Source organism: Scyliorhinus torazame, chromosome 17 (genome assembly GCF_047496885.1).
Source record: "Scyliorhinus torazame isolate Kashiwa2021f chromosome 17, sScyTor2.1, whole genome shotgun sequence".
Lineage (NCBI taxonomy): Eukaryota > Metazoa > Chordata > Chondrichthyes > Carcharhiniformes > Scyliorhinidae > Scyliorhinus > Scyliorhinus torazame.
Window position 1 is genome coordinate 22,221,743 of NC_092723.1, and position 144,179 is coordinate 22,365,921.

General features: G+C 44.5%; 1 protein-coding gene across 2 annotated transcripts; it reads left to right on the top strand.

The window, feature by feature from the left end:
* Window positions 1-23,398: 23,398 nt before the first annotated feature.
* Window positions 23,399-111,885, top strand: lrig2 (leucine-rich repeats and immunoglobulin-like domains 2). Of its 2 annotated transcripts, XM_072480174.1 has the most exons (18): window positions 23,400-23,752; window positions 62,671-62,745; window positions 63,135-63,269; window positions 73,444-73,587; window positions 75,151-75,294; window positions 76,217-76,360; window positions 78,033-78,176; window positions 81,059-81,139; window positions 83,320-83,391; window positions 84,485-84,553; window positions 86,185-86,348; window positions 90,309-90,629; window positions 93,612-93,893; window positions 96,714-97,163; window positions 98,668-98,820; window positions 101,162-101,320; window positions 102,953-103,231; window positions 106,270-111,885. In XM_072480174.1, the coding sequence occupies exons 1-18, from the start codon at window positions 23,586-23,588 to the stop codon at window positions 106,509-106,511; spliced, it is 3,225 nt and encodes a 1,074-aa protein (XP_072336275.1). In that variant the 5' UTR covers window positions 23,400-23,585; the 3' UTR covers window positions 106,512-111,885. The 2 variants fall into 2 exon arrangements, with proteins under 2 accessions (XP_072336277.1, XP_072336275.1); XM_072480176.1 differs by lacking the exon at window positions 81,059-81,139 and having other exon boundaries at window positions 23,399-23,752.
* The last annotated feature ends 32,294 nt before the right edge of the window (window positions 111,886-144,179 follow it).

Sequence of the window (144,179 nt, forward strand, 5' to 3'; positions counted from 1 at the left end):
GATGACACAGCGTGAGAGGACACAACTGTCATAATATACACCAGTATATTATGGTGCAGACACACACACACACTGATGGACATGCAGTGGGACCAATCAGCATACACAACACCACAGCCAATCACCAGTGAGAGCAGACGCACTATAAAGACAGGGGACAGGAGAGTTCCCGCTCATTCTAGTAGCTGCCAGCTCAGAGCACAGAGCTCACAGCCTGCAACACAGACATTCACCATGTGCTGAATGCATCACCTGGTTAGGACTAGGCAAGGGTCAACAGTTAAAGCAGGTATTGCATTTACCCACAGTTCAAGTATGTTAATATAGTTAACCTTATAATAAAATAGAGTTGCACCACTTCCAGTGTTGGTGACCTGTTTGTGATCCAGAACACCCAACACATCAACAACAAGAGAGAGGACACAGTGAGAGAGAGGACACAGTGAGAGACAGGACACAGTGAGAGAGAGGACCCAGTGAGTGAGAGAACTCACAGAGAGAGGACATTGTGAGAGACAGGACACAACGAGAGAGGACATAGCAGGAGAGGACATAGTGAGAGAGAACACAGCGAGAGAGAACACAGCGAGCGAGATGACACAGCGAGAGAGAGGACACAGTGAGAGAGGACACAGCAAGAGGGGACACAGTGATAGAGAACACAGCAAGAGAGAACACAGCAAGAGAGGTGACACAGTGAGAGAGAGAATACAGCAAGAGAGAGGACACAGTGAGAGAGGGCAGCGCGAGAAAGAGGACACAGCAAAAGAGAGGACACAATGAGATAGGGGACACTGTGAGAGAGATAACACAGCGAGAGAGGGGACACAGAGAGAGAGGACACAGCGAGAGAGGACACAGCGAGAGAGGACATAGTGAGAGAGGACACAGCGAGAGAGGACATAGTGAGGGAGAACACAGCGAGAGAGAGCACAGCGAGAGAGGACACAGCGAGAGAGAGGACACTGAGAGAGAGAGGGCAAAGTGAGGGGATGGACACAGTGAGAAAGCAGGCTTCAACCAGATCAGGTCAATCCTTTTAAAGAAAAAGGTGAAGTTCGGACTGTTGTATCCGGCCCGCCTCTGGGTCACGTACGAGGAACAGCACTTTTATTTCGAGTCGCCTGAGGACGCGCTGTACTTCGTGAAAAGGAAAGTTCTGGTGGTGGACTTACAACGTTTGAACTTTGCTGCAACATTCATGGTATTTTTTTTAAAGTTTCTCGTTTTTCGTTTTGTGGAAGCTGTTTATAATGCCTTCTGTATTGATTTGGGACCAGTGGCAGAGCTGAGTGAGTTAAGGTTTACATTTGCATTATTGGGGGATGGAGGTGTGCGTGTTTAGATTTTGGTGTTTTTCTGTTGGGCAATTGTGTGGGGATTGTTTGGTATTGGAGTATGTATGTTTGAGCGGGGGGGAGGGTGGGGAAGGAACAATAGGTGGGAGACTTTTCGGCACCAGGGATGGAGGCCACCAAGCTAGCTGGGTGGACTAGCTCACGGAAGCGCAGTGGGGGCTGTGCATATGTTCAGTTTATTAAAGGGGTTGGGTTATATTGTGTTGGTACGAGGAGGGGAGGGGGGGGGGAATGTTCTGCTGATGAGGGAGGGACTTGTGCTAAGGGGCAGAGAGGAGGTCGGGGGTGGAGGCTGCCTGTGGAGGCGTGGAGCGTGGTCTGGAGGCTGGCCCAAAAAAGGGGATGGGGGGTGGCAATGAGCACCCCAACTAGGCTGATCATCTGGAATGTTCGAGGGCTAAATGGGCCGGTCCAGAGGGCACGTGTGTTCGCGCATCTAAGGGGACTGAAGGTGGATGTGGTAATGTTGCAGGAGACGCACCTTAGAGTAACTGACCAGATTAGGTTGAGGAAAGGCTGGGTCGCGATCCTGATCAATAAGCGGGTGGTGTTTGAAGCGGGTAGAATAGACTCGGATGTGGGAGGTCGGTACATTATGGTCAGTGGGAAACTGGAGAGGGTGCAGGTGGTATTAGTAAATGTGTATGCGCCAAATTGGGATGATGTGGAGTTTATAAAGAGGATGCTGGGGAAGATACCAGACCTGGACTCACCCAGGTTGGTCATGGGAGGGAACCTCAACACAGTTATGGACCCTGGCTTGGACCGGTTAAGCTCGAAAACGGGCAGGGTGCCAGCAATGGCAAAGGAACTAAAAGGGTTCATGGAGCAGATGGGGAGGGGTGGATCCATGGAGATATGGTCAGCCGAGCGTGAAGGCGTTCTCCTTCTACTCACACGTGCATAAAGTGTACTCCCGGATTGATTTCTTCATTTTGAGCAGGGCTTTACTAACGGGGGTGCTGGACACGGGGTACTCGGCGATTACAATCTCAGACCATGCCCCGCACTGGGTTGACCTGCAGGTTAGTAAAGACAGTAACCAGCGCCCGCAATGGAGGTTGGATGTGTGACTTTTGACAGATGAAGGGGTGTGGTTTTCCCGGACATTGGCGCAAAAGTACGCTGCACACAAGAACGGCAGGGACAGGGATTTTCTCGGCATCGGCTGATTCGGCAGTTTGCGCCTGGTGACCCAGTGTTCGTTCGGAATTTTGCTGGTGGTGCCCAGTGGGTTCCTGCCGTAATCATTCGCCAAACGGGCCCTATATCTTACCAGGTGCAAGCCCAGGGTCGTCTCCAGCGCAAACATGTAGACCACGTTCGGTCCAGAAGACCATCCCCTCCAAAGATTCCCCGCCCCCGGAGCTCATTTCTACAGCCGCAGAGACCAGAGACAAGGAAAGGTAGTCCTCACAATCTTCCACTGGTGCCTCACTCAAAGCCTGCGCAGGTCGTTACAGAACCGAATGGAGATAGAGGCGCTGACATGACGGAGGCAGCAGACTCTGACTCCGAGATGGAGACACAGGACGCATCAGAGGGGGAATCCTCGGGTCCACGGGCCGTGGATGTACAACCGTTACGCCGTTCATCAAACGTTTTGGTGTCCGGCGCAGCTGGGTACGTAAGGCTCCTAATCACCCCAAACGTATGCGGGCCGCAGGCGGTGAGCAATATGACCACCTGGCACTCGTTCTCGGTGATATTGTTTGCCCGGAAATAGTAACGCATCCGTTGTGCGTACTGGTTCCAGCTTTCCAGCGCAGCATCAAAAACATCCAAACGTCCGTACAGAGGCATGGTATAATAGAAAACAACTTCCAACCTGTATCCAACAAAAATCCAGGGAGGTGGCTTCAGCAGTGTAGACAGCTATTCACTTTAACCCTCGTCGCCAGTTTTGTGAGGGCCACGAAGAATCCAGCATGAGTTTTAAGGATACAAAGTAATAACATTTATTTACAATAACATATATATATATATAACAGCAACAGCAACTTCCCTTGCTGCACACTCCTTCCTGCTGGTTCCAAACTGGCCAGCTTTATTTATACTTGGGAGTTTACTAATAGTTTCTCCGCCCCCCCTCATTGGGGAAGCTCATACTCCCACAGGATTGTGGGATTGTCATTAGTCCCCAGCCAATGGCTAGCAGGCAGGTTATAACACCTGGCCTTTGCGTCCCTGGTAGCCCGGCGGAGGATCTTGTTATTATGGAAGGACGCGAAGCCCCCCAGTGTGGAAACCTGGATAAATTATATGGCAGAGTTCATTAAGCTGGAGAGGTTAAAGTTTGCCTTATGAGGGTCTGTGCAGGGGTTCTTCAGGCGGTAGCAACCGTTCCTAGACTATCTCGCAGAGCGTTAGGAGGGGGTCAGCAGCAGCAACCCTAGGGTGGGGGGGGGGGGTGAGGGAGGGGGGGGTTCTGTTGGGGGTGGAATGGGGGTGGGCGGGGGGGGCTTCCCTACGAGTACCTTTAAATGTCATATGGGGGGGGGCTATTGTACATGGGGAAACACAATGTAAATGTTTTGTACAATGTACAATGTTTAATTGTTGTGTTTGCATTTCTTTTATCTTCTGTTATTGCGGGGGGGGGGGGTGGTTGTCAAAAATTTTGTTGGAAAACTTGAATTAACATATTTTTTTAAACAAAAGAATAGGACAACATCGGACTACTTTAGACTGCATCAGGGGACGAGACAGGGATGCCCCCTCTCCCCTGTTGTTCGCGCTAGCTGTAGAGCCGCTGGCAATTACTCTGAGAGCCTCAAGGGGCTGGTCCGGGGGCTGGTGGAGCACAGAGTCTCACTCTATGCAGACAACCTGCTTCTGTATGTATCGGACCCAATAGAGGGGATAGCGGAAATCATGAGGATTCTAGGGGAATTTCGCCGGTATTCGGGCAATAAGCTAACTATGGGGAAAAGTGAGATGTTCGTGGTCCAGGCGAGGGGACAGGAGAGGCGATTGGGGGAGCTGCCGTTTAGATTAGTAGGGGGAAGCTTTAGGTACCTTGGCATTCAAGTGGCGCGGGAATGGGACCGGCTGCATAAATTAAATCTGGCCCGGCTAGTAGACCAAATGAAGGACGATTTTTGGAGGTGGGACGTGCTCCCGTTGTCACTGGCTGGGAGGGTGCAGACGGTGAAGATGACGATCCTTCCGAGATTCCTGTTTGTATTCCAGTGTCTCCCCATCTTTATTCCCCGGTCCTTTTTTAAACGGGTCAACAAAATGATCACTGGCTTTGTCTGGGCGGGCAAGACCTCGCGGGTAAGGAAGGTAATGCTTGAGCGGAGTCGGGGAAGAGGCGGGCTGGCGCTGCCAAATTTTAGTAACTATTACTGGGCGGCGAATATAGCCATGATCAGGAAGTGCGTGGTGGGGGGAGGGGACGGCATGGGAGCGTATGGAGGCGGCTTCATGCAAGGGCACCAGTTTTGGGGCGTTGGTAACTGCGCCACTGCCGTTCCCGCCGGAGCGGTACTCCACCAGCCCCATGGTGGTGGCGGCCCTGAGAGTCTGGGGGCAATGGAGGAGACATGTGGGAGCAGAGGGAGCATTGGTCTGGTCCCCAATCTGTAATAATCACCTGTTTGCCCCGGGAAGTATGGATGGGGGGTTCCGGATATGTCGGAGAGCAGGGATTGAGAGGATGGGGGATATGTTTATAGAGGGGAGCTTTTCGAGTATGAGGGCACTGGAGGAGAAGTTTGGGTTGGCGAGGGGAAACAAATTCAGGTATCTGCAGGTGTGGGACTTCCTACGTAGACAGGTGTCAACCTTCCCGCTCATACCGCTAAGGGGGATTCAGGACAGGGTAGTTTCCAGAGGGTGGGTAGGAGAAGGGAGCGTCTCACACATTTACAAGGAACTTATGGGGTCAGAGGAGACGCAGATCGAGGAGCTGAAGCGCAAGTGGGAGGGGGAGTTAGGAGGAGAGATAGAGGATGGTCTCTGGGCAGACATGTTGAGTAGAGTCAATGCATCCGCAACATGTGCCAGGCTCAGCCTGATACAATTTAAGGTCGTTCATCAGGCTCACATGACAGCGGCCCGGATGAGCAGATTCTTTGGGGTGGAGGACAGGTGTGCAAAATGTGCGGGAGGACCAGCGAACCATGTCCACATGTTCTGGACATGTCCGAAGCTGAGAGGATTTTGGCAGGGGTTTGCAGATGTCATGTCCACGATGTTAAAAACAAGGGTGGCACCGAGTCCAGAGGTGGCGATTTTCGGGGTGTCGGAAGACCCGGGGATCCAGGTGGAGAAAGAGGCAGACGTTCTGGCCTTTGCTTCCCTGGTAGCCCGGAGATGGATACTAATAGCTTGGAGGGACTCAAAGCCCCCAAAGTCAGAGACCTGGCTATCGGACATGGCTAGCTTTCTCTGTTTGGAGAAAATTAAGTTTGCCTTGAGAGGGTCAATGTTCGGGTTTGCCGTTCGTCGACTTCTTTGCGTAAAATTAATCGTCAGCAGAAGAGGGAGGAGAGGGGGTTTAGTTTAGTTTACAGTAGGGGGTTAATAAAGGTGGGACCTGTAAGGGAGGGAGACGTCTTTTGCACTATGTTTATAGATTCATGTACATTGTTTATTTTGTTGTTGTTGCAATACCAAAAATACCTCAATAAAATGTTTATTAGAAAAAAAGAAAGGGAAGGAACGAGGAGACCACAAAGCGATTAGAAAACAAGGACGAGAGTTTGAAAATGGACATGTTGTGAACTTGGATCTAATATCAGTCAGTGAGCACACGGGTGATCAGTGAAGTTAGCAACGTTTTGGATGAGGTTGGTTGCTTTCGGAGGGTGGAGCATTTATTGGCCATCCCTAATTGTCTTTGACTGTCATGGTCCCGGCACCAAAACAGTGGCCACACTTCAAACACACTTAATTGGCTGGCGAAACACTTCAGGCCATCTTGGCATCATGAGCGGTATTACAGAAATACAAGTCTTTCTTTATTGGATTAATTTAATCAGTTCCCGGCCCATCGGTGGTGCTTAGTGCAACCACCAGGTGGAGCTCCAACATCAGAAAGGGTTGCAACTCTTCAAAATGGTGGTTATTATGGGTTTGTTCCCAGGCCCTCGCTCGATTGAGAATGCTAACAGGAACTGTTTGTTTGCGGGAAGAGATTTAATGTACGAGGAGGCTGGAGGGACCAATGCAGGCCCACTACCTACCTGCGGAGAGTCGGGGCTAAGACCTCTTTTGTTTGATCCGTTCGGGGAATTCAAAATTCACCACCTCCCGTGGCGGGATTGGAACGCGGGAGCCCAGGGCATTGCCCGGGGTCTCTGGGTCACTAGTCCAGCGATGACACCACTATGCCACCACCTCCCCAAACTTCTTATCCCAGAGTACCTCTCACTCTTTCAGTGCAGCAGTTTGACCATTTTCCTTGTGTTCTCCTGTGATGCACGATCAATCACCACAGAAGCGAGATTGTAGAGCAATTGAAGGTTTTATTTCACCAGATGCTTCCCCGGCAGCGCAGCATCAGAATGGCTGCAGCCGGGGAAAGCACGGACCGTTATACACCGGCCTGCTGGGCGGGACCAGCAAGCAGAGCTCTACTAAGGAACCTCTAATACGAGGTACCTCCAACATAGGTACCGTAATACCCTTAATACAGACTACCACATCCTGTTAGACGATTTTTAATCAGGTAACTCAGAGGTGAAGGACTGGAAATTGCTTATTTTTGTTGATAATCCCATTTCAGCTTGATCCATTAAACTGCCACAGGTCGCTGCGCTTAAGCACATCACGGAATGAAAAACACAGGACATCGCTAACAAGTTCCTTGTGCCAAACCCTTATTTCCAGTTCTCTCCAGCTTCGGCAATGAGTCACCCGGGCTTGAAACGTTAGCTCCCTTCTCTCTCCAAAGATACTGTCAGGCCTGCTGAGATTGTCCAGCACTTTTTGTTGTTGTCCCGTCTGTCCAATGGCAGGCTTTGAACTACCATGGCGTCACTGGCCCTTGTTAACCAGGTTCAGGACAGACCAGGGCCCCTTGGAGCCAACTGCGCCACTGGGGCCTCAGGACAAACCCTTATGCACTTGTGGAAAGACACAAACAGTGCTGTGCATTACCGAGAAGTGTTCCCTCCACAGGCTAAGTGACAAACTAAGTCACCTTAAACTCAGTGAATGAGGAGGCTGTGCCTTCAGAGATCTGCATCTGCTAAATAAATAATACATCAAGAAGAACATTGTAATATGCAGCTAGAAAGAACAGATTATTATGTTTTATCGTGTTGCTTGATTGATAACTGCATGGGGCGGCACAGTAGCACAGTGGTTAGCACTGTTGCTTCACAGCTCCAGGGCCCCAGGTTCGATTCCCGGCTTGGGTCACTGTCTGTGCAGAGTCTGCACGTTCTCCCTGTTTCTGCATGGGTTTCCTCCAGGTGCTCTGGTTTCCTCCCACAGTCCAAAGATGTGCAGGTTAGGTGGATTGGCCATGCTAAATGGCCCTTAGTGTCAAAAAGGTTGGGTGGGGCTACCAGGTTATGGGAATAGGGTGGAGGTGTGGGTTTAAGTGGGATGCTCTTTCCAAGGGCCGGTGCAGGCTCGATGGGCCGAATGGCCTCCTTCTGCACTGTAAATTCTATGATTCAAAGGCTTGACAATAATCATCACCCTCAATGCTGTGGTCTGTCATAAGCATGAACCCGACATAATGAGCAAAGATACTTTGGAATAAGTAAAATTCTATTCTCTCCCAACATTCCCAAATAGGAGTCAATTGTGGACCGAGGACTAACAGCTTCCACTTACGTCGGGTGCCTTCCCGAAGAGCAGAATAAAATACAGTAGATAACAAAGCTGAGTCTTGATCTGGGAGCTCTACTCATAAAGATTGGCCAACAAGGATTTCTCTAAGAAATCTTTGAAAGAGGACATAAATATGAGACGAGACCAGAGCCCAGGCTGCTTTAGAAAAGTTACGACACCCTGGGCTAGTGCACAGTCAATTCCAGCCCCACAGGCCCCGGAGTCCCAGCACAAGTGAATTAACCAATAATTTGTATAACGTTTCCGAGATCTTGACTGCTCCAGTCACTTACAGGCACCACATGGGCAGCACGGTAGCATAGTGGTTAGCACAATTGCTTCACAGCTCCAGGGTTCCAGGTTCGATTCCAGCTTGGGTCACTGTCTGTGCGGAGTCTGCACATCCTCCCCGTGTGTGCGTGGGTTTCCTCCGGGTTCTCCGGTTTCCTCCCACAGTCCAAAGATGTGCAGGTTAGGTGGATTGGCCATGATAAATTGCCCTTAGTGTCCAAAATTGCCCTTAGTATTGGGTGGGGTTACTGGGTTATGGGCATAGAGTGGAGGTGCTGACCTTGGGTAGGGTGCTCTTTCCAAGAACTGGTGCAGACTCAATGGGCTGAATGGCCTCCTTCTACACTGTAAATTCTATGATATCTATGATGATATTTGTAAGTGATTCATAACAACTGTTTCTTTATAATAACAATAGAGATAAGGCATGCAATAATTATACTAGAGTAATGGCCAGCAAATCTACTACTCCCCCTTTTACCGTCCCACCCTCTACCTAAACACACATAAGACAGATGCACACAGAGGGACGGGGAGGGGAAAAACAAAAGTGAGATGGAAGATGTGACTTTGCTTTGGATGTTGAAGTTGTTTTTTCAGCTGACTATCCTTCCAGGATGCAGAGTAATTGAGAATGACTGGTTGGATGGCTAACGAGGATCTTCTGGCTGGAATATTCAGTCCGAATCCACAAACTGTGGGATTCCCTCTGGGGAGTCACTTTTACTTTTATTAACCTGGGCCTTCACTCAGAAGATCTGCCTCAGGCTTGTGTAATTCTTACTTGTTTCCAACTCCACCAGAATGTCCCTTAGGTTTACTGAATAAAAACAGAGGTTTCCCTCGAGATTTTAAAGAGGGTTCTTTAAACAACTGCCCTGCCTGCAGCTGTTGCTGGACTGAACTTCATTGTAGTTCAATCTGACTGTTGAGAGAGAAAGGTCTCTACTTTGAACCTTTAAACAGAGTCCACCAGGTGAGAGAGAGAGATCAGGGCTATGACCCTCCAGCTTCTTGATCAACCCGAAACTAAAAACCAGAAGAAGCCCTCCTGTCCCTGGCAGAACATTGCGGAATGGTCAGCACCAATCAGCACAGACTATCAGCAAAGAGCCCGGTGAAGTAAACAGCTCATTAGCCAACAGCCAAGTCCATCAAGATGAGTAATCACCGATGCAAGCACATCCTGCTGGATTCCTCTTTTTTTTAAATTAAAGGTGAAGTCCATCTTAAAGGTGTAGGTCCCAGTAATTGTCCAGGTACAAAAAAATTATAAATGCCAAAACAAAAGAAAATAAAGGGACTAAACGAGGGACAAACAAGGATTCACAGGAGGATCCTGACAGTAGAAATAAAAGACTTGTGTTTATATAGTGAATTTCATGACGTCACACGTTCCATATGTGCTTTACATCCATTAAATGCTGTCTGAAGTGGGGTGTCTGTTGAAATGAAGGAAATGTGACAATTAGCGTGCAGCAATTTTCCTCAAAGAGCAATGTGATAACGGACAGATAATCTGCTTTTAGTGAATGTTGGCTGTGGGATAAATATTGACCAAGATACTGAGGGGAACTCTGTAAATAGTGCCAACCGCTCTGTATGTTTCCTTTCTGGGATAAAAAGCCTCACCTGATTTTGGCGGATGCTGTGCAGAAGTTAATTAATGGAAGGCTGTAATCCTTTGCAGCTATCCATTCATTGTTATAAGCCCATCTGCTGCTCCCCTGCTTGTTAACTGACACTAATCATCACCATACATCAATTAGATAATGGTTGTGGCGGGGAAAGAAATTATTCACATTTTCAGCAGTTTTAAACGACTCGACTCATGTGCGATTGTTGCTCGACTCAGAGCTGATATCATTAACTTCTGGCTTGGAAGACAGATTATTCTACTCATTAACAGGCACTAAACTGTACAGGAAGCATTTACCAAACATATTGGCAGCATGTTCCAATAGACCAGGTCATGGAGTGTCACATCATATGTACACGTCAAAGACACTCTTTAAAATTGATCTTTATATCAGAAGTTCAATCTGATGCAAATCTTTAAAGTGTACATGCGAGGTTCATGCTGGCGAATCTCCCCTCAACTTGTAAATTCACACCCAGCGAAACTCTTTTTTTTTTAGAATTTAGAGTACCCAATTATTTATTTTCCAATCAAGGGGCACTTTTAGCGTGGCCAATTCACCTGTCCTGCACGTTCTTTTGGGTTGTGGGGGTGAGACCCACGCAGACACGGGGAGAATGTACAAACTCCACACGGAAAGTGACCCAGGGCCGGGATCGAAGCCGGGTCCTCGGTGCCATGAGGCGGAATTGCTAACCATTACGTTCTGCTGCGTTTCGCGGCGCTCCGGTTAGAAACGGGGCCTCAGTGGGCAATGGGTGACTGAGGCCACCTCTTAATCCCGTTTCCTGCACTGAGATGTTCCACTCGCCGCAACTCCTACCCGGTACAGGGAGAGATCGGAACACAATTTCTAAATGACATCCCGATTTCTCAAGCCGACGTGACCCCCCTGGACATACCCAAGCCCCAACTCACTGTAAGACGGTCCCCGTACCACCCGCCAGCGCACTCCCACACCTGCACAGGGCGCCACCGGGCCCGATCAACCCCATGCAGAAAATGCCAGCCCAGCACCCGGGCAAAGCCCCTGCCAGCACCACCTGGGCACCTTGGCATTGTGAGGTTGGCACCCATGTGGCAAAGCCAGGATGCCAGGCTGGCACTGCCGAGGTGTCCAGGTGGCCCCAGCAGTGTCAGGATACCACCCTGCCCAGAGGGCATGTACCCGGGGTCCTCCAATCCCCTATGAGACCCCATGAGTGACGTTCCAACTGAGTTCCATTTGTGGAGGTCAGTGGTGAAAGGCGTTTGCCGAGCGTCTCCAAGGCGAAGGGGATAGATCCCAATGCCTTGGTTACCTCGGGGAACTGCTCATTAGAGTGAGACTTGGTGTCGCGCTTCAATATGCAGATCTGCCAAATGGTGATCCTGCCCACAATTGGCGGGCTTCACATCGCGGGTCTCGTGGTCTCGTGAGGCATGGTGAACTTGGGAGATCCTGGGGGAGGGGTCTCCCAACAGTTACCGGCCATGTTGTGCCACAGCGGGCTGCTTTTCGGGCGCAGGGTGGCCAGTAGATTGCGCAATTTAAAGTGGTGTGTGCGATGAATGTAGCAATTTCAGATATATTATTGTATTATATGTATATGGTGCAGAAAGAGCTAAAAGCCTGAGTTTGTGTGTGTCTGACTCCTGCAGTCATGTTTTAAAGGAATCCTGATTTGAAAGGCTTTTTGGGGGCCAGAGGTGTAATTAGAGCATCGTAAAAGCTTGGGCTAATGGATTTTTGTTTGGATTAAGGGGGTCCCTTGTGGAGTAGTTTAGGTTGGGACATTTGCGTTCAGTTATTAAGATGATGTAACCAGTGAGAGGAGCTAGAGTACCAGACATTTTAGCGGAGAAGCAGAGATTGTTCCGTTTTCCTGAAAGTCAAACCATGAAGACAGTTTCTGAAGACTTCAGCTATAGATCCAACATTGTTCTGACAAGATTCAAGTCTACCTCTTAAAATAGTATCAAAAAACATCTCTTAAGCCAGTATGCCTTGGTCTGCTAACTGTATTTAAAAATAGATTGGGTTAGAACATAGAACACACAGTGCAGAAAGAGGCCATTCGACCCATCGAGTCTGCACTGACCCACTTAAGCCTCCACTTCCACCCCATCCCCATAACCCAATAACCCCTTCTAACCTTTTTGGACACTAAGGGCAATTTAGCATGGCCAATCCACCTAACCTGCACATCTTTGGACTGTGGTAGGAAACTGGAGCATCTGGAGGAAACCCACACAGACATAGGGAGAACGTGCAGATGCCGCACAGACAGTGACCCAGCAGGGAATCGAACCTGGGGCCCTGGAGTTCTGAAGCCACAGTGCTAGCCACGTGTGATACTGGAGCTGGTTAAATTGCTGGCTTTGAAAGCAGACCAAGGCAGGCCAGCAGCACGGTTCAATTCCCGTCACAGCCTCCCTGAACAGGCGCCGGAATGTGGCGACTAGGGGCTTTTCACAGTAACTTCATTTGAAGCCTACTTGTGACAATAAGCGATTTTCATTTCATTTCATTTCATACCGTGCTGCCCAAGCACAGGTTCTGAGATGGTTGTGTTGTTTGAGTGGGAGTAAAGATATCAGTTAAGGGTTACTGTGTCACTGTATTGATTAGCATTGGTAAGGGGTAATTGCATAGCTATTTTCTTGTGTGATCTTAAAGATATTTCAGTGCTGCGTTAGTAATAAACTTTGTTTTAATATACCATGTCCCTATTTTGCATGAAATCACTCCTGGAGCGAAGTATCCTTCCCTCAGAGTCTTACAAAATTACAATATTGGTGTTTCTGTCCAGTATCCTCATCACTGTTGGGGTCTGATCCAGCATAGATGCTACGTTATGCTGATGGATTGACACACTGCCCGGTATGTTGACACAGGCCAGAGCTGCTGAGAGGATTTATACCAAGTTCTGATGTTGCCGTTAACTGTTTATCGTCACTATATTCTAGTCAGCAGCACCAGCTGGTGAATGAGCCACAAGGAAATATACTTTAATCTCTGAGGTGATTCACCCTGCTGCTCCTAGAGAATGATTAATGGGAGCTTAATGTGAAACGATGAATTGCTAATAAGCACTTTTCAATTTCTGGTGTGATTTTTCAGGCCATTGGCACAGTAAACTGTGGTGATATGCATCACTGTAAATACACAAGAGGTTAATGTAGATACACTGGGACTGAGTAAACACTTGAGGGAGCACCAGAGACATCATGACATGCAGACATACAGCTCATGAACACATAGAATAGGACACGACCAATGGGCAGTCAAGACACCCAGAGGTGACACTACCACAAGGGGGCAACCCATATAAAAGGACAGGGCACACATGCTCTTTCTCTTTTCCACAGGCAACACTCAGAGAGAGACACAGGGGCAGATCAGAAACATCACACCCACCGCATGGCTTAGAGCAGACTGGTTAGTTAGACTGAGTTACGATAGCACGATTTGCAGGAGAGTCAAACTCAAGTAGGAGAATTGTTAACTGTTCAATAAATGTGTTAAACCTACCTCCAAGTCTGAATCTTCCTTTGTCACAGTATATATCAAGGAAGCAGCTTATGCTACATGAAGAAGCATAACACAACATGGTACCAGTGAGTGCTTGTTGAATCTCTATAGTTCAACTCAACAAATCCGTGACTACCAGCAACAGCACTCAGGCAAGATGTTCGAGATTCCGGTTCCGCAGCAGCTCAGGTACCACGGCAATCTCAGTGCAAACTGACGTGCGTTCAGGCAGAGATTCGAGATCCACCTGGTAGCGTCCGACCTAGATGGCGTGGTGGATGCAGAGAAAATAAAGCTAGCAGGAGAGTCAAACTCAAGTAGAAGAATTGATAATTTCAATAAATGTGTTAAACCTATCTCCAAGTCTGAACCTTCCTTTGTCAAAGTACACATCAAGTACTTCCACTCCTATGTCTTATAGGAATAACTCACTCTTCCATCGGGCAGGAGATACAGAAGTCTGAGAACACGCACAGACTCAAAAACAGCTTCTTCCCCACTGTCGCCAGACTCCTAAATGACTCTCTTATGGACTGACCTCATTAACACTACACCCTGTATGCTTCATCCGATGCCAGTGCTTATGTAGTTACATTGTATATGTTGTGTTGCCCTTTTATGTAGTTTCTTTTATTCCCTTTTCTTCCCATGTACTTAATGATCTGTTGAGCTGCTCGCAGAAAAATACTTTTCACTGTACCTCGGTACACGTGACAATAAACAAATCCAATCCAATCATGATAGATCAACCCAAACCCAAATGCCCACTTCTCTGTGACCCTCAACACTAATTACCCTCCTCACTGTAACCTTCAACTCTAAATACCCTCCTCAATGTAACCTTAAAGACTAAATACTCTCCTTACCGTTTCCCCCTGCCTCATCTACCTACCTTCTTGTTGTACAAGATTTGGGCAGGGGTGTCCTTGTCAGGGCCCTTTGTTCAGAGAGGAAGGCCTATCTGTGAGCATGAACACAGCTGCTATGTCCCAATTCTCACACTCTTTACAGGACCCTGAGCATTAAACAGAGATTTTGCAAAAACTCTACTTGAGAAGTATTGACAGATCCCATAAATCACCTGAGGGGCTGAGAGTCACACAAATAATCTGTGGTGTCAATGGTCAGCTCTTCAAAGGAATGTTGGTGGCTGGCCCTCGGGCGTATGTGGGTGTTTTGCAAAGTTTTAACCCTTCACCACTTTGTTTGAAATTCAATACATCACCAAGAATGCAACCAGAAGTGTGTTATCATTCTCATTTGCATGGAATGGACCAAAGAAAGTAAATAACTATATTTCTACCGTGCATTTCACAACCATAAGATATCCAATGGAACACTATTTAAATGTAATCATTGTCATGATGTAGAAAACCCGTAACACAGCAAGATCTCACAACCAGCAATGTGATAATGCCCCAGACCGTCTGTTTAAATCATGTTGACTGAGGGGCTAATTTTGGGGCAGTTACCAGTAACTCCCCTGCTCTCCTTTGAATAGGGCCATGGGATCTTTCCCGTCTTTTAGGTCAACCTGACAGGGCTCCGTTTAGCTGGTCGTCTGAAAGATGGCACCTTCCACAGTGCAGCAGCCCCTCAGTAAGGCACTGGGAGTGTCTACCTAGATTACGTGGCCCACTCTCTGAGGTGGGATCTAAACCTGCAACCTTGTGGGGAGCTGGATAAGGTGATTTTTGTGGGGGCTTGCTGTGCACATTTGGCTGCTGTGTTTCCTACTTTAGAAGAGTGACTGCACTTCAAAAGTACTTCACTGGCTGTTAAGTGTTTTGACGTGGGAAAGGCGCTATATAAATGCAAGGCTTTTTTATCTCCTACTCTGCTTGGTGAAGTCACTAACATGGGGGTGGGGAGGGGGGGGTGGGCAGGATGAGGCTCTCCTTATACTGGGTGTTCCTGTTCCACTGGCACACTGGATTCCAGAAAGGTACAGGTAGATGCCACCGGATGTACGGCCAGATTTCTCTGGGGAGGATGGGCGATCCTGTCCCCAAACAACAGAGGGGGGGGGGGGTGTTCCCCACCCCCTCATACTGCAATCAGCAGCAGGATAACCTATGTGTGGGGTGGTGGGGTGAGATGGGTGGGTGGGGTCGGGAGGGGTGTGGGAGCTGTGGTGGTGGTGATGGTTGGGTGGGGGGAAGGGTGATGCCAAGAGTATGATGCCAGCCAGAATACAAGGGGCATATATCACAGATTATTAATCCCCTCAACGATTAGCACTGGGGCAGAGATTGTTATGGTGGCCATGAAGGGCATGGGGGAGATGGTCAATAGATCTCCATGTGGGTTTGATGGAATATGAATTCCCCTATTAAGCGGGCGGTAGCTCGCCCAACAAGGAATGTACAGCGGGAGCTTAAAATCCACTGCTCCGAGAGCGGCACGGTGGCACAGCGGTTAGCACGGCCTCACAGCGGCGAGGACCTGGGTTCGATCCCGGCCTCGGGTCACTGTCTGTGTGGAGTTTGCACATTCTCCCCGTGACTCCGTGGGTCTCACCCCACAACCCAAAGATGTGTAGGGCAGGTGGATTGGCCACGCTAAATTGACACTTAATTGGAAAAAAAAGAATTGCATACTTTAAATTTAAAAAAATATATATATTTTTTTTAATCCACTGCTCCAATCCGGCCTGACATGCCAAAGGTCCCCGGCTTCGACTCGAGTGCTGTGAGCCACGGCAGAGGCCTTTTTGGTCATTTTAATAAAAGTGTTTGGTGCTGGAACACTGGCCTTGGTGAAGTTATGACAGAGATGATCAACATTGTTTTTACTGTTACAGCAATCTGTTATTACAAAGCTTTTATCATTTAATGGAAGCCCCACTCGAGCATGGAAAATCTCCCAGTGGCCTGCCGAACATCTGAAATCAGATTATCTCGTCGTTAATCTAATCTCTAATTCTTGGACCTTGCTGTGTTTACCTGTACTGCAGCAGTGATTACATTTCTAAAGTTAATTAGCGTCGGTAAAGTGTTTGGGGACATCCTGAGGCTGTGAAGGGCACTATATCAATGCAAGTACCCGTACCAGCCTCCCCGAACAGGCGCCGGAATGTGGCGACTAGGGGCTTTTCACAGTAACTTCACAGTAACCTACTTGTGACAATAAGCGATTTTCATTTTCAAGTGCTTTCCTTGACTCTGTTGTTGGGGCTTTTAAGAATAATGTGTTCACTGGCACTTTTGTTTCCATAATCCCCACGTCCCTCAATTATTAAGAAAATTAATCTTAAAATAATCAGCTCTCTTCAGATTTCATCCCATCAAAAACACCAGCAGTTTTTATATCAAATGAAGCAAAAGCTTTGAATTGTAGACTTACAGGTTGATGTATGATGGTAATTATTGTGTGGAACAAATTGAGTTAATCTGAAGTTTAGTGTCATGCCCTTAATGTTGGTGGTTATGTAATTAAGTATTAGTTCATGGCATATTTATTCTAAACGTATAAAGTGCTGTGTTAATAAGGAATTTATATGTGTGATCCAATTCTCAAAGTACATGTTTAGAATGCATCTTTCACATCCTCCAAAGCATTTTGCAGACAATGAAATACTCTTTGAAGTGTAGGGCGCTACTCAATGGAAAAATTGCGAAGTCCGGTGTTGCGCACGCTTGGCGGGGGTTTCGCGACAGCCGCGTTTGTGACATCGCAGCCCGTATTCAACGGCACTTAGTGCCAAGAATTAACCCCCACGAGATTCTTGACATTATTGGCTGCCTAGCCTTCGGATTCACCCGACCCGTGCCTCAGCAGCTCACCACTAACAAGGGGGAGCTGCTTTTCAACGCTCCCTCACCATTCCCAGTCATCACACAAGCATGGCAGCGCACTGACCTGCTCCACGCTTTGGGGATGGGGACCTGGCCAGGCTTCTCAACACTGTGGATGAGAGGCCGCCCACTCTATTCCTCCGAGGCGGTCGGAGGACCAGCAGCAGGGCCACCAATACCACCTGGGAGACTGTGGCAGTGGCTGTCAGTGTGGGCTGCATGACCAGGAGGATTGCCGTCCAATGTAGGAAGAAGACAAACAACCTCCAACGAGCTGCCACCTGCCACCCCACACTTTCCCAAACCACCCCCCCCCCCCCCCCCCAAATTCACTGGCTGACACCTCGCACCCTCCCCACATTCTTTTTTGTTCTTTTTTAAAATAAATTTAGAGCACCCAACTCATTTTTTCCAATTAAGGGGCAATTTAGCGTGGCCAATCCACCTACCCTGCACATCTTTTGGTTTGTGGGGACGAAACCCACGCAAACACGGGAAGAACGTGCAAACTCCACATGGACAGTGACCCAGAGCCAGGATCGAACCCAGGACCTCAGCGCCGTGAGGTAGCAGCACTAACCACTGCGCCACCGTACTGCCCTCCCCTCCCCTCATTCGATCTTCATGGTTGGTCCTCAGAACCCCCTGGCACCCACCAGCACAAACCCTGCTTGTCCAGCTGCGGCGCCCACACGTGCCACCTGCTATACTCACCCCCGACCCATCAAAGCTGCAGCTCACAATGCCTCTCTTCGTCCCCACAGGAGAAGATAGCCCATAATAAGCAGCAAAGGGCCCAGACAGGACACGGCATCCCAGAGATTTGAGTCTTCACCCCCATGAGGAACGGGCACTGGAAATCACGGGGTTGACCGAGGAGAGAGCAGTCACCAACAGCGAGGCTGGTTTGCGCCAGAGAGGTGAGCATGAGGCCCCAGTTGGATGAGGCCCCCTGGCTCCAAGCCCTCCAGAGACTGTCCGCCAAGGGCATCAAAGGACAGGGCAAGGAAGGCAGCAGGCTGCCTCCATCTCTGATGTGCATCGTGGGGACAAACATAGACCATGGATGATCAAGAAAAGAGAGGATCACTCAGTGGGCACTGGTGAGATTACTATCTGTAGCTAGGGGGAATGGAAATCTGACACATTAAAATGTACACTATTAAAACATACCACAGCTGATTCATGTGAAGCCTCTGTCACGTTAATCTTCACAGCGGGGAAAGGGCGGGGGGAGGGGGGGGGTTGCGGGGGGAGAGAGGGAAATGGGAACTGATTGACACAGCCTCATCCTAGGAGAATCTGGAGCCAATGAGGGCCTCCCTGGTCCTCTTCGCATGTCGGGCCCTTTGCTGCCGCCTGTCCTCCATCCTCCAGCTACTCCTCGGGCTCATCCTCCATCACCTCCTGGCCTCCTCCTCCTCAGAAAATGCCACATGTCCCTCCACCTCGTCCTGTTCCTCCTACACTTCCTCCTCCAGAATGTCGCCCTGCTGCTGTGCCAGATTGTGGAGGGCACAGCAAACTACCACAAAGTGGGATACCCTCCGGGTGGGTGCACTGCAGGGAACCATCAGAGTGGTCCAGGCACCAAACCGCATTTTCAGCAGGCTGATGCTCCACTCAATGACAGCAGGGGTGGTAACATGGGCCTCATTATAATGGTCTCCACCTTGGTCTCAGGCCTCCGCACCAGTGTCACCAGCCATGACCTCCGTGGGTATCCCTCGTCTCCCGTAATCCGGGGGTGGTCCTAAGACAGTATTGATCTCCAAGTGCCCCAGAATGTAGCTGTCATACACGCTCACAGGATAGCGGGCACACACGTGCATGATTGGAGCAATTGCACCCATGATTGCACCCAATCTGAACATTCAGGGAGTGGAGCCCCTTCCTGTTAATATAGGGCACTCCCTGAAGCCCCAGTGCTCGCAAGGAAAAAACAGGAATTCCGGCAGCACATTCATTTTAATCACCTGTACCCGACCCGCCAGTGACAGAGGGAGACCATCCCACGTTGCCAGATCAGCTTTCACCCTCCCCACCAAACTAGAAATGTTGTACCTAAGGAGCCCCTCCCCCCCAATCTCGAGCAACCTGCACCCCCACGTATCTAATGTGAGGCCCTGCCCTATGGAATGGCAGCCCCCCCCCCCCACCCCTGCCCCCACCCCTGGCCGAGACACCACAAAATATTCACTCCTGTCTAGATTTAATTTGTACCCTGAGAAAGACCCAAACACCCAAAGCAACTTCAGTATTCCCCCTATTGACACACTTGGTTCCGACACGTATAATAAGAAGTCATCAGCATATAAGGACACCTTATGCTCTATCCCTTTCCATACCCCCAAACTTTTTAACGCGATGGCAAATGGCTCAATCGCGAGTGCAAACAGCAGGGGGGGACATAGGACATCCCTGCCTAGTCCCACGGTGGAGAGGAAAGTATTCCAAGCTGATGTTATTTGTGCGACACTGGCCCTTGGCTCCTTATATAGTAGCTTTACCCAGTCCACAAATCTAGGTCCAATCCCAACCCGCTCCAGAACTGCCATCAAGTGCCCCCATTCTACCCGGTCAAACGCCTTCTCGGCGTCCAATGCCACAACCACCTCTGTTTCCTTCCCCTCCGCTGGTGCCATAACCACGTTCAATACCCTCCTAATGTTTGAAAAGAGCTGCCTCCTTCTCACGAACCCCGTCTGATATTCACCTATCACCTTCGGGAGGCACTCCTCCAGCCTACCTGCCAGTACCTTCACCAATATCTTTGCATCCACGTTTAAAAGTGATATGGGCCTATACGACCTACACTCCGTCAGATCCTTATCTTTCTTAAGTAACAGGGAAATCGATGCCTGCCCCAAAGTTTGTGGTAACACCCCCTTCCCTATCGCCTCCTCAAACATCACCACCATCAGCGGTACCAGCTTATTTTTCATTCTTTTACATTTAGGGTTAATATGAGTAAAGTATCACCCACACAATGATGTTAGAAGATACATGACCCAGTCAGTGTTGAGCTTAGACAGGTATAGACGTCTAGTCTGCACAATTCACTGTACATGTGTAAACAGTTCTAGTAGTTAATAAAGACTACAATTAACCTACTGATCTGTAACCAACACCCTCCTTACACAGCCCTCCAGCCTACCCCATTGCTTAGTCAGATCACGGTTGAACTGCACTTGAACTCCGCTGAAGTATTTTTGAATATAGTAATGCAAGGAAATGCAGAGGCCTTTCTGCAGAAACAACAATGAAATAAATGACCAGGCAATCTGTTTTAGTGATGTTGGTTGAAGGATAAATGTTTCTCCAGATACGGGGATAACTCCTCTCCTCTTCTTCAGATTGGTGCGATAGGATCATCCACATGACCTGAGAGAGAGGACAAGGACTCTGTTTAAATACCTAACCCAAGAACAGTGCCTCCAGCAACACCCCCTCAGTAATGCCCTGAGCCTGCAATTTAACCCACTGATCTCCTTATTCAGAGACGAGAGATCCACCAACAAGCCTAGTGTTGGACCTTTATAATGAATTATAATTATATGCCACCTCTCCCTTTCATTAAAAAAAATGCATTTTGTCTTAAATAATTTTATTGTTCCTTTTAAATCACTGAGGCAAGTATGTCCTTCGGTAAGGATTGGATTGGATTTGTTTATTGTCACATGTACCGAGGTACAGTGAAAAGTATTTTTCTGCGTGCAGCTCAAACAGATCATTTAGTACATAAAAAGAAAATACATAATAGGGAAACATAAGGTACACAACGTAAATACATAGACACAGACATCGAGTGAAACATACAGGAGTGTATTACTAATCAGATCAGTCCATAAGAGGGTCGTTTAGGAATCTGGTAACAGCGGGGAAGCTGTTTTTGAGTCTGTTCGTGTGTGTTCTCAGACTTTTGTATCTCCTGCCTGACAGAAGAAGTTGGAAGAGTGAGTAAGCCGGGCGGGAGGGGTCTTTGATTATGCTATCCGTTTTTCCAAGGCAACAGGAGGTGTAAATAGAGTCAATGGACCTACTGGTGCACCTGTAAAAGTCAATGTGGACATGCTAAATTTCCTTAGTTTCCTGAGGAAGTATAGGCATTGTTGTGCTTTCTTAGTTATAGCGTCGACGTGGGTGGACCAGGACAGATTTGGGGTGAACTATCGTGGTGGAGGTATTATTGTTTATTCTTGTGGTCTATAGTTCAGAAAATCGAGGATCCAGTTGCAGAGCGAGGAGCCAAGTTCTAGGTTTTGGAGCTTTGATACGAGCTTGGCTGGAATTATGGTGTTGAAGGCAGAGCTGCAGTCAATAAATAGGAGTCCGATGTAGGAGTCCTTGTTGTCGAGATGCTCCAGAGATTAGTGTAGGGCCAGGGAGATGATGTCTGCTGTGGACCAGTTACGGCGGTATCCGAATTGCAGTGGATCAAGGCATTCTGGGAGTATGGAGTTGATGTGCCTCATGATCAACCTCTCGAAGCACTTCATTACGATCGATGTCAGAGCCACCGAGTGATAGTCATTGAGGAACGTTGCCTGGTTCCTCTTTGGCACCGGTATGATGGTGGTCTTCTTGAAGCAGGTAGGGACCTCAGAACGGAGTAGGGAGAGGTTGAAGATGTCCGCGAACACATCAGCCAACTGGTCCACGCAGGATCTGAGTGCACGACCAGGGGCCCCGTCTGGACCTGTCGCCTTCCAAGGGTTCACTTTCAGGAAGGTCAATCTGACTTTGGAAGCTGCGACGGTGGGTATGGGGCAGGCGACAGCGGTTTACTGCTCGAATCGAGCATAGAATGCATTGAGTTCATCGGGGAGGGGGGCGCTGCTTGGCTTTGCTTTGTAGTCCGTTATGGTGTTTAGGCCTTGCCACTGCAGACAGGACTCAAGGTGTGTCTCACGAAAGCCCTACATAATTGCAGCAAGACTTCCTTACTCTGATCAATCAACCCATCCGCAATAAAGACTACCTCCAAATTCTCATACAGCCGAATTAGGAGGAGTAGGCACTTCTTCCCCTCTTGCCTGCTCCAACATTCAATAAGATCATGGCTGCTTTGATTGTGCCTTCAGCCCCAAATTCCATCTACCCCTCCCATAACCTGCAACTCCCTGGCTAGTCAAGAACATAACCATCCCTGCCTTACAAATATTCAATGACCCTGCCTGCACTGCACTCCCTGAGAAAAAAAATCTTCCTATTTCCATCTTAAATCAGTAAGAAGTCTTACATCTTAAATGGGAGATGTCTTATTCAAACTGTCCCTTAGTTCCAGACTCAACCACAAGGGAAACATCCTTTCAACACCTTTTTAAAAATTTGTTCATGGGACGTGGGCATCACAGGATGTGCCAACATTTATTGCCCATCCCTGAAGGGTCAAGCCAACCACATTGCTGTGGGTCTGGAGTCACATATAGGCCAGACCAGGTAAGGATGGCAGATTTCCTTCCCCAAAGGATATTAGTGACCCACATGGGTTTTAACCACTATCGATTCATGGTCATCCTTAGACTTTTCATTCCAGAATTTTATTGAATTCAAATTTGACCATCTGCAGAGGCCACTGCCTCCCTTACACATTACAGAATATGAGACATGCTCTCAGCACCCCTAAACCCTGCTAGCAAAGGGAATCAGAGGATATAGACGGAAATTGCAGTTGAGGTAGAGGACAAGCCATGATCTTAGTGAATGACGAGAAAGGCACAAAAGGCTTAGCCCAGCTCGGACCCGAGCTCATGAAGTTTTACTTGTGAATGAGAAAACATGCGATTCCTCTTTAAGAAGGCGGATCCCGTCGGCTGATTGACGTGCCCTTCAGCCAATCGCAGCCGAGGTTGCGTCACGGGGACGGGGCCGAGCCTGGTGATTGGGTTCGATTGACGTCGGTGCCGGCCAATAGGGATGCGGGGCCGGGATCGGGCCTGGCCAATGGCGGCAGGGCGGAGGCGGGACTTTACCTGGGGGGTGGGGGGCGGAGGGGGAGACGCTGCCGGGAATGGGCGCTTTGTAGTTGGCGGCGGCGGCAGTGGGCAGGGCTTCGGGCGGCCGCGGTTCGGCGAGAGACCTGAGTGTCGAAGCGAGGCGGTGCCCGGGCTCGGGGTTTTATTTTGCAGCGGTGTGCTTTATATTCCATTCGGGAGGTGGGTTTGTTTTGTTTCTGTCGGTGGGGATTTAAGATGGCGGCGGCTCCTGGCCTCGGTCTCCGGTTACTGGGGGCTGCCCTGATCCTGGCGGCTTCCTCGGCTTGCCCCCCGCAGTGCTCCTGCGCCGACGGCCTGGTGGATTGCAGCAGGCGCCAGGCGACAGCGATCCCTCAGCGGCTTCCAGCCTGGGTCAGAGAACTGTGAGTACCGCGCGGGCGGGCGAGAAGATAAAAGAAACGGGGCAGGCGGGCGGGCCCGGCACACACTGCAGAGAGCATCTTTGTAACGTGCCTGGGCTCAGGGCAGGAAAACCGGCTGCAATCACTGACACTTTCCTTTCATCTCAGAAATTTGCAGCCAAAATGTCACTTGCAAAGCTTAAATGTGCAGTCCCCGTGAGGTCAGGCAGCCTCTCTGGAGAGAGAAAAGCAAAAGAGTTTACTTCTCAGTCAATTGCCTTTCACATCGGTGGAGTTCCGATGAAACCTGAAGCCCCAGTCCTGTTTCTCCCTCCACAGATGCTGCTCGACCTACTGAGTTTTGATTGCAAGTATTTTCTGCTTCAGATTTCCAAAATACCTTCGCTTTCGTCGTTAACTAGCTTATTGGGCTTCTGGTCTTCAAAGTTTGTTTTTTCCGGGGTGTGGGGGGGTGGGGAGAGAGGAGACGAGATCTCCAAAATGATTAAATCGCTCCATGTAATAAAAGCAGAGTTTGTTATCACCCTCATCGAACCAGTAAACCTCCGGCACTGTTCGCTTTGGGTTGTAATTGAAATTTTATATACAAAACTGTTTGGCAGTTTGCAGTGAAATCCCCCCTCCCCCCACTGCGGAGTCTGCACATCCTCCCCGTGTGTGCCTGGGTTTCCTCCGGGTGCTCTGGTTTCCTCCCACAGTCCAAAGATGTGCAGGTGAGGTGGATTGGCCATGATAAATTGCCCTTAGTGACCAAAATTGCCCATAGTGTTGGGTGGGGTTATGGGGATAGGGTGAAGGTGTCGACCTTGGGTAGGGTGCTCTTTCCAAGAGCCGTTGCAGACTCGATGGGCCGAATGGCCTCCTGCACTGTAAATTCTATGATAATCTATGAATCCAGTTGTGGAATGGGAATCCCACAAGAATTAAACATCACAGCCTTCTCCTTGTAGCAAAAACAGGATTTGCATTTTTTCAACCCCCCCCCCCCCCCTCCAAAATAGTTGCCATCAAAACTGAGACCCAGTTATTTCCTAGTTGCAGATTCTGCAGTAAGTCAAATCCATCCAAGGCAGCAGCTGTCATGGTGCATGTCAGCACTTGTAAAATTGTATGATGTGGCTGACTCCCCTGACAGCGATTTGACCTCCCAGTGCTGGCTCTCTATGAACACATCCTGATACTTTCCCAGCCCCTTGTCACCATTAAAGTGCAGTTAGGCCCTTGTGGGTATAGTAAATAGGCTCTAATTGTTATAATTTGGAATGCTTTACCTAAGAGGATAGTGAAAGCAGATTTAATAACTTTCAAAAGAGAATTGGATAAATACTGTAAGGGAAAATATTGCAGAGCTGTAGGTGGGGGGGGGGGGGGAGAGAGAGGAGGCAGGTGCAACTATTTGTTTAGCCTTAAAGCCTGTGATTCTCAGGCTTGATTTGTATAGGTTTTTATAAAACTGCAATACTTACCAAAATATTGAGGTGTTTAATTATGGTGAATGACAAATTCGCTTCCCACACATTTTGAGGTACTGTAAATAGTTTCAGACTGCATGCACATTTGTCAATATCTTTAACTCTTTGTCCCATGGGCAACAACCTGTATTTACATAGTACCTCATATCAAGTCCAGAGAATTTCACATCCTATTTTATGTTTGAAATATAAGACATAGGAGCAGAATAGGCCACTTGGCCCATCGAGTGTGCTCTGTCATTGTATGAGATCATTGCTGATCTGTTCTACTCCTCAACTCCACTTTCCTGCCTTATAACCATTGTTTCCCTAACTGATTAAATATCTGACTGTAAGTACGGTCACACTTGACATACATATAATATATAATCGCTTATTGTCACAAGTAGGCTTCAATTAAGTTACTGTGAATAAAGTAAAATGTGAGAACCAAGTTGCACACAAAGAGGATCCTCCGACAGGAATGAGATTAATCTTTTCTTTGGATACATTTTGGCCAAGGTCTCAGCAAATTATTTGCAGTCTGTTTTTCAGTAATTAGTTCACTAGTGAATGCTAATTTTTGTTCAAGAAATCAGACGTTTTTGTCTCTAAAGCAAAACTGGATTGGTGTGTAGATTTGGCCCATTTGCTACTTCTGTTTATTGACTACCTCGATTCAGATTCCATTCAGTCATGCAGGCTTACGGTCCTTGGCTTTATTTCATTAGTCTTGAACTAAATCAGCTCAGACAGAAATTGGAGCACTCCAGTAAGTTTCATTATGTCTGGTTAGGAAGGGCAAAATCAAGTAGAGTTCCTGCTCTTAATCTCTATCTGACGTCCTTGCCAGGTGAGAGTATGAAAGTCAAATGTGGACAGGATCTAGTGAAGATCCCATAACAGTCAAATGTCCTGTCATAGGTGAAGAACAGTCAGTCAGATGATTCAACAGCAGGACGACTAGTGCTCAATGAATTTTACTCAGCTCAGCTTTCCTACTGATCTTTATTTTGTGTGTGTGGGCTGTACGTTTTAAGTGCATGGTCACTCAATGGTCAACTTAAAAAAAAAAAAAAAAAAAATTTAGAGTACCCAATTCATTTTTCCAATTAGGGCAATTTAGCGTGGCCAATCCACCTAGCCTGCACATCTTTTAGTTGTGGGGGCGAAACCCATGCAAACATGTGGAGAATGTGCAAACTCCTCACGGACAGTGACCCAAACCGGGATCGAACCTTGGACCTCGGCGCCGTGAGGCAGCAGGGCTAACCCACTTTGCCAGTGGTCAACCTCTGTATGGCACGTGTGAGGATCTTTGGGTTGCTGTACAGCCACGCAACTTGCAGGAGCTGTTCTGTTTTAATTAATGATACAGTGATATACTGATTCCGATACCCTGCTCTGAGCTAATTTATATTCTCCCCAATCCCATACCTACCCCAGCCCCCCACAATGCCCCTCAAAGGTATGGATTAATGAAATTCATTTTAGCACTCCTGGCTACGTTTTGTTAACTTGGTGTAGAGCAGAGAGAATCCCTGTGCAGCAGTTACTCATTGAGCATACTCCATCTTTCAAATTAAATTACTTTGAAACGCCGATACATTGTTAACCACGGAAATCCATGTTTTATGTAACATGGAAAAACGCAGCAATCAATTTTGTGCACAGCAAGCCCCCAGAAACAGCTAATGGGACTAGAATGATCAAATCTATTTTTTAATTGACGTTGGTTTAGAGATAAATATTAGCTAGGGAGAATGAGGTCTAAAATTTGGAGGTTGTTGCCTCAGAATGGACCCTGAACCTAACACAAATGGGCGAGCATATTGATTTTTATGATGCATGTACTGAGATGTTCTTCAGAACGATTCTATTTCCATTTTTTGAAAGTACAATTATGTACTGGGCGATTGTACAAGTGAAAAGCCCGATTCAAGGTTTTCCTGCCCATTAAAATTTGATTGAGGATAGAACATAAGAACTCGGAACAGGAGTAGGCCATCTGGCCCCTCAAGTCTGCTCCGCCATTTAATGAGATCATGGCTGATCTTTGTGGACTCAGCTCCACTCTCCGGCCATTACACCATATCCCCGAATCCCTTTATTCTTTAGAAAGGCATCTATCTTTTTCTTAAAAACGTTTAAAGAAGGAGCCTCAACTGCTTCACCGGGCAAGGAATTCCAGAGATTCACAACCCTATGTCGAGCAATAGTAGGTTGCTCTTTCCAAGGGCCGATGCAGGCCCGACGGGCCAAATGGTCTCCTTCTGCACTGTAAATTCTATGATTCAGTTGTTGGAGTACTGGTGTGCTGTGCCATTGCCAAGTGGGACGTGAGTAAAAACCTAATCTCAATTTAATATAGTACGAGTTCCCTAGGACATTAACTGACAAAATGTGTCATTGAGTCACTTTGGAGATATTGGTTCAGATGACCAAAAGCTTGGTCAAAGAGACAGATGTTATTGAGCATCTTGAAGGAGGAGAGGGAGAGAGGTTTAAGGAGTGAACTCCAAGGTTTGGGACACAGGTAGCTTGAGATACTGCTGTCAGTGTTGGAACAGTGGAAATCGGGCTTGCACAAGGGCTAGAGTTGGAGGAGTCCAGATATCTGGAAGAGATCTGACTGGAGGAGATCACTGAGATAGGGAGGGGTCAAGGCCAAGGAGATTTGAAAGCAAGAATGCAAATATTAAAATTAGTCAGGGGGGGATATGGAGTGAGAGCTTTGGCACCAAGGCCGCTTTTTGTCAAATCCCATAGCAGGACGAAGCACTAAACTGGTGGAGGGCTTGCAGCAGACCTGTACATCGCCTTGCAGCACAAGAGCAAAAGGAGAAGGTTAAAAAATGATAAACTTCAAAAGAGAAGAAAACAAATTGTACATTGTTATAAAAATTCACTGCAGTGTTAACCAGAGTGCATTGCTTTGGATTTGATTGAAACTGTCCTTGAAAATGTAACAAAATGATCACTTAAAAAAAAAAGATAAATATCAATCTCAAATTCTGGTCTTGTCTATCAGTACAGGCTTATGTCAAACAGAAACCTGGTACCGCATTACTAAAATACAATTCCTCCTTTAATGATGGACTCTTGAGTATGGAATGCATGAGTCATCTCCATTGGGTTCTTTTTGAAGCTAAAACGAAGCCTAAGTATTATATTTCACTGATCACAAGATTAAAGGATAATTATCAATTAGGAATTAGTTTAAACATTCAAATATACCCTCCAGTCATCCTAATGTAGGTAGCATCCAGTAATTTCAAAAATGTAACGAGTATTTTCATGTCCCTCACTACTAGAAAGTAAGCTCCAAATATTGATTATTCTCTGAGAAACCCCAATACCAGTCCTAAAATTACTTGTTGCTAATTTAAATCCATGCCTCCATATTTTGCTCCCATAATGTTAAGATTTGTTCTTGATTTACAGTTCCTATTTTGTAAATATGTAAACATCCATTTGGGCCAACCCACATATGCCAGTGGTTATGCTGCACATAAAACTCCTCCCATCCTACTTTATCTCGCCCGTCAATATATCTTTAGATTCCTTTCACCTTTGTATACCTATCTAGCTTCCTTTAAAAAAAAAAAAAAAAAATTTAGACCACTCAATTATTTTTTTCCAATTAGGGGGGAATTTAGCATGGCCAATCCACCTACACTGTACATCTTTGGGTTGTGGGGGAGAAACCCACGCAAACACGGGGAGAATGTGCAAACTCCACGCGGACAGTGACCCAGAGCCGGGATCGAACCTGGGACCTCGGCGCCGTGAGGCAGCAGGGCTAACCCACTGCGCCACCGTGCTGCCCTAAGAAGTTGGATTTATAAGTGGGTCTTCCAATTATGGCTCCTAGTTCTAGATGCTCCCACGTGTGGAAGCATCTTCTCGATTGCACCCTTTTATACTTTTAAGAGTCTTTTTTCTAGAGAAAAGCACCCCAGCCTGCTCAGGGTTTACTGCGAGTGCAGAAGGTTCATAATAACTTTCTCCTTCGTATCCTGTCCCTGGGTCACTGTCCGTGTGGAGTTTGCACATTCTCCCCATGTCTGCGTGGGTTTCACCCCCACAACCTAAAGATGTGCTGGTTAGGTGGATTGGCCACGCTAAATTGCCCCCTACTTGGAAAATAAAAATAATTGGCTACTCTAAATTTTAAAAAAATAATAACTTTCTCCAATGCTTGCACTGTTTTTGTAATACGGAGACCAGAACAGTGCGCAATATTCTTATGCAAGGTCTAACCAATAGCGTGACATAGGTGCTTTCCAATTCTATTCTTCTAGAAACTACTCTCTTGTGTTCAACATACCCTCTTTTGGATACTACACGAGCAATCTAAGTGTGTGTCCCCTCTAAATGTTTTTGCACAACTTAGCATTTATGGTAACTTAAAAGGGACTGCCGTTTGTGTGACCTGCAATCTGGAAATCCTTGGGTTGCTACTCAAATGTGTAGCTTAGAGAGAACATTGTAAAATGAAATGAAAATAGCTTATTGTCACAAGTAGGCTTCAAACGAAGTTTCTGTGAACCGCCCCTAGTCGCCACATTCCAGCGCCTGTTCGGGGAGGCTGGTACGGGAATTGAACCGTGCTGCTGGCCTGTCTTGGTCTTCTTTAAAAGCCAGCTCTTTAGCCCTGTGCTAAACCAGACCCTGTATCCTTCCATAAGATTATTGCTTGAATATCTCTTCTCTTAGCTGAAAAGCCAAAATCTCTCCTGTCTTCAAACCTCAGGCTTTCGATACATGTGGTCAGCCTTGTGGCTCTTTTCTGCACTGCTTCCAATGTTTGTTTATCGGCAACCCAACACAACTGAAGGTGGTGTCTGACTAGTGCATCATCTACTTTGATCATAACTTCCTCTGACTCGTACTGTTCTAGCTGCATAATTCAAACTTTTTGTTGTCCTTGCTAATTGCTGCTTTGTATTTGTTGGGTATGTTTAGTGCCAAGTTTGATAAAATACGCCTAAATCATTTGTCATTTCATCGATACCTATTTTATTACTGTTTGTGTGTCTGACCTTTGCCCTTTGTGCGCTTTACAAGCGAGGATGGAAGAATCTATAGTGGTTACAAAATGTATTATTTTTATGAAAATAGCATTACATCTTCAACCATTTAAAATGTTTTAATTTTCTGTTTCAAAAGTTAACATGTAGTTTGTTTTACGGCAACCATTGAAATCTGACAGAAAAACTCAAATTATTTTGTCCAGAGTACACTTACAATTGTGTAATTATAATTTAGTTTTATGTTGCAATGCCTTCATGATTTTAGTTGCATTCCTTCAAGACTGATTCAGAACCGCAGTATTTTAATGTATGTAGAAAGTATAAATGTTGTGGCGTTTGTCAGAGCTTGGTAAGCACGTGTTCTACTTCTAATTTCAGCCAAACTTCGCAAGGTTAAGCGGCACAACCTCTATAATAGGTCATGTGCAGCATACAGTATCTCGTTATACAGTGAAAATAACCAACAATGGCCCTCCTTTTATTCTGCCACAGGATTTTTAATTTAAAAGCAGAGTTGGCTTGCAAGTTTGTATATGCTTATTTAGCAAATGTACGACTAGTTTAAAATTGCTCTGGTATAGTTTCATATGAATAGTTATTTAGTGTGATTATGCAAGTGACATATATCCTCCTGAGGAAGATTGTTTTCAACAAAGAAACAATCAAATTCTGAAGGGGGAGCAGCAACCATTGTCAGGTAGGCCTCTTCTTAACTACCCTGAACACAAGACACCCGATGGAGAGATATTGGATTTATCCTTGCATGTGCAGTCAGTGAAGGAACATTCCTATTTCACCCAACATCTGCATGGTTATTCAGGATGTTTGATCTGATCTTTGGCTAAAACATCAGTCTCCTCTTGCTGGAGCGCCTGTGGCTGTCTCAACACTTCACATGGGGCTTGAATCCTGATGATGTGTTTGAGACTGTCTGTGGTCACTCTTTCATTGAGCTGTCGCAGCCTGCGGAAGCTTTTAGTTGATTAAAGAATTAGCTCATCTGCCTTGTGATGGCTTTTCCTCCATCAAGGGTCTCATTCCCCTTCTCTAGATGCTCATCTGCAAACTGGTTATCAGTCACAGGTTGTACCGTCTGCTGTTATTACAGTAGCAGATTTTAACACCTGATCTGGCTTCACCGGGTAATGGCACATAGGCATTCGTTTCCACATTAGATCTCATGTAACAGAGTCTTATAACAAAAGGTTTAGAATATGCACTTTTGACATGAAGCTGAACTTTCCTCTGAGTACAGTCCGAAATAAGTCCACTTATTGGTCTTAATGGTTTCTTTGATTAAATTCGCTGAACAGTGTCATTCCATTGAGTTGTGTGTCTCACTGAAATGAAAATCGCTTATTGTCACAAGTCGGCTTCAAATGAAGTTCTGTGAAAAGCCTCTAGTCGCCACATTCCGGCGCCTGTTCGGGGAGGCTGGTACGGGAATTGAACCATGCTACTGGCCTGCCTTGGTCTGTTTTCAAAATCAGCGATTTAGCCCTGTGCTAAGCCACTGACTGATTGACTTTTAAAATTTGCTGTAAAAGCCTGCCATGATCTTGCTCTACACCGTTTTCAGTGTTCTCCTGACCTTTGTCCTTACATGTGCCTACCACTACGCTGTAACAATGTAAGCCAGTAAGTAGATCATTGTCCTGTGCAATGTTCCCTTGGGATCTCTACACCTTGACTCCCTCCTCTCAAAATCCTTTATGTAGTCCTGCTCCTTTGTTTTTGCTTTCAATTCCTGCCTTAATTCTTCCTTGGTTTCCCCATGCCAACTGATTTCCTTATCTTTCATGTTGTATATTGTGTTTTTCTATGTATTGGAAGCATGATAGAAAGAAAATTGAATGTTTGATATATTGGGAGTCTGTGTGTTTAGATAAAATTCATGAAGCAAGGCTGATCAGAAGAAATTTAATTGAGATAAAATATTAAGCAATATAAACTTAATATTAAAGCAAAGTACTGCAGATGCTTTAAATCTGAACTAAAAATAGAAAATGTTCAGTTCAGATAGCATCTGTGAAGGGAGGAACAGAGTTTAACATTCAGGTCAATGACCTTTCATTAGAACTGATGACATTTTATCACTCCTACAGATCTGCCAAGTATTTCCAGCATTTTCTTCTTTAATTTTATATTTAAATTATAATTTCTACCGAAGCGGGTGAGGGAAATTGAAACTTAAATTAATGCAAAGTACATTTAAAACTGCTGTTAAAAAGAAGAAATGCTTGGAAAAATCTGCCTGGCTGGGTAATAAAGACAAAAAATATGGCCTGTTCAAATGCTATAATGGGAGGCTTGGGGTATTGGGTGAGGTTCAACAGCTTACTTCCCTTACTTTTGCTCCATTTGGTCCCCTAACCCAAAATATTTCTCTGAAAGATGTCCGAATAACTTTTCAAAAGTCATTCATTGGTTTTATTTGCTGCATTTTGTATAGTGACGGCTTCTGATACCAAAGAGATTTTTATGTTTTCAGTAAAAACTATTCCTGTATTTTTTGTGCATGATCCAACCATGATGTTCCTGCAGCGAGCACTGTGGACCTTTTGTGTGTGGAGATTGAGCGTCTAGGGTGACTTAAAATATCCCACTGATAGGCATGTATCCAGTCTCCCAATCAGTTCCTTGTGTGAATATAAAGGCATCTGTATTAGTGTTTCAATGAACCAGAAAGAATCCTAGCAATGTAACATTGCACTGAAGCACATCGTTCTGAATTGACTGCAGAAACGAGTACTTGTGCCAAAGTAACTTTCCTTTTAGTAAACACACAACACTTAACATTTCAGGACTTGAATTGAATATTTTTTGGTACTTTTACCAGATACAATGCATCAACCACTAAATTTGTGGAGTGAGGATTTTGTCAAAACATGGTATTGTAATTCAGTGATAGCTTTTTTGTGCTCTCAAAGTTACTACTCTGGGGCGTTATTCTCCGCCGGCGGGAGTCTCCGTTTTGCCGGTGCCCGGGGGTTTCCCGACAGCGTGGGGCTGCCCCACAATGGGAAACCCCATTGACCGGCCGGTGTTACGGAGACTCCCGCCGGCCGGTCGGAGCAGAAATGTGGCGGGGCGGGTAGGAGAATTTCGCCCCTGGTTCCTGAACACTCTTCTTCTGGTCCACTTCCCATTTTCCATAACCTTGAGCTCATCCAAAGCTCTGCTGCCCAACTCCTCCTAACTTGCACCAAGTTCCCTTCACCCCGGACTTGCTGGCCGACATTGGCTCCCAATCCAGCAAAGATACAAGTTTAAAATTCTCATCTTATCAAACCCTTCGATAGCCTCAACCTTACTTGTCTCTGCCATCTCCAATCCATTACCCATTGGGTTTCTTCCAACTCTTCTCTCTTATGCAGCTGTCCCTCGCTTTTCTCCCTCACTAGTGGCCATGCTGGAATTCCATCACAAAAACATCTCTGCATCTGCACATTTAAATTCCAACTCAGGATTTCTGTTGTTTAGTTGTTCCTCCTACTTTGGCTTGATGATAGCTTTGGCCTGATTAAGCTTGTGTGAAGCAAATTGGCCCATTTTCCTCTTATTCAAAAATACTGCTAATATTTTTAATTACCTATTAGCACTGTTTGCGAACGGAACCATACACGTCCTTAGAGTTGACCATATATTAGAACAGGCTGTATACCAGAGCTTTTCAACTTTGCTCACCAGAGACCCAAGACAAAGGTGTGCCAAGTTATCAGTGAATTGCTTTATGGCAATCATGGCACTAGCATTCCAAACTAAGGAACACCTTCAGCGACAAATGGACAGCTGCTTTCACGCCTCAAAAGAGTTTGGTTTGATCATCAGCATCAGGAAGACTAATGTTATGGTGTAGGATGTTGCCATGCTGCCATTTACTAGTATTGATCATGTGACACTGGAGGTTCTTGACAGCTTCGCATAAACAACCACCACAATCTGTCCTTTGATGCTGAGCTCAAAGCAGACATCGCAAAATCTTCAACTGTTATGTCCAAGCTGAGTAAGAGAGTCTGGAGCAAAAGCAACCTGACATGAGAACACTAAATTGCAAGTCTACTAAGCCTACTTCTACAATGGTGAGAACTGGATAACATGTGCTAGGCAGGAGGAAAGGCTGAACAGTTTCCACCTTTTCTGTCTCTGATGTATCCTCTGCATCACAAGATGACAAGATCACCCAAAGTCCTGGAGCGTTCTACTTCCATCAGTATGCACTCATTGCTAAGCCAACGTCTGCACTGGATCGGCTATGTTCATCACATTGATAACTGCCATGGGCACAGACCATCCTCTTAAGAGATGGAAGACTGTCAACACTGGTTTATCAGTATAATTTATGTTTTTGTAAGTAAGGAAGAACTGTGGGAATAATAGTGAAGAATGTAAATTCACATTATCATTAAAAAAATATATAAAATCCCCCCTCTAGTGGAAACCTCTGTTGCCCATACTCAAATTACCCACTTTACTATCTAGCAAAATTTGCTGGGCAAAGTCTCTTGAGACTTCACTTCATTGCACAATTTGCTGATACCAAATTTGAGACTCCGATAAACCTAAGCTGTCACTAAGATGCAGGGCAACAGTCTGCTAACAATCATGCCCAATGCTAGCAGTCTCTGAATACCTATTCTGTAGTTGAGAACGCCGTCTGCATGTTCTGTTTTCTGGTCTTGCTTGTTGGTGCTTCAGATGAATTGCTACTTGTTCAGTGACAATTGTATCTATTGCCTTGAAATGGTCATTCAGCCTCCTTGCATCCGATAACCTATAGCACTTCATGAGACATTTTCTTTCCTGCTCAGCTATCTTCATGTCAGATCCACTGATAAACTCTTGTGTTAAAGAGATCCGATGGTACTATTTCAAAGATGATCAGGAGAGTTATCCTTTCTCTCTTGGCCAATATTTATTCTTCACCAGAAAATGTTTTTTTGGTCATTATCGCATTGCTGTTTTGGGAGCTTGCTGTGTGCATTCAGCTCTTGTGTTTCCTACGTTATAACATTTCCAAAAGTACTTAATTGGCTATAAAGTGCTTTGAGACATACATTGGTAATGAAAAGCACTATATTAATGCAAGTTTTTCCTCGATCTAAAGTGTTCAAACTTTTAAGAAATGTTTTTATGCATATTGAATTTTTAAAACCATATTTTACTGATTTCTAGATTTGGTACAAGATAGTTTGTTGTTATTGATGTTGTAGGTTCTCAGCACATGATTCACAGTGCCACAGAGCCCCTAATGACCTCCCAGTGCATCAGGGAACCACAAGCATTCTCACCCCCCCCCCCCCTCTTTTGTCACAAAATAGGTGCGATCACAGAAATCAAATGTATCTAGCTATATCAGGAAGAGGCACACGTTCATCAACTATGAAGGGCGCTACATGGCCCCTTCACATTATCCTTGGGCAAGGCACCCGCCCATGGCCCTTAACAATAGCCCTTGGAAGTAGTACCCACTTTGAGTGGGTAATCTGGTCATTTTAAAGTTCTCTTATTAAAAAAATATTTAAGCCTTATGTAATTTGTAATGGGAGGAAAGATGCTGAATGCTGATACTCACAGACACACGCACCTCTCTTGCCCCCTCTCTCTCTCTCACACACGCACACTCGTAAGTCTCTCACACACATACGTTCTCTCGCACGTATACATCCTCTCTCTCTCTCCTCTTCTCCCCGCCGCCGCTCCAAAGCCCATGCTGGATGGCCTCTTGCCGAGGCCTACGTTGGACAGCCATGGTTGCAAGTGGAACTTGTTCTGCTCCATATTTCTAAATGCAAAATTGAAAATGCCAGAAAGATACTGATCTGCAAGCATTTGGACAAGTTTATGTTTGATTTCTTATTGCTTGAAACAGCTTGCTTTTTTTTTTCGTTTTGTTCATTTCAGGTTAAAGTAATTACACTTTTCATTTTACTTACCATTGTTATTTATTAGCTTGACTGCACAAAATCCTTGGGAAGCTATTATGGTAAATTAATTTGTTGCAGGGTATAGAAATTCATATGATGGCATGTGTACAATTTCAGTAGCCCAATATATACAGCAGTGTGTACCATTGTTCACAGGACTCAAGAAAGCCCAAACTGCCACCTATCAGGTATGATAATGGTTCTATTAAGGTTAGCAATCCAGACACCTGGGCTAATAATCAACAGAACATGGATTAATATCCTGCCATGACAACTTGAGAATTTGAGCTCAAATTTTAAAAACCTAAACGTGACCACAAAGCTGTCTGACTATCGTAAAAATCCAACTGGTTCACCAATGTCCTTCAAGGAGGAAAAGCTTCATCCTTGCCTGTTTTGATTGACAGGTGACACTGAGCCACTCTCTGAAGTAGCCAAGAAGCTATCCAATTGTGTTGAATATCTATCTCAGGCAACTAGGAATGGGCAATCAATCTTTGGTCTTGCTAGCCAATTTTTGTTTTTAAAGATGAACATTTCATTGCTTTTACATGCTTAAAAATAATCATAGGTATGCATTAGACTGGGGCTGGTTTAGCACAGTGAGCTTGTAATGCAGAACAAGGCCAGCAGCGCGGGTTCAATTCCCGTACCGGCCTCCCCGAACAGGCACCGGAATGCGGCGACTAGGGGATTTTCACAGTAACTTCATTGAAGCCTACTTGTGACGATAAGCGATTATTATTATTATGAATATTTTGTCCTGGCTGTTTGAAGTGTTTGAGACAGCCCCCTGCCAGCTCTTATCAGACCATATCATATGACAGATATTTACTTTGGTCGATATTTACTTTTTGTTTTGGTTGTTCCATTCAAATTCAAAACTATTCCTTGTCTCGGTTGCTGCATAGTTATATAAGATTGGACTATGCTATTTAAGACTCTTATTGGATTGTATATAGGTTGTAACTGAAACCTTTGATGGCAAGAAGCATTGTCACTTGTATAAGTGAGCATTTTATCAAGTGAGCTCAAGCTTCTGGAAGGCAAATGAGTTGAAATATATGAAGTCCCTTGACCTAAGGGTTCCACAAACCCACCAGGGTCCCAGGTTCAATTCCCGGCTTGGGTCACTGTCTATGCGGAGTCTGTACGTTCTCCCCTGTCTGTGTGGGTTTCCTCCGGGTGTTCCGGTTTCCTCCCACAGTGCAAAGATGTGCATGTTAGGTGGATTGGCCATGCTAAATTGCCCTTAGTGCCCAAAAAAGGTTAGGTAGGGTTACTGGGATATGGGGATTGGGTGGAGGTTTGGGCTTAAGTACGCCCTCTTTCCAAGGGCCTGTGCAGACTCGCTGGGTCGAATGGCCTCCTTCTGTATGGTAAATTCTATGAATTAAAGGACTGTATTCTGAGGATGCAACTTTTGTTAATTTTGCGTCAATTGTCTGCGATCTTGGCAGGTTTGTGGCATCGACTTTGAGTTCATAATCAAGAGGGCAAGGAGCTGTGAATAGATCAATGGAAGCTGAATATATTTTGGTTTATTATCTTAGATATAAAGCTCTCTCATTCAATTGAACAGTTGTAAATCTCTACAGTGTATTTGAAGTGACCTTTCATGAGAATGAAACAGCTCTTTGTAGCGAGTATGGAAAGAGTCCATGAAGTCATGCAGCAGGAACTTGGGATAATGTACAGAAGAATACTTGGAGTAGCAGTCCCTTGCACCCGAGTTGTGTATTTATGATCACAGGCCAATGACAAATGTTGGGTGGGCTTTAAGGAAATGCACAGTTTCTTAATTCTAGAATGAGTGAGTGTACTGATGCAGGAAAGGAAGTCCCTTGGGCTCTGAAAAATTACCCAAGGTAAATTGGACATTTTTGTAAAATATTGTTTTAAGCTCTGGGGTAATCTGATAGAAGCCGTCAAAATTATGAAGTGTGAATAGTGACTGCTTGTTGCTACTGGTTAATAAAAACGATTATGAGAAAACAAATTAATCTCAATCACCGCAAGAGAATTGAAGTGGTGAGTTTAGAATTCAATGCACAGGAGGTAGTTCAAATGTGAAATTGTCTGCCATAAACTGTTGAAGCAGAAACTGGGAAATTAGATAGCTTGAAAGAACTATGGAAAGTTCTGAGCAGTGATGAGAGTGGGGTCAAGTCTGCAGCTTATAAAGACAACACTGGCACAGATTTTCACAAAATAAAATACTGTGGATACTGGAAATCTGAAATAAAAGCAGTAAATGCTGGAAATACTCAGCAGGTCTTGCAACATCGGTGCAGAAAGAAACGAGGCTAACATTTCTGATGAAAGATCATCAACCTGAAATATTAACTCTGGCATGATGCCTGCCCTCTGAGACCTCTGGCTTGATGGCCAGTTTCAGTGGGAATTCACACCGCAGTATATTATGGTACTTTGTATTGCAAAATAGTTGTGTCGTCATGAATGTTTTACAGATGTGTGTGCTGAATGTGGTTCATTGTACTTTGCAAATTGCAGAAGCTGTCTTCTGCCAATTGTACTGAAATTTGCAGTAAATACTATAAGCCTGTTTCATTTTTGTATCTAAATTCTTTTTTTAATAAACATTTTATTGAGGTATTTTTTGGTATAACAACAACACAATAAACAATGTATATGAAACTATAAACATAGTGCAAAAGCCGTCTCCCTCCCTTACAGGTCCAACCTTTATTAAACCCATACCCCAAGCTAAACAAACCCCCCCCCCCCCCCCCCTTCTGCTGACGATTAATTTTCCGCGAAGAAGTTGCCACTTCCGGGCGAACCCTAACGGTGACCCTCTCAAGGCAAACTTGATTTTCTCCGATCAGAGAAAGCTAGCCATGTCCGATAGCCAGGTCTCCAACTTCAGGGGCTTTGAGTCCCTCCAAGCTAATAGTATCCGTCTCCGGGCTACCGGGGAAGCAAAGGCCAGAACGTCTGCCTCTTTCTCCTCCTGGATTCCCGGGTCTTCCGACACCCCGAAAATCGTCACCTCTGGACTCAGCGCCACCCTTGTTTTTAACACCATGGACATGACGTCCGCAAACCCCTGCCAAAATCCCCTAAGCTTCGGACATGCCCAGAACATGTGGACACGGTTCGCTGGTCCTCCCGCACATTTTGCACACCTGTCTTCGACCCCAAAGAATCTGCTCATCCGGGCCACTGTCGTGTGAGCCCGGTGAACGATCTTAAAATTTATTAGGCTGAGCCTGGCACATGTTGCGGACGCGTTGACTCTACTCAACGCGTCCGCCCGTAGTCCATCCTCCATCTCTCCTCCCAGCTCCTCCTCCCACTTGCGCTTCAGCTCCTCGGTCTGCGTCTCCTCTGCCCCCATAAGTTCCTTGTAAATGACTGAGACACTCCCTTTTCCTACCCATCCTCTGGAAACTACCCTGTCCTGATCCCCCTGAGCGGTAGGAGCGGGAAGGTTGACACCTGATTACGTAGGAAGTTCCGCACCTGCAGATACCCAAATTTGTTTCCCCTCGCCAACCCAAACATACTCTCAAAGCTCCCCTCTATAAACATATCCCCCATCCTCTCAATCCCTGCCATATCCGGAACCCCCCATCCATACTTCCTGGGGCAAACTATTAGAGATTGGGGACCAGACCGATGCTCCCTCTGCTCCCACATGTCTACTTCATTGCCCCCAGACTCTCAAGGCTGCCATCACCACGGGGCTGGTGGTGTACCGTGCCAGCGGGGATGGCAGAGGCGCAGTTACCAATACCCCCCAAACTGGTGCCCTTGCATGAAGCTGCCTCCATACACTCCCATGCCGACCCCACCCCCACCCACCCACTTCCTGATCATGGCTATATTCGCCGCCCAGTAATAGTTACCAAAATTTGGCAGCGCCCGCCAGCCCGCCCCCTCCCCGACTCCGCTCAAGCATTACCTTCCTTACCCGGGGTCTTGCCCGCCCAAACAAAGCCAGAGATCACTTTGTTGACCCATTTAAAAAAGAACCGCGGAGTAAAGATGGGGAGAGACTGGAATACAAACCGGAATCTCGGGAGGATCGTCATCTTCACCGTCTGCACCCTCCCAGCTAATGACAACGGGAGCGCGTCCCATCTCCGAAAATCGTCCTTCATTTGGTCTACTAGCCGGGCCAGATTTAATTTATGCAGCCGATCCCATTCCCGCGCCACTTGAATGCCAAGGTGCCTAAAGCTTCCCCCTACTAATCTAAACGGCAGCTCCCCCAATCGCCCCTCCAGTCCTCTTGCCTGGACCGCAAACATCTCACTTTTCCCCATATTTAGCTCATACCCCAAAAACCGGCCAAATTCCCCTAGAATCCTCATGATTTCTTCCATCCCTTCTAATGGGTCCGATACATACAGAAGCAGGTCGTCTGCATAAAGCGAGACTTTGTGCTCCACCCCACCCCGGACCAGCCCCTTGAGGCTCTCCGAGCAATTGCCAATGGCTGTATAGCTAGCGTGAACAACAGTGGGGAGAGGGGGCATCCCTGTCTTGTCCCCCGGTGCAGTCTAAAATAGTCCGATGTTGTCCTATTCATCCGTACACTTGCCACAGGAGCCTGATACAGCAACCTGACCCAGTCAATAAAACCCCGCCCAAATCCGAACCGTCCCAGTACCTCCCACAGATAATCCCATTCTACCCGATCAAAAGCCTTTTCTGCATCTGTTGCGATCACTACCTCCACCTCCCTACCTTCCGGGGGCATCATGATCACATTTAACAACCTTCTTACATTGACCACCAACTGCCTACCCTTAACAAACCCCGTCTGGTCCTCGCAAATAACGCCCGGAACACAATCCTCAATCCTGGAGCACAAAAGTTTGGCCAGCGGTTTGGCATCCACATTCAACAGGGATATCGGCCTGGAGGACCCACACAGCTCCGGGACCATGTCACGCTTCAGAATCAGCGAAATCGTGGCCTGTGACATCGTCGGGGGCAGCACCCCTCTTTCCCTTGCCTCGTTGAACATCCTCATCAACACCGGCCCCAATATCCCAGAGAACATTTTATGAAACTCCACTGGGTACCCGTCCGGCCCCGGGACTTTACCTGCCTGCATGGCCTTCAGACCCTCCACTATCTCTTCCAACCCGGTCAGGGCCCCCAGCCCTTATACCTGCTCCCCGTCCACCTTTGGGAAATTCAGCCCCCCCAAGAAGTGCCTCATCCCCTCCGGCCCCGTAGGGGGCTCCGACCTATACAGCCTATTGTAGAAATCCCTAAACGCCTTATTCACCCCTGCTGAATCTCCAACGAGGTTCCCATCTCCGTCATTTACTTTCCCTATCTCCCTGGCTGCCTCCCTTTTTCTAAGCTGCTGTGCAAGCATTCTGCTGGCCTTTTCTCCATACTCATAGATCGTTGTATCTAAATTCTAATCAATACTTGTAACAGTTGTGTAAATATCCTATTAATCTAATGCTTCTGTTGCCAACAGTAGTTAATGGTAGCTGGCTTAGAATTCTTTTGTAACTGACCTCAAATTTACAGCTCATTCATTAGGATTCCTTTTTTAGTCTGAAGCTGTGTGGTAAATGGGTCATCATCCGTTTGAATTGTTTACAGTGAAGGCTGACTTTATGGAGTTGCATTGGTGTCTTGTTTGCAGTTCTAACCATGTTTGATGAGCCAAATGTTTGTGGTTTCATTCCCATTCCAAGACTTGAGCACAAAAATCAAGACTAAAACTGAGAGTTTAAAAAAAAAAAAATCCTTCTTGGCTTGTGGGTGTCGCTGTCCAATTAAGGGGCAATTTAACATCCCCAATCCACTTACCCTGCACATCTTTGCGTTGAGGGGTGACATCCACGCAGACACTGGGAGAATGTGCAAACTCCACACAGACAGTGACCCGGGGCCAGGATAAAACCCTGGTCCTTAGTGCCGTAGGGCAGCAGTGCTAACCACTGCTCCTTGGTATCATAGTAAGAAGTCTTACAACACCAGGTTAAAGTCCAACAGGTTTGTTTAACCTGGTGTTGTAAGACTTCTTACTGTGCTCACCCCAGTCCAACGCCAGCATCTCTACACCTTGGTATCGTGGCAGGTGATAATTGCTGGGCTGATCAAATCCCAAAAAGAAACCTGATCAAGCTATCACAACGATTTGCAATTTGTATTTTACTAAGAAAATGTATGTGCACTCAATCAAGAGTAAGAAATCTAATACCACTTTTGCAATTCTTAAATATTAAATTAAAATGTGTGTTAACAAAAGAAAACTTAAACACACTTTAATTTTTTAACTGTAATATTTAGTCTTTATAACATTTCCCAAATCTTTCTTCTTGCTTTCATAGCCACTGCTTTCAGGAAAAATAAACTAAATAACATTGCTTTGTCCATTTATGTTTTTTGCCAGTTTTAACCCTTCCTTTGAGATTCAATAGGTAAACACAAACAAACTTTCTTTATGTCCGAATTCAAATTTCCACCCATGTTTACTCCCATCTTAACTGCTCATCTGTTAATCCTTTAATTATTTAAGTCTTGCAGTCTGACTGTCTTCAGTTCAATTAACTTAGTCACACACACAGCCCCCACAGCCTGCTTCACCGCATCCCACAATTAAATTGGAAAAAAATATATTTTTTAAATGTATGTTTATTAAAGTTTTACATAATAGCAAACAACCATTGGAAACACACGAATGTCAAAATTATGAATGGGAAAAATAAAAAAACAATTGACTTAAACACTGTACCCAAAACCTCTAACAGCTGAGTGTGTCTAGATCTTTTTATTAAAAAAACGGAAATAAATGGCTGTCATCTCAGGTCGAATCTCCTCACTCAATCCCTTATGGTGAATTTAATTTTCTCTTCAGTGTAAGAAGGACATAGTCCCCCAACCAGCCAGATGCACCTGATGGAACTGGAGACCTCCAACTAAGCAATTAATATCCATCTCTTGGCTATCAGCAAGGCAACGGTGACAGTGAGAATTAATTAATTAGAAATGGAGTATATCTGCCAAAAAAGGAACACCAGACACTGGTGAGTTTGGGGCTGGACCAATGAGTATAGTCAGCTGGAGCAAGCAAACAGTGATCACATCTCCATGTTTGGAACAAATCCCACTCATCCTCGTCTTGGTTAAGTGCGTTCTATGCTGGGCAGCACAGTGGCGTAGTGGTGAGCACTTCTGCCTACGGCGCTGATGACCCAGGTTTGATCCCGGCCCCGGGTCACAGTTTGTGGAGTTTGAACATTCTCTCCCTGTCTGCGTGGGTCTCACCCCATAACGTAAAGTTGTGCAGGTTAGGTGGATTGGTCATGCTAAATTGCCCCTTATTTGGAAAAAAATAATTGGGTACTCTAAATTTATTTTAAAGAAAGTGCATTCTATGGCAGCACCTTGAACTGAATTAAGCTCAACCGGGTACCTGAGGACGTGGAGCTGACCTGTAAAATGCCTCCCTCCAAACCTCGCTAGTAAGCATAGGGCCCAGCTCGCGCTCCCATTTTGTCCTTACCCTGCCAACTGGGAAAGGATCAGACGAGAGAATATGGCCATACAGGTCTGAGATAGACCCTTTGCCAGGCTGAGTGAAGGATAAAATATTCTTCAGCAAAGAGGAAGGTGAAGCCAAAGGAAAGGAAAGTCGTATGAGAGAAATCGCGAACTTGAAAATAACACAAAAGCTAAAGTTGGGCAGCTGAAATTTGTCCACTAATACTCTAAAACTGACAAACCTCTCCACAAACAGGTCACCAAAATGCTCAATTCCCTTCACTTTTCATGATTTAAATGTTGGGTCTAATCCGGAAGGTAAGAGAAGGTGATTATTACAGATAGGGGCCAGTGAAGACAGGGAAAGGAGTTGAAAATGTTGTCGAAACTGTTTCCAGATCCTAAGAGAGGAGACCACCACTGGGTTCGAGGAAAATCTAGCAGGAGAAAAGGGGAACGATGCAGTGACTATGGCAAGAAGAGTGGATGTAATGCAAGAGTGAGTCTCTATTTGGCCCCAAATGGTATCATTATCACTGATTTACAACAACGATTTTTTACTATTAGCAGCTCTGTAATAAAACCATAAGCTTGGGCGGGCTAAGCCTCCTGTCCCTCTCTCTCTCTGGAAAAGAACACTGAGCATACTGGGATTCTTACCGCCCAAATAAAAGCAGATATCAATTTACTAACTTTAACAAAAAAAGATTTGGACAAAAAAATGGAAAAATATTGAAAGAAAAATAAAACTTGGGGAGTATGCTAATTTTTATTGTTTGAACCCGACCCGCCTTTCTCTATCTCTTGATAGAGAAAGATTGTTCCCTCTCTGTTGGATCATTTTAGCATTACTGGTCAGGCTCGAGTAATTCAATTTGTGAAGTGAGGCCCAATTTTGGTCTAACCTGACCCCCAAGTAACAAAAACGTGTATTAGAGAGGTGGGTAGGTAACATGCCTAAATGAGCGCACCTTCCTGGGAGGGGGGCTGACTGGAAAACATTCAATCTTGCCTACATTTATTGTATAGCGAGAGAAGGAACCGACGGTATGAAGTGTCTTCATTATGCCGTCGATGGAGGGAGTTGGGCCTGTAATATATAAAAGTAAGTCATCTGCATAAATAGATACCCGATGTTTTATCCCGTCACAACTAACACCCCTCCATTGACTAGAGGCCTCCATGGCTATAGAGAGTAGCTCTATTGCCAAGGCAAGAGCCCTCCCTATTCATTTAGTGTTAAATCCAGCTGTAGAAGTGAGGAATCAGGCCATGGAACATAATCTTTCTCCTCAAAACACTAGTGCTCTCTCCTTTCCAACATTGTTCACTGTGCTTCAGTTGTCTGCAAAACTGTGTTGTATAGGGAATTGCAGTTTATGTTCTGTTTTCAATAAGTTGACATTTGTCATATATTTGGGTGCAAGGGAGTAAGGTTGTTGAACTGAGTGTAGCATTGACCTCACTGCTGAAATCCACTGGGAATACAATGCTCAACTTAATTTCTTTAATTAGACCAGGGCATTCTTGTGTCTTTTAAATTATAGAGAATGGATTGAAATTCATTTTTTTAATAGTAAATTTGCAGTACCCAATTCTTTTCCAATTAAGGGCCAATTTAGTGTGGCCAATCCACCTAGCCTACACATCTTTGGGTCGTGGGGGTGAGATCCACGCAGACGAGGGGAGAATGTGCAAATGCCACACAGACAGTGACCTGGGGCCGGGATCGAACCCAGATCTTCAGTGTCGTGAGGCAGCAGTGCTAACCACTGCACCACTGTGCTGCCCCTAGAATGGATTGAAATTTAAGTAAAGTGTTAAATTGTTTTCAAAACAAGATAGGTAATCTTAAGTGCTTTCAAATTGAATGTTTGTGTCCTTTTCACAATGCACGAGGTAATTCCATGTTAGTGTTTACTAGCTACAAATTTATAAAGATTGCATGCGATCAAGAATAGAACTCTAATAACATGACTTGAAAGTTAACATGTGTACAGCAATGAGATCTTGACCAAATCATCTATTTGTTTTAATGACGACTGAAGGATAAATATTAGCCAGACCACTGGGGAGAGCACATTTGTTCTTTGAATAGTGACCCGGACTTTTTATGTCCACCCAAGAGGGCAGATGGGACCTTGGTGTGCGTGCCAACACTGAGCCAATGTCTGACACAAATTGATCGTTAATATCTGTTTTTCCCAATGTTGGATCAATAATACGATGAGTTGTTAGATTGACGCAATTATTTACTGTAGAACATTACCCATAAATCTGAAACATTCTATTTGTACCAGGTGCCAACTCTGCCCCCCTGGACAGATCGATTGCTGCTTTGGTTAATTCAAAGTTTATTTTAAGACATATTTGTTCTGTGTCTTAAGGTTTAATGCTGAATTGAAAAGTAGAAATGTTGAAACAGCACAATGTAGATTAAGATCAAAGATTTAGGGAAATGTAAGGGATTGTTGGTTAGTGGTCTGGACAGCATGTGAGAGAGGTTTTCTTCTAATTAAAATATCTGAATTGCTATTTTATTTTGAGGTGAGGATCAGAAACTAACTTCTGTGCAGTATCACTGCGTACAGGGTTTGTGGACTGTTTGAGCTAGTTTGGAACTAATGTACAAGTATTTGTTGGAATCTGTGAAATGTCAGGCCACTGTTTTTGCAATATACTATCTATTCTGAGCATAAATCCTTCACCTAGCACTGGGCCAAAGTATTGGCTTTAGTGATGGTGCTTTGTGAACTCTTGCTGGTAAACCGCTTTTGAGTGACTCTTGGAATTTGTAACTGGGAAGTGAGGTCTGTAGCTTGCCCTGCTGCAAGTCAGGGCTCATGTTTTTGGCAAGCGTTCAAAGGTTTTACTGTTTTCTCTCATTCAAAAGAATGTGGTCCCTTCAAAGTTAGACAGAGAGTGACCACAATTCAACAATAACAGATTGCATTTATGTAGTGCCTTTAATGTAATAAAATATTTGAATGTGCTTCACAGGAGTGTTAAAAAGTTACAGTTGACACGCAGCCACATTAGAATTTAGGATAGATGACCCAAAGCTTGGTCAGAGAGGTACGTAGGCTATGGGAAAAGAAATCTGAAACAAGAGGCAGAGAGGTGTAGGGGGTTCATTCCAGGGCTTCGGGCTCAGCCAGCTGAAGACGGGGCCAATGATGGGAGAATGATGAAATCTGGGTGTTGTATAGGTGTTCAAAATTTCAATCTTGCTTTCCGACCAATTTCTGCATCACCTGCAAATTTGTCTCCAACATTCAATTAATGGCTTGGATGAAGGGAAGTAGTTTGTAAATAGTTGAGGTCCAAGCGCTGATCCCTAGCACTCCACTAGTCACGGTTTGCCAATCTGAAAATTACTAATTTATCCCAACTCTTTTCTGGTAGCTAACCAATCATCTATCCATGCTAATATATTATCCTCAACATCATGAGCTCTTTTCTTGTGTCCTAACCTCCTTTGTGGCACCTTTATCAAAGCCTTTTGGAAATCCAAATACACTACATCTACTGCTTCCCCTTTATCCACACTGCTTTCTTCATTCTCAAAAGAACTCTAATAAATTTGTCAAGCAGGATTTCCTTTTCATAAAACCATGTTAACTCTGATTGTATTATGATATAAATATACTGCTACTGCTTCCTCAATGAATTCCAACATAGGCAGTGGCAGGGCTGTGGAGCGGTTTGAATACTGATGCCCTGCTTTATATTTATAAAATATTTTTGCAGCAAATGATAGTTGTGAGTAGTAGGGAAAAGGATGTAGTAGATTGGGATACTATCTGAATTATGCTGCATCTACTTCAATACACTAGTAATCTAAACTATGTTCATCAGTACTCTTACCAAGTGGGCAACTAATTTAATGGGCCAAATGATCTGTCTCCGTGCTCTAATATTTTAAGATTCAAAGTATGTAAATCAGTATTAACTTTGCACACCAAGATCATTACTGCCAAAAGAACAGTTTATCAGGGGCGGCGCAGTGGTTAGCATTGCTGTCGAGGTCCCAGGTTTGATCCTGGCTCTGGGTCACTGTCCGTGTGGAGTTTGCACAGTCTCCCCATGTTTGCGTGGGTTTCGCCCCACAACCCAAAGATGTGCAGGGTAGGTGGATTGGCCACGCTAAATTGCCCCTTAATTGGAAAAAAACGAATTGGGTACTCTAAATTTATATTTAAAAAAAAAGAACAGTTTATCTGTACAGAATCCTTTGGATTGGATTGTAATACTTACAAAGTGTCTTTGTGTTACTCAAACAGAGTGGTACTTGCAATGAATAGAAAATGGTTTTCGGCATGCTGAATTTTTGGCATGCTGCACATTCGGCGTTGATTGATTAGGGTGATTCTTGTTTATATAGACTAATACATAAAGCAGAATAAGAATTTATGCTCATCCAACAAAGCCAAGATTTAGTAACAGATAATATCGATGCCTTCAAATGCAACAGTGACAGACTCATTAAAATTGCATTGTCTCTTTGGTCCATTGTGTCTCTCTCAATGGCGATTTTAAAACTAGAATCGTATGATTTTTTTATTACATGTACAATTTAATTAGAATTACTTGTTCACCCTTTTGAAATGCTCTACGTTCCTCAGTGCTCGGAAAAGCCATGTAAAAATATTTTACCGTACCGTTCATTCTTTCAGTGACTTTTATATCCTTTAACAGATTTGATTATTATTTTAATGCCTTTTATAATTAGGAGATGAAGTAGCTTGGGAGGCTTCAATTTCCCAAGCCCGTCTTCATAAATGTAACCCATTTTGTGATATCATTCAATTAAATCAAAGCCATGCTCTTTCCAAAGTGCTGACCTTCCTGTGATGAGGTACCAGGTATTGCACCCAATACCTCATTTCTGACTTAATCAGTTGTTGTATCACACTCTCCTATCTTCATTATAATTTCAGTGAAGTGGAAACTGGAAGGCTGTGCCTTCACAGAGTTTTAGTAGTTTTGCCAATGCTTGAACAAAAAAAATTGAACAAAAGAGATATTGGGAAAAGAGCGGACTAACTGGATTGCTCTTCAAAAGTGCTGGCATAGACTGGATGGGCCAAACAGCATCCTCCTTTCCTGTTTTATGCCATCATCCTGCAATAAGTATTTTTTATTTGTCAATGGATTGTGTGTCTCTGGCAAAGCCAGCATTTATTGTCCTTGAGATGTTGATGATAAGCCACCCTCTTAGACCACTGCAGACCATGTGGTGACCACTCCCACTGTGCTGGTGGTTGGGGAATTTCAGGATTTTTGACCCCAGCAGCAATGTTCACATTAAGGTTTTGTGAAAGAGGTGGTGAATGGTAAACTGGAGCAACTTTTTAATCATGGCTGACAGGTCAGGTATATGGAAATGGACAGAGAAAAAAATAACTATTTCATCACCCCTGTAATTTTTGTACATCGCTCCTATTCTTTCTTCCTCCTTCATAAACGCACGGAAGAAACAGCTTGTGAGGCAGTTCCTGTTCAAGACCCCCAAATTATGTCCGGCATATTTCAGTCGACCACGGTGACTGAATGACTGTAGATGAAAAGCTTAGAATAATGGTATTAACAGTGTTGAAACGTATACTTCTGGCGTTCAAAGCTGTCAGCTACCGGTAAATATTATCAGATGGTGTGCCTATCAACCTCGTACCCACAAGTTATTTTTTTAAATATATTTTTTATTCTCCTTTTTCACATTTTCTCCCAAATTTACACCCAACAATAAACAATAATCAGTAACAAATATGTCAATCCCCAAATTAATAACAACGATCCCATCCTCCCACCAAACCCCAAACATTAGCCTGCATGTTCACATAAACAAATGACAAAAAGGAATTAGGGATCCCCCATAGTCGCCATTAACACACACCGTCCCCCTCCCCCAACCTTCCCACCCACCCCCCAACTAATGTTCGATGTTATCCAGTTCTTGAAAGTGCATAATGAATAACGCCCATGAATTGTAGAACCCCACCATCCTTCCCCTCAGTTCAAACGTAACCTTCTCAAGAGTCAAGAATTCCAATAGGTCCCCCCGCCACGCCAGGGCACAGGGTGGAGAGGTTGCTCTCCAACCCATCAGGAGCCGCCTTCAGGCAATCAACAAGGCGAAGGCTACAACATCTGCCTCCGCACCAGTTTCCAACCCTGGCAGGTCTGACACCCCGAATATGGCTCCCGGGGGCCCGGGTCCAGTTTCACGTGCACCCCGCAACGTTCACACACATCATCTACTCCTTCAAAGAATCGGCTCATCCTCGCCCTCGTGAGGCGTGCTCTGTATACCACCTTCAGCTGTATCAGCCCCAACCTCACTCACAAGGTGGAGGCATTCACTCTCCGGAGTACCTCACACCAGAACCCCTCCTCCATATCCTCTCCCAACTCTTCCTCCCACTTTGCTTTGATCTCTTCCAAAATAGCCCCGTAAACCGCTGACATTACCCCCTTCTCCAGTCCCCCTGTCGTCAGCACCTCATCCAGCAATGTGGAGGGAGAACACCTGATTAAAGCCATGTCAGGTTATTCCGCTATCTCTGGTGAATAAATTGGTTATAGGAGTGTTAAAAGGTCTAAGGATGTTCAACAACTGAAATGAAACACATTGCTTTAAATAGCACATGTTCCTCTTTGTTGACTATCACATGTATGATAAATTCCAATGCTTAGTCATACAGAAGCACTTTTTTTTGTAGTTCTGTCACTGACCTAGAATAGAAAGGAATCCCGTAACAAGCACGCATGCATTCTTTTGTGCAAATTGCAACTAGTGAGTAAGTGATTTGGAATTCTGAATCCTGCGTTTCATTTTCCAATTCTGCTACAAATTCATTCCATTCTGTGGCTGTTAGGCTTTTAATGCAAGTCTCATGTGGTAATTATGTCGCAGCTTGGGGGAGGAAGTTGTTCATTGTCAAATAGGGATGACTAGTCATTAGACATCTGGAGTAAGCATTAGAAACAGTTGAAATGTGCCACAACAGTTTCCATTTGCTCTACAATCTGCAGCAAAGCATCGAGAAAAACCTTTTTGTTTACTTTTTTAAAAGAATCTTTCAATTCTATTATTTACTCCTTTAGAGACCCTGCACTCCTGACTATTGAAAGTCCTGTAGTGTACGCAGACATGTGGAGTACATTGCTCCTTCCTTGGCATGTTTAAAAGCTTCCTGGACATATTTCATTTTAGTTTGTTGGTTTAAAAGTGCAGTGGCCAGGATTTGCTACCCTTGGATTTTTTTATCCCTGGTTTTTTATCCCTGGATGTTGTGGTGAGCAGTTGAAGAAACCTAAAAGTAAAGTAAAAGCCTGCAGATGCTGGAAATCTGAAATAAAAACAAAGTATTGTAAAAACTCAAATTGCCTGATAGCACCTGTGGAGACAGAACAAAGTTAACATTTTGAGTCGAATGTGACTTGGAACTGGTTCTTTTTTAAATGTATTCTTTTCACAGGATATGAGCGTCGCTGGCTATGTCAGCATTTATTTCCCAACTAATTGCCCAAGAGAAAGTGGTGGTGAGCCACCTTCTGGAACTGCTGCAGCCCACATAGTGTAGGTACACCCACACTGCTGTTAAGGAGGCAGTTCCAGAACTTTAACCCAACAGCAGTGAAGGAACGGCGACATATTTCCAAATCCAGATTAGAGGGGAGCCTTTAGGTGGTAGTAGTCCTATGCACCAGTTGCCCTTGACATTCAAGGCGGTAGTTGTCATGGGTTTGGAAGATGCTGTCAAAGGAGCCTTGGTGAAATGCTGCAATACAGCTTGTAAATTGTATATGCTGCTGACACTGGTAGTGATGCTGGATGACAGCGATTGTAATGCCACTGAGGTAGTGGTATTGTCGCTAGACTAGTAATCCAGAGACATTCTCCGGGGACCTGGGTTCGAATAGTGAAATCTGAATTTAATATAAAAGAAAATTTGGAACTAAAACTCTAAAGATCATGAAACTATTGTCAATTGTCATAAAAACCCATCTGATTCATTAATGTCCTTTAGGGAAGGAAATGTATCATCCTTACCTGGTCTGGCCTACGTGTGATCCACAGCAATGTGGTTGACTCTTAAATGCCCTCAGGGATGGGCAATAAATGCTGGCCCAACCAACAATGCCCACAGCCCATACATGGATTTTTAAGAAATGCCATGAGATGATTAAATTCTATCTTGTTGGAAATGGTATTGTCTGGCACTTGTGTGGTGTGAATGTTCCTTGCCACATATCAGCCCAAGCTTGAATGCAGGTCTTGCTGCATATCAATTAGACTGCTTCAGCGCCTGAGGAGTTGGGAATGGTGCTAAATATTGTATAATTATAAGCAACATCCTTACTTCTGACCTTATGGAGGGAAGGTCATTGAGGAAACAGTTGAAGATGGTTGGACTAGGTGGAACTGAGTGTAAAGTGGAGGTGAGCAACCGCAATCAGTATTCCATGTGCAAAGTTAACTTCTCTTTTAAAAAGCATAATGCAAATCCACTAAACCCCTCCACATCCTTCAGGTTGTCCCCTTGAAAGTGCTGACTTAGTAGAATATTATTTTTGGGAAACTAGGGCAGTTCTCTAGTTGGTTTCCATTAGTTGTTTCAGCTGGTGACCCTCTGTAGGCGGCTTAAGAATCATCCCACATCTAAGCCTGTTCCTGTTCTTGCATGACTTCTACAAGCATAATTTCTAGCAGGGCCAATGGATAGAAATCAGGAGCAGCAATAAAAGCAGAAAATGCTGTAAACACTGGCCTGACAGCAACTGGCTTCAGAACTCGACATAGAGATTTCACAATTTTAAGCAAAGACAAATCGGGGGGAAAAAGAACAAGGGATTGAGTTTCGGAGCCATGAGGCCATGTTGCAGCTGTACAAAACTCTGGTGCGACCGCATTTGGAGTATTGCGTGCAATTCTGGTCGCCGCATTATAGGAAGGATGTGGAAGCATTGGAAAGGGTGCAGAGGAGATTTACCAGAATGTTGCCTGGTATGGAGGGAAGATCTTATGAGGAAAGGCTGAGGGACTTGAGGCTCTTTTCGTTGGAGAGAAGGTTAAGAGGTGACTTAATTGAGGCATACAAGATGATCAGAGGATTGGATAGGGTGGACGGTGAGAGCCTTTTTCCTCGGATGGTGATGTCTAGCACGAGGGGATATAGCTTTAAATTGAGGGGAGATAGATATAAGACAGATGTCAGAGGTAGGTTCTTTACTCAGAGAGTAGTAAGGGCGTGGAATGCCCTGCCTGCGACAGTAGTGGACTCGCCAGCACTAAGGGCATTCAAATGGTCATTGGATAGACATTGGACGATAAGGGAATAGTGTAGATGGGCTGTAGAGTGGTTTCACAGGTTGGCGCAACATCGAGGGCCGAAGGGCCTGTACTGCGCTGTAATGTTCTATGATTTAAAAGAAAACCACAGAGTATGATAGGGTGGAGGGCAGGATTGATTACATGACCGATGGGGTTAGTAATGGGACAATAAAGAAACAAGATGGGATCAGGGAGGTGTAAATGCTAGAATCAGCAGCTCAGCAGACACGCATTTAGACTTGTGTAATGCAGTATAATTGGTTGGGCGGGGGCAGCACGGTGGCGCAGTGGTTAGCCCTGCAGCCTCATGGCGCCGAGGCCCCAGGTTCGATCCCGGCTCTGGGTCACTGTCCGTGTGGAGTTTGCACATTCTCCCCATGTTTGCGTGGGTTTCACCCCCACAACCCAAATATGTGCAGGCTAGGTGGATTGGCCATGCTAAATTCCCCCTTAATTGGAAAAAATGAATTGGGTACTCTACATTTATTTAAAAATAAATAATTGGCTGGATGGCTGGTTTGTGATGTGGAGATGCGCCAACAGCGTGGGTACAGTTCCCATACTGGCTGAGGGTTATCAACCTTGCCCCTCACCTGAGGTGTGGTGACCCTCTCAGGGGAGAGCATCCTATGGTCCTGGAGGCTATGGTGACTTTCATAATCCAATATGTGGGAATGATTTTTAATCCCACCTTCACTAATTCAGTGGAGCTCAGTTTCCTAATTCAGGGCAAAATGAAGATCAAACCTGGGATCTTCTGGTCTGCCTGGCTTAATTACGCGAGGCATTTTACACCCTAATCTTCAGAGCTCAGCCATTTACCAGGGGCTGGTTTAGCACAGTGGGCTAAATGGCTGACTTGTAATGCAGAACAATGCAGCAGCGCGGGTTCAATTCCCGTACCGGCCTCTCCGAACAGGCGCCGGAATGTGGCGACTAGGGGCGTTTCACAGTAACTTCATTGAAGCCTACTTGTGACAAATGATTATTATTATAACCATATTGCACGTGGCTTTGTATTGCAATTGTAATGTAACAAGGGAATCATTGCAAATGATTTCAAAATCTGAACTACATTTTTGTGGATGATCATTATCTGTTGATCTTGTTAGAGAGCAGTTTGTTCCACATGTGTCTTAAATTGCTTGAAATTTAAATTAAAGGCTTTGTTTTGGATCAGTAATAGACATTAGGATTAAACTGTAGCACAGAACAGATGATAGTTCAGAATAGCAGTTCACCTCCCAAGTCATTCAGAATCTTGACTTGGAAATATGTCGCTGTCCTTCACTGTCACTGGGTCAAAATCATGGAACTCCCTCCCTAACAGCACTGGTGTCTTCAGGGACTGCAGTGGTTCAAGAAGGTAGCTCACCACCATTTTCTCAAAGGCAACTAGGGGTAGGGTATAAATGTTAGCCAGTGATGGCCACATCCTGTAAGTTTTGTTTTTCAGTGCAGGTTTGTTTCCTGTTCTGGTTGTGGTAGACTGGGAACTGCCTCCTCCTCCTGCCTGAGGGAGGAAGGCAATGACAAACCACCACTGAAAAGAATTCACCAAGTGAATGGCTCCGGGTAAAGCAACAACAGACAAACTAAGGACCTGCCTTTGGGCAGAGCACACGTGAATCAACACGCTATAAACCTGTATCTGTATGCAAACCAGTGACCTTTCAGCTTCAGATCAAACCTGAAAAAAAATGCCGGTTGACACAGCTGGAAGTTGTACAAAAACTGATTCTTGCTGTCGAGCATTTTAAGTCTGGTGAAATGGTTCTTATTTAATTTCCACTGCTTACGATGCGGTTTGACTATAGTTTATGGCTGCAGCTCCCCACAAATAAGTTTTCAATCCCAGCCTACTGCCACCATCAATGGCATTCGGAACTGGGTGGGTGGTTGAGGGAAGAATTGGGGGGGGCAGAGCACCTGGTGCCATCATATGGGGGCCAGATAGTTCCATACAGACAGAGAAAGTGATATGGAAGGCAGCCGCTGTGGTCTGACAGAAATTAATTTTTATTTCTGTTCGGACTAAATGCTTGTAATTTCAAGAACGATTTGGAAAATGAATAACCAGGACAAGTAATCAGAGCCACTATCTGAAAATACTTAGTCAGAGTAATGATGTATTTACACAATAATTAGAAACTTGCATTGATTGCCAACAACATAGAAATGCATGTTATAACAAATTTACTGACCAGGTTTAATGATCCAAAAGAACTTTCTCCAACAAAAACACAAATGCTGTATCTATACAGCACGGTAGCATAGTGGTTAGCACAATTGCTTCACAGCTCCAGGATCTTCCCGTGTGTGCGTGGGTTTCCTCCCACAGTCCAAAGATGTGCAGGTTAGGTGGATTGGCCATACTAAATTGCTCTTAGTGTCCAAAATTGCCCTTAGTGTTGGGTGGGGTTACTGGGTTATGGGGATAGGGTGGAGGTGTGGGCTTGGGTAGGGTGCTCTTTCAAAGAGCCGGTGCAGACTCGATGGGCAGAATGGGCTCCTTCTGCACTGTAACTTCTATATGTGGACATGCACGGTTTGAGACGTGGTATTTGTTTCAGCATTGTGATAGCAACATGTATTTATGTAGTGCTGTTCACATCATAAAAAGTCTTGAGGTACCTCACAGGAACATTAGCAAATAAAATCTGATAGCCAACCCACATAAGGAGATAGTACAGGTGACCAAAAATTTGGTTGGCAAATTAGATTTTAAGGGAGTGCCTTAAAGGAGAAAAGAGAGGTAGATAAACGGGGAGTTAGGGAGGGAATACAAAGCTTGGGGCCCAGGCAGCTGAAGGCATGGCTGAAGTGCTAAAAATTGGGAATGCTCAGACACCAGAATGGGAAGAGTACCAGAAACCTCAGAGGTTGTAGGTTTGGAGAAGATTGCAAAGATAGGAAGGGACATGGCCATGAAGGAATTTGAAAACAAAGATGAAGTTTTAAAATTCAGGTGTTGTTTAACTGTGTGCCAATGTAGGTCAGCAAATACAAGGGTGATTGATTGGTAAATGGGACTTGATGAGTTAGGACAAGGCAGCGGAGATTTGGATGATCTTGAGTTTGCAGTGTGTAGAATGTGGGAAGCCAATCAGGAGTGTGCTGGAATAGTCCAGTGTAAAGGTACCAAAAGCATGGATGAAGGTTTAGAGAGAGAATGGGCAGAATCAGACAAAGTTATAAAGATGGAATGATGTGTAACTGATGCAGATGTGTGGTCGGAGGCTTGGGGTCAACTATAACTATAAAGTTGTGGCTGAACCTCAGGACAGGAAGAGGGATAGAGTTGGTGGCTAGAGAATGGAGTTTGTGGTGAGGACCAAAGGCTTTGGTTCTGCCTATGTTTAGTTGAGGAAATTTATAATCATCTAGTGCTGGGTGTTTGATAAGCAAACTGCCAATTTTGAGGGTGGGAGGTTCACGGTGGTGAAGAAGTGGAGCATACATGTGCAAATATGCTGTGTGTCTGGCTAACGTTATGGAGGGTGGGCTTCAACTAAGATATTTCAGACGTTAATAAAAGCAAACAATGACTGAATAATTTGAGAGATAATCTCAGTCAAGCAATAAAAAAAGACAAAGAACATAGGAATGAGGAACAGGAATCGATCATTCGGCTATTTGAACCTGCACTACCATTTGATCAGAAATTATCCTGTTGTCTGACATAATGAGATAGGATTTTAATAGGAAAAAATGTCTGTCACGTATCGGGACTTATTGAACAATTAGCCACAGGACAAAAGCTGAGGAAGGTAGCTGAAAGGCACCGTGGCACAGTGGTTACCACTGCTGTTTCACGGCGCCGAGGGCCCGGGTTCGATCCCAGCTCCGGGTCACTGTCCGTATGGAATTTGCACATTCTCCCTGTGTCTGCGTAGGTCTCACCCCCGTAACCCAAAGATGTGCAGGGTAGGTGGATTGGCCACGCTAAATTGCCCCTTAATTGGGGAAGCAAAACAATTAGGTATTCTAAATTTATAACAAGAAAGGAAGATAGCTGAAAGCTTGATCAAAGGTTTGGTTTTGAAGGAGCTCTTGAAAAGAGGAGGAGGTGGAATATAGAGGGAATTCCAGAGCCTGGGCCTATGGCACCTGAAGGCATGACTGAAAATGGTGGAGTAAATAAAATTCTGGATCTTCCTACTTAACGATATTATTAGGAGTACCTCACCGAGCACACTGCTGCGATTCGGGAAGTAGCCCCGCACCACCACCTGAAGAGAAACTTGGGTCCGGGCAATGAAAGGTGATAACATTGCCACTGATACCCACATCCCTTTTAAAAAAAAGTTTAAACAGACATTTTGTAAATTGCAATTACTGCAACATACAACTTTGGATACTGTGAAATGTGCACGTTGGATATTTTGGATATCATTCTTTAAAATAAATTGACAAGTGGTAGATTTAACACAAAAAGAGATCAGCCCAAATGATTGCTGAAGCTCTGTATAATGATGGACATTTTAAAGCATATCAGTAAGCTTGTGTTTCCCAGACTCTTTCTGAGCTCCCACTATCTGAATAATTCAGACATTTGATGGCACTAAAAGGCTACATTATCGGCACCTGTGCCCTGTATAATATCTGAAGTGTGAATAATTTATGGTTCTCCGCAGTTATGTACATGGGACTATTGGTTCCGCAGCCACTTAACTCAAAATGCAAAGCATTCTTCTTTTCATTTATTATAAACACAAATCATTATCTAACATTCTAGTGACAGTAGGTTTGAAGATGCAGCACTGGATTTGTATGTTTAGAACATTGCAGTTATTGAAATCTGGGGTCAGTTTACATTTCCTCTGTGTACAAATCTGATTAAGTCTCTGATTTATTTGTGTGGCTTGATAGTTCGGTTACATTTCCTGTGCTACGTTTCCGAGCTATAGAATATAAGAAAACACAAGTGAGTTTAAAAGCAGGAAAAGATTTTGTGGGCCATTAAAACTGCTCTGCAACATACTGTTACTAGATCACTGGCTTTGCCCAACCCTTTAATCACCTGTGTAAATAATTCTGTATTCCTGGAAGTATTCAAACAGTTTGTGCTCACGTCCGCTATTAAACTGCTGTACTGGTTAGACAGCACAATTTCCCAACATCAGCCTCTTATTTGCAACACTTAAACCATCATGTCATGTGGAATATTTGATCCTTAGAATTGGAAACAGCTGCAAACTATCTAATTCATGCTCCTTTAAAAAAAATAATAATAAAGGAACCTGCTCCTATTGTTACGCCAGGGCACATAAACTTTTTAATTTCTTGTGGTATGTCTGTGAAACCAATCACACTATCCCTATTCAATAAAAAAAAGTCTAAATCAACTAACTTTATTTACATAAAACCTTCAAGATAGTAATATCTCAAGGTGCTTCACAGAAGTATTATTAGCTAATTTGACATCGAGCCCACAAGATATTAGAGCAGATGACCAAAGACTTGGTTAAAGAGGTAGGTTTTAAGGAACAACTTAAAGGAGAAACAAGAGGTAGAAAAGTTTAGGGAGGGAATTCCTGAGCCTAGGACATACATAGCTAAATGCACGTGCACCCACACTGGAGAATGGAAATCAGGGATGCACGAGAGACCAGAATTGGAAGAGTTCAGATATGAGGGTTGGAGGAGATGGGAATTGTATGACTCCAAATGATGGTTTCAGTGTTTGGATCACAGTGACCCGTAGGTATTGCCTGTCCACCGACATATGGAGCAAGCACACACAATCTGGCACTTGCTTTTAGAAACTGAGAGAAAGAAGATGATTTTGGCTTGGCATCCGACATTCCATGGTGGGTTATTCTGTAAGTGGTACCCTGGTTATAGCAGCTGATCAATTCCTCAGTCTGCAGTAAAACCAGAAGATGTTCATCAAGCTGAACTCTGACTGGACCGACAGGCTGAGAAATAGCCTCCCCAAATACCAACAGAAGTTTTGTTTTTTTGTAGATTTTTATGGGCAATGATCTGATTCTTTGGAAGAATGAACTTTGTTATGTTGTGATATAATATGTAGTAATGCCCAATATAGCTTAATTTAAAAAAAATTTGACGCCTGGAAAACCTAGAGGTTTCACAAGGGCTTTCTCGGTAACACTGTGGTTAGCTTCAAAGCGGCAGGGTTCCAGGTTTGATTCCCCCTTGGGTCACTGTCTGTGCGGAGTCTGCACGTTCTCCCTGGGTCCGCATGGCTTTCCTCTGGGTGCTCGGGTTTCCTCCCACCAGTCCCGAAAGACGTGCTTGCAAGGTGAATTGGACATTCTGAATTATCCCTCCGGCGCCAGAGTGTGACGACTAGGGGCTTTTCACAGTACCTTCATTGCAGTGTTAATGTAAGCCTACTTGTGACAATAATAAAGATTATTATTATCATCAATTTTCCAGCTGCTGGTCCAGGTTGTCAGGATGGGTAATATTGCTAGTGTATAGCCTTGGCTCAATTGTAGCACCCACTTCTGAACCAGAAGATGGTGGGTTCAAGCCATGCTAAAGATATGAGTACATAATTCAAGCTGACATTTCAGTGCAGTACTGCAAGTGCTGCATGGTGGGAGGTGCCATCTATTTCAGATAGGACATTGGAATGAAGCCCTTATTTTAGCTGGATGCAAAGGTCTCATGATCCTTGTTGAAGGCGAGCAGAGGATTTCTTCTGGTATCCTGACCAATATTCATCCCGCAAAAAACAGACAAAAGATTATTGGGTTACCTTGTTTGGAGTGGAGAAACTGGCTTAGTGAGTTACTCGAATGCGTGAGCGACCAGCTGCTCTGGTAGGAAATTCTTCAGGTTTTAGTGCTGTATTTCAAATCCGTTCACGCTAGAGGCTTTTGTTAGCAAAGAAATTGTAGGTAATAATCCAACTGTCCCATATCAACCAGAGATTAGAGGCTTCAGTATTTGATAACATTTAGACTATTGTTGGATTCCCTTTGGGGCAATTTTTAAAATCAGTCTTCTAACTCATTAAATGTGCAACGTCTGGCTGATTCTCTTGCAGGAACTTTACTCTTGGACCCCCGACCCTTTATTTCACAATGGCTTCCTGAGAGTTGTTGTCTATTTTGTTTACCACTTTCTCGCTTTCGCGCCCCCCCCCCTCTTCAGTTTCTTCCTTGTGCAATATCCAGGGCAGTTGGGCTGTCCCCAAGCAGCCATTGAAATTAGATTTAGATTATTATGTTGGAACATAAGCATCAGCCTGGTTGAACTGACTTTTGTGTCATGCCACATTGTTATCTTGGCCCAGCAAAGCTACATCCCAACTCCAGTCAAGTACTTGAAGGTTAGGAGGATGAACCTGCAGCCTGTTCTGTACACTACTAAATCAACAAGCTTGTTTAATGAAGATGCAAAAAGCTTTTACAGGACGCTATCACCTTTGAGCTAATTACAGAATCCAGCAATCGTAAATAGTTTTCAGTTCCTCACTTGTATCCCAGGTTATTTCACACATTTCAGTCATGTTTTAACTAATTAGAAATGCCATTGACTAAGCATTGCAGTGGGCTCAACTCTTGTGCAGCTAGCTGCATTGGTGGTACACCTCAGTATGCACATGCATTGTACAAACATTTAGCTGCTATACTGCTGTTGTTTTGATATTTATGTGCATGTAGCCCACTTGGTATGATTGCTTGGCATTCATTGTATGGTATCATGTGGGGCAGCACAGTGGTGCAGTGGATAGTTATGCTGCCTCACGGCGCTGAGGACCCAGGTTCGATCCTGGCTCTGGGTCACTGTCCATGTGGAGTTTGCACATTCTCCCCGTGTTTGCGTGGGTTTCGCCCCCACAACACACAGATGTGCAATGTAGGTGGCTTGGACGTGCTAAATTGTCCCTTAATTGGAGAAAATGAATTGGGTACTCTAAATTTATATTTAAAATAATGATTGCTTCCTGTGGCACTACATAATCCCAAATTCGCTCTCCCTCTCTTTCGTAAACATGCACTTGCGCATTCATTCCCCCCCCTCCCCGTCACTCCCCTTCATGTGAAGTATAGTTAAGCTAAAGCTACAAGAATGAAAAATGAGGGGAGAATACCAAACTAAATTCTAAGCAGCTTGGATCTTTGAGAGAGGCTGAATTTTCACAGCAGCCTGCTCTGCCAGGATCTAGGTTTAATAAGTCTTGTGTTTCCATCAGTGTTGAGTAATATCAGTGTTGTACAGATGAGCTTTCTCTTAAGCAAAACATGTGATCAGAGACTGTGAGCAAACTCCAGACTGTACATTAATAGAGACATTGTTCACATATGTTCAGTCTGTCAGCAGGTGTGTGCAGATTGTGACTGAGCAGCAGACTGTGATAAACTCATACAACATTGGCTCCGTTATCTATCTTGCTTTGCAATCCTGTTAAGATTCTGATAGACTTAGACTCGGATATTACAGTTAGGCTGTCAGCACTTGGAGCCGGCTGTCCTCCGAGTAAGAACTACAGGCAAAGAATGCAGACATATGGAGTCTTTAAAGCATCTAACCTTTCACTGAATGAGCAAGGCATTCAGCAATTGCTGATTGATCACCCATTCTAACAATTTGTCAACAATGGTCACTTCACTTTACAGAGAATGAGGGACTCTGATGTGCTGACAGTTTGCAGTGAATGCACCTGTGCATGAATTTATGAACACTCATTGTGATCTATAAATTGGGCAGAAATATGACATGAATTCCATGTGTTGGAAATAAGGAAATTCACCAGGAGTATCTGCTGGTTGATCCATTTTTATTGCAAGTTTTAATTTCCCCATTGCATTTAGACTACAGTGTGTGTTTTTTTTATTTTTTGGATTGGTTCGTTCATTGTTTTGAGTAGCTAGTAACTTTATGCAGACGTGTTCTGTGTACTTTTCTATGTTCTCTGTCTCCAAAATCAAAGCTTTCTCTTGTGGAAAGAAGTCGGGTAAAGGACGCACAATCCTAGAACAAAAATGAGGAACTTAATGCATTATTGGGATGAATTATTTTTGTACCCTTTAAATTTTTTCTTTTATACTAAGGAAAATGGTGTCGGTGGCAATTTTCTTTTGATGCTAACAATCGTGTGGTAATTTTCTAAATTGTTTTTTTCACCACATAACAAGAACTTGTTTTTATATAAACCTTTGATGTAGAAAGACTAAGTGCTTCACAGAAGTGTGATCAGAGAAAAATGGATATATAACCCCAAATAAAAGATGTTGCAAGTGTGACCAAAATTTGTGTTAAGAGATGGGTTTAAGAACGACCTTAAGAAAAGAGGGAAGTAGAATGTTTTAGGGAGAAGGGATTAGATATAGGAAGAGACATGAACATGAATTTTAAATCTGAGATGAGAAAGTGGTAGATCAGGATGGCCATGACATGAAGGTGTACGGGATAGGGTATGAGCAACAAAGTACAGGCCTGCATTGTGACTCGTGTTCTAACTCCTTGCTTAAAACTAGGGAGTTGAATCTTGTGAGAACACAGAATTTACTTTTGAATTCTTTGTTATTTCAGAGACTTGAGTCATAACCGTCTGATTTCCACAAAAGACACTGTATTCGAGGGTCTTCACAGACTTCTGGAAGTGAAAGTGCTCTGTTACGATATTAATTTGTTGATGAGAATTTGAAAAAATTAATCATTATATATCAAGTTTTCTAACATTTACTTTTGATCACTTCTTAAGGAATATCAACTATAATCAATTCTCTACAATCCCGACATTGGGAGCTGTAACAGCTAACATTACCATCCTGTCACTGTAAGTAAGATGTTGGGCTTAATTTTATTACCTGCTTTGTGTTTGTTATTAGGAGAACATATTGTGCATTTGTTGACATGTTTGTCCACTTTGTCACTAATAATTAGCAACAGAGATTTTTGCTCCACCCCCTTGTGCTTTGCAATTGTTTCTGTTCTCTTTAAGGTGATGGGTGTTGGTGCTTAAAAATGCAACAGTTTCTATGTGAATGGTATCTGGTATTCGCGAGTTGGGTATGGAGCAGGTGTGTGAAGAGGAAAACACTTATTATTACTACTGCCTCAACAGCTACAACCTTGAGTGTACCTCCCACACCAGCCATACTGTGGTGTCTTTAACCTGCGAAAGATGAGCAATGGCTTTTGTGATATAAACCTTTACTTTTGCAGAACACATAATCGGGTGGTAGAGATAATTACAGAGGACCTTCAACCATACACTGCTTTGGAGACCTTAGATCTGAGTTCGAATTCAATTTCAGAAGTCAAAACTTCTTCATTTCCTATAATGCAGCTTAAAAACCTGTGAGTAACTATCTTTGTTTAACAGTCTTGTTGGTCCACCATAGTATTGAGTATGATGAACTTGTGCAGAACTGTTTTTTGGAGGGGGGTTGCATTCTCCCAGTGTCTGCGGGGGTCTCACCCCCACAACCCAAAGATGTGCAGGGTAGGTGAATTAATTGTCCTTGCTAAATTGTCCCTTAATTGGGGCAAAAAGAATTGGGTACTCTAAAATAAAATTTTAATGACTTGTTGGGCAATATGAAGTGGAGCATATAAAAGTGGACTAATACATTGTACACCATGGAAGGGAGCAGCTAGCAGTGAGCCAGAACGTAACGTTCATGTGAGACTGCCATGCTCTCTGCATCAAAAGCTTGTCATTTCTTGCTGTATTTTGATGGTTTGATAATTTTCAGGGATATTGCTTTTTAAAATCTGTACAGTATCCCAAAATCTTCTGTTGTTCATATATTCAGAGACATAGAAGTATATGGGACATGCTTTGTGTTTAAGAGGAAGGATATTAGCAAGCTAATAATTAAGCTCCTGTACTGACTCTAATGTAGTAAAAGGGAGCAACTTCTTTGCAAATGAATAGCGGAAAAAAGCACTACCCAGGAGAAAGCATGCATCATGTTTTAGAGAGAAAATTCTGTCAGCGTGATTTTTTTAAAAACCCATATATTAATGCAAAACACCCTTATTTTCTTCCATCCGTCCTGTTGGTTTTAGGAACTAATCCTTAGATTATCAACTTTCTATACTTCCTAGTCAAAATCTTTTCAGGATTTCTTTTTTTTTTAAATATGTTTTTGTAACAAAACAAAGTCAATACAACTTAACGAACAACAGTAGAACGGCTAAATGTAGCGCAAACAGTTTGTCGTTTTTTTGGTTTAACAGTATAAACATTGCTGCACGCAAAGGCCACGACATTGGCCCCCTTCCCCTCAAACATCTGCGGCCAGTCCAATACACTGAAGATCGCCACCTGCAGACATGGCTCCATCCGAACCCCCACGATCTCAGACATGGTCTCGAAGAACGAGGCCCAGAACTTGACCAACTTTGGGCAGGACCAGAACATGTGGGAGTGGTTCACCGGCCCCTCTGACGTCGCTCACATCTATCCTCCACCCCAGGGAAGAACCCACTCAAGCCTGCTTTGGTCAGATGTGCCCTATGCACCATCTTCTGTTGTTTCAGGCCCAGTCTAGCTCAAGAGGAGGTGGAGTTAGTTCTGTGTAGGATCTCACTCCAAAGCCCTCCTAGTTGGAGACCTAATTCCTCCTCCCCCTCTCCCTTGTTTTGTCCCATGGGGCCCATATATATCTGAGATCTTCCCCTCTCCCAACTCATCTTGCAATATTCTGTCCAGCAAGGTGTGCTTCAGCAACTGAGGGAATGATGGAGCCTCCTTGCAGAGAAAGTCCTGTATCTGGAGGTATCTGAACTTGCTCCCTTTCAGAGTTGTAATTTCTCCATCAGCTCCTCCAGATTTGCAAACCTACTGTCCACGTACTTGTCCCTAAACCCCATTACCCCATCTTCCAAGTTTTATAGGTAGCGTCCATTCCCACGGAATGAATCTATGGTTGTCACACATTGGTGCCGAGACGGATATGCCCCTCAACTTGAAATGGTGCCTGAATTGGTTCCAGGCCTTTAACGATGCTACCACCACCGGGCTCATCGAGAACCTGGCCGGGGAGAACGGGAGAGGGGCAGCAACCAGTGCCCACAGGGATGTCCCTACACACGATGCTTCCTCCAGCTTCATCTACTTTGCCCCCAGTTCCCCAAGCCAACCCCGCACCCATTCCACATTCGCTACCCCATAGTAATACAAAAGGTTTGGCAGTGCCAGACTTCCCAGTTCTACAAATCCTGGGATTCTTCCTCGGCAACACGAAGGTCGAAATCAGTTTATCCACCGTGACGAAGATTGATTTGGGGATCGAAACACAAACCGGATCCTCAGCAGGAGGTTCATTTTTATTGTCTACACAATCCCTGCCAGGGAGAGTGGGAGTGCCTTCCTATGTCCCCTTTCACCCCTTTCCACCAAGCTGGTCAGATTCAGTTTGTGGAGCGGAACCCAGTCGTGGGCTATCTGGATCCCCAGGTACCTAAACTTAGTTTGGATCAACTTGAACAGCAGCACTCCAGCTCAGTCTCCCCTCCCCGTGGGTTAACCGGGAAGATTTCACTCTTACCCGGACCCTCAGGAGCTCCATTATCTTTCCCATGCTGGTTAAGGATCCGAAACGTGGAACAGCATATCGTCCGCATAGAGGGACATTCAATGCTTCGTGCCTCCTCTCTCAATGCCTCTCCACCCACCCGATGAGCTGAGCGTGATTGCCAGTGGCTCAATTGCTAGAGCGGAAATCAGTGAAGACAACGGGCATCCCTGCCTTGGGACTCCTGTAGAACCGAAGTGGTCTGAGCTTGTGTTGTTCGTCCAGACACTTGCCATGGGAGAGCTGTACAACAGCTTCACCAACGAGATGAACACTGGCCCAAACCCAAACAGTTCCAGTACCTCAGAGGTACTTCCACTCACCCGGTCAAAGGCCTTCTCTGCATCCATCAGTTCTGGTGTCTCCTCCCTGGGTGGGGACATGACGACGTTCAACAGTTGTCTGATATTGGCCGACAGCCGTCGGCCTTTGACAAACCCGATTTGATCCTCCGCAATCACTTCTGGCAAGCAACTCTCTAGTCTTCTTGCCAGAACCTTCGCTAAAACCTTCACATTGGTGTTCAGAAGTGAAATAAGTCTGGATGACCCACACTCCACCAGCTCTTTATCTTTCTTAATATCTATGAGAACGAAGCCTGTTCCAATGTGGGCGGCAAGGCACCCCTCGCAGTGAGTTGTTGAACATTGGCAACAAGCACCAAGAGCCAGCACCGCCACAAGCCTTTTGTAGAAGTCCACTGGGAACCCATCCAGTCCCGGCCCCTTTCCCGGATTGCATGGAGATGATAAGACATAGGACAGAATTAGGCCACTCGGCCCATCGAGTCTGCTCTGCCAACTGAGTGCATGATGCACTCATTGACCACATCCAGACTCAAAGGTGTTTCCAATCCTGCACCTGCCCCCCCACCCACCATCTCTCTCTGAAGGGCAGCACGATAGCATAGTATTTAGCACAATTGCTTCACAGCTCCAGGGTCCCAGGTTCGATTCCCGGCTTGGGTCACTGTCTGTGCAGAGTCTGCACGTTCTCCCCGTGTGTGCGTGGGTTTCCCCCAGGTGCTCCGGTTTCTTCCCACAGTCCAAAGATGTGCAGGTTAGGTGGATTGGCCATGCTAAATTGCCCTTAGTGTCCAAACTTGCCCTTAGTGTTGGGTGGGGTTACTGGGTTAGGGTGGAGTTGTGGGCTTGGGTGGGGTGCTCTTTCCAAGAGCCGGTGCAGACTCGATGGGCTGAATGGCCTCCTGCACTGTAAATTCTATGATTTCCCCCCCCCCGTTCTTTCCAAGTCCATTATTCTGTACAAAGTTGTTTGCCTCCTACGACGTTTCGAAGAAAAGGCCCCTATGCTTGTGAGTGACCCAAAGTTTTGCCGGGTACAATATGCCAAATCTGACGTTAGTTTTTAATAGTGCTGTCTTGGCTTTTATAAATTCTGCTCGCCGTTCAGCCCAGCCGGCCCAATGTCTTGGTAGACATGAATGGTTGTATGCCTATTCATTGTCTTCGCTTATCTTAGGTTATGTTCCTTGTCTTGGAACTTGTGGAGTCTGACGATTACAGCCTGGGCTATGGCTTCTGATGAAGCATCCTATGGACCGGGAGGGGGGGGGGTTTGCGATGTACTCAGTTGGATTCTTACCTTCTGTGCCTTCTGGTAGCCCAAAGATCCAGAGGTTCTGATGTCGAGACCGGTTCCCCTGTCAACTCTGAACTTCATGGTTTTTTGGGTCGCCGCCAACAATGATATATCGGCCTCTAATGAGGCAATTCGTCCATCCTACTCCATTTCCCAGGTTGTCGCTTCCTGAGACCTCAGCCACCGCTCCACCCTGTGCATCAACTCATTTAGTAGGGCCACCGCAGCTTCGATAGCCATCTCCATTGCCAACATCAGGTCGTCCTTCACTGCTTTTCTGTGTTTTTGGAGTTCTACTACTATGAAATCCATTAGCTTCTCCGTCGAGGACCGGGATGGTGTCTACGACTCTGCAGGTCCGTCATGTTTGACTTCACGCTGACCCCGATGAGGGGGTTTTGTTCGGTTTATCTTTACTCCCTTTGCATAACATTTGGTAGCCCGCCGACATTCCAAACTGGCCAAGCTATCGACGAGGGTCAGGGTGTACCATTTATTTCAAGTTTGGTGCCTGTTCATCAGGTTAAAAAAATCCAAAAACAAGTTTCCAGACGGGAACCACCTTTTGTGCAGCAGCTTAGCTCATGGCTGCCACATGAAGTCGCCTTTTCAGAATTTCTGCGCTGAAGTCAAACCCTAATGTTGTAGTAACAATTATTATTATTTTTTTATGTTTTTATTCTCCATTTTCACATTTTCCTTCAAAATTTACACCCCACCCACAGACAGTAAATGGTAACAAATACAAAATAAATCCCCTTAACAATAACACCGATCCCATCCTCCCACCACCCCAAACAACGGCCCACCTGTCAATATATGCATCCAATAAAACAAACCCTCCCACGGTGGAAATAAAAAACAAAGGAGAAAAAGAAAAAGGAGTCTGGGACCGCCCCTGGTCACCATTAACCTATAGAGTCCGCTCCCCCCCCCCCCCCCCCCACACACACACACGCACACTCAACGCCATCCAACCTCTGAAAGAGTACCGTGCATGATACCCAAGAGTTGTAAAGACTCCCGTCCACTGCCTCTTGTAACACTCCTCCCCCCAACCTCGGTTCCTTCCCCCCCAACTTTCCACCCCGGCTCGACCACTCGGACCCTGTTCTGCCAGGCTCCAATGGCCGCAGCCCCTCCCCCACCTCACTCTCATTCACTGGCCGGCTTAAACCGGCCAGTGTGGAGGCCCCCGCCTGGGTCCCTTTTCCCCTTACCCGGCCCTAGGAAAGCCCAGAAATCCCCTTTTAGCACACAAACCCCGCATATCCACCTACACCCCAAAGAGTCCTCATTTCGAGTGAAAGTCCCATCACTTCCCTTGTCCAAATATATACAACATTGGCTCCTTTAGCCCATACACCCGCACGCAGTGAAATAAAAAAGAAAATACAGTCATGAGATTACATCGGCACATGGCCATTTCTCAGTTCTGCCACAGTCCTTCTGCCTTCGCAAACTCCTCCGCTGCTTCCGCCGATCCCAAATAAAAGTCCTTGACCTTGTAAGTCACCCTCAGCTTTGCTGGATATACAATGCCGCACTGCACTGTGCTAATGTACAGTGCCCTCTTCACCCGGTTGAAGGCAGCCCGCCTCCTCGCCAGCTCCACCATAAAGTCCTGGTATACATGTACACCAGCTCCAGCCCACTGCACCACCCACTTCTGCTTGGCCCAGCACAGGACCTTCTCCTTCACGCTGTACCTACGGAAGCACAGAGTCACTACCCTTGGCGGCTCACTCGCCTTTGGTACAGGCCTCCACGACCGATGTGCCCGATCCAGTTCATATAGGGATGATCCTCCCCCTCTCCCAATAGTTTCGCCTGCATCGCAGCAAAATACTCAGTCGGCCTCGGTCCTTCAACTCCTTCGGGCAGCCCCACAATCCTCATATTCTGTCGCCTGGATCTGTTTTCCAGGTCTTCCATTTTTCCTCGCAGATCCTTGTTAATCTCCATCACCTTCTGCATCTCCTTCCCCATCGAGGTAAGTTGGTTACCGTGCTGCAATAATGTCTCCTCCACTTCCTTCAGCGCCTCCCCTTGCTCCTGCACCTCCGCCACTGTGCTCGCCACCGCCGTCGTCACCGGGGAAATCGCCTCCTCCACCAGCACACTCAAAACCTCCCTCATCTCCTTCCTCATTGTCGCCATGTATTTTGTAAACTGCCTTTCGAATTCCGCAGCCATCACCATAGTTATTTCTTCAGCCATAAGCAATGCGGCGTCCTCTGGTGCTCCAGCCTCCATTTTCCTTGGTGACCCCGTGGTAACCTTTCCACTACCCGACGGACCTTCAGCTGTTCTCTGTACTGCCCTTTTTTTTTTTTTGCTTACCCTCGACATTTTCCTTTACTGTGCCTCCTCTGTGCCTTCTCCCTGCTTTTGCCGCCTCCGTGGACCCTGGGACCGAGCCCCGAAAATGCCGTTCCCGAATGGGAGCCCTCCATTGTGCGGCTGCCTCCCACCCGCCGTCACCGGAAGTTCGTAGTAACAATTATTACATAGAATTTTAAATGCAGCTGATGTTTTTACTGTACACCAGCCCCATGTCAATCAAAATGCAAACAACTGTTACTATGATGAATCTATATGCCAAAGTTATTCAATGTTAAACTAAACTATTTTCGGGTGGCGCAGTGGTTAACATTGCTGCTGAGGACCCAGGTTCGATCCTGGCCCCGGGTCACTCTCTGTGTGGAGTTTGCACATTCTTTCCCTGTCTGCGTGGGTCTCACCCCCACAACCCAAAGATGTGCGCCCTGCACATGTGGACTGGCCACGCTAAATTGCCCTGTGATTCAGAAAAATTATGGGGGGAAACTATTTTATCTTGTTTTCCATTTTTCAATGTAATCCATTTTTTATATTTGCTTACCATAGCATTACAGGTATTAACCTGAAGGTGTTTCAGAATTATCCATCTCTGTCGGTTGTGCTTATCAAGTTGATAGATCTTCATATCGAAATTACTGGTTTATTAAAATAACCATCAACACACTTGAATAAAACTATTCAGAATAATGTGCAGAACATAAGGAAGTGATATTTGAATTCAGCTTGATTATTTTAGTTGTTGAATAAGGGGAAAGAGTAGTCCTGATTCACAATGGAGTGCATTAACTAAAGTTGTAGAATTTGCGTGCAGTGCCTTTTTGATAAGAAACTGAAGCGCAAAGCTTTCCAAGCTGTGTCCTGTGTATTTTCTTGTGATACCAGCCCATTGTGATAGGCTCCATGGAGTCTGCTACTCACACTATTGTGTGTCGGTTCCAGTCAATGGATAGTGATTGCAGAAAGAGTTTTAATGTGCACAGGGAGCTTTTGTTGCTTTTTTTTGCTATTTTCTGATGTATGGGTTGGCTTTAATATATTAGACGTTACAGGCTCTCCTCGGCTCTGGAAGCTTCTGGCTGGACTCATTTTACAACACATGCTTTTTTTTTTAACGCAACACATCCAGCTTCAAATTGTTCAATGTACTAATTGACGTATTATTCATTGTTCGGTGTAACTTTTAAAATTCTTAAGTCCTGAGAATTCAAAAGGCATGCTAAATAGGACAACAGGTGTTAGATCCATCAATAGTAGCTAGGAACCATACTACATGGTAATCCCACAATCCAGTGTCCTTGTCAATATGATGGTTCATGCTAGAAAAGTGGTTGGAAACTGTACAGGAAAGCCCCAATGTTGGCGGGTTATATTCCTGTGAATTCTCGCAATGGGTGAAATCACAACCGGCGTGCATAATTTATGATGGAGTGAATTAGCTACGTTGCAGCCAACACAAAATTGCTTGCCAAAATACATCTGAGCCTTGCTCTTCCAGATGTGCAAACCATGCCAACTCAGTCACTATCTCCTGAGCAGTGACACCCCTCAAATTCACACCCCAAATTCGGGGTGGGTGGGGGGGGGGTGATCACATCCTTGAATGCAGTCATCGTAAATGAAAACACCATCACCACAACATGCAATTAGAGTCTTAACTTTACTTGACACAATTGTTCTGCAGTGGGTGGCATGGTGGCACAGTGGTTAGCACTGATGCCTCATGACACCGAGGACCCGGGTTCGATCCCTTCCCCGGTTAACTGTCCGTGTGGAGTTTGCACATACCTTCTCCCCGTGTCTGCGGGTCTCACCCCACAATCCAAAACGATGAGGGCCACACTAAATTGCCCCTTAATTGGAAGAAAACAAGTTGGGTACTCTCAATTTATTTTTTTTAAATAATCATTGATCTGCAGTGCTAGCATGTTATTTAGTAGCTTGGTTTTGAGCTTATTCGCAGTTCATAAAGAAGCTTGATGCATGTTTAACCCCCTCATCCAAACTAATCTATATTTCAGTTTCAACAATAAAAACCTCAAGCATTAATCTATGAAGTAGCTCACCCGCTGCCAAACCCCCCCCCCCACCCCCACCCCCATATATTGTGTTTTCAAAATCGACCACTTTTTTTTCAGGAAGTTGAACCTTTTTAGGCTATTTGCCTAATTTTTAATTTCTTGAAAATGATAAACCGGTATTTTGAAATGAACCTCAATAGAAATCTTTCTAATTCCTGAAGATGTTTTGGAACCTAATGGGTGAAGATTTGGGGTTACGATGGGCAGTCGGGTATATAAACACTTATCCGGGGAAATGAATTTGCAGTAGAAGTAGTGAAGTGCGGTGGTTTATTTTTGTATTCTATTAAAGTGTACAATTTTAAACTGCTAATCACCAGCAGTGCTTTTGTGCACAATTGGGACTCCCTACCCTTAGTTGTGCCAACCTGACCATGGGCTTTGTGGGCTTGTGTTAATGGAAGTGTGTCGCCCACAGTGGGCAAACCGAAACCTTATCTGCTTGAATTTAAATAGCTTGGGTTTAGAGCAGTTAGTGAAGGAATGTTCTGCTAGCCCAGCACCTGGCTGACTTAGTTAAGTGTAATGTGAGACCTGTTTTGAACTTTTAATATTAATAATTATAGCTTGAGTGCAGGCGAAGCTTGGGATTTATGCTCTAGTTGCTGCTTTTTAAATTCATTATTATTGATCTCTTTTCAAAAAGAGCCAGCATTGTGGAAACCATTTCGGAACATTTGTAGTGCCCTGATTTGCCCCAATGAAGTACTGTACAATTTAACAGTTTGTAGACTTGTGTTCAAGATTGTATGATATTTGTTTATAGCAATAGCATCAGTTTGTATTGGAGTTTTTGATTGTGGGAATGCATTGCTGTTTTTGATGTTGCACCAAGCAGCATTCCCCATGTCTGCAGACTGTGTTACAGTGAGCTGTGACAGACATTGGGAAAGGTCCTCTATGCTGCCGGAAGCTGTAATTGTTTTACCAAGCATGTCTGTCAAACAGCCCATGATGTATGCTCTGTTATCCAGGGAAATAATGCCTGTATTGTTTAAATAATGTTTTTTGCACTCGTTAAGATAAAGAAAATCCTGTGGCACAGTGGTTAGCACAGCTGCCTCATGGCACCGAGGACACTGGTTTGATCCCGGCCCCGGGTCACTGTCCGTGTGGAGTTTGCACATTCTCCCCATGTCTGCGTGGGTCTCACCCCCACAACCCAAAGATGTGCAGTATAGATGGGATTGGCCACGCTAAATTGCCCCTCAATTGGAAAATAATGAATTGGGTACTTTATATATATATTTTTTAAAAATTTTAATCCAATACTAGGGCATTGCACCAGTCTGTGTCCTACACATGCTGAGTGAAATGTGACACCGTCGAGTTTAAATCTGGTCTGGCCTGTGTGCCGCAATTAATATATTCACTTGCTACTTCGGCAGCCCGTGCAGCTGCCTCGAGTGAGATTGTTGATTTGAGCTGGATTAGTAGCTGTTGCTCATAGAAAGCAAGATTAACACTGTCCCAGACTCAGTTCACAAAGGACATTTTCTAACATGAGAGCCAACATTATACTATCCGTGTGGGCTAGACTCAAAATCGTAGTTCATTGATAAAAGCGCATTCTGCTACCCCACTGTCATCCTGTCTCCAGGCAAGTTTTAAAAAAAACACATCTTAACCAGTAACTGAAATCAATGGCAATCCCTGTCCTTTAACAGTACTATTTCTTGCCATCGAATACGCAATAAAAATGTACTACTTTGTCTGTTTTTCAGTTTTTTTTTTAAAAAGGAAAAATGTTATGGCTACAGATGCAGACTTGACCCAGTAAGTGGATTCTGAGACGATGCAACCTCTTTTAAACTGGAAAGACGTGAAGCACTAAGAATTGCAGAAAGGCATTATTATTTAAGCTGTTAGAGTATGACTTACCAAAATCCTTTTTACTAACATATCAACATGCATCTTATTTTTCAGCCATTTGAACAATAATCAAATAACCATCCTAGAGCCTGGCTGTTTTGATAACTTGTCCAGCACCTTGTTAGTCCTCAAACTGAACAGGAATAAAATTGCTGCCATCCAGCGAAAGAGCTTCAGGTTGCCTCAGCTTCAGTACCTGTAAGTGGTTTTGTTCCTTTTTTTATAGTTGAGAGTGCAGATGCGCATCTTGTTGATATTTGAGTGGTAATAACATTGCTCCTAATGTTACAGCTTTAAAGAAGGTAGAGACGGGACCATTAAGGCAGAGCCCCAAGATGTATTCTGAGTTGTTTGGATGCACAAAGGATATTTCCCTTGGCTGGCTGGCTGGGTGGGTGGGGAGGCCTCTGGAACAAGGGGACACAGTCTTAAATCAAGTAGGCCATTTAGGACTGAGATGAGGAGGAATGTCTTCACTCAAGTGTTGGTGAACCTTTGGAATTCTCTACCCCAGAGCTCTGTGGAGGTTCAGTCATTGAGTATGTTCAAGGCAGAGACTGATGGATTCCTCGATAGTAAAGGCATCAAGGGATATGGGAATAGTGATGGGAAAATGGCATTGAGGTAGAAGGTCTGCTTGATTCGGTTAATAGGTGGAACAGGCTCAAGGGTCTGAATGGCCTACTCCTATTTGCTGCTTCCTCATTTGCAAATTGAATTTCCCTCAAATTTGAAATTATATTCCTGCAACATATGAATCATGAAATTAGGCATTTTCGCAGTTGGAGCCACTCCTTGGGTGCAATAGACATTGCAGAGCCTCCGAGATCAAACGCTTGGTTTAACTTCACTGAAACCCTCTACTTACAACTGACAGTGACTTTATAAAATGTGCGTTCTGATGGGTTTGCAGTGCTGTTTTGTGTTACATGCACTACAGTGTAAGCAAATAAAAAAAGGAATTGACGTTTTGTACTTGGTGTGCTCCTGGAGTATTTCTGTCTCGGGCTACTGACGAGAATAAAATTTCTCTCCTTACATTTTTAAGCTTAGAAGAATGTTACATTTGGATATTTCAAAAGGAAATTGTGAGAAGGATTAATGCTGGGTTGATGGATTTTCTTATTTCAGGTTGAAGTAATCAGACTGGTAATCGTGCTGACGCCTCAAATGTGAAATATTCATTGCGGCACAACACTTTGTCTCTCCGCAGTAATTTATAACTATCAGGAATACTCATTGGTGCACGTAGATCTGCCTCAGTACTCACTCGTGAGATGTTGCCAAGCCTGGTGAAGTCCAACAGTAAAGCGTTTTAGTAAATTAAACCTTTGCACACAACTTAAACTATGACCTTTTTGGCTTGGACAGCATGAATCAGTTTCGTCTTTAGATACAACTTTCTTATATTGAAAATTCTTGCCACAAGTAGCCTTCTTGTCCCAGTTCAGCTGTATTTAAGAAAACGACTCCCAAGTAAGTGGAAAAACAAACAACTGAACATAGGTAGGATTTAATTTAGTGAATATGGTATTTGTCAGTGCACAGACTTGGGGGAGAGGAAGGGGGTCATACACTGTTACCAATATTTGCCTCTTTTATTTGTTCTGCTCCAAAGTATTAAAACAACATTGCAATTTTAAATGTGTAGGAATTTCTTCCAAAAACACATACGTGGATTCTATCACAGTACGCATTGATCTCATCACTTATCAATCTGACAAGCTTTTAAGTGGCTCTTTGTGTTTTATGTTTAAACAGGGAGCTAAAACGGAACAGAATCAGAGTTATCGAGAGTCTGACGTTTCACGGCCTTGACTCACTGAAGGCATTGAGACTGCAGCATAATGGGATCTGCGAACTCAAGGATGGAGCCTTCTGGGGTTTGAATGAAATCGAGGAGCTGTGAGTTCTTTTAATTTGATAACTGTTCTGGAGTAATTGGATCTTGTCTAGCTATTGTCCAAGTGGCAATTATTGGAGGACAGGTAGAAATGCCTTCCTGTTTGCCTTTCTCGAGTAGGGAAAATGTGTAATCGGGAGTCAGTCACTACACAGACTCAGTCTGTATAGTGCTTCGATGCTGTTGTTGATCTAAGAGCAACTGGGCTAGGGAAGGACAAAATCAAGTCAGCTGGTTTCCAGTCGATTCCCTTGTGCAGTGGTCACAGGAGGTCACCCAAGTTGTTCCCACAAGGCAGAATAACCTTCCAATATTTACTATTGTCGCTCAAAAGATTAACATACGGTTAATAATGGTGAGATTCTGGAGGCCTCTAGAGTTAAACCACAATGAAGGAATCAACATCTTTAGGAAAAGAATTAGAAAAAGCCCCCACCTCAAAATGAAAACTAATTAGCTCTGATACTCTGCTATCATAAGTCAAAAAGTCAAAAAGGTTGTAACTTGTGCACTTAGCAATGTAATATCACAGTAGTTCTGTGAAAGTCTTTGTCATCTCATTGATTAATTTAAAATGGCTAGAAGTAACGCTCCTGCTGATGCTTTTGGGATTAAAATGTGCACAAAACAGCATTGCCTAACTGAGGAATGGGACTGCATTCAGCTCCATGTTAAGAGTACTGTGCACTCCTGGTTCCGGTTGCACGGTGTAGAGTTCTACCTGAGTAGGAATGTTTTGTCATTTGACCAATCTGGATCTTAAGTCGATATCAAGCAAAAATATACTTTTGTTCAAACTTGGTCAATTTTAGAGCTGTTCTGCTTTCATCTTTACATTGATAAACATATTGGTATATGTAAGCGCAACTTAGAAATGTTCTTCTGACTCCGAAATGATACAGATGTTTCTTTCCTCTGTTCTAGTGACTTGGAGCATAATAACTTGACTGAAGTGACCAAGAGCTGGCTGTATGGCCTCAAACTGTTGCAGCAACTCCACCTGAGCCAGAATGCCATCACCAGGATCAGTGCTGATGCCTGGGAGTTCTGCCAGAAGCTAACTGAATTGTGAGTTTTTTTTAAAACTTCTTTCCGATGATCCACCAATTCCAACCTCTCATCCATCTCAACTTTTATCGTTCCACCATTAGCAGTTATGCCTTCAGCTATATGGGTGCTAAACTTTAGAATTCCCTCCCTAAACCTAGCACAGTGGTTAGCACTGTTGCTTCACAGCATCAGAGACTCTGGTTCGATTCCCGGCTTGGTTCACTGTCTGCAGAGTCTGCACGTTCTTCCTGTGTCTGTGTGGGTTTCCTCCAGGTGCTCTGGTTTCCTCCCACAAGTCCCGAAAGACGTGCTTGTTAGGTCACTTAGACATTCTGAATTCTCCCTTAGTGTATCCAAACAGGCGCCGGAGTGTGGCGACTAGGGTATTTTCACAGTAACTTCATTGCAGTGCTAATGTGCCCTCCTTGTTACACTAATAAAAAGATTATTAAGAACCGCTCCATCTTCCCACCTCTCCTCCTTTAAGACATCTCCTCTTTGACCAAGCTTTTGAACACTATTCTAATAACACCGTATATGGTTCAAAGTCACACTTTGTTCAGTAGTCACTCCTGTGAAACTCCTTGGGGCATAATACTATTTTCAAGGTGTTATGTTGTGAAACAATAGTGATCCCAATACTCCACAACTGAATCCTCAACAAAAAGTACAGCAGCCATTTAACGAAACATCTGTGACCAGTGCTGTTTCTTCACAGCATTGGTGTTAACATTTTGTAGGAGTCTCTGGTTGAAAGTAATTACAAAATGTTTATTAGGTGCTGATTTTGATGTATAAGTGACCTGTGCAGTTGTGCTTTGTTCTAGATGGAGATGTAGTTCATGCACCTCTATTATACCATAATATCCCATAAATTCCAGTGACCATGCCTGCAGCGTGGCTCAGGATCTAATCCACAATAGAATTAGGTTTTAGAATTCCAGATTTAATTAATACAGCATTGGTGATTCCTGGTCCATATCTTGGCTGCTTCCTCTGAGTTTGTACACTTAGTAATTTATTTTGGCTGATTTGTATGAAAGTTGATCACCTGCAAATCATGCAGTGGAACAAAGCCGAAGAAACTGCAATAAAAAAATCTGCTAAGCCTGACACTTGAGCATAGAACCAGATTTCATTATTTTAGTACTCTGCAGAGCTGAAATAAAGAATCTTGGAGCTCGTCCAATCTTTGCAGCATGGTAGCATAGTATTTAGCACAGTTGCTTCACAGCTGCAGGGTCCCAGCTTCGATTCCTGGCTGGGGCACTGTGTGTGCGAAGTCTGCACGTTCTCCCCGTGTCTGCGTGGGTTTCCTCCGGGTGTTCCGGTTTCCTCCCACAGTCCAAAGATGTGCGGGTTAGGTGGATTGGCCATGCTAAATTGCCCTTAGTGTCCAAAAAATGTTAAGTGGGCATTACGGGGATAGGGTAGATACGTGGGCTTCAGTAGGGTGCTCTTTGTAAGGGCCGGTGCAGACTTGATGGGCCGAATGGCCTCCTGCACTATAAATTCTATGATTCTTTACTCATTGGTGTGAAAATATTTAGGGCTTCCTTTAAAACTGACAATGGGTCTATTTGGATGCTGTCGATCTAGGTTGTAAACTGTATTTTGATTAAGGAGTTCCTCTGAATAGGATGGATGAACTGGATTAGGATTTACATAGTTTCTGTTTCATTTATTTCAGAGACATGACCTATAATCAGATAACTCGTTTAGATCAGACTACCTTCGTAGGCTTGAATTTGCTTGAGAGTTTGTACATGGGAGATAACCGAGTGAGTTATATCGCTGACGGAGTCTTTAGCAGCTTGTCTAACCTGCTGACGCTGTAAGTATACAGGATAAAATGGTATCGTACAGTAAAGGATGAAAACCAGTTTAACAAAGGGATCAGAATTGAGTCATTTGCTCCATCTCATAAACCATTTTCCATAAGCTTCACCAATTTGAAAGCATTTCAGTGAGCATTGGCTCATCCTGCAGTAGGACCAGCAAGCATTGCTGATCAGATTTTTGATGAGTCCCATGTCCTCCTTCTCAACGCCACTAACCGCCACTGTGTTGCGCAATAAAGCGCAACACGTGTTGGGGTCATTTGTGAAGTGAGTTTTTATTATTGAATTTTATTATTATGTTGTGCATGTGGTTTAGCATATAATGTTCATTTTTCACTTGTGCTTATGGTGAAAGCTCCAAGACCTGGTAGATGCATTGATAGTAAAACGTGCTAGAAATCAGTATGCAGCAGCACTCATTGATTGCAACCCATCTGACGTCGCCAGTTATACAAGTCGGTGTTTCAAAGCAGAGGAACAGAGAAATGGTACTGGTTGCACAAAAAATGAAGCTAACAGGCAGTAGATTGAACACTGGTGTTATCTTTTGTTGTACCACTTTGTTAAATAATGATACATGGAACCTGTTCCCTGCCCCACCTGGCCAGGAGTCAGACTTGCTATGTCAAAGTGCTCAACTGAGCTGAAGTGAGAAAAGCAGAGGTCCCAAAACAAACTGAATGGGATGGAATCCTGTCCTTGGTGTAACCTTTAGTAGTCAAGTGATCGCAACTGATTTGCTTTGATTCAAAGTAATATTAAACAGGAGAACAAAGTAAATGGTGTTGTTGGATCCTAAGGGGGACTCATGCTAAAAGAGGCAACTGGCAAGCTTCAGTTCAGGATCAGTGATTGTATTCAATGTTCCAGGGCATTGCTGATTAATGAGGCTCCAACAGTTCGTGCCTGACCAGTTGTGCGGACAAAGAAAAACTAATAGATCAGGGCAAAGGCAGAAGGGTGGAATTAAATTCTTTAGTCAACATGAAGTCAGAATAATACTCGTTACGATTGTTTTATTTCTGTTTATGCTTTTGAGTGAATTCTATGCAATATGGGTGAATTTTCATGTTCACAGTGGTAAAGATTTGAAAGTTTGTGCTCCTCTAAGACTTTATCTGTGGCCAGAATTTAAACAGGCGGCCGCAAAGTGATAGAGCGTAGGTCAGTGTCAGTAGTTTCTGTCAATGGAAGGCTCTGTTCTCAAGACATGAGGTGTTTCCCACGTTGAGAGAGGGGAAATCATACACATTGAGTTTGGTTTAAATGGCAGGAGGCCATTTGGCCCATCGGGTCCTCACTGGTTCTCTGTAAGAGTATTTTGGCTAGTTCCCTCCTTTGCCCTTTCCCATAACTGTACATTCCTTTTACCTTCAGGTTCTTATCCAAATCCTTTTTGAAGGACACAATTAAATTCACTGCGCTTTGCGTTCCAGTCCTCTTAGTGCTGTATCAAATGAGAATAACTTGTCTTTAGAATGAAATATTATTTTTGAATATCCTATGTTTACATCTTGCAAGAAAGGGCTTTTTGTTCAAAGCTTTGGCTGCTTTGTATAATGAAGCTGACCCTGATTGTAGTGAAAGCAGAAAGCGGTGCAAATGTACAAATCTTTCAGCATGTGAAGAGGAATGGTAGCTCCATTCTAATGAAGGGTACAAATCCAAAATATTCAGCTGTCTTTACCTTCTCCGAAGCTAACGTTTGTTTCCAACATTTTATGTACTTCCATTAGACACCTCATATCTGTGCTTCTTTATGCCCCTCATGGTGCAGCTGGCCAACAATAATATACCAGTTTAATTTGACATTAAAGGAACTGTAAGAAGCTAACTGGGGCCTAAATTATGTCTCTGCATTATAGTCTAATTACCCTCCTGTTCTCAAACCCCTGCTTCCGTGAAGCCTCCACTTAATCTTGACTATACATGTACAATACGTCAGGAGATTGACTAATATTGTTTTTATATTTACTGACAAATTAATTAGCCATTGTATCATTTTTAAAAGTACGTTTTTTTTTATTGACAAACCTTTTTAAATTGTGGCTAATTTTCAAACTTTTTCGTGTATAGCAGTGGCATCACTAGACTGTATAGGCACCAAAAGACAAAGTGAACAAATTTTCATTTGTGGGGTGGACTGAAACCGGGGTGTAGGGTGTTAATGGGGGTCATAAAGAGAAGATAATCGCTGATAAATCCAGTAGGAAGTCAGAAATTAGTTTACCCAGAAAATGGTTAGAATGTGGGATTCACCGCCACAAGGAATTGTTAAGACAGGTGACAGATGAATTTAGTGGAAAATCAGATAAACATGAGGGCGAAAGGAATGCAGATAGGTGAGATACAGAGGCTGCGAGGATGCTCATGTGGATTATAAACACCATCATGGATCAGTCGGGCCGAATGGTATTTTGCTTTAAATTCTTATGTAATTGTTATGTCAGAATCCACCAATCAGGGCAGAATGGTGGCACAGCAATTAGCACTGCTGCCTCATGGCGCCAAGGTCCCAGATTCGATCCCGGCTCTGGGTCACTCTCGGTGTGGAGTTTGCACGTTCTCCCCATGTTTGCATGGGTTTTGCCCCCACCATCCAGAGATGTGCAGTGAAGATGGATTGGCCACGCTAAATGGCCCCTTAATCGGAAAAAAATAATTGGGTACTCTTAAATTAAAAAAAAAAAGAATCAACTGATACATTGCATTGTCCGCTTTCAGCTTGAGGTTTCTTGTGTTTTAAATTTGTGCATGGTGTTGCACTGTTTCCTGAAAATATCAAAAGTGTGTTCTTGAAAAAATTTTAATCCTAGATTGATTGTTTTACCTAACCTGTTTGTAAGAAAATGTAACCGCAACCACCTTCTTGCAGTGACCTAAGGAATAACGAAATCTCATGGGCGATTGAGGATTCAAACGGTGCCTTTGCTGGATTAGACAAGCTGCAAAAGTTGTGCGTACTTCATATACTAAGATTACTGTGGCTTATAAACTGGTGCTTTACTTTTAAATTCTATTTTTGTGCATGTTCTTCTCCCCTTCCACTCTCCCCTCGCGAATCTTAAAGCTGCAATGCTTTTTAAGTTGATCCTTATTTGTAATGCATCAGCAAATCCCCTACAGCATTACACACATTTTAAGACAAGGGATACATTATTTTAGAAGGGCAGGAACTTTATCCCATCTGACATGTGCCCTATGTTCCTATTACTGTGCTGCTAAAGTGAAGTTGTGTACGCTGTGACCTTCCCTTGTAATGAGGGAGTCAGTCAAACTGATGCACTCTGTAGTAAAATTTAATAGCACCAGCTGTGTTCTAAGTGGACATTCTTTGATTTCTTGTTTTCAAATTCCTTCCTGGGGTTGTCTCTCTGTAATCTCCCCAAGGCCAAAGCCCTCTGAAATATTCCCCCCTAATCCTGGCCTCTTGATCATTCTCAATCATCGTTGCTCTACAATTGGTGGTCATGTCTTCAGTTGCCTCTTCCCAAGCTCTGGAATTCTCTCCCTACACCTCGCCACCTGTCTACCTCACCTCCTTTCAGTCAGTTCTTAAAATCTACCTTGTTAATCTAGTTTTTGATCAGGGTGACATGTGGTGCAGTGGTTAGCACTGGGACTGCGGTGCTGAGGACCCGGGTTAAAATCCCGGCCCTGGGTCACTGACTTAGCACATTCTCCCCATGTCTGCGTGAGTTTCACCCCACAACCCAAAGATGTGCAGGTTAGGTGGATTGTCCCTTAATTGGAGAAAAAATAATTGGGTACTCTTAAATTTTTTTTTTTAAATGTAAAAATGTTTTTTTTTAAAGATCTAGCTTTTGGTCATCTAACCAATTATAGCCGTTTGTGGATTGGTGTTATATTTGCTTTACAATGCTCCTGTGGAGTGGCTTGAGATGTTTAAATATGTTCAAGGTGCTATATAAATATAAAGTTGTTCCAGGTTGCTCATGGACCCTTTTGTCTGTGGAGGCCAAAAGATTGTGTGAAGCCTGCCTTTTTCCAAAATCTATAAACATGCATGTTTCAGCAGGCTCACTGAAAAGAGATCATTGATGAGAATCTAGACCCATTTTTATTCCTCGCACCGTCAATCCAGGGACGGAGAAGCCCTTGTGTTGTCCATACTGTTGTTCTGCCCAGACTTCATCCTTTGTTCTTGGTGAAACACTGCCAGCATGTTGGGTGTTAAGTGCTGTGTCTATTTTGGTAAAGGATTAATAAGAGGATCATCTTGGTTAATAAGAGGATCAGGGGTTATGGGGAGAAGGCAGGAGAATGGGCATGAGAAAATATCAGCCATGATTGAATGGCGGAGCAGACTCGATGGGCCGAGTGGCCTAATTCTGCTCCTATGTCTTATGGTTTGATGCCAGCTAGATTTTGTTACAGCTGCTGATTTTTTTACGAATCCAAGATGCAGTTCCCAATGTCTTTTTTGGACCCATTATTCTGTGTGCATACAGCTGCAGCATTACCCAGGAATACTTAATTAATAACAAAGGTTTTAGTTTTACTGCAGTTGCACAGGGCCTTGGTGAGATCACATTTACTGTGTACAGTTTTGGTCTCCTTATTTGAAAAACAATATAGTTGCATTGGAAGCAATCCAGGAAAAAGTCACTTTAATTATTCTTGAGATGAATTTTATAAAGAAAGATTGGACCTGTATCCATTGGAATTTAGAAAAATGAGAGATGATTTTATTGAAACATATAAGATCCTGAGGGGACTTGATAGGGTGGATACCGGGTGGAGGATGTTTCCTCTTGTGGGGGAGATGAGTACGAGGCCACACGATTTAAGAATAAGAGGTCTCCCTTTTAAGATGGCAACACCAGGTTAAAGTCCAGCAGGTTTGTTTGGAGTCATTAGCTTTCAGAGCACAGCTCCTTCATCAGGTGAGTGATTTTTAAGATGGCGACGAGGGGAAACATTTTCCTATGGGAGTGGAGGGTGGGGGGGGAAGGGCCAAATGTCCTATGTTCCTAAACTGCATGAGCAATCTCTCAGAATCCAAAGGGAAAAAACAATAAAAGCAGCTAGTGTGGGAGAGTGTTTAGTTCTCTTTGTAATTCATACACTAAGCAAAGGAGTATAATTTGATAAATACTCTTTCATTTTTTGTAGAATCCTGAAGGGAAGCAAAATAACATCCATCACAAAGAAGGCATTTTCTGGGCTGGAAACACTTGAATATCTGTGAGTATTCACCTCGAACCACTTCTCAGTTGTATAGCACCTCACACCTTAACAAAATATATCAGCTAAAGTGCGAATATTATGAATGAGTGTTTGGAATTTCCACAGTTCCAATTGCCACTTGCTAAATACCATAAACCAAAGATTTCTGTATCAGATTTTAAATCCTCATGGGCGAGATCTAGGTCTTATGGTATAACAGTTTTTTGAAGGGGTGACCTGATACGGCTGTGCTTTTTGAGTAAAAGGTGGCAGAGAATGCAAAGTAATCACTGCACTTTTGGCTCTGAGCTATATATTTTTTATAGGTAGGTGTATGCCCGTGTGTAGGGGTTGGAGTGTACCATCAGAATTTAGATGGAGATTTGATTTTGTCTTCGATCCTGGGTCACTGACTTTGTGGAGTTTGCACATTCTTCCCGTGTCTGTGTGGATCTCACCCCCATAACCCCAAAGATGTGCAGGGTAGGTGGATTGGCCACGCTAAACTGCCCCGTAATTGGAAAAAAAATGAATTGGGTACTTGAAATTTTTTTAAAAAAAGATTTGATTTTGTCAATGTTAACTTTTTCTCAATTTAAACAGCGACTGATTGTTTAGTCCTTGTCAGCGCCCACTTTTTAAAGATGCCACTGCAGCTCAGAAAAGACTCCATTCACAGGCTGCACCTTTACATGCTGTGTGTGCATAACCATGCAAAATAATTTAAAGATACTGCTTATTGAAATGAACGGGTCACACTAAACGGCCAAGTTTAGAGGAAGTCGGCCAAGTTACTTCTGATCAAATGTCCACTGGTTGGGATTAAATGGATCCCACTGGAGCTGTTTTAAGTGGAAGAGGGAATTCTCCTAGTGCTCAGGCCAACCTCCTCCCCCTAAGCCACACAGTCAGAAAAAAAATATTAACCAGTCTTTCAGTCCATTAATGTTTGTTGGGGCGTCTTGCTGTGTGTAAAATGGTTGCTGACCTTTCCTGCATAAGTCACTGCACTTTAAAAATGAGCCATTGTGTGAGAAATGCTTTGATATGTATAGACACTGGTATTCTTTTGCCTAGTTTTTAAACAATTTTACCTTTTTCTGTCTTTTAGAGATTTGAGTAACAATGCTATTATGTCTATTCAAGAAAATTCTTTTGCTCAAATGAGCTTGATGGGGCTGTGAGTATTTAAAATATTCTAGTAAATGAATCAGTATTGCATGAAGTAATTTAATTAGAAACCCTTTTCTTGGATGATTGCATTCCTCATTCATGTGTGCAGCGTTCTCCACTGATTCCTTGGTGATGCATGCCTATTGTTTATTGAGGTTTGTCAGGGTTGGGAGTGGGGTGGTGGGGGAGGTAGAGAAGCTGCTCTGCATACAAATTAGAAAGCTGGAGTAATGGCAGCAACTCTCGAGGTGGGGGAGAATGCCTGAGAAGTGAGCGCCTTATTGAGAAATGGTGAGAAGTTAAATGAAAGGAAATGCTTTTGTTTCCTTATTCAGTCTGCTGCATCCTAAGGATAAACGGGAATAATTGCTGCCTTAGTGTTCAGCAGTAAAGGTAGTCAGAGTATGGTGGGGTTGAAAGGGACATCCCTTTTCAGGGGTAATAAAAACCAACATTGGAAAGCTTTTTAAAAAGAAATGGGGCAGCTGTGCAATTTACCTTGCTGGTTAAAATGTCAACCAACATTAGTGGAGTCTTATGTTCAGGAGAATGAGCAAATTCTGGACCCTGAATTTAGGTAGTGGGATATAAGCTTATGAATGCTTAATGTGCTCATCTCTGTGTCTCCCTGTTATCTTGGTGGCGACATTAATTCATTTATTTTGAGTGGGTTAAGGCCTCTGGTAACAGGGGTTGCTGGAGCCACAAGTGGGTTGGCCTGGGTAACTGCTGGTGAGTTTTGGTTAGCTCTACGCATATAGGGCCAAGAGAAGGCCATTTGGCTAAGTCTGGTCCGTCACCTTTCATTGAGATCATGATTGATCTGTATCTTCGCTTTGTTTACTCACCTTGGTTTCATATACCTTAATATCCTCACCCAATGAAAATAAATCGGTGGGATGCAGTAGCTGTCGTGTTTTATGGTTCTGTTTGATGTTATTAGTGCACATGTTGGGGAAATTATCATTACTTTCTTAACCAACTGTGTAATGTTCAAATTTACCGGGGCCACCACCTTCCTGTCAACCATCATTTTTGGGATTTGGCAGGTGGTTTTACAGCCCTTTCTGCCACCAATCCTCCCCATTTACCCAGGTTGGGGACCTGCACCAATGCATTCTGGCCATTCTGCACCAGTGGGTGGAACTATCCACTTCAAATATGAGAACAAATTTTCAAATATAGATTGCACTCTGCTCTCTGGTAGTGCTGGAAGAATGCATTTGCTTTCAATCCATATGTGTATTCACTGTTCAGTTTACACAGAATTCCATAGAATATGCAGCACAAAAATATGCTATTTGGCCCAATTAGTCCATGCCGTCTTTGGTATATTTTCTGCTCCTGTTATGCACCTCTATATTGGCCATTGCTGTCGGACAGTTGAAAAATATCACATTTGTGTCATGTCACTTGTACAGTACTCAGCATCCTCTTTGTGGAACATTCATGCTCTAAGCTAAATGCAGTGTGAACCCTGACGGTAATTGTCGCCCTGTCACAAAGCTGCTTGCACTTGACTCGCTTAGTTTACGACTTTCTTGAAGCTACTTGTTTGAAAAGCCCCCTGACTGTAATTCACTACCCTCTTCATAGTTACATGTTTCTGAAGGGTGTTCTTTTTTTTGCTATTCCCAGGGGTCTGAACACATCAAGTCTTTTATGTGACTGTCAACTGAAGTGGCTGCCTCAGTTTCTGGAGGAAAAACAGTTTCAGAACATGGTCACTGCTGACTGTGCTCACCCTGCGTGGCTGGCAGGGCAAAGCATCTTTAATGTTGATGCAGAGGACTACATTTGTGGTTTGTATAATATGTGTTTATTGTGACTTAATTCATGGCTTGAAAGGCTTAGCTGTTGCCTGTATGCCTCATCTTGTTTTGCAATCTATTTTTCTCATATTCTCTGCTGAATCTGCAAAGTTAAATGAAAACGTCAGTAAGTGAAAGTGCAAACTAGGCTTAATGAAAGCTTGTACATATGATGTAACTTGTTCATTTGGATTCTGAAGCTAAAAGACACTAGGTCAGCTGTCCGTTTGATTTGACTATGCATGAGAAACTTGTTAACAGTGCACAGTTTATTACACTTTTGAGAATAAATGTATATGTTCTTTGATTCGCAGGAGGTATTATCGAAGTACCAGGATTGTGTTACATTTCAGTAGTTGAAATTTCAGATGTTTTGATAGGTTCTCATGTGAATTTCAATTCCTACAATTAATTGACAAAGATGCTGTACTGTTATGTTATGTCATGAGGACAGATTGCATGTCTGTGCTTACATTTCCTTCAGAGTAGAAGATCTAATTGAAGTTTTTGAAATGGTTAAAGGAATAGATAGGTTAGATAGAAACTATTTCCTCTGGAGTGGAGGGAGTTCATAACAAAAGGATATAATCCGAAAATAAGGGCTAAGTCGTTTGAGGTTTATGCTGTGAAACACCTTTTGGCACAAAGGGCAGTGAGAATCTTGGCATTTTCTTCACCAAAACACTAAGGGTTATGGAATCGAGGCAGTTGAGGCTGGGGAGCCAATTGCAAATGTCAAAACTGAGATTGATGTTGGCCTATATTAAGGGTTATGGAATCAAGGCAGTTAAATGGAGTAAGATACAAATCGATCATTATCTAATTGAATGGCACAAGCTCATGGGCTGAATGGCTTCATCCTGTTCCTATGTTCCTGGTCTCCACCACTTGGCAACCTCCGATATCTATGAAATGGTACTAACCATTTGCTATTTTTATTGAATTCCATTACAACAGTACCACTTGGAGCACATTAAGTGGAACTGCTATTTCAGAGGTACTTTGTATGACAAGCAGACATATTCACATAAGCAGTAGTGGGAATTGTACTATTGTCCTACTTGTTTCTGTGTTAACTTGATGCTTTTCATTTGAGGGTGCTTAAGTTCAAGATTCCTGTGGAGAACCAAACATGACCTGACTCAGCTGTTCAACCCTCCTACAGTGGTCTTATGGCGCTCCAGCCCAAGATAGGAATGTGTCCAGTTAATCATTTCTATTCATATCCAGCCCAACAAGATTGGATAATGCTGGTGTGCTTGGATGTTGAGCAGGCAATGGAAAAGTATAAAATAATAATAATATAATCTTTTATTGTCACAAGTATGAAGTTACTGTGAAAAGCCCCGAGTCGCCACATTCCGGCGCCTGATCAGGTAAGCTGGTACGGGAATTGAACCCGCGCTGCTGGCCTGGTTGTGCATTAAAAACCAGCTGTCTAGCCCACTGAGCTAAGCCAGCCACTTTTTTGGGGGCAGAATGGACTAAGAAAATGTATTTGGATTTATTGGAATCCATGTATAAAGATGTCATTGGTCAACAGATAAAACTGAATTTGTGATGTTTTATTAGTAATTATTTAGCCAATATGTATCTGGGTTATATGTTAAATATCTTGCACTTCCTGTCAACTTTTTCCTCAAGTTCCCATGTGCACATTTACAATGGACGCTCTCCATGCAAACTTGTAAGTGCAGCCTTTAACCACTGGGGGCACAATTAGAGCTTGACATTTTACTTGGATATTTTCCATGGCCGAAAATATAAAAGAAAGGAAAAAAGGTTATTGAAACACATTTGCATGCCCTGGCCTAATTATCCACTGTCTCCAATTCTGCTGAGAGATTGGAGAACTTGGGGCTGTATCCTTGGAGAAGATATGGCTGAGAGGAAATTTGGTAGAGATGTTCAGAATTATGAGGGGTCTGGACACTGTAGATAAGAAGAAACTGTTCTCACTTGTGAAGGGATCGAGAATGAGGGTGGACAGATTTAAGGTAATTGGGTAAAAGGAGCAATAGCACTGTTGCTCTCTTTGGTTGGCTCTTAATTTGGCTCTGTTTAATTACGTTTGCTCAAGAGTCGGCAGGTATCTTTCGACACCGCCACAAGGTTCAGAACCGAATACTGATCAATGACCCAATACACCAGTTAGTAAGTTCAAAAGCAATGCTCATTTATTTACGCACCGTCAAATCTACTCGTGTATAAACTCTACAAACTAAGCTACCACTATTACTAAAACCTATACTTAGCTTTGGGTGCCCACTCAGTCAGAGGAACAATGGCCGTTGCTCGGTTCTGAGGCTGCTGGGTTGAGCTGTTTACAGGGTAGCAACTAGGAGTGTCTATCTTGTAGTGTGTGTTGACTTGGAACTTACTTGGTCTGGTGCAGCTGCTAGGCTGGTCTCTCTCTTCGCTGAGAACCAAAGCCAAAGGAGAAAGATTCTCCCTTGGGGAATACCTTTTATACTAAAAAGGGCTTTGCGCGTTTTTGGACGGGCCTTGGATTTGGCCTCAACTAATTGGGTCTTTCCCCAATCAGTCGTATCGATCTTCCTCCAATAGAGGGGTGGTTCCCTGATTGCTGGCGTGTCCTGGTGACCGTTGGTCTGCTTTGTTTTAGCCTCTTCTGGCGCCGGGGTGTCTGCCTTAACATTGTGTATCTAAATGTTTCCCTTTTGTCCCCGGAGATGGCTCATTAGTATGTAGATTGCTTGGCAGTTTCTGTCCTGTCTGAGAGTTTAAGGTTCTAATCAACAGACAGAGCTTGCACCTGCTTGTTTCTTAGCATTGTCCAATTTTCCCTGCATTCTTTGCAAGTGTCCATTTTGTAATCGGGATGTGGCCATCCCAGATGGCTACAGCACCATAGTGATTGTTTACAAGCTGGAATGGAGTCAAGTTCAATCGAGTCATTCAAAAGGGAATTAAATTGTTCTCTGAGGAATATGTAGGGTTACTTGGAGAAGTCCGGTAAATGGCATTAGGTGAATTGCTCATTCAGAGAGTTGATGCAGACACGACAGGCCGAATGGCCTACTTCTGCGTTGTAACAATTTTGTGATTCACCGAAAGACTGCACTTGGCCTTGAGATCCACTCATTCCTGACAGAATTAAAACTTCTCAAAAGAAGAAATTTTACTTGTCAAAAAATTGATGTACCATTTCTTTCTTCGAAGAAGATTAACCTTGGCCAATATGAATACTCTAACAAGGCAAAGCTCACTGTCAATGATATGTGGGTTTGTTGCAGGGCCAGGTTGGAAGATCTGTAATCTGTTGACCCTAATTCAATTATCTTGCATGTAACTAGACCTGTCTGAAAGCAGTATTATGAATTTTATTCATCCATCAAGTGAAACTGATCATAACCCGGAATAAAAAGCAAGCTTAAACTGTTTGATACAGGCATAGCAGGTTATGATTGCCCTACTGTATGGGTATATTAACTTTAAAGAAAGAGACCGATTTTGTGTGTGGTATGAATTTATTTTTACGTTCTACAATCAAGGTTGCTCAAGTCAAATGATCAAATTTTGCAACTCTTAGCATTGAATTCCCACGGGTTTATCTGGCTTTATTTATATTGTTGGAATCTTTTCAACATAAGCAACTTCAGGTTACCATGAGCAGACTATCAGAATATATTAGATTTGTTGACAAGTAGGGGCTGGTTTAGCACAGGGCTAAATCGCTGACTTTGAAAGCAGACCAAGGCAGGCCAGCAGCACGGTTCACTTCCCGTACCAGCCTCCCCGAACAGGCGACGGAATGTGGCGACTAGGGGCTTTTTACAGTAACTTCATTTGAAGCCTACTTGTGACAAGCGATTTTCATTTCATTTCATTTTTCATTTCAAGTATGCAGCCCGGCTGTAAAATACAAATCTGCTGCAAAATCCCTCTTTTATCGTCGCCTAGCTCTTGGGTTTCTTTTTAATTCCACAGATGCTTTCCCAAAGCCCATGATTAGTGTCCATCCTGAAACCACCGTGGCATTGAGGGGCATGAACGTCAGCTTCACCTGCACGGCCGGCAGCAGCAGTGACTCTCCCATGGCTGCTACCTGGAGGAAAGACAGCGAGTTATTGTACGAAGCTGAAATCCAGAACTACTCCAGCTTGCAACAACAGGACGGCGAGTTTGTTGAATACACCACAGTGCTGCAGCTGCGGAATATCAACTTCACAGATGAGGGATGGTACCAGTGTGTCATCACAAATTACTTTGGCTCCAATTACTCTGACAAGGCAAAGCTCACAGTGAATGGTATGGGTTTGTGAGGTTGGAAGCTTTGCAGTCTGTTGATCCTAATTCAATTATTTGCATTTTGTTCCATCATCTTCCATGCAACTAAACCTGTCTGAAAGCATAGTGTGATTTTTATTGATATCAAGTGAAACTGACCATAACCCCAGTCATTTTTATAAGTGCTATTAAAATAAATTATAATTTGCAGCTGTACTGTCACTTAATAATTTTTTTGAAAATAGTTGCGAGGTCGACTCAGTTATGCACAAACAATATAATCTTTACCTCCTTTCCATACTTTATGGTATCTTTTCATGTTCAGCGATACCCCTCAGTGTTTAAAATGGTTCCTTTTACTAAGCCCCAAAAGACATGAGCACAAATTGGGTGAAAGCATTCTCCATTTCAATTTCCAAACTGCTTTGTTTTCCCTCCAGAAAAGCTGAGCACAGATCAGTCATTACCCTATCAAATAGCACAGCATTCCTGAAGGTCCGAATACCCTAATCCTGCTCCTAAGTCCTCTGTTATGCACAAGAAATTGTGGATAGGCTACCCCACCAACCTCCACCGAACAACTTTGTTGGAATGCCAACGCACAATGAGTGGTTATGTGAATTATATACCATGGTTCTGTTAATTTATCCATTGATACTTAAATGTAACGGGTAACAGATGAATACAAAGCCAACTTGAATAAAATAATATAGTCAGTTAGGACTGGTTTTGTGCATCTGCTACTGAATAATATCAAACATGCTTCTGTATATCTTCTTTCTGACTTGATCTTTGATAAAACTACATGTACATTCACTCTTTGGAGGAATAAGTCCCTGATCTTTAACCCACTCAGAACAAAAATCCTTCTGCCAGATTGACATTTTGCATCAATTCCATGGGGATAATGTTCAGCTGCCTGAGCAGTTCTTCATAGTTTTCAGGAATTATGCACTTTGTTGCATCCTTGGAATCCAGATGAATAGATTTTAGGTTTTCATTTTGGCTTCTCTTACAGACTGTACTTGTTCTTGACTCCCCATGCGCAATCCCATATGAGGATGAGCAAGTAGAAAATTATCAATAAGTTTGTTATCCTGGTAAACTTCAAATTGAATAGTAAACTGATAATTGTTCTAATATTCTGTTATGGTACCTATCTGTTGTGTGTGCAGAAATGTTTGATATTAATTTGTCTTAGAGGGATTTTAATATCCTTTTTAGTGTTACAGCAATAGAGTTTATTCACCCTCGCTATCTTTGTAACCTCTTTAAGGATCCCCTTAAAACCCACCTTAGACCACACTTTTGGTCACCTGTGTTGATAACTCTTTATGTGGCTTGGTGCCAATCTGACTTCAGTATGCTCCCGTTGTGTTGCTTCAGATGTTCATTATGCTTTTAAAAAATATTTTTCTTTTTTAATATTTTAACATTTTACATAAAGCTAAAAAAGACACAAACCCAACACTCCCCACCCCCAATAAGCTAGAACAAACCCTTCTTTTACTCTTCTCCCCCCCCCTTAACAGCTGACGGTAACCAGCTCTTTAAAATGTAATACAGGAAGGCACGGTGGCGCAGTGGTTAGCAATGCAGCCTCACGGCCCTGAGGACCCAGGTTCGATCCCGGGCCCCTGTGGAGTTTGCACATTCTACCGTGTCTGCGTGGGTCTCACCCCCACAACTGTATACTGTATAAGTATATGCTGCAACTGTATACGGCGTTAGTGAAGCCACACCTGGAGTATTGTGTTCAGTTTTTGGTCTCCTTACCTGAGAAAGGACGTACTGGCGCTGGAGTGTTTGCAGAGGCGATTCACAATGTTAATCCCAGAGCTGAGGGGGTTGGATTACAAGGAGAGGTTGAGTAGACTGGGACTGTACTCGTTGGAACTTAGAAGGATGCGGGGGGGATCTTATAGAAACATATGAAATTATGAAGCGAATAGATAGGATAGATGCAGACAGGTTGTTTCCACTGGTGGGTGAAAGCAGAACTAGGGGGCACAGCCTCAAACTAAGGGGAAGTAGATTGAAGACTGAGGTTAGGAGGAACTTCTTCACCAAAGGGTTGTGAATCTATGGAATTCCCTGCCCAGTGAAGCAGTTGAGGCTCCTTCATTAAATATTTTCAAGGTAATGATTGATAGTTTTTTGAAGAATAAAGAGTTATGGTGTTTGGCTGGGAAAGTGGAGCCGAGTCCACAAAAAATTAGCCATGATCTTATTGAATGGCGGAGCAGGCTCGAAGGGCCAGATGGCCTACTCCTGCTCCTAGTTCTTATGTAACCCAAAGATGTGCAGGATAGGTGAATTGTCCACGCTAAATTGCCCCTTAATTGGAAAAAATGTAAATAATTATTTAAAAGATGTAATATAAACAAACCCCATCTCTTGTGGAACCCCTCACTCCCTCCCCAAAATAAATTTGCCCTTTTCCAAATACAGGAATTCCAACAGATCCCCCAGCGACACCAAGGCACAGGATGACGAAGCTGACCTCCACCCCAACAGTACCCGCCTGCGAGCAGTCAGCGAAGTGAAGGCTAAAACCCCGCTCCCGTCTATAGCTCAGGCAAGATCGCCGACATGGCGCTGAAGAATGACCCCAAAATTTCCCGAACTTCAGACCGGACCAGAACATATGTATGTGATTGGCCGGGCCCCTCCCACACCGTTCACAAATGTCCTCCACCCCCTTAAACAACCGGCTCCTCCTCGATTTCGTCAGGTGTGCTCTATGTACCAGCTTCACTGTATCAACCCCAGCCTTGCACACGAGGATGAGGCATTCACCCTCCACAGCACCTCACACCACAACACCCCCCTCCAATGCCATTCCCAGCTCCTCCCCCCCCACTTGGCCTTAATCCCCTCCGGAGACATCCTATCCACCAAAACTCTCCCGTAGATCGATGTTTTATTATGTTAAAGGTGGTATAAGAACACAAATTTCTGACTGCTGTGGTAATAGTTTGCTGCTTCTTTCGTTCCTATTAGAACTCCCTTCATTTATGAAAACCCCCATGGATTTAACAATCCGGACAGGCGCAATGGCACGGCTGGAGTGTGCAGCAGGAGGTCATCCGATGCCACAGATTGCTTGGCAGAAAGATGGCGGCACGGACTTTCCAGCAGCACGGGAACGGCGAATGCACGTCATGCCAGAGGATGATGTCTTCTTCATTGCAGCTGTGAAGATGGAGGACATGGGCATGTACAGCTGTATGGCCCAAAACACAGCTGGGGGCATTTCAGCAAATGCCACACTAACCGTCTTAGGTGAGAGATTGTCTTTAATGAAGATAGCTGTTAACTTAAGGCCACAGCTCCTTGGGAGGAAAATAAGTTGATAATGAGCAAATTGCTGAAGGAGCAGAGAGATCTGGAGAACATGTATACAGCTGATTAAAAGTAGGAATGCAGATTAATAAGGGTATTTAAAAATGCACTGTGGTTCATTTTTAGAGTATTAGAAGCTGAAAGCTGAGAAGACATGTTGAACTTGTACAAAAGCTTGGTTAGATCTCATTTGGCGTACTATGCACAGTTTTGATCTAAAGAAATGTATCTGCCCTTTTGGAAGGCACAAAGAAGATTCATGAGAATAACCAGAACTGAGGGGTGAAACCTAACAGGAAAGATTGTAGAGTGTTATTTTTTTATCTTTCTTCAAGGGGTCTGAAGGGTTAGTTGATGGCGATCTTTAAGATCATGAAAGGATATACATGGAGAAGATGTTTCCACTTGTGGAGAGACCAAGATTAGTGGCTATATGTTTTGATAGTCACTAATAAATCCAATAGGGGAGGTGTGGAGTGACACCAGGGTCAACTCCACTTCTTCATGTGCTTAGCTGAGTCTGATTCAATAATAATCTTTATTAGTGTCACAAGTAGGCTTACAATAACACTGCAATAAAGTTACTGTGAAAATCCCCTAGTCGCCACACTCCAGTGCCTGTTCGGATGCACTGAAGGACTAATTCAGAGTGTCCAATTCACCTAACATGTACGTCCTCGGGGACTTCTGAGAGGAAACCGGAGTACCCGGTGGAAACCCACGCAGACACGGGGAGAACATGCAGACTCCGCACAGACCGTGACCCAAGCTGTGATTCGAACCCGGGTCCCTGCCGCTGTGAAGCAACAGTGCTAACCACTGTGCTACCGTGCCACCCCCAATTTAAGGTTTTGCATAGGACACACTTGACCAGGGCTAGGATGAGTTTTATTTCCCTGGGGTTGAGGATAAGCATGAACGCTGCTCTCGTGGGCCAGCATCATACACATATGCTCTGGTCCCAAGTTGATAGACTTTCTGGGATTTTTGTCTTTTTTAACACCATGCTCTGTGTAGACCTGGAGCCATGTCCCCTGGTGGCCCTTTTTTGGAGTGTCAGATTCGCCGGTGGCTCAGTCTGGGGTGAAGGCAGATGACCTCGACTTTGTCTCGTTGATAACCCGGAGGCAATTCTGCTTGGATGGAGGCCTCCTACACCGCCCAGTGCCTCGGCTTGGCTGGGTGACCTCATTTTTCCATTATTTAGAAGGTCAAGTTCACCATTGGGGTCGGTGGAGTGGCTCTACCTAAGATGGCAGCCATTGATTTCCTTTTTTTAAGGAGGTAGTCACCGATTAGATGTTAGGGGGTTTAAGTTAGTTTTTGCGTTAAAGATCATTAGGTGTTTTGTTTATTTATTTTCTGTTGCGTATATTTGTTTGTTTTGGATTGTTTTGATTAATATAAACATTTTCGATAAACATTTTAAAAAATAAATTGAGGGTATCCAATTATTTTTTTTTCCAATTAAGGGGCAATTTAGCATGACCAATCCACCTACCCTGTACATCTTTTGTGTTCTGGGGGGTGAGACCAACGCAGACCCGGGGAGAATGTGTAAACTCCACATGGACAATGACCAGGATCCAGGATCGACCCCCGGTCCTCGGCGCCTTGATACAGCAGTGTTAACCATTGGGCCAACGTGCCGCCCCTTTCAATAACCATTTTTATATAAACTAACAAATCCAATAGAGATTCAGGAGGAACTTTATCTGGAGAGTAGTGATGATGTGGAACTCGTTAGCATAAGGCGTAGTTGGGATAAATAGTGTAGGTATATTTTCGGGGAAAGCTGCATAAACCTAGAGTCATAGAATCCCTGCAGTGCAGAAGAAGGCCATTCGGCACATTGAGTCTGCAGCGACCCTGTGAAAGAACACCCTACCTAGGCCCAATCCCCCACCCCATCCCCATCTAACCTTTGGACACTTGGGAATTTTGTCATGGCCCCATCAACCTAACTGGCACATCTTTGGACTGTGGGAGGAAACCTGAGCACCCAGAGGAAACTCACGCAGACACAGGGAGAATGTGCAAACTCCACACCACACAGAAAGTCACCCAAGGTGGAACAAATCCTGGATCCCTGGTGCTGTGATGCAGCAGTGCTAACCACTGTGCCACCGTGTGCCCCCGGGAGGAGAAAGGAATGGAAGGGCATTTTTGGTGGTGTTAGATAAAGAAGGGCGGGAGAAGGCTCATCTGGAGCAGAAACATGACATTGACCACAATGCTGTAAATTCGCTATCTGGAACATGTACAGTGCCAGGAATTTAATATATAACCTTAGAATGCTGTTGCGTGTGAGGTACGTATTGTGTGGGATGGCCCGAGATCCGAACAGATTCTGCACTGGGGTAGCTAAAATGGAGGAAAGATTAATATTCTTTGTTTTCTAGGTTTGTTGTAACTTTGACCAAGATTTTATATGATTCATTAAACTGAAATTCTTTAACCAAAGTGGGTGTTCTTTAGTGTTCCAGTCAGCAGTGTATGTGTATGGAACTTTACTCCCTGGTCCACTCCTATAGCACTATAGTTCTGGTTCAAAGTGTCTATTTCATCATGTGTTCACTGCACTGATAATTCTACTCACCCTGTACTGTGACCACTGTACTAATGTTTATTCCAGCTGAAAAGTGCTGCTCAAGACAGTGAGGTAGTTGTTTGCATCTGGGTGTTTGAGAATCTTTCTGTCACCAGCCTGGACTAATCTTGTTAATTTATGCACTCCTATCTTTTCTCTCATCCCCTTAGAAACTCCCTCGTTTGTGCGGCCATTGAAAGACCGGACTGTTGCCAGAGGGGAGACTGCTGTTTTGCAGTGTATAGCTGGTGGGAGCCCCACTCCACGCCTGAACTGGACCAAGGATGACGGTCCTTTAACCGTAACGGAGAGGCACTTCTTTGCTGCTGCCAACCAACTTCTGATCATTGTGGATGCTGGCCCAGATGACATTGGAAAATATACCTGCGTCATGTCCAACACACTTGGGACGGAACGCGGTCACATTTATCTGCGTGTGATTCCAACATCCAACTGCAACCCCATGCAGAAAAGCTGGATCTTTGAGGAAGATGGCTGGACAACAATTGGAATCGTAATCATTGTTGTGGTGGTTTGTGTCGTGGGCACATCTCTGGTCTGGGTGATTGTTATATATCACATGAGACGGAAGAGTGAGGACTACAGCATTACAAACACAGGTAGGCAAGCTTAAGATGGTTTACTTGTCTGTATATAAAGTGCTCCAACTTCTTAACGTGTTTCCATTGTTAATTTGTATGTCCACATTTCAAATGAAAGGAAATATGTATCTGTTTAGGAGATTGATTCAGACTGAAACTTGAACAGTGTGTATGGTTCAATGAAACAAACAGTCAATGCTTGAGATGTTAACCAACCAATCTTCTCCCGTTATTGAAGACCTGCTGTGTATTTTCTGTTTTTATTCGCAAAGCCTGGTCCAGTTGTCCATAGTAGAATCCATAGAATCTCTACAGTGCAGAAGGAGATGATTTGGCCCATCAAGTCTGCACTGACCCTCTGGGCAGCAGGGTAGCATAGTGGTTAGCACAGTTGCTTCACAGCTCCAGGGTCCCAGGTTCGATTCCTGGATTAGGTCACTGTGCGGGGTCTGCACGTTCTCCCCGTGTCTGCGTGGGTTTCCTCCGGGTGCTCCGGTTTCCTCCCACAGTCCAAAGATGTGCAGATTAGGTGGATTGGCCGTGATAAATTGCCCTTAGTGTCCAAAAAAAGTGAGGTGAGGTGGGGTTACTGGGTTCCAGGGATAGGGTGGAGGTTTGGGCTTAAGTAGGGCGCTCTTTCCAAGAGCCAGTGCTGGCTCGATGGGCCGAATGGCCTCCACTGTAAATTCTATGATTCTATGAAAGAGCACCCAACACAGGCCCACTCCCTCACCCTATCCTTGCAACCCCACCTAACCTGCACATCCTTGGATTATGGGAGGAAACCGGAGCACGGGAGGAAACCCATGCAGACATGGGAGAATGTGCAAACTCCACATGCAGTCACCCAAGGCTGGAATAAAACCTGGGTCCCTGGTGCTGTGAGGCTGCAATGCTAACCACTGTTGCAATTGTGCAGGAGCCACAAACAGCCTTAGAACCTGTGAGTGTTGCACAATGTAAGCATCGTGTGAGCTCCCAGCTTAATGGAGTTGTTGAGGATCTCTGTATTGGACACTCTATTGTTGAGGATCACTGTACAGGACACTCTCTATTGTTGAGGATCTCTGTATAGGATGCTCCCCGTTGTTGAGGATCTCTACAGGATATTCTCTGTTGGTGAGGATTGTCAAAAGTTTATCTGGCTGGATGGCCATTGTGATTTTGGAACGCGAAATTCATCAGGGGTGGCTGAAAGACATAGACATGTAGTTGGCCAATTACAAGCTATGTGGCACTATGATGTATAAAGCAGTTAGTGTACTTTGGTCCACTGACCTTGTAATGAATGCTTCTTATTTAAGGACGACACATACCAAATTATTTCAGTGTCTACAGCCAGGATATGTGCTGTCATGTAAGCTTGGTTATTTATTGGAATAAGATCAGTGTATTTGTTCAGTGAACTAAATGCCTGTATTGTAAAGAAAGAGTTCCTTCGGGTACAATTTGAATAGATGCGCTTAAATTGAGAAGTTTATTGCCAAGTGGAATGTTTTAATAAGTTTGTTGTTTTTCTCAGATGAATTGAATTTACCTGCCGATATTCCGAGCTATCTGTCTTCCCAGGGAACTCTGTCCGAGCCTCAGGAAGGCTACAGCACCTCTGAGGCTGGAAGCCACCAACAACTAATGGCGTCCACTGCCCATGGCTACGTACACAAAGGAACTGATGGTGAGCAAAGGTGTCTGCTGATTTGTGCCCCAGTTTCTTGCGATTGTCACCTGGCTTAACTGCCGTAGAGTTCTGACTATAGACTATACTGAGGAAGTTTGGACAAAGAGCTCAATTTGACTCAAAACATAAGAAAGCTGTGGAAGAAGTTACCAGCGAAGGACATTGGAGCAAACCGTGTAGATAGGATCATAATGCAATTAGATAGTTTCAGGGGAGATGGAACTTTGCTTGATTTTCTACTCTCACTGAGAGGCCGATTCAATAACCAGTTCATTGTCCATTTGAAATGGCATTCATTGTGATCTAAGATAATGTATCGGGGTGGGCAGTGACATAGCTATCATCATATACCCCAGAGATGTGAATGAAGGATAAGGGTGAGATAGTGGGTATGAAAATCTCATCATGTTTGTTGGCCCAAAGGACTTGCGGCACCTTCTGGAAGGGGATTCTGCTTTGGTGGTGTAACACCAAGGTATTTTTTTTCCCATTCTTTTGCAGGATGTGGGCATTGCTGGCCAGGCTGGCATTTATTGACCATCCCTAATTGTCCTTGAGAAGGTGCAGTCATGTGGTGTAGATACACCCACAGTGCTGTGAGGAAGGTTAGGGTAGTTAAAATGAATAAGCAGTGATTATAGTTCCAAGTCAGGATGGTGTGAGACTTCTTTAAAAAATATTTTTATTAAGGCATTTATATAAACATTAAGCACAAACGAACACAAAAGTAAGAACAAACAGAAATCTCATAATAAATAAATAAATAATTCCTTGAACGATAACTTCTTTTATTTTTTGAGACTGTGTGTAAAGAATGACTCACTCCAGGAGTGATTACATGAAAAAATAGGGCTTTGGCATTTCTAAAATAAAACTTTATTATAAATACAATATTAAACTTTTAACTTCACCCCAGGAAAATAACAGCTTACAATTACCCCTTAACACTACTACTCAATTTCCCATTAAACAACAAGAAGAGAAACATATAGCTCTCAATCCAGTTTGCAAATCAGCAGGGCATTGAGTAATATTGCTTTATAGAATAGATTCTGGCTCTTGTTTGAACCCTTTCACACTCTGGCTCTGCTTTCAAAATATTATTACTCTTTTTTTTTTTTAACTCTCCAACAGGGCAAGAAAACTACCTTTACTTTTTGCCGAACAAAAATAAGAGTTGCCAGATCAGACGTCACTTCCAAAAGCCTTTCTCCAAAAACTCTGTACAGTGCAGAAGGAGGCCATTTGGCCCATTGATTGTGCACCAATCCTCCAAAAGGGCATCCTACCTAGGCCCATTACCATCCCGATCCCTGCAACCTCACCTAAACTTTGGATACAAAGGGGCAATCTATCAGGGCCAATCCACCTAACCTGCACATCTTTGGACTGTGGGAGGAAGCCGGAGCACCGGGAGGAGGCCCACACAGACATGGGGAAAGCGTACCAACTCCACACAGACAGTTGTTCAATGTCATAATTCAACCAAGGTCATAAGGCAGCAGTGCTAACCACTGTGTGTCCCTAATGCTTTCAAAATGTGTCCCTGCCTTCCTCAGCTCCTCCCAGCAATGACCTCATCTTCCCAAGCTGAAAAACAAATTAACTTTCCAAGGACTGAAAGCACATTAACTCCCTGGGTGCTTCCCTAGGCAAACCACTTATGCATGACTGAATAATACATTCCTTCATCAATTTCACCTGCTTGCTACGAAAACCACCCAAGATCTGCAGAACAGAATTATTTGTTTTTAAAATAACATGACCATTGCAGTCAAACATATTCTAACCCAAGGCGTTTAACCCTTAAATTGCCCAATACATTTATAATCTAATTTTTCTAAAATCTTCCAATCATCACACAAAGTATTGATGAAAACTTTATGGAATTATATAATCTGGTTGATTGCTGTGCAATTGGCATTGAGACCTAACATGGTGGGTGAGGCAGACTAGACGAGTTAGATATGTTTAGTGATACATTTTAGAGCACCTTGATCTCATGGAGCTTTGTTTGATTGGATTAGGAATAGGAGGGATTTTCAGGGTTTGCCTTGAAATAGTTAAAAAGACTTTGCACCTCCTACCTCATTTGTTGAATGACTTACTGCTTAATAAAAAAACAAAAGTGCTGTAAAAATCTTTGGAGAAAAGTCATATCAGACTCAAAACATTAACTCTTTGTCTGTCTGCACAGATGCTGTCAGACTTGCTGAGTTTCCTCCAGCACTTTCCGTTTTTATTTCAGATCTACTTTTATTTTAGGACTTATCCTGTTCCTGTGTTTCTGACTATGTGCTCATTTAGTCTTAAAACTTCTGTTGCTTCGTCCAAACAGGTATTTGCTATGTAGATACTGGGAGTGAGACAGATGCCGATATTCTGACCACACCACTCACGACAAACCTGCAAGGGAGGATGGGATCCTTGTATGCAGGAAGAAGTAGCTTCCACCCGAGTGAACCTCGTGAAGGGCTTGCACAGCAGGCCAACCCAGGTATCCATTACATGTGCTGCTCAATTTTGGGGGGTAAAAGTTGGGTGCTTGGAGCTGAAACTGCAGTTCCAAAAAGGACTGAAACCCAGAAAACTTTTGTTTGTATTGAGTCCACGCAAGGTAATTCCAACAGGCGGTTAATTCTATCCTTTGCGGTACTGGTTTGGTTAATTTTCTAGCATTCTGGCCGGGATTCTCCGAGCCTCCGCGCCGAAATGGCGCTCGGCGCGGGGGGCGGAGAATGGGGCCTCAGACCCGCGATCGGGTCCAACGCCGGGACGCGATTCTTCGGAGACCGGAGAATCGGCGGCAGTTGTGCGCGCGCAGTCAACATGGCGCTGGTCGGGGGCCGTTGAAAGAGGCCCCCGCGGTGATTCTCCGCGGTCGACCAGCCGAGTTCCCGCCGGCATGGTTCACAAATGGTTCCACCCGGCGGGGGCTCGGTGTCACGGCTGTGGTGGCCATCCTGGTGGGGGGAAGGGTGATGAGTCTCCGAGGGGGCCTTCACACCGGCCAGGCCACCGATCGGGGGCCACCGATCGGCGGGGGCACGTGATCTGGGGGGGCGCCTACCTTCTTCTGCACCAACCCGCTGTGTGGCTCCGCCATGTTGCGCGGCGCTGGCGTGCAAGCGGCCGCCCGGCAGTGCAGGGCCGCGTACAGCAGCGCAGAGCAGTCCGGCGCCGTGCTGGCCCCCTGTGGGCTGCAGAATCGCTGGGCCAAAAGGCCCATTGACGCCGGCGTGAAACACTCCGGTGTTTACGCCGGCGTCAACACTTAGCTGCATTTTTAGAGAATCCCTGCCTCTAACTCTGATGCAAACTGGTTCAAGCTGTAATCAAGGATTGGAACACGTAATCCAGGGTGGCCCTCCAGTGGCGTTGTAGGGAACTGTTGCATTGTGGTAGGTCCCAACGTTTGGATAAGACATTGAGTTTGGGTGGATGTATAAGAACTCATGGTACTGCTTGAAGAGTGGGAGGTTGTCCCGGTGTACAGACCAATACAACTTTCTCAACCACTACTGCCAGTCATTGTTAACTGGTCACTGATCCAAAGAACTGTACTTTTTGGGAGTGCCTTTTATTTACTCTGGAGCTTCCACACTGCTTTACAGTCAATGAAAATGTGGATGTGTGCACACTGTTGTAACGTAGGAAATGTGGAGTTGTTTAGCATGCAGCAAAGACCCAGAAATAGAGAATAATAGCCAGTTAATTTGTTTTAATGATAAGATTAAGAATAAGTATTGGCCAGGCCACTGAGGAGAACACACTGCTTTTCAAATTCTGCCCTGGGATCTTCTGCATCCACCCAAACTTGCTTCAACGTCTCCTCTAGAAAGTGAAACCTCATAGTGCAGCACTCCCTCCGTGCCCAGATTGTGCTCTAAACCTGGAGTGGGATATGAACGAACAGTCTTCTGACTTAAGAACGAGATCTTGCATGTCAAATTGCTGCTGCATTTGCCAATGTAACAACAATGATGTGGTTCAAAGTAATTCCAAATATTCTATAATGAGACATATGGTATAAGTAGGTATGTTTATCCCACAAAGAATCTAGCTAGAACTGTCAATATCATTGAATGGCACCTAAATTATTTTTAAACCTCTAAATCTGTGTTTTCAGGCGGTACTTCTGGGCCACTGGTGATCTGCTCGGACTGTTACGACAATGCTAACATGTATGCAAAGAATAGCAATTACTGTCCGTATACGTTCCTTGGAGAGGAGGATCCCCTAGAGCATGCTCTGACCAACATTATGGGTCAGCTTCCAAAGGACAACTTTGCAGTACGTGCTCAGCATGAGGGCATGGCCATAGACAGTCTGACCACAGAGGCCGACATGTCTGTTTATCTAACAAATCATGATAGGATATGCAATCCAACACAGCAGCACCGGAAGGGTAAGTTAATTGTTTCACTTATAAACCTGTGTGTCTCCTCGGTGATTAACACCCAAATGAGACAGAATAACGAGAAATCAAAGCATTTGACATTAACATACAATCCACATCTCAGTGAGCATAAGTTAAGGTGGAGAACCTTCTTGTTAACCTTTTTTAAAATAAATTTGGAATACCCAATTCATTTTTTCCAATTAAGGGGCAATTTAGCGTGGCCAATCCACCTACCCTGCACATCTTTGGGTTGTGGGGGTGAAACCCACGCAAACACAGGAAGAGCCTTCTTGTTAACCTGCTCCTGGCCAAGGTATCTATTAACGGGTCCAAGCACCGAGCAGTTGCAAGGTTTGAGGGGGGATATCTTTCAGTCCGACTGGTTGTCGTAACTGGTTGTCCCAGTGGAAGGAGCATGCAGTGTCTGCCAATATGCTTGAGACCTTCTGTGACCAGTGGGTGCCTCGGGCTGGGATGCAAAAGGAAAATGATCAAATTTAATCTAAAATAAAATTCTGTCTTTTTCTTACAGTGCCCCTTTAAGGGGCTGTTAACTTTATTTTTTTATTGGTATAATCAAAAGAGTTGAAAGAAACACTTAGCAGCCCTTTTTTCATTATTTGAGGAGGCCTGCATGTTTGCTTGCACTTCTGATCTTCAGTCGCCCAGTGTGGAGGGCAGTGGACAGGGCGGAGGACCTCCTTTTTAGCATGCTTCTGGGACTGGCCAAGCCAACTATCAACAGGTACAGGCAGCCAGTGGTTGAGGGGGTCACTCATTCCTACTGTCTGCCTCCCTTCCATGACTACATTCGCACTGAGGTAGCCCTGGAGAATGAGCATGCAGTGTCCAACATTTCACATGACACCTTCCGTGACGGGTGGGCGGTGCAGGGGCTGGAGTGCATCATTAGACCAGGGAGTAACAATTTAAATTAATTCTAGAAGTTTCCTTTATAATTTTGTTCCAGTGCCCCTTAAGGTGTGTTAATTAGTTAATTTCTACGTTTGTTTCTCAAGAGTATGAAAAATACATTTATTGATACAGGTGGTGGGTTGTAGGGTTAATGTCTTGCTTTGAATAAATCTAAAACTCAGTAGAGATCGACTTCTGGTCTCCTTCAGCTGACTGTGGGAAGTTTAACAGGTTACTGAGCTCTAATCACATAACTAGATTTGTTATGATCTCTAGAGACACTTAGCTTTTAAAGAAATTCAAATTCCAAGTTATTAACTGAAAGGAGTATGCAACCAGATTTCACACATTAAAAGGATAAAAACTATTTTAACTTAATGCCATACCTGGTTAGCACTTGTGCTTTAAACCAAATTTCCAAACAACTCTCCCTGTTCTGCTCGCTTCAACAAAGAATTCCTTTTCTTCAGTTACTTGAGGTTATTCAATTCTCCTGGAATCAAACCAAATTATGTTACATCTCCCATGAATTCAAACTGATTCGCCTGCGTTTTCCATTTATCTTATAAGGTGATGCGGTTCTTGGGGATTCTCCAACTATCGTCCATCATTACTTCATCTCGAATTTGGATTTTCCAACTTGAGCATGGGCCTGACTCGCACTCTCACACCCTTGCATAGTCACTCCAAATCAGAAACGCGTCTGGTTCCTAATGGCCCTCTACTTCTTGCTCCTGATACGGACTGTCAAACAATAGATCAGTAGCAAAACCAATAAACTTTCCTAACACCCTCCCCGCCCCAGTCCTTCTCCATGGCAATTTGATATACATGACCTGTTCCCAGATAGGAATGCAAATTAATTATCTTTAAACCCATCCCAAAAAGTATACTTTAAAATCTTCCTTCAAACCTTTCCAGAACTGGGCAAATCACATAATTTAAACACCCCCGTTTGCACCATAACTTCAATCCATTTCCCAAAGATGCTGATAGACAACCCATCTCCTAAAGATTTATTCAGAGAGGTCACTGTAATAGGAGGTGTGAATGCCTTTCTCCACCCCCCAGCAAGGTGATAGACCTTTGATCTGAAATTCCAGGCCTGTCCAACAATCCATCCAGTCCAAGCTTTCTTTTATCTATTCCGCATTTGAACTCTGTCTCCCGAACCATAGTAAAATCTCATAAACCAAAATTTTCAATCATAAAACGCATTCACCTTAGTTGTGCATTTGCAACAGTTTTTTAAAAAAACAAAAATTGCAAGTGCTGAAAATAGAAACACAGAAATGTTGGGAATTCACAGCAGATCTGTCAGTGTCTGAAAAAGAGCTGGATCAACGTTTCTGCTGGAAATTCTGATGAGAATCCAAAATAATATCAAACAATCCGTCACACTAATTCATTCTGTGCAAAATGCTGTGATCTGCCCATGGCATTTCATACAGGGGAGTCCCGTTTTCCAACCGTGCCCTAACTGAGGTGTCCCTTTTGAGGTGTTGATTTTTAAAGTTTCTCCTTACCACCCCATACTTGTAAGATTGTCTATTTAGTGAGTTAATCACATTCTCTTTAAGAACTTTACGACATTCTGTGAAATGGTTCAGTACGTTGAATCCAGTCCATATGGTGTGAGTTTACATTGTTCACACTGAATCCATTGCCGTTGAGGAGCTTAAGAGTAGTCATGTATCCCTTCATTACAGGTGTGATCTAACTGAGGTGGTTCAGATAATGAAAGAAATTTAAGAAGATAAATTATTTCCTCTGGTAGGGAATCCTGAAAAAGGAGACAAAACCGTAGGCCGTTCAATGGTGCTCCGGAAGTACTTTTTCTCACCGTATTCGAAATGCAGAATGCTTTTTGTGCCAACTCAACAATTGAGCTGTTTTTTACTGAACCAAAAGGAAGATTGGTAGATTTTTGCTGGGTAAGGGGATTAATGTTTACGGATCCATGGTGCATAAATGGAAATAAGTTACAGATCAGCAGTGATCTCATTAAATGACAGACCAGCGACACAAAGCTGAATGATCTAAATGTGTTCCTGTGTTAAGAATGTTGTGCTAAAGTTCATCATTGTATGTTAATTTTCTCACTCTTTTTCTGGGTTTTTTTGTGTTAGAATCCTGTCCACGGCTTCCGTGGGGTCTGAATGCGGATTCAGGACTGCATGTGCATTCTCATTATTCACCGCAACCTGTGGCTGTCCATGAGAATCCCCGGGCATTTGTGGAAGGTGACAATGAGATAGAGGGTGAGCCCGAGCCCTCTGCGACCAACAGCAGACTAAGCCAGAGAAACCTTGAACAGAGTACAGAGTGCGAGCGGACTCTAGCCGTGCAGGCTTATGGGGCCACCACGTAGATCATCTGTGTGATGAAAACAAATGTATTATCAATACTGAGTGACCGAACCTCCACTTACTACCTCAAAGCAGTAACACTGAGGCCAGACCACCGGATATGTATGTTTATGATTAGGCTTAACGCATCTTCATTATTCTCCTCATCTTCATTTCCTGTTATTGTTCAAGAAAACAATCCTTGGAGTTATGAAGCAGCGGAGGAATTATTCCATTCTATGTTTATTTTCCTGGTGTAAGCCACAGTGTATATACTATAGTGTTAATATGTGATTTTTTTTAGCATATCTGTGCTAATACCTTACAGGAAAAAAAAATACTGGAATTGTGGAATGCAATCCCTGAAATATTGGCAAACATCTTAGCATTACATAATAAAAAATTAATTTGATTGTAAACATTGGCTATAGGAATAGTCACACTCCAGCCAAATAATTTGAACCCTTAATTTTCTCTCTACTGGCAACAGACAGGAACAGTATTCAACCCCGTGATCTCCAGAATAATTCCTAGGTTTGGAACACCAAAATCTGGAATTATGTTGCTGGGTGTATATTTCACAGTTCTACTTAATACGGTGTGCAGAATTACTGATATCATAGTGCAGTAAGTAACTAACTGACTTAACAGCGTATGGATGGGTACGCACATGTAACTGTTCTCCTGTCTCAAATCAATTTCACAGTACTGTAATTTCTTGGTTTGCAGCTCTGAATCTGACCTTCCAATTAGCCTTCCTAAAACAAATCTCCCCTTTGCCACGACAGTAGCAGTAAGCTAGAAAGGCAGCCAAAAGAACATTCTCTCTTCTCTCCCAAGTGTGAAAATTATGTAGGCAGTCAGCTGGCAGCCTGCACGCTGAGCTATTGGTGATAACCCAGACTCGATGCAGTAAGTATAGAGCCATTACAGTAATTGGGCTGCATTAATGAGAAGGAATATACTGGTTAAATTGTGGATTTTGCTCGGCTGCCAGAATCCATTTTATGATGCGACAAACAGTACTGGTTTTGTAAATCACTCGGAGTTTTAAGAAGCATTAACTTGCCGCACACCACCAAGATAAGCTCAGTGTGAAATGGCTGCTGCACTCCACTTACAAGATTTGTTTTGATTTGGCACCAGACAGCTGAGGAGAAGAGAAAGATTGGTTTGTCTTTGACTGTGTGTGACTTTGAAAATGCCATCATAGCTGTTTAAGCAAAGACTCCAGATGGGCCTCATCCGTTGAAGACTTGGAATGAAGCACCAATTCCAACCCCGATTCATCGAAGTGAGCGGCAAACAGTGTGTCACAGTGTTCCTCTCCTCCTCCTGGGTTGCCTTGTAACTTTGGCAGAATAATCATAAATATACATACATGATTTTATTTTGGCCTAATGGTGATTCCTTGTTGGGTAGCCAGCAGGAGCGAACTTGCCAGGGGCTGTCAGAAACATAAACGGTTCCATGTGACTTCTGAAACTTTTCCCCCTGTTGTCTATTTTGGAACCTTTGGTATAAATTGACTCTTGCATTTATAATTTTTTTATATATATAAATATTCAAGTAAACTCGTGTAAAGCCTTATATTGTGTAAATAAGTTTCATTTTTTAATTATGAATTTGAATGCTTATTATGACAACTGGTACAAGTGATACACATATGGCTGGGGCCAGGATCTTCAGTTCAGCCATCTGAACTGTGTTCAGAATCCGTTCAGGTACCTGCAGCTTTGCCTGACCTCTCCAGTCATTAATGTCCTCCTAGTCACTACAGCTCAATCGAAAGTGATCAAAATGGTTGGCATTCATTGCCCTTCCTTGGTTTCAGTAGTTCTGTGCATGTAACAACCTGAATGTTGAGTCGCCTGAGATTTTGGAATGCAATCAATCCCATTGTATTACAGCAGAAATAGCACTTGAAGACGGCACATGAGCAGAAGCTGTAAACTGAGAGCAAGACTGGCATCCCATTCATCTTCAGAAACTTGTGGATTCTCCCACTCCCTGTTCCTAAAACTCCTGCAGACACATTGGACCCATTGTTATTAGATATAATAAGATTGAAGTTGTCCAGTACCTCCTGTTGCCCAAGCTGTAACCCACAGCTTGAAGTGGCTCCGTATTGACAGGGCTAAGATGTATGCAAGTTTGCAGGCTGCAGGTTAACTTGAAGCATAGTCAAGAGTTTCGGAAATGATCTTCAGACATTTCACAACAGTCTGCATGAGCAGTTTATTATGGGTTTGCAATTTGGCTTGGTGTAGTGATTAACTTTGCACTGCTTGGCTTAATGCTATCAAGAACCAGCCATGTTGGGGTGGGGCTGGAGTCACATGTAAGACAGGGTATGGGTGGGCTGTTTCCATCTCTAAAGTGTATCAGTGAACCTGTTAGGGTTTTTGTTTGTGACAATCGGACAGCTTCATGATCACTTCATGATTTTTTTTTTGACGGAAATTAATTCTGAAATGCTATACTGGGATTTGAACTCTTGTTCTCTGGATTATTAATCTATAGACTGCTATTGTTCGTCTAGTGACAGAACTACGACACTGCTATACCCATGCCTGACATGTTTGTTCTTTGCACTACATGTTCCTTTCTGAATTTCCTTGAGTCTTTACATTGCTCTGGCAAACTACTATCTGATATAATGGATTGATAACCCTACTCACTGATTACTCTTTTGTTGCTGGATCGCAGTTTGGATCACAGCTGAAGGAAGCTTGGAAGTAATAGACTTTCATTAATAATTTGTCAAAGTTCTGAAACTACAAGGGGACGTGGGGATAAATGAGTGGACAAAGATCTGGCAAATGATTAACAGCAAATTTATTTAACCTGATTCAGCAATTGTAGTGCACTGATTTATTCCATTGATGTCAGGATTCGTTGATTAATTATTTACTTAAGTGAATTATTACTTAAATATTCAATTCCAAAGCATATATGGACCATAGCAAGGATTGGCGGGAGTGGATTGACTGATTGGTAACTGCTTCTGGATTTTGCCTTTACTCGGCCAAATTTTACAGCACAGAAACGGCCCATTTGGCCCATCTTGTCTTTTGTTGGTGTTTATGCTCCACATGAGATTCTTACTTAGATTACCCTACCAGCATAACCCATTCCATTATTTCATGTGCTTATCTAACTTCCCCTTAAATGTTGTTATGTGGAGATGCCGGCGTTGGACTGGGGTGAGCACAGTACGAAGTCTTACAACACCAGGTTAAAGTCCAACAGGTTTGTTTCGATGTCACTAGCTTTCGGAGCGCTGCTCCTTCCTCAGGTGAATCCTCAGGTGAAATGTTGTTCACCAATTACTCCCTGTGGTAACAAGTTCCACATTCTGGACAATGAGGTTTCTCCTGCATTCCCTATTGGATTTATTATCAGCCACCTATATATTCCTGGGCTCCTAGCTTAGCAAGTAGAAACAACTTGGCTGATCAAACCCCTTTCAGAATTTTAAAGACCACAATTGGGTTGCACCTCTGTCTTCTCCCTTCTAGAGAAATAATCCCCCAGCCTGTTCAGTATTTCCTGATGGCGAGAACCTCCTGTCATCCTTGAAAGTTGTCTTTGCGTTTTCACTGATGCTTTAGCAATCCGCGTTTTTGTACTGGCGCAGTTGTCTTTGTGAAAATACTTTGGAGTGGCTGCTGCCTGTATTAGAGGTGCCATTGTCACTAACGTTGATGGGTTTCTGCCAGCTTTGGGTTGTGAACATTTTAGCAGTTGTACTATGGTCTTTGTCTGAATTTTCTCCTCATTCATCTGGTGTGTTCATTTGAGTGTGTTCTCGCTGGGTTGAATATCTTCTAACCCAGACCGCAGTTACTGTCATCTTTCCCTCCATCTCCTGCCTTGCAAACTCCACCAAAATAAATAAGCATCTTTTATGTCACCGTCCATAGGCATATTCTGTACAAATTTCTGCTCTCCAGTCATCTCCATCACCGATTCTTCAATTTCGCGATCTTCATTCCTGACTAAAAGGGTCCTCTCTGGTCTCGTGCCCTCCTGCCCTTTGCAATCTACCCTTACAGCTCTGGTCTACTGACCATTTCCCAGTCCCTTTCTCTTGTTAGCAGGAAGAGTCTTTAGTATCTCTCCCTGCATTCATTCACCTCCTCTCCATCCTCAAAGGCCTTCCCATAACAAAACTCTTGGACTTCCTCCCCAAGCAGCCCTCCCACTCCTGACTGCCAGGAATGGTTTTGTTACAGTAGACATTGCTATCCAAATGAAAACTGGTGTGAACCCCATCATCCTCTGTTCTTCATTCATTATTTCCCAGAACTTTAAAGCAGTTAAACCACCTATTTATTACGATTTTTAATGCCCCTGTCAAATCTTCTCTTGACTGTCCCTATTTGAAGAACATTGACCACACTGTCTGGCTTTAGTTCCACTGGATTGTCACTAATCTGGAGCTGGTCAGATTCCCTACCTAACGTCAATTCTGATCTTCATTAAAAATGTGTCACGTGATAGGCTTAGGTGAGCAAGAGTGCTTATTGGCAAATAGTTCACAATGACGTTGATCTTCTCTTTACACTCGCGGTGTGAAATTGAAATGTGGGGGAAGCTACACGTGGGAAATATGAATGAAAAGCCAGAAAAAAACCGAGATGTACAAAGAAAAATAGGTCACCATTTTAGGTATCAAATGTTGGCATTTGATACTGAGGGATCTGGGAGCAGACCTGCCTGCAAATGATACATGGGTCATACTGGAGGGGGCGTGGGGGGTAGAAGGCAGGGAATAAGCAAATATTGGACTTGTACATGCAGCATAGAAACAGGCCATTCAGACCATTATGGCTGTGCCGCTTCTCTGAAAGAGCAACCTGGTTAGTTTTACGTTAGATGTACATAGTGCCTGATGCAACTTAGAAGCAGAATTAAGTTAATTTGATATTTTTGCTTTACTTTGTATTCATGCAGGTACAGTGCTATGAGCCCTCCATATAGATACTGTTCATTTAATCTGCTGTGTACAAGTACTGTGCTGTGAACCCTTGATGTACAGATACTGTTCTGTGACCCCTCTTACGTACAGATACTATTCTGTGACCCCCCCTGTACAGGTACTGTGCTGTGAACCCCCTCTGTACAGGTACTGTGCTGTGAACCCCCTCTGTACAAGTACTGTTCTGTGAACCCCCTCTTTACAGGTACTGTGCTGTGAACCCTCTCTGTATAGGTACTGTTCTGTGAGCCCAACTGCAATTATTGTGTGCAGATGTGGCCAGTGTCTATCCTTGTGTATATTTGTTTCACCTCAGTCATGTGTACATTCTGTAAAGCATGTGTAAAATAAACCCGTTTCTGTAAAATATCTGTATTTCTGCCGACAGTAAAAACAAAAGTAGGAAAAACTGAGCCATGGGTGTTTGGATTGGATTGGATTTGTTTATTGTCACGTGTACCGAGGTACAAGTATTTTTCTGCGAGCAGCTCAACAGATCATTAAATACATGAAAAGGAAATAAAAGAAAATACATAATAGGGCAACACAACATATACAATGTAACTACATAAGCACTGGCATCGGATGAAGCATACAGGGTGTAGTGTTAATGAGGTCAGTCCATAAGAGGGTCATTTAGGAGTCTGGTAACAGCGGGGAAGAAGTTTTTGAGTCTGCGTGTTCTCAGACTTCTGTATCTCCTGCCCGATGGAAGAAGTTGGAAGAGTGAGTAAGCCGGGTGGGAGGGATCTTTGATTATGCTGCTCGCTTTCCCCAGGCAGCGGGAGGTGTAGATGGAGTCAATGGATGGGAGGCAGGTTCGTGTGATGAACTGGGTTCACGACTCTGAAGTTTCTTGTCCTGGGCCGAGCAGTTGCCATACCAGGCTGTGATGCAGCCTGATAGGATGCTTTCTATGGTGCATCTGTAAAAGTTGGTAAGGGTTAATGTGGACATGCCGAATTTCCTTAGTTTCCTGAGGAAGTGTAGGCACTGTTGTGCTTTCTTGGTGGTAGCATCGACGTGGGGGGACCAGGACAGATTTTTGGAGATATGCACCCCTAGGAATTTGAAACTGCTAACCATCTCCACCTCGGCCCCGTTGATGCTGACAGGGGTGTATACAGTACTTTGCTTCCTGAAGTCAATGACCAGCTCTTTAGTTTTGCTGGCATTGAGGGAGAGATTGTTGTCGCTACACCACTCCACTAGGTTCTCTATCTCCTGCCTGTATTCTGACTCCTCGTTATTTGAGATCTGGCCCACTATGGCCGTATCGTCAGCAAACTTGTAGATGGAGTTGGAACCAAATTTTGCCACGCAGTCGTGTGTGTACAGGGAATAGAGTAGGGGGCTAAGTATGCAGCCTTGTGGGACCCCGGTGTTGAGGACTATTGTGGAGGAGGTGTTGTTCATTCTTACTGATTGTGCTCTTGGTCAGAAAATCAAGGATCCAGTTGCAGAGTGGGGAGCCAAGTCCTAGGTTTTGGAGCTTTGATATGAGCTTGGCTGGGATTATGGTGTTGAAGGCGGAGCTGTAGTCAATAAATAGGAGTCTGATGTAGGAGTCCTTGTTTTCGAGATGCTCTAGGGATGAGTGTAGGGACAGGGAAATGGCGTCTGATGTGGACCGGTTGCAGCGGTATGCGAATTGCAGTGGATCAAGGCGTTCTGGGAGTATGGAGGTGATGCGCTTCATGATCAACCTCTCGAAGCACTTCATTACGACTGAAGTCAGGGCCACTGGACGGTAGTCATTGAGGCACGTTGCCTGGTTCTTCTTTGGTACCGGTATGATGGTGGTCTTCTTGAAGCAGGTGGGGACCTCGGAGTGGAGTAGGGACAGGTTAAAGATGTCCTCGAATACCTCTGCCAGCTGGTCCGCGCAGGCGCTGAGTGCACGACCAGGGATCCTGTCCGGGCCGTTCGCTTTCCGAGGGTTCACTTTCAGGAAGGCCGATCTGACTTCGGAAGCTGTGACGGTGGATATGGGTGAATTATGCACTGCTGGGGCACTCTAAAGCGGATTGTTGGTTACCTGCTCGAAACGAGTATAGAATGCATTGAGTTCATCAGGGAGGGGTGCGCTGCTGCCAGAGATGCTGTTCGACTTCGCTTTGTAGCCCGTTAGTGTTTAATCCCCCTTGTGGAATGATGTGACCAGGTGAAAACTTATGGTGAAGTAGGGTTAGAAGGTAGTAAATAATTGGCTCAGGGCACAAGGTATTTTAGAACTTATTATAATTCATACCTTCTGTCATTTATATGAAACTTTGGTTTTCTTAAACAGCAGGAACGCTCATGATGTAGGTGGTAGCATTGTCATGAATAGAAGGTTAGTTGACTGACAGGGTAGCCATAAATGGATCTTTTTCTGGTTGGCAGAATGTAAGGAGTATACTGCCAGAGGGTCAGTCCTGGGCCCTCAATTTGAATGACTTGGATGATGGGATTGCTTGTATGGTTGCTAAATTTATTGATAATACAAAGATAGGTAGGAAAGCAAGTTGTGATGGGGACATAACGGTCGCGACAAGGAGACATGGGATAAATGAGTGGACAAATGGAAAAAGTTGTGGATAAATATGGAATTGTCCATTTTGACAGGAAGAATAATAGAGAAGTATATTGTCTAAATGGTGAGAGATTGCAGAGCTCTTGAGGACGAGGGGGATCTGAGTGCATAAGCTACAAAAGGTTTGTATGCAAGTAATTAGGAAAGTTAATGATCTGAGTGCATGAGTTACAAAAGGTTTTATGCAAGTAATTAGGAACGTTAAAGAATGTTATTGTTTTTTGCAAGGAGAATTGAATATATAAATTTGGGGAGTGGGGGTGTTTATGATCCAGTGTACAGGACATTGGTGCGACCACATCTAGAATACTGTGATAAGCATTGGGGTGGGATTCTCTGTCCCGCCGCACCTGTTTTCTGGTATGGCATGCCCCCGCCCGCAGCGGGATTCTCTGTCCCAGCAGCTGGCCAATGGGGTTTCCCATTGTTGGTCCGCCACGCCATCGGTCAAATCTGTGGGCATGAATGCGCTGCCAACGGAGGATCCCGCCAACGGAAATCCATCGGTCTTTATTGAAAGAAGAATGTAAATGCATTGGGAGTAGTTCAGAGAAGGTTTACTAAATTAATACCAGGGATGGGTAGGTTATCTTATGGGGAGAGATTGCCTGATTAGATTTGTATCTGGTGGGAGCTTAGAAGAGTCAGAGGCGACTTGATTGAAACATAAAATGAATGTGGAGAGGATGTTTCCATTTGTGGGAGACTTTAAAACTGGGGGGTCACTGTTTAACGTTAGGGTTGCCTATTCAAAACAGAAATGGGAATAATTCTCTACAGGGTAGTGAGTCTTTGGAACTTCCTTCCTCAAAAGGTAGAGGAATCAAAGTCTTTGAATATTTTCACGGTAGAGGTAGATAGATTCTTGATGTGCGGGGGGGGGGCTAGTAGATGGGAGGTTACAGTCAGATCAGCCATGCTCTTATTGAATGGTGGAGCAGACTCGAAGGGCTGAGTGGCCTACTCCTGCTCTTAGTTCAGCTCATATGGGCTTGTATGCCCTTGAGTTTAGATGGCTGAGAGGGTGTTATTAAGTTGCTTAAAGTGACAAGGATTCAATGGGTAGATGGAGAAATTATTTCCTCTGGTGGAAATCCAGAACAAGGCAGCAGAATCTTGAATTTAGACCCAGGCTTTGGAAAGGATTTTTATACACCAAGAGTAGCAAAAGTCTGCAAGTCTTTCTCCCAACTGCCTGTGAATGGCGGGGGGTGGGCAATTGAAACTTTTGAGCCTGAGATGAATAGATGTTTACATTGAGGAAGATTAAGCAAAGGAGGACAAATGTAGTTGAGGAGCAGATTAGCCAGGACCTATTTGAATGACCAAACAGGCTTAAAAAGCTGATTGGCCTCATGTAGTGGCCATAATGAACGCAGGTTGGGAAGAGTACGGTTGGAGTCAGAGTTGACTTCTTGGTGCATGCTGGGTTGATGGGATATGGTGTCCCTCAGCTGGGGAGTCCAGATCAAATTGACCATGGTCAATTGCTAGAAAGTGTGTCCTTGGATGCCTGGTGAGAAATGGAACCATGGGCTTGGTTATGATTTCCTTCAGATTGAATAGCTCTGATGCCACTTAAGTACAGAATGGATACCTCAGCTGCTGCCCTTGAGGGGTGGAGGAGAAATTTGAGGGGAAAACTGGAAACCGAAACATGAGCATATTTGCTTCCACTACATCACATTCTCGCTCGCTCTCCTGACAATGGGCGCTGAGTCAGGGGCTGGTGAGCTTCGATTCATATATCATTCCCCTTTAGAAAATCTATTGGAATTCATAGATCCTTACAGCACAGGAGTCCATTTGGCCCATGAAGCCTGCACCAACTCTTTGTAGGCTATCCCTTTAGAACCACTTCCCCTGCCCTGTAAATTGTTCCCTTCCAGCATGTATCAAAAGTCCCTTTGAAAGGAACTATTAAATCAGCTTCACCACCCTTCAGGCAGTGCACTCCAGATCCAAAGATGTGTAGGTTCGGTGGATTGGCCATGCTAAATTGCCCCTTAGGATGGGGTTACAGGAATAGGGTGCTCTTTCGTAGGTTCGCAGTCTCGAAGGGCCGAATAGCCGCCTCCTGCATTCTTAATGATCAAGATCAAAACTCACAATTAATTTTTTTCTCTAATCTCCCCCAGATTACTTGATCTATTCTCTTCAATCCGTGTCCTCTGGTTACTGACCCTCCTGTCACTCGGTACAATTCCTCATTATTTGCTCGACCAAAACCCTTCCTAATTTGAAATACTATAAAATCATCTCTAGTCAGTGTAAATGAAGTCGCTCATTCCAGGTGCCATTCTAGTAAAACTGTGTCTTATTTCTGTGTTTTGGCAAGTGGATCTCAAGCTCACCACTTTACAGCGAGTCCTCTTAAATCATTGCAATCTGTATAACTGAGCATGTTAGAAAGGGCAAATGAGCTTTCATTGTTAAAGTGCCTTTCATAACCTCAACATGCCAGTAAAGTACTTCTTGAAGAATAGTCATGATTGTGAATAATGTATTTGCATTGCAGCAACTGATTTACACACACAGTCCAACAAACAGTAATGGTCTCATGGCCAGATCTTTTTAAAGATGTTATTGTCCAGGACACCCTGCTGTTCGAATAATGCCATGGAATCTTTTGCATCCAATTGAAGAAGCAGATTGCTCTTAAATGTCTGCCCATGAATTTTCAGACCACATCTTTGTTCTTAGAAGTGGTAAGAATAAAGGATTTTGAATGTTTCACGATCTCTCCAAGCATATCACACCCAGCGAAATATGTTGGAACATGTTCCTCTTCAGACTTTACTGCTTTTTAGTGGCTGATCTGTATCTTAATTCCATCCAGCTTCCTTGGCTCCAATATCCTTTTATACCCTTAGATGCTAAAAATCTTAATCTGACTTATAATTGTTTTGTGAGAGAGAGTTCTGCACTTCTGCCACCCTTCGTGTGAAGAATCATTTCCTAACTTGTCTCCTGAATGGCCTGGTTCTAATTTTGAAGTTATTGTTCCCTTTTGCTGGATCCATTCATTAACCTTCTATTTTCTTTCTCTGACTTTTGGCTAGGATCAAGTGTGAGATCAGGTGGAAGGTCCATTTTTGTCAGCTGGGATCTAGTATGTCTCTGTTGTGGAATTGGACTCAAATTGAATTGGATTTTGGAGCAAACAAGGAGATGGATAAGGGTTTGCCACATCCACTCTACGCATTGGCTTATAACTCTGAGAAAGGAATAACATTTTAAAATACCCTTGTTTTCCAAGGTACAACAGCCCAATCTCTCCCTTTGCTTTGGAGTCCTGGTAACAGTTTGGTGAATCTGCTGCTCTCATCAAAGCCACTATATCCGTTACATGGTGTAGTAGTACAACTGTACACAGTGTTCCACTGGTTCTAACCAGAGCTTTGTATAGTAGTTGCAAAACTTCCCTTTATTTTGGAACCATCTAGTTATAATGTCTCGACATCCCATTAGCTTTTTTGATTTTTTTCCTGGCTACTGTATTATGCCCCTAAATCTCTTTGGACCTCCACTTTATGTAGCTTTTATCCTCATCATCCTTTGGTCTAAAATGCTTGCCCTTGCAGTTACCTGCATCGAAATCCAACTGCCAGTAGTCTCTACGCTTAATCTATCAATGTCTCAGTAATTTTACGCTACAGTGTGCTGGCAATCGTCTACAAATTGGCTTCCACGATTCCCTGTATAACAGTGACTGTATTTTTATACTCAATGGAATACAAGCAGAGTTAGTCCTGGTAGTTCCAGGAGAAGGCATTCTCCCCTATGGACAGCTAAGAATGTGGAATAAATGCTGGCTTGCATCCCTAGATACAAAAATCAATTGGGGCATGGGATTAAATTTTAAATGTAACTTGCCGGCTGTGGTATAAATGGATTGAGTATTTCTGAGTTCTTTGAACAAGTAATGAGCAACCAGCTGTACTTGGATTTGGTGAGGTGTCACATCGAGGGTTATTGCGCAAAGAACACATGGTGTGGAGGGAAACGTGTTAGCAGTGAAGGGAATTTGCAGAGAGGATGTTTCCCCTGGTGTGAGAGACCAGAACTTGTGGGCACTGTTTTAAAACAGTAATAATCTTTATTATTGCCACAGTAGGCTTACATTAACACTGCAATGAAGTTACTGTGAAAAGCCCCTAGTCGTCACATTCCAGCGCCTGTTCGGGTACAGAGAGAGAGAATTCAAAATGTCCAAATTACCTAACAGCAGGTCTTTCGGGGCATGGGGGAGGAAACTGGAGCACCCAGAGGAAACCCATGCAGACACGGGGAGAACGTACAGACTCCACACAGACAGTGACCCAAGCCGGGAATCGCAACTGGGACCCTGGCGTTGTGAAGCAGCAGTGCTACCCACTGTGTTACTGTGCTGCCCAACATGATGATGGTGGTTCTATTAAGCATGCCTTTTGAATTCTCATGGCTTATGAATTTTAAATCCGAAAGTTACACCGAACAATGAATAATATGTCAATAAGACTGAGTTGAGAAATGTTTTCACTGAGGGTGGTGAGTAGGTGGTAAAGTGGTACTGAGGTCCCAATCGGTTCAGCCATGATTTTATTGAATGGTGAAATCAAATCATTACAGTGAAGAAGGAGGCTTAAATGTCATTGTGACCTAAGAGTAGACACGGGAAGTAACCTGGGCCACGCTACTTTTTAAAAGTACAACTTGAGTCATACTTCACACAACAGGCAGGACCTGCAGTTACAAGCAGTGAGTGAGAGAGGGGGGTGCATTCTTCCATGATTTCACTTTCCAATTGATGCTAAACTCCCAAGGGAAGGTGTGATAGCCCGCCACTACAGAGAATTGCAATCATTGTAAGGGCACTCAGCAGGGCTCGTGGAGCAAGGATTCGATACAGAATAAGGTTGCAATCTACACTGTCCCCATTAAACGTTCCAGGGACAGATACAGCACAGGGTTCGATACATAAGCTCCCTCTACACTGTCCCCATCAAACACTCGCAGGACAGCGGCAGCACTGGGTTAGATACAGAGTAAAGCTCCCTCTGCACTGTTCTCAACAAACATTCCCAGGACAGGTACGGCACAGGTTTAGATACAGAGTAAAACTCCCTCTATACATGACTTTCAATTAGGTTCTCTGGCTAGAGGAGTGATTGTGTTAATGCAAGAAAGAATTGCTCTTTTGTGTTATTTTGGGATGTTGTAAGGGTCCTTCCTGTTTATTCCCTTTTTCCCCTTTTATTTAGTTATCATTTTTGATCCATGGATGATTAATGGACATGTGTCTTTAAGTCAAGCAGCAATGAAGAGTGAGGAATTCAGAAGTTACAGGAGAGAACACTTAGCTAGTCTCTGCTAGTTTGAACTTTGGGTTGTGGAGGCGAGACCCATGCAGACACGGGGCAAATGAGCAATTTCCAGCCTGACAGTGACCCAGGGTCAAAACCGGGTCCTCAGCGCCGTGAGCCAGCAGTGCTAACCACTGCACCACTGTTCCACCATGTTGAAGACCAGAGAGTGAAGACTGCTAGGCAGCCAGAAATTGTGTCTGGCGATTATGAGCTAATCCATAAGTTAACCCTTTGTACCGTCACCCCCATAATTTTGAAGAGGATAGAAAATAAGAGTGAAAGAAAGGCAGGTAGCCAAGGTAAGAAATGGATAGCTGGGAATACTCCAGCTGCTCCTCAGACCAGGAAGGAAGGTACTGAGGGTGAAGATGAGCCTCAGAAGCCTAGGTGTTACCATTGCAACAAGGTGGGACATGTTTGTTCAGCGTGCTGAAAGTTGCAATGAAAGCCCGTGGAACTTGTGGGGGTTCATAAGGAGGATTCTGAAAAGGGAACAAAAGTGGAGAATACTACAGACCAGACTAATTTTAACTGGACTTGGGAGGCCTGAGGTAAACATTGCTGTGTGAGCGATGAGGTAGATTAGCGATATGCTGGGTTTGTGTCTAAGGGGAAGGTCACCCGATTTTCCTCAACTAATGTGGCTGAGGTATTAGTGAATGGGATAGGCGGAGGTTATAACCTAGTTCCATTGTATAAAGTAAAATTGGAGTGCGATTTAGTGTCAGGTCCAGTAGTTGTCGGACTGGTTCAGGAATTCCCAGTGGACGGAGTAGGCTTACTTTTGGGGAATGATTTGGCAGGAATGAAGGTTGTAGCTCGCCCATGATTACAGAGAGTCCAAGGGAAGTACTGCAAATAGCACATGACATACCAATGGTAGAGCATGTGGGAGTTAGGAAAACTCATTGGGCAGTAAGTGACTCAAAGAAGGAAATGTTGAAAGACGTTGATCACATATCAAATGACAATGGTAGTGAATCTGATTCAGTGATATTGATGAAATTCGATTCCTCACAAAGAATTATCAAAGATGAAACGTAGAGAACCAGGCACTGAAAACGCTAATATCGAAGGTGACCACAAGCAAGAGGATCCAAAACTATTAGTAATGACCATGGTGAAGGGTAAGGCAAGAGTACGGAGGTTGATTATGGTTCTGATTATGAAGTGATGATAAACAGCTGTTACCAAATATATCTGTCACTACCTGATCTTGACCCAATGGCAAATAATTCTTCCAAAGCTAGGAAGGGGACAGCAAATTGGAAGAAAGTGAATTGGACATTTCTAACAGTAATTCGTTACTGTCTCTTGCAGCAGACACATTACTATTCACTTCAGGTGAAAATATTTCCCAGAGCATGCCTGCCTTAAAGGAATGTATACATGATAGCGTGGCATCAGTTGGTCAGCACGAGGACAGTTATGCAATACTGAGTGAAATGCTGGTTAACCCACATCCTTTTCAAGGTCCACAGTGCCTCTTTGAGGTAAAGGATGCAAAAAGCAAAGGAGATGAACTAATCACGAAACAATTCCTTTTAAAAATTAAGAGGTAGAGACCATGTGATGGTTCTGCCACCATAACTGTTGACAATAACCCGAAAGTTAATGGTGGCGATAGCATGTTATCCTCTGATTCTGCAAGTAAAGAGGAACAATTACAATCTGGAAAGCACAAGTTGTTTTAGTCTGTATCACCAAATGGGGTTAAGGGCTGTGGTTGGTTATGAAAACTCCAATGAGAAGGTAAAAATTGTAACACAAAGAATGGTGCCTGTAAAGTCGACTGATTCTGAGAGGATTGAACCCTCAGATCATAGAATTTACAGTGCAGAAGGAGGCCATTCGGCCCATCGAGTCTGCACCGGCTCTTGGAAAGAGCCCCCTACCTAAGGTCAACACCTCCACCCTATCCCCATAACCCAGTAACCCCACCCAACACTATGGGCAATTTTGGTCACTAAGGGCAATTTATCATGGCCAATCCACCTAACCTGCACATCTTGGACTGTGGGAGGAAACCGGAGCACCCGGAGGAAACCCACACACACACGGGAGGATGTGCAGACTCTGCACAGACAGTGACCCAACACAGAATCGAACCTGGGACCCTGGAGCTGTGAAGCAATTGTGCTATCCACAAGGCTACCGTACTGCCCTATGGCAGATGCAAGTGTTGCTGAAGTTAGTAAAGGACAAGAGGGAATGTAAAGCTGGAGGCATTGAGTGCTTATTGGTTCAAAATGAATTAAATATTTCTCTCCGCATTGACAATACTAGCAGTTTAGTTTCAGACGATCCTCGAAATTTGGTTAAATATTCATTGGACATCAAAAAGACTGATTGCAAATGCCGATTCAGGGGAACCACAGATTTGAGCCAGGGAGGTGGGATGGAAGTTTTCGGAAATGGGAAGAGAAGGGGATTAAGACACTAAAAGATTTGTTTCTTCGGGGTTGGTTTGCAAGATTGAGGGAGCTGGAAGCAAAGTATGGGCTGGAGCAGGGAGAAGTGTTTAGATACATGCAGGTCAGGATTTTGCCAGAAAGGAGATACAGAGCTTCCCGGTGGAACTGGCCTCCACATTGCTGGAGGAAGTGCTGGCGACAAGGGGACTGGAGAAGGGGGCAGTGTCAGCGGTGTACAGAGCTATCCTGGAAGAGGATAAGGCACCACTGGAAGGGATCAAAGCAAAGTGGGAGGAAGAGCTGGGAGGGGTTCTGGTGTGAGGTGCTCCAGAGAGTGAATGCCTCCACCTCATGTGCGAGGTTGGGGCTGATACAGCTGAAGGTGGTATATAGAGCGCACCTCATGAGGGCGAAGATGGGCCGATTTGTTTGAAGGAGTAGAAGATGTGTGTGAGCGTTGGAGGGGGGGGGGGGGGGGGGGCGCTAATCACGTTCATATGTTTTGGTCCTGTCCAAAGCTAGGGGAGTACTGGAAGGCGGCTTTTAGGGTAATTTCCAAGGTCGTGCGCGTGAAACTGGACCTGGGTCCCCGGGAGGCCATATTCGGGGTGTCGGACCAGCCAGGATTGGAAACAGGTGCAGAGGCAGATATCATAGCCTTCGCCTCGTTGATCGCCCAAAGGTGGATCCTGCTGGGATGGAGAGCAGCCTCTCCACCCAGTGCCCTGGCGGGGGGACCTGTTGGAATACTTGACCCTTGAGAAGGTTAAATTCGAACTGAGGGGAAGCTCGGAGGGGTTCTACAAGTCATGGGCACTATTTATTATGCACTTTCAAGAACTGGATAACATCGAACATTAGTTGGGGGGGGGGGGGGGGGGGGCTGTGTATATTAAGGATGATTATGGGTAATCCCTGATTCCTTTTTGTCATTTGTTTATGTAAACATGCGAGCTGATGGTTGGGGGTTGGTGGGAGGATGGAACCATTGTTATTGTTATGGGGATTGACATATCTTGCTGATTATTGTTTATTGTTGGTGGGTGTAAATTCGGGAGAAAATGTGAAAAAGGAGAATAAAAATATTTTTAAAAAAAAAGAAAAGACTGCATTACACAAGATAATGAAAGACTATGGACAGAGTTGTAGGGAAACACCAGGGTGCACTCTATTAGCTACTCATGGTGTAGACGTAAGAAACTCTGATCCACTAAAGCCATGTCTCTCGGCTAAAATTACAGAGACTGGCTCTGTTGGATACTGAAATAAAATGCACGTTGGACATGTTGCAGAAACAAGTGAAACCGCAGTGGTCACAATGTTAAGTCGAGTTTGGAAGATTGACAATCAAGTTGGAGGATGAACCGGGCCGCCACGGACTTTTCCAGACCATAATCTTTTACAGACCATTATTTACTTGCATTTATAGAGATGTTAAAGACCTGGAATGCAAGGTTATTTTGTTGGAATTTATCATTACTCTAATTCAGGCACTGTCGAACTCGGGGAGCGACCCGCGGAGCCGTACGTCGCGGGGCTCCCGATCGCGCAGATCTGTGTGCAACAACCGCAGCAGCCGGCTGTTAAAAACCCCGGCTGCAAGCGGCCTTCAAAATGGCCGCGAACATGTAAAATAAAATGTGGCCGTACTGCGTATGCGTGCTAGATCATCGGCGTGCATGCGCGCCAATGGTTGGGCACGCATGTGCAGTGCGGCCGCTTTTTTTTAAACGGTCGCAGCTTTTTGTTTTACAAGTTTTGGGGGATTTTATTCATTTATTTTATTCATTTTCAGTTCGGAGGGGGTTAATTTGATAAAACTTAACGGATAAAAATGCAGAACTTTGGACAGATGGAGACTCCATACTTTCCGACACCGGAAGGCTTCACCTTCATCCAACAGGTTCCCTGGGAAGAGCGTGTACGAGGGCCAAAGGGACCCAAAACCATTTCCTCCATTTTTGTCAGCAGCGAACAAAGTAAGAGAAACTGGTAGGTCGCGCAGGTCGGCCGGCGTGGGCCGCGAAGGTCCACCGGGTTGGGTCCCGAAGGTTGGCCGGTTGGTGAAAATGGGTCCCCGGAAAAAAAGTTTGAAGAACACTGCTCTAATTGTACATATTCCTGAAAAGGATCATGTGATTGTGGATGCTTTGTCACATGTTTAAGGACTGACTGGTTATCAATGTAGAGATGAGAAGGGAACTTGTACACCAGGGATGGATATGTGTTTGTCATTCATGCCTTGCATACCTCATAATGAAACGTCCGTCACCTGAAGTCTCATTATTTTAGGGGAGGAGGTATATTCGGGTCCTTCCTGTTTGTTCTTGTTTATTCCCTTATTTTCCCTTTCTTTTAGTTTTATGGTTCCATTTTCGATCTATGGATGTTTAATGGACATGTGATTTTAAGGCAAAGAAGTGAATCCGGGGCCTGCGGGGCTGGAATTGACCGTGCATTTCCCCTGGATTAAAATCGGCGAAGGAAAATGCCAGTTCCTAAAGTCTGGATGGAGTATGTTGGACTCCTCGTTAGTAGAGATATCATTTTACCATCTCCAGCTAAAGACTGTTTCTGACTCCCAAAATAATTGCTGAATTGTAGGAACATTATCAGTGATTTGATTATTTAACACAATGCTGATTCAGCTTGTGTCTTTAACATGATTCTGAAACACTAACACCAATCCCGGTACAACTATTGATCATTTCCCAGGATTCTCTGCTTCAAGATCACTGCAGAACTTTTCAAATCCATCAGCTTTATAGAACCCAACTGTTCAGACAGTGTTAGCTTTCTGTAGGTTATCTCTATTGTTGTATAATCAGAAATTAAAACACTTTGCTTTGCTGACTTTCAATAGTTAAGAAAAGTAGGTCAGTGATGGTCCATCAGTATTTATATATGGGATCCTCAGGGAGTATGTCAGTACTTATAGGTGGTCCACAGGGAGTGTATCAGTATTTACAGAGGGTCCCTGGGGAGTGTATCAGTACCTGTAGGGACCGCAAAGGATTGTGTCAGCATTTACAAGGGTGCACAGGAATTGTGTCAATAATTATATGGGATCCACAGGGATTGTGTCAGTAACTACATCGGGATCCATGGGGATTATGTCAATATTTACAGGGGGCAAGTAGTAATTGCTAGGCTGCCCAAATCCCAAAGGGAAACTTGGACAAGCTACCACAACAATTAGCAATTTGTATTTTTTGTATGCGAAGGTATCTGTACTGAAATCTGAAGCAAGACTTTCAAATTACTTCTGGGGACTTTAAATATTGAAGTTAAGCATTTATTTTTTTTAAAAAGGTAAACACACAATATTACATTTACACAGTTAACAGTAGTACAAGCAGTACAGAGAATTTCTGCTCAGTTAAACTCAGCTCAACATTATTTCGGGCAACAGTCCTCAGATTTTCTCCGCCAAAATTCCATTAATATCGCAAACACCCACTGTTGCTACAGAGAAAGTATTCCACGAGCTTTTCTCTCTCACTCGACAATGGAAAACCACAACTTGTATCATACTTTGCAGAAACAACACTTGTCTTCTCTGAGGGTCACTGCTGCTTCTTTCTCCACAGATCTGTTTCAGCAAAAATACTCTTGGCTGTGCTTACCTGTAGAGCCTTCAACTTCCCTTAAGTATGTTTTGTACCTTTCATCTTTAAATCTATTGATTTCACATCCCTTTGAGCATTTGTACGGGTCCCTGCTGTTTTTTCCCTTATTTTCCATTCTTTTAGTTCTGCCGTTATTATTTGTGATCCTTGGATGATCAATGGGCATGTATCTTTAAGTGAAGCAAGATTATTGGACATGTATCTTTAAGGTAAGCAGCAGAATTCAGAAGTTACCGAAGAGCATACTAGTTCCTGCTGGTTTGAGCAGGAAGCTTCAGACCTGTCGGCACCAGAGAGAGAGATGGGCTGGGACTCAGTTTGATTAATTGGCTGGTTGCCAATGAATGGGTGCAAAAGGCCATACTCTGCCCGGTAGCACGTGGTGATTTGATCCTATCCCGATGGAATACTTTTCCAAGTCTCGAGGAGTTTCAATTTGACTCCTGGCAGCTTAGAGAGAAGATCCTATTCTCTTTCCTCCGTGTTTCCCTCCAGAAAGCCTGTGGGTGCTGTATTTCTAAATCTGCAGAGTACCTGAATGAATCTATCTACAGAAAAACCAGTGCAGGCCGCAGACCAGAACTTACTACTCTCTCTCCGGAAAGACTGTGACTGCTGCACTTCTGAAGTTGCAGAGGACCTGGATGAACGAATCTACAGAGAAGATCATTACAGGCTGCACACAGACACTTGAGCTTGCAAGCTTGCTGTGAAGGAAAGTGTGCATAAACCATCATCTGAAATTTGCTTATTGTTTTGACTGTTTCCATCCTTTTATGTGTCTGTGTATAGAGGGTGGGGGGGCAAGTTAAAGTGAGGAGTTCGGAATTAATTAATATTTAGCCAGTTGTATTTACTGCATAATGCATTATGGTTCTTGTTATAAATAAATAGTCATTGTGTTTAAACTTACAAACCTGGTGACTGTAATTATTGGGCAGCCAAGGGCTAAAGACTTCGGGTATTTTTATAAGAATTATTGGTTAATTCACTTGTGTTGGGGCTGGAATTGACTGCACACCTGCCCAGGGTGATGCAACAAGTTCCCATTCCCAGAATATGCAGAACTTTCATGTTATTTTATATAGTGACCACTTTGGGGTAAAAATAAACTTAATACTTTGCTTTATTCATTTACGATCTGCACCAATTGTACATTTTCCTTTTGAGATACAATGGTTAAACTTTAAGTCGCTCTTCTTACCTTCCTAATGCAAATTCCCATTCATGCTACTCACTGGTATCTCATCTTGGCCCTGCTCCACTTCAAAACACTTGCTTTCACACCCAACCCTTTTTTGACATTTTAACCTTGCAGTCTAATTGTCTTCAGTAAAAACTAAATTAGGTACACCCATATACACGCAACCAAGCCTGTTTCACAGCATACCACAATGATATTAGGATAATAGTGAAAATTATGATACCTTGTCACAGCCTCCAAGAATTGTTTCAGTATTTGCAGAGGGATCCCCGGGGATTGTGTCAATATTTGCAGTGATACGATATCCTGGGCGAGTGCACGGTTAGTTCCAACCCCACAGACCCTGGAGTCCCAACAGAAGTGAATTAACCAATAATTTATGTTTTCCTGAGATCTTTAACCCCTGACTGCTCCAATGAGTTACAGACACTAGATTTATAAGTAAAACAGTAACAAACTGTTTATTTATAACAAGTTGAACATATAAAGGAAATAATTGAGCTGCTTTGAGTGTTTGGGTCTTTCTTGGGGTATAAACTAAATCTAGACAAGAGTGAGTATTTTGTGGTGTCTCGGCCGAGGGTGGGGGCAGGGGTGGGAGGGCTGCCACTCCGTAGGGCAGGGACTCACTTTAGGTACCTGGGGGTGCAGGTTGCCCGGGAGTGGGGGGGGGGGGGGGGGGGGGGGGGCTCCGCAGGTACAACATTTCTAGTTTATTGGGGAGAGTGAAAGCCGATCTGGCAAGGCGGGATGGTCTCCCTCTGTCACTGGCGGGTCGGGTACAGGCGGTTAAAATGAACGTGCTGCCGCGATTCCTGTTTATTTTTCAATGCCTGCCGATTTTCCTGCCAAAGGCTTTTTTCAGAGAGATTGAGGGAATGATTACTTTGTTCATATGGGGAGGGAAGGTAGTCAGAGTTAGAAAGGTGCTGCTACAGAGGGGTAGGCAGGCAGGGGATTTGACTCTTCTGAACCTGATGTATTACTACTGGGCGGCGAATGTGGAGAAGGTGCGGAGCTGGGTCAGAGGGGTTGATTCCCAGTGGGTCAGAATGGAGGAGAGTTTGTGCAGGGGGTCGGGATTGAAAGATCTAGCATCAGCGTTGCTCCCGATGGCCCCGGGGAAATACTCAGGGAGTCCGGTAATAATAGCTTCATTGAGAATTTGGAGGCGGTTTCGCCAACACTCCGGGTTGGGGGCAGGGCCAAGGGAATTGCCTATTCGGGGGAACCACAAATTTGAGCCAGGGAGGTGGGATGGAAATTTACGGAAATGGGAGGAGAAGGGGATTAAGACACTAAAAGATTTGTTTCTCAGGGGTCGATTTGCAGGATTGAAGGAGCTGGAAGCGAAGTATGGGCTGGAGCAGGGGGAAGTATTTAGATACATGCAGGTTCGAGACTTTGCCAGAAAGGAGATACAGAGCTTCCCAGTAGAGCCGGCTTCCACATTGCTGGAGGAGGTGCTGACGACAGGGGGACTGGAGAAGGGAGTAGTATCGGCGGCTTACGGGGCTATTTTGGAGAAGGAGAAGGCACCACTGGAAGGGATCAAAGCAAAGTGGGAGGAAGAGTTGGGAGAGGGTATGGAGGAGGGGTTCTGGTGTGAGGTGCTCTGGAGAGTGAATGCCTCCACCTCGTGCGCGAGGTTGGGGCTGACACAGCTGAAGGTGGGATACAGAGCGCACCTCACGAGGGCGAGGGTGAGCCGATTCTTTGAAGGAGTAGAAGATGTGTGTGAACGTTTCGGGGGGGCCCCACTAATCACGTTCATATGTTTTGGTCTTGTCCAAAGCTAGAGGATTACTGGAAGGAGGTTTTTAGGATAATTTCTAAAGTGGTGCACGTGAAACTGGACCCCGGCCCCCGGGAGGCCATATTCGGGGTGTCGGACCAGCCAGGGTTGGAAACGGGTGCAGAGACAGATGTTGTAGCCTTCGCCTCATTGATCGCCTGAAGGCTGATCCTGATGGGTTGGAGAGCAACCTCTCCACCCTGTGCCATGGCGTGGCGGGGGGACCTGTTGGAATTCTTGATTCTTGAGAAGGTTAAGTTTGAACTGAGGGGAAGGATGGAGGGGTTCTACAATTCATGGGCATTATTCATTATGCACTTTCAAGAACTGGATAACATTGTACATTAGTTGGGGCATGTGGGTGGGAGGGTTGGGGGAGGGGGGTGGTGTGTGTTAATGGCGACTATGGATGATCCCTAATTCGTTTTTGCCATTTGTTTATGTGAACATGCGGGCTAATGTTTGGGGTTTGGTGGGAGGATGGGATCGTTGTTATTGAAATGGTGATTGACATATTTGTTACTGATTATTGTGTTTTGTTGATGGGTGTAAATTTGGGAGAAAATGTGAAAAAGGAGAATAAAAATATATTTTTTTTAAATAAAGGAAATAATTGGCACTATGGTCTACTCATCTACCTAGTAAATAAACCCCATACCACCCTCCATCCAGACACACAGAAAACAGACATACAGTGAAGAGATAGGAAACGGGTTAGAATAATGGAGATGGAGGGAAAAGGTTTATGGTGAAACATGGCTGCTGCGTTTATGGCCTCTGTAGGCACCGGTCTTCTCTGATTACGACCCTCTGAGGATTTGGTTCTTCAGAGATTCAGGTTGGCGCGATTCTGACCTCCGACCATCAGATGGCCCAGTCTGCCATGTCCCTGAACTCTTGGGAGCCTCCGAGCTTCATGCTCAGCGAGGGCATGAACCTGATTACATCTGCCTGGGAGAGCCCGGGAACATCCTGAACTATTCAGTGTCTGCTGCAAATCCCATTTCAGGCCTCTCCTCGGATTTTCCCCACATAACGGGATTTGCACTGGGCGCAACGTGGCAGGAAACTCGCTCCCATTAATTTAAATCCACTTAAAACTATACCTTATTTCTAATGTTTACTAATGCAAATATAATTCCCTTAAAACTATCTTTGTTTTCCTAACAGTCTCCACAGACTGGGACTCTTGCGGGCTTTGAACCAATGATCCCAAGGCAAAAGATCGAGCCACAGGCTGGTTGTACCCATTGCTCATGTGAAGAGCTCAGCTGCTGAGAGAGCAGGATCGCCACCTGCAGCTCCTTGTGTGAAATTGCACATCGCTAACCGTGACCAACAAAACTGATGGGTTTAATTGACTCCCTTGTTCAAAACTCCAGGTCCTTTATTTTCGAACCAAAAATTGTTAGTTTCAGATTTACCTCTCATCATTGTTGCCCCTCCAAAACCTTGGTGATAGTTCCGGCTTTGACCCCGGGTAAAAGTCAGTGATTCTGACACATTGACACAGCCAGGCAAGAATAAAGGAGTTGAGTGAAACCAACTGTGAGAAACTCTTTAATCATTTAGCATTTGTCTCTCACGAAATCTCCTCGGTCGCAGGCATGGGGTCAGGAAGGTTCAGTGGCTTTGTAGGTTCTGAAAGTTATATTTGAAGATAATGAAAAGTTGGTCAGCGAGCAACACCCTGGCCTCGGAGTCAGATTGTTGGGCATGAGCTCACACCGATGGGCGGGATTCTCCGGCCGTGTTCGCCCGGCGACCGGGGAATCCTGCCTGAGGTCAATGGATTATTCCATTCTACGCGGCTCACCCGCGGGGTGGGAGAATCCAGCCCTGAGTCCAACTGAGCCTAAAATCCAGGCTGACTTTTTCAGTGCGGTTCTGAGGGTGAACTGCACTGTCACAGGTCCCACATTAAACCCATCTGTTCCCTCAGGTAGGCATTCAAGGTCACTTCAAGCCTGTGGCTGGTGAGGATTTGATAATGACTGGCAGTGCCCCAATATCTCCTCCTTTGCCTCACTCAACAGTCCGGGATACACCCTAGCCAGGCCTGTGGATCTATCCACTTTGAAGGCTGCTAAACTTGCTAAAACCTCCTCTCTCTCTCTTATGTTGATTTCCTCTAATATTTGACAGTCCTCCACCCTGATGGCCACACCCACGCCATCCTTTTCCATTGTGGAAAGTATTCATCGAGAATTGTCCCCACGTCTTCCGATGCCTTGATAGATCCTGGAACATTGGGGGGGGGGGGGCACCAGGGATGCTTTGATACTGCGAACCTTCAACCAGGCATCCAAGGCATCGATGCTTACTCAAGCCAATGGTGCTGCCTCCTTAGCAAACCACCATTAACTCAGAGCCCAACCCAGAACACCAGTGACACACAATGCCATAGAGTTACACGCCTGTGCAATGTTTGGCACCTATTCAAAGCATCCAGCCAACTGAGCCCATTCAAGTAAAGAATATGTTTATGTCACTTCACAGGAACAGGAAAAGAAAATACAAATTTGCCATCCCTAACACAAACTTCAAAATAATGAATGCAAATAATGTCATCCATGATTTTGCTGTGCTTAACACGGGGCTTATTGTTCTTGTTCCCGTGCCAGAAAGATGATGGCGGGAAGATAGGCGCAAGGTAGATGGGAGTTCTCCACACAGGGGGGGTCAAGGAGAGAGCGGGAGAAGTCGGGGTCAGTTGAAGTCAGCTGACTTTCGGAAGCAATATGGGGGGAGTAATCATGCTAGATGGGGATCTAGCAGGGGGAGGGGGGGAGGGGGGGGAGGATAACTGTGTTGCTGCTGCAGAGATCGAAGAGGAACTGGTAGAAGAAAAGGTGGTTGGGGTGGGAATGCGCCGCCTGGGGAACGGGTGGGTGCGCGGGACCGGGACGTGGGACTGGCCTAGAGAGGGTGATGGCTAGTCGACAGGGGAGGGGGGCAGGCAGCCCCCCAGTTCGGCTGATCACGTGGAACATGAGAGGCCTAAATGGGCCGATTAAAAGGGCCCGAGTGTTCGCACACTTGAAAGGACTGAGGGCAGACGTGGCCATGCTTCAGGAGACGCACCTGAAGGTGGCGGACCAAGTTAGGTTAAGGAAAGGATGGGTGGGACAGGTGTTCCACTCAGGGTTGGATGCAAAGAACAGAGGGGTGGCCATACTGGTGGGGAAACGGGTGTCATTCGAAGCTAGGAACATTGTAGCAGACAGCGGAGGCAGATATGTGATGGTGAGTGGCAGACTGGAGGGAATGGAGGTCGTGTTGGTTAACGTATATGCCCCGAATTGGGATGATGCGGGATTTATGAAGTGGATGCTGGGACGTATCCCGGACCTGGTGGTAGGAAACCTGATAATGGGGGGGGGGACTTCAACACCGCGCTGGACCCAGGGTTAGATAGATCTAGATCTAGGACCGGAAGAAGGCCGGCAGCGGCCAAGGTGCTTAGGGGGTTTATGGACCAAATGGGGGGAGTGGATCCGTGGCGATTTGTTAGGCCGAAGGCCAAAGAGTTCTCCTTCTCCCATGTTCACAAGGTGTACTCCCAGATAGATTTCTTTGTTTTGGGAAGGTCACTGATCTCGAGGGTGGAAGGAACTGAGTACTCAGCCATAGCTGTTTCAGATCATGCCCCACACTGGGTGGACCTGGAACTAGGAGAGGAGAGGGAGCAGCGTTCACTCTGGCGGCTGGATGTGGGATTATTGGCGGATGAGGGAGTCTGCGGAAGGGTGCGGGGATGTATCGAAAGGTACCTGGAGGCCAATGACGACGGGGAGGTCCGAGTGGGAGTAGTATGGGAAGCACTAAAGGCGGTGGTCAGAGGAGAGCTGATCTCCATCAGGGCCCACAAGGGGAAAATAGAGGCCAAGGAAAGGGAAAGACTACTGGGGGAGATTTTGAGGGTAGATAAAGAATACGCGGAGGCCCCGGAGGAAGGACTACACAGGGAGAGGCGACGACTCCATACGGAGTTCGACCTGTTGACCACAAGGAGGGCGGAGGCACAGTGGAGGAAGGCACAGGGGATGAGATATGAATATGGGGAAAAGGCGAGTCGCCTGTTGGCCCATCAGCTGCGAAAGAGGACAGCGGCGAGGGAGATAGGGGGAATTAGGGATGAAAAGGGAGCTACGGTGCGGAGAGCAGGGAAGATAAACGAGGTGTTTACGACCTTTTACGAGAGACTATATAGGTCCCAACTCCCGGAGGGAAAAGAGGAGATGCGGCAGTTTTTGGACCAATTAAGGTTCCCGAGGGTGGAGGAGCAGGAGGTGGAAGGCCTGGGGGCGCCGATTGGGGTGGACGAGGTTACCAAGGGGCTGGGGAACATGCAGGCAGGGAAGGCCCCGGGACCAGATGGGTTCCCGGTGGAATTCTATAGAAAATATGTGGACTTGTTGGCCCCGCTGCTGGTAAGGACCTTTAACGAGGCCAGAGAAGGGGAGACCCTACCCCCGACAATGTCGGAGGCAACGATATCGCTAATCTTGAAGCGGGATAAAGATCCGCTGCAGTGCGGGTCCTATAGGCCTATCTCACTGCTAAATGTGGACGCCAAGTTGCTAGCAAAGGTGCTGGCAACGAGGATAGAGGATTGTGTCCCGGGGGTGGTGCACGAAGACCAGACAGGGTTCGTAAAGGGGAGACAACTAAATGTCAACGTGCGACGGCTATTAGGGGTGATAATGATGCAGAGATAGTGGCGGCAATGGATGCAGAGAAGGCATTTGATAGGGTGGAGTGGGAGTATCTATGGGAGGTGCTGAGGAGGTTCGGGTTCGGGGACGGGTTTGTCAGCTGGGTTAAACTCCTCTATGGGGCCCCAACGGCAAGTGTGGTCACAGGTCGGCAAAGGTCGGAGTATTTTTGACTACACAGGGGAACAAGACAGGGATGCCCGTTGTCCCCATTACTGTTCGCATTGGCAATTGAACCACTGGCCATAGCACTGAGAGACTCCAGAAAATGGAGAGGGGTGATTAGAGGGGGAGAGGAACACCGAGTGTCGCTCTACACGGATGACCTACTACTGTATGTGACGGACCCAGTGGGGGGGATGACAGAGGTCATGCAGATATTGAGGGAGTTTGGAGATTTCTCGGGATATAGGCTTAACATGGGAAAGAGTGAGCTTTTTGTGATACACCCTGGGGACCAGAGTAGAGGGATAGATGGCCTACCACTAAGGAGAGTGGAAAGAAACTTCCGATACCTGGGGATTCAGATAGCCAGGAGCTGGGGAACCTTACACAGACTCAATCTGACACGACTGGTGGAACAAATGGAAGAGGATTTCAAAAGGTGGGACATGCAGCCGCTGTCACTGGCGGGCAGAGTGCAGGCAATTAAGATGATGGTCCTCCCGAGGTTCCTATTTGTGTTCCAATGTCTCCCTATACTGATCACTAAGGCCTTCTTTAAAAAAATAGATAGGAGCATCATGAGCTTCGTGTGGGCAGGGAAGGCCCCGAGGGTAAGGAGGGGGTTCCTACAACGTAGCAGAGACAGAGGGGGACTGGCGTTGCCGAATTTGGGCGACTACTACTGGGCTGCCAATGTGGCGATGATTCGTAAATGGATGATAGAGGGAGAGGGAGCGGCGTGGAAAAGGTTGGAGATGAAGTCCTGCAAAGGGACGAGTTTAAAAGAGCTGGTGACAGCGCCACTACCGCTCTCCCCAAAAATATTTACCACAAACCCAGTGGTGGCGGCAACATTAAGTATCTGGGGGCAATGGAGGCGACAGAGGGGTGTGCTGGGAGCCTCGGTGTGGTCCCCGATCAGGAACAACCATAGGTTTGCCCCAGGGAGGCTGGACGGAGGATTCCAGAGCTGGCACCGGGTAGGAATCAGGAGAGTGGGAGATTTATTTATAGACGGGACGTTTGCGAGCTTGGGAGCGCTTGAGGAAAAGTATGAGCTGCCCCGGGGAAATTTCTTTAGATATATGCAGGTGGGAGCATTCATGAAACAACTAGTGAGGGAATTTCCGCTGCTCCCGACACAAGGGATCCAGGACAGGGTGCTTTCGGGGGTGTGGGTTGGGGAGGGCAAAGTGTCAGAGATATACCGGGAGATGAGAGAAGAGGGGGAGGAGTTGGTGGGCGAACTGAAGGGAAAATGGGAAGAAGAGCTCGGGGAGGAGATTGAGGAGGGTTTGTGGGCTGATGCCCTAAGCAGGGTAAATTCCTCTTCCTCGTGTGCCAGGCTTAGCCTGATCCAATTTAAGGTGCTGCATAGAGCACACATAACGGGAGCAAGGTTGAGCAGGTTCTTCGGAGTGGAGGACAAATGTGGGAGGTGCGGGGAAAGCCCGGCGAACCACACACATATGTTTTGGTTGTGTCCGGCACTGGAGGGGTATTGGAGGGGAGTGACGGGAGTGATCTCGAAGGTGGTGAAGGTCCGGGTCAAGCCAGGCTGGGGGTTAGCTATATTTGGAGTAGCGGATGAGCCGGGAGTGCAGGAGGCAAAAGAGACCGATGTCGTGGCCTTTGCGTCCCTAGTAGCCCGGCGTAGGATTTTACTCATGTGGAAGGAAGCGAAACCCCCCGGACTGGAGGCCTGGATAAACGATATGGCGGGGTTCATAAAACTATAGCAGATGAAGTTTGCACTGAGAGGATCGGCTCAAGGGTTCACCAGACGGTGGCAACCGTTCCTCGACTACCTAGCGGAACGTTAGAGGGAAGATAGATGACCAGCAGCAGCAACCCGGGGGGGGTGGGGGGGGGGGGGGGGTAAATTGTTTGGGTTTTTGGAGGGGGAGAGGGGGCGGGGGGTAGTATTACTTCGTGTTATTTGGTTAGTTTACCATGTTAGTTACACAATGTTATATTGCAGTTATCATGTTATTTTTATTTCTTTGATTTGTAAGGGAAAAAATTGTGTTTGAAAACTTTAATAAAATATATTTTAAAAAAAAGATTTTGCTGTGCTTAAGGTGCCTTCAACGTATGCCTGTGGGTGCTGCGTCTTATGCCCCCCCCCACCCCCCCCACCCCCTCTCACTGGCAGCAGCATTGGGAGGCAGCTGCTGACTTTGCTGTTCTGGTGGCCAGGATGACTTTTGTGGTTGCCCTCTGGTTGCCAGAGCCTGAGTTAGCAGTGCCTGGAAGGGAGCATCCAGCCCCATGGCCGGGCACTCCTCAGTCGCCGCAGCAGCAGAAGCCACTGGCACAATGGTTGAGGAGCTGGTGTCCTCGTCTGGAGCACCCTGAAATGAGCCTTCTGAGACAACAGGCAGTGTGTCAGCCAGTGTGTGGTGCGTCTGCACCTCCCTGCTCACCAGTGATGGACGGACACCGAGCAGAGAGATGGGTTGCCTCACTTCTCACTCTGGTAGTGACCTCCAATGACCAATGTGTGCACTTTGTAAAAATAAATTTGGACAGGTGATGTGCTGTTGCTGTATGATGATGGAACTGGTGGATCCCATTGAGACCGTCAGTGACCACATCTGCAGCAAGTGTTGGCTGCTCGAGGAACTTCGGCTCAGAATTGATGAGCTGGAGACCGAGCTGCACACACTGCGGCCCATCAGGGAGGGGGAAAATTACCTGGACGCTTTGTTCCAGGAGGCAGTCACACCCGGTAGAATAAGTACTGAAAATTCGGACAGTGGTCAGGGACAGAGTGGTGTGACTGCAAGGGAGGCAGTTGGGGGATCCTGAGTTTAGGAGTTGAGGAGCCTCAGTCCTTGACCTTGTCCAACAGGTATGAGGTACTTGCTCCCTGTGTGGATGAGGAAGAGGGCTGTAGGGAGGATGCGTTGACTGACCTTTGCACCGTGGTACAGGAAGCCATTCAAGAGGGGGGAGCAAAAAGACAAGTGGTACTTGTAGGGGATTCTATAATTAGGGGGATTGATGGCATCCTTTGTAAGCCAGATCGTGAGTCCCGCATGGTATGTTGCCTGCCCGGTGCCAGGGTGAGGGACATCTCTGATCGGCTTGAAAGGATTTTGGAGAGGGAGGGGGAGGATCCAGTTGTTGTGGTCCACGTTGGGACTAACAACATAGGTAAGATTAGGAAAGAGGACCTGTTTGGGGATTATCAAACACTAGGGACTAAATTAAAGAACAGGTCCTCCAGGGGTATAATCTCTGGATTACTACCCGAGCCACGTGCCAATTGGCATAGGGTTGAGAAAATTAGGGAAGTTAACACGTGGCTAAAGGAGTGGTGCGGGAAAGAGGGATTCCATTTCATGGGGCATTGGCATCAGTACTGGGGCAGGAGGGACCTGTACCATTGGGACGGTCTTCACCTGAACCATTCTGGGAACAGTGTTCTAGCGAATAGGGTAAATAGGTTCGTCACAAGGACTTTAAACTAGCAAGTTGGGGGGAAGGGAAGGGTAAAGCTATGGACAGTATAATGGTTAATGGAGAGCAAGGCAGCAGGTTACGTGACAGGTTATTATGTAGAGATATGGGTTCAAAGACAAGGAAAATTAGGAGAAAGGGTAAGAGGAAAAATAAATTGCGAAAAGTTACTGATCAAGGTGTTAGGATTCATAACAAAGACATAAAAAACAGCATAAGGGTACTTTACCTGAATGCTCGTAGTATACGGAATAAGGTGAATGAGTTGATGGCGCAAATCATCGTGAATGATTTAGTGGGCATTACTGAAACATGGTTAAAAGATGGTCACGACTGGGAGTTAAATATCCAAGGGTATCAAACTATACGAAAGGATAGAATGGACGGTAAGGGCGGTGGTGTAGCTTTGTTGTTTAAGGATGGCATCCGGGCAATAGTAAGGGATGATATTGGTGCTATGGAGGACAAGGTTGAATCAATTTAGGTGGAAATCAGGAATAGTAAGGCAAAAAGGTCACTGATAGGAGTAGTCTATAGGCCACCAAATAGTAACAGGACGGTAGGGCAGACAATAAGCAAGGAAATAACGGATGCATGTAGAAATGGTACAGCAGTTATCATGGGGGATTTTAATCTGCATGTCGATTGGTTTAACCAGGTTGGTAAAGGCAGCCTTGAGGAGGAGTTTATAGAATGTGTCCGGGATAATTTCCTGGAACAGTATGTAATGGAACCTACAAGGGAACAAGCGGTCCTAGATCTGGTCCTGTGTAATGAGGCAGGATTGATTAATGATCTCATAGTTCGGGATCCTCTTGGAAGGAGCGACCACAATATGGTGGAATTTAAAATACAGTTGGAGGATGACAAGGTAAAATCAAACACTAGTGTTTTGTGCTTAAACAAAGGCGATTACAATGGGATGAGAGAAGAACTAGCTAAGGTAGACTGGGAGCAAAGACTTCATGGTGAAGCAGTTGAGGAACAGTGGAGAACCTTCCGAGCGATCTTTCACAGTGTTCAGAAAAGGTTCATACCGACAAAAAAGAAAGACAGTAGAAAGGGGAAAAATCGACCGTGGATATCTAAGGAGGTGAGGGAGAGTATCAAATTGAAGGAAAAAACATACTAAGTGGCAAAAATTAGTGGGAGACTAATTAGTGGGAGGACTGGGAAGTCTTCAGGGGACAACAGAAAGCTACTAAAAAAGCAATAAAGAAGAGTAAGGTATACTATGAAAGTAAACTGGCTCAGAACATAAAAGCAGATAGTAAAAGCTTCTACAAATATATAAGACAAAAAAGAGTGGCTAAGGTAAATATTGGTCCTTTGGAAGATGAGAAAGGAGATTTAATAATAGGAGACGGGGAAATGGCTGAGGAGCTGAACAGGTTTTTTGGGTCAGTCTTCACAGTGGAGGACACAAATAACTTGCCAGTGACTGATGGAAATAAAGATATGATAGGTGAGAACCTTGAGATGATTGTAATCACTAAGGAGGCAGTATTGGGCAAGCTAATGGGGCTAAAGGTAGACAAGTCTCCTGGCCCTGAGGGGATGCATCCCAGAGTGTTAAAAGAGATGGCTAGGGAAATTGTAAACGCACTAGTGATAATTTATCAAAAGTCACTAGACACTGGGGTGGTCCCAGAGGATTGGAAAGTAGCAAACGTTACACCACTGTTTAAAAAAGGAGGTCGGCAGAAAGCGGGTAATTATAGGCTGGTAAGCTTAACTTCGGTTGTAGGGAAAATGCTGGAATCTATCATTAAGGAGGAAATAGCGGGGCACCTGGAGGGAAATTGTCCCATTGGGCAGACGCAGCATGGGTTCATAAAGGGTAGGTCGTGTCTGACTAATTTGGTAGAATTTTTTGAGGACGTTACCAGTGCAGTAGATAACGGGGAGCCAATGGATGTGGTATATCTGGATTTCCAGAAAGCTTTTGACAAGGTGCCACACAAAAGGTTGCTGCACAAACTAAAGATGCATGGCATTGAGGGTAAAGTGGTAGAGGATTGGTTAACTAACAGAAAGCAGAGAGCGGGGATAAATGGGTGTTTCTCTGGTTGGCAACCTGTAACTAGTGGGGTCCTTCAAGGATCAGTGTTGGGCCCGCAGTTGTTCACAATTTACATAGATGATTTGGAGTTGGGGACCAAGTGCAATGTGGCAAAGTTTGCAGACGACACTAAGATGAGTGGTAAAGCAAAAAGTGCAGAGGATACCGGAAGTCTGCAGAAGGATTTGGATAGGTTAGGTGAATGGGCTAGGGTCTGGCAGATGGAATTCAATGTTGCCAAGTGTGAGGCTATCCATTTTGGGAGGAATAACAGCAGAATGGATTATTATTTAAACGGTAAGATGTTAAAACATGCTGCTGTGCAGAGGGACCTGGGTGTGCTGGTGCACGAGTCACAAAAAGTTGGTGTGCAGGTGCAACAGGTGATTAAGGAGGCTAATTGAGTTTTGTTTTTCATTGCTAGAGGGATGGAGTTCAAGACTAGGGAGGTTATGCTGCAATTGTATAGGGTGTTGGTGAGGCCACATCTGGAGTATTGTGTTCAGTTTTGGTCTCCTTACCTGAGAAAGAACATATTGGCACTGGAGGGAGTGCAGAGGAGATTCACTAGGTTGATCCCAGAGTTGAGGGGATTAGATTATGACGAGAGGTTGAGTAGACTGGGACTGTACTCATTGGAGTTTAGAAGGATGCAGGGTGATCTTATTGAAACATATAAAATTATGAAGGGAATAGATAGGATAGATGCGGGCAGGTTGTTTCCACTGGTCGGGGAAAGCAGAACTAGGGGGCATAGCCTCAAAATAAGGGGAAGTAGATTTAGGACCGAGTTTAGGAGGAACTTCTTCGCCCAAAGGGTTGTGAATCTCTGGAATTCCTTGCCCAGTGAAGCTGTTGAGGCTCCTTCTTTAAACGTTTTTAAGAAAAAGATAGATACCTTTCTAAAGAATAAAGGGATTCGGGGATATGGTGTACGGGCCGGAGAGTGGAGCTGAGTCCACAAAGATCAGCCATGATCTCATTAAATGGCAGAGCAGGCTCGAGGGGCCAGATGGCCTACTCCTGTTCCTAGTTCTAAAAAAAAAAGTGCCCAATTCTTTTTTTTCCAATTAAGGGGCAATTCAACGTGGCCAATCCACCAACCCTGCACATCTTTGGGTTGTGGTAGTGAGATTCACGCAAACACGGGGAGAATGTGCAAACTCCACACGGCCAGTGACCAAGAGCCGGGATCGAACTCGGGTCCTCAGCGCCATAAACATTGTGTGCGCTTTTGAGTGTGTGTGTGTAAGTTTGTGAGAGTGTGTATGAGTGTGTGTAAGTGTCATAGAACATAGAACATATGTTCTATATAGAACATATGTGTCAGAGAGTGTTTGTAAGTTTCTGTGTGAAAGTAAGCATGTGTAAATTTGTCTGTGTGAGAGTGAGTGTATGTGTAAAATTGTGTGTGTCAGAGTGAGCTCATGTGGGTATGTTTGTATGTGTGAGTGTGTGTGTGTAAGTTTGTGTGAGAGAGTAAGTATGTGTGTGAGTGTGTGTGTGTGTAAGCTTGTGTGTGCATGTAAGTTTGTGTGTGTAAGTTTGTGTGTGTGTAAGTTTGTGTGTGTGTATGTTTTTGTGAGTGTAAGTTTGTGTGTGTGAGTGTAAGTTTGTGTGTGTGTAAGTTTGTGTGTGTGTGTATGTTTTTGTGTGTGCAAGTTTGAGCGTATGTTTTTGTGAGTGCAAGTTTGTGTGTGAGTGTATATTTGTGTGTTTATGTTTAAGTTTTTGTGCGAGCGAATAAGTATGTGTGAGTGTGTGTGTGTGTAAGTTTGTGTGCAAGAGTGTGTGCATGCAAGTTTGTGTGTGTGTATATGTTTTTGTGAGTGTAAGTATGTGTGAATGAGTGTGTACATAAATTTGTGTATGTTTTTGTGTATGTAACTTTGTGTGTGTAAGTTTGTGCGTATGTTTTTGTGAGTGCAAGTTTGTGTGTGTGAGTGTATGTTTGTGTGTGAGTGTAAGTTTTTGTGTGTGTGTGTGAGTGTAATAGTGAGTGTGTGTGTGTCAGTAAGTTGCATGTGCTGCGTTTCATTACTACTGAGTGGCTTTCCTGGCCCTCTGTTCATAGGGCAATGAAAAGTCATTGCTGTGACGATGGAATCCTATTTGCCCAGACCGGGTAAGAACGGCAGATTTCCTTCCCTAAAGGACACTGGGGCCAGGATTCATCAGCCGCGTCCGCCCGGCGACCGGATATTCCCGCCCGAGGTCAACGTGGGTCCGTGGCGACCTTGCGACCTTGGTGGATTGGCCACGTTGAATTGCCCCTTAATTGGAAAAAAAAAGAATCCAGCCCCCCTTTCTGGCAGCCGGATAGTTTAGTTGTGACTGACATCAGCTTTTTTAATTACAGATTTTCAAAACTCAATTCAAATTCTCAAAGAGCCAGAGTGGGATTGATGTCTTGATTATCAACCCATGCTCTGGTCAGCTTTCCCACAAATATAACCAACCGTTTCGGCGAATTCAGCATATTAATTACTGTACCTCTGAATCTTGGTTTTGTGAAGATCTTTGCATTAAACAGCAGGTGGTGGTATTGAGGCTATAAACAGGACAAGTCACAAAATCAGACCTAAGCTGTTTTCATTGTGTGTTACCTGTGAAAGGTTTGAGGTTTTTGACCCTCCCATCCCATCTCCGGACATGCTGACTGTTGCTGACGTTCAGTTTTATCATCACAGCTGTGAAGAGGAAAATGTCTGTAAGTTCTTTGAATGTTAGGATCTGGGTTTCACCCAACCAGATCCACTTGTTATTCATTCACATGCTCAAGCTCACAGACCAATTATCAATCAAATTAATTCCTTCTCTAAAGCGAATCTTTCAGGCAGGTTTGTATCACCTGAGTTACCGATGAGCTGAAATGTGGAATTCCAGGATTCTGAAATTCTAATGGGGGATCAGAACGTTTCGTATTGAGTTGTTTCATCACAATTCTTGAGTGTCTCTGCCAAAATGTTTATCTCTGAATATCGTGCACAATCTAAATCTTCAGTCAATGAGGTGATTGTAAATCATAGCCTAAGATACCATAACAGAGGAAGTCATGTGATTCATTCACCAACTCACACTCACTCTCATACACACACATACACTCCCGTAACAGCCTCCCCGAACAGGCGCCGGAATGTGGCGAATAGGGGCTTTTCACAGTAACTTCATTTGAAGCCTACTTGTGACAATAAGCGATTTTCATTTTTTCACACACACTGCTCTCGTACCCATTCACTCATTCACACACTCTCACACACTGTTGTAGATACGCACTCTCATATACACAGTCTCATACATTCACTCTTCTACACATTGAGCCTCATACACACTCTCATACACATTCACTCTCATGCACACACTCTCGTACACATTCACTCTCATGCACACACTCTCGTACAAATTCACTCTCGTGCACTTTCACTCTGATTCACTATCGTACACATTCACTTTCGTACACATTCACTCTCTTGTGCACTTTCACTCTCATTCACTCTCGTACACATTCACTCTCGTACACATTCACTCTCTTGCGCACTTTCACTCTCATTTTTAAAGCCGCTCGTGGCCAGCATCTTTAAATGCCGGCTGCTGCAACTATTGCACGTTAATTCCCGTGATCAGGAACGGCGCGATGGTTGGCTCCACAACCCTCCCGACACCTGCCCGCGACCCACCCGCGGGTCGCGATCCCGACTTTGAAAACGACTGTGCTAAGTTACTGCAACAGGCAGACCCTCATTCTTCTCTAATCATCACTGATGATGAAACAGTCTTAAGGAGAAACAGAAGAGCTTTGCTGAAGGTTCAGCCACTCTGTGTTATGGAACCACAAGAGGATATTGTGAGCAATCCACGAACTGTTGTACAAGAGACACCTCAGCATACAGAGCCAGAACAAAGTGAAAATGCACAAATTCAAGAAAAACAACAAGAATCATCTGTAACAGCAAAATGAAAATTAAGCAACTTCACAAGTTCAACCAATGCGCAAAAAGGTCAACAAGACAAAGAAGAAAACCTGAGAGACTGAATTTGTGACGGACTGTAAATATTTGAATGTTCAAAAGAATTATGCATTTCATGTATATTGTATTGTAAACCAAAGTCATGTATGTAAATAATTTACATTTCCAAAGGAAAGGGGATGTGATGATATGCATAAGCAATCATGTAAATAATATTGTATACAACCTCCAACCATCAGGTGTCAGTAGAGAACTACCACATGACTCTATACTTCGAGGAGTTGGGAGATAGTCGTGTTAGTGGATAGTCATACTTGCAGTCGCTCTAGAATCATTTATTATAGTTAGTAGTTTGTAATATAGTTATTTGTATTACGCATTAATTTTATAATAAACACTTTAACTAGTCAAGAACTAGACATTCTATTGTGCATAATTTCTACTTGACAAGCACCAGAATTTAACAATCATCGCATTCTGAAGGGCAACTAGAGATGGGCACTAAATGATGACCTAACCAGTGATGCCCATATCCCGTAAATGAATAAACATAACTAAAATAAATCTGTTGCAGTGTTATTTATTTAAAATACTGGTTTAACATATAGGCAGGCAGTGTGTCTGCAAAAATGTAATAACTTGCAGGTTGTGCACACACTCACTCTTGCACACACTCACTCTTGCACACACTCACTCTTGCACATACTCACACAGGACACATTCACTCTTACACCTCCACCCTCTTGCATGCATTCTCGCACAGCACACGCTCATTCTAGCACACACACTCTCGCACTTACTCTCGCATAGCACTCTCAAACAGCACACATTCACTCTTGCACACATTCATTCTCACACACTCACTCTTGCATTCACTCTCACACAGCACACCCACTCTAGCACACACTAACTCTCGCATGCACTCTTGCACACACATACACACTCTCATGCACTCTCACGCAGCATACACTCACTCTTCTACACACTCATACTCTCATGCATTCTTGCAGAGTACACACTCATTCTCACACGCACTTACTCTTGCATGCACTCTGCAACAGCACACACCCTCACACGCATTCATTCTCACACAGCACACACTCACTCTTGCGCACAGTCACTATTGCATGCACACTCACACAGCACACACTCACTCCAGCATGCACTCTCATATACTCACTCGTGCTCTGAAACACACTCACTCTTGTGCACATTCGCACTCTCACACACTCTCGCACAGCACACATTCACTCTCTCAAGCACTCTCGCACACTACACACTCATTCTCCAACACGTTAATTCACTCATATTTTTACTCCAGCATACATTCTCTCAAAGTACACACTCACTCTCTCACGCACTTG

Coding starts and splice junctions, on each gene's coding strand:
- lrig2 (XM_072480174.1), top strand. CDS start 23,586: ATGGCGGCGGCTCCTGGCCTCGGTCTCCGGTTACTGGGGGCTGCCCTG. Junction 81,140..83,319: donor TTAGACAAGCTGCAAAAGTT/GTGCGTACTTCA, acceptor CATTTTTTGTAG/AATCCTGAAGGGAAGCAAAA. Junction 98,821..101,161: donor CGTACACAAAGGAACTGATG/GTGAGCAAAGGT, acceptor TCGTCCAAACAG/GTATTTGCTATGTAGATACT.